General features: G+C 41.2%; 2 protein-coding genes, 1 long non-coding RNA gene and 33 other non-coding genes across 38 annotated transcripts in view; 35 read left to right on the top strand and 1 right to left on the bottom strand.

Moving 5' to 3' along the window:
- nt5dc1 (5'-nucleotidase domain containing 1) overlaps window positions 1-1,689 on the bottom strand; it is a 40,350-nt gene extending 38,661 nt beyond the window's left edge. Inside the window, exons 1-2 of one of the 3 annotated variants that reach the window (XM_041069500.2) lie at window positions 1,231-1,689; window positions 118-209 (exon numbers count right to left, since the gene is read on the bottom strand). In XM_041069500.2, the coding sequence (XP_040925434.1) occupies window positions 118-209; window positions 1,231-1,323 (185 nt within the window). In that variant the 5' untranslated portion in view covers window positions 1,324-1,689. The remainder of the gene's footprint in view (window positions 1-117; window positions 210-1,230) is intronic. The other 2 variants (XM_029140780.3, XM_029140781.3) reach the window with 2 other exon arrangements.
- Window positions 1,690-4,098: 2,409 nt separating this feature from the next.
- frk (fyn-related Src family tyrosine kinase) lies at window positions 4,099-12,483 on the top strand. The gene is made up of 8 exons (XM_029141540.3): window positions 4,099-4,995; window positions 6,206-6,327; window positions 7,323-7,486; window positions 7,587-7,755; window positions 7,838-7,996; window positions 10,320-10,501; window positions 10,633-10,798; window positions 10,882-12,483. Exons 1-8 carry the CDS (start codon window positions 4,613-4,615, stop codon window positions 11,091-11,093), a joined length of 1,557 nt encoding a protein of 518 aa, XP_028997373.1. The 5' UTR covers window positions 4,099-4,612; the 3' UTR covers window positions 11,094-12,483.
- Window positions 12,484-19,105: 6,622 nt separating this feature from the next.
- LOC129603704 (uncharacterized) lies at window positions 19,106-21,455 on the top strand. Its single transcript, XR_008693869.1, has 4 exons — window positions 19,106-19,873; window positions 20,434-20,596; window positions 20,713-20,764; window positions 20,943-21,455. It is a non-coding gene; the product is annotated as an uncharacterized LOC129603704 (long non-coding RNA).
- Window positions 21,456-34,803: 13,348 nt separating this feature from the next.
- On the top strand, window positions 34,804-34,895 carry trnar-ucu (transfer RNA arginine (anticodon UCU)). The gene is given in 2 exon segments: window positions 34,804-34,840; window positions 34,860-34,895. It is a non-coding gene; the product is annotated as a tRNA-Arg (tRNA).
- A 2,188-nt stretch (window positions 34,896-37,083) lies between these two features.
- On the top strand, window positions 37,084-37,175 carry trnar-ucu (transfer RNA arginine (anticodon UCU)). The gene is given in 2 exon segments: window positions 37,084-37,120; window positions 37,140-37,175. It is a non-coding gene; the product is annotated as a tRNA-Arg (tRNA).
- Window positions 37,176-37,674: 499 nt separating this feature from the next.
- trnar-ucu (transfer RNA arginine (anticodon UCU)) lies at window positions 37,675-37,766 on the top strand. Its single transcript is given in 2 exon segments — window positions 37,675-37,711; window positions 37,731-37,766. It is a non-coding gene; the product is annotated as a tRNA-Arg (tRNA).
- Window positions 37,767-37,975: 209 nt separating this feature from the next.
- trnar-ucu (transfer RNA arginine (anticodon UCU)) lies at window positions 37,976-38,067 on the top strand. Its single transcript is given in 2 exon segments — window positions 37,976-38,012; window positions 38,032-38,067. It is a non-coding gene; the product is annotated as a tRNA-Arg (tRNA).
- A 2,272-nt stretch (window positions 38,068-40,339) lies between these two features.
- On the top strand, window positions 40,340-40,431 carry trnar-ucu (transfer RNA arginine (anticodon UCU)). Its single transcript is given in 2 exon segments — window positions 40,340-40,376; window positions 40,396-40,431. It is a non-coding gene; the product is annotated as a tRNA-Arg (tRNA).
- A 706-nt stretch (window positions 40,432-41,137) lies between these two features.
- trnar-ucu (transfer RNA arginine (anticodon UCU)) lies at window positions 41,138-41,230 on the top strand. The gene is made up of 2 exons: window positions 41,138-41,174; window positions 41,195-41,230. It is a non-coding gene; the product is annotated as a tRNA-Arg (tRNA).
- A 210-nt stretch (window positions 41,231-41,440) lies between these two features.
- Window positions 41,441-41,532, top strand: trnar-ucu (transfer RNA arginine (anticodon UCU)). The gene is given in 2 exon segments: window positions 41,441-41,477; window positions 41,497-41,532. It is a non-coding gene; the product is annotated as a tRNA-Arg (tRNA).
- A 615-nt stretch (window positions 41,533-42,147) lies between these two features.
- trnar-ucu (transfer RNA arginine (anticodon UCU)) lies at window positions 42,148-42,239 on the top strand. Its single transcript is given in 2 exon segments — window positions 42,148-42,184; window positions 42,204-42,239. It is a non-coding gene; the product is annotated as a tRNA-Arg (tRNA).
- An 819-nt stretch (window positions 42,240-43,058) lies between these two features.
- On the top strand, window positions 43,059-43,150 carry trnar-ucu (transfer RNA arginine (anticodon UCU)). Its single transcript is given in 2 exon segments — window positions 43,059-43,095; window positions 43,115-43,150. It is a non-coding gene; the product is annotated as a tRNA-Arg (tRNA).
- A 708-nt stretch (window positions 43,151-43,858) lies between these two features.
- trnar-ucu (transfer RNA arginine (anticodon UCU)) lies at window positions 43,859-43,950 on the top strand. Its single transcript is given in 2 exon segments — window positions 43,859-43,895; window positions 43,915-43,950. It is a non-coding gene; the product is annotated as a tRNA-Arg (tRNA).
- Window positions 43,951-45,146: 1,196 nt separating this feature from the next.
- On the top strand, window positions 45,147-45,238 carry trnar-ucu (transfer RNA arginine (anticodon UCU)). The gene is given in 2 exon segments: window positions 45,147-45,183; window positions 45,203-45,238. It is a non-coding gene; the product is annotated as a tRNA-Arg (tRNA).
- An 844-nt stretch (window positions 45,239-46,082) lies between these two features.
- On the top strand, window positions 46,083-46,174 carry trnar-ucu (transfer RNA arginine (anticodon UCU)). Its single transcript is given in 2 exon segments — window positions 46,083-46,119; window positions 46,139-46,174. It is a non-coding gene; the product is annotated as a tRNA-Arg (tRNA).
- Window positions 46,175-46,938: 764 nt separating this feature from the next.
- On the top strand, window positions 46,939-47,030 carry trnar-ucu (transfer RNA arginine (anticodon UCU)). Its single transcript is given in 2 exon segments — window positions 46,939-46,975; window positions 46,995-47,030. It is a non-coding gene; the product is annotated as a tRNA-Arg (tRNA).
- Window positions 47,031-48,565: 1,535 nt separating this feature from the next.
- On the top strand, window positions 48,566-48,657 carry trnar-ucu (transfer RNA arginine (anticodon UCU)). Its single transcript is given in 2 exon segments — window positions 48,566-48,602; window positions 48,622-48,657. It is a non-coding gene; the product is annotated as a tRNA-Arg (tRNA).
- A 1,207-nt stretch (window positions 48,658-49,864) lies between these two features.
- Window positions 49,865-49,956, top strand: trnar-ucu (transfer RNA arginine (anticodon UCU)). The gene is given in 2 exon segments: window positions 49,865-49,901; window positions 49,921-49,956. It is a non-coding gene; the product is annotated as a tRNA-Arg (tRNA).
- A 1,701-nt stretch (window positions 49,957-51,657) lies between these two features.
- On the top strand, window positions 51,658-51,749 carry trnar-ucu (transfer RNA arginine (anticodon UCU)). The gene is given in 2 exon segments: window positions 51,658-51,694; window positions 51,714-51,749. It is a non-coding gene; the product is annotated as a tRNA-Arg (tRNA).
- A 1,534-nt stretch (window positions 51,750-53,283) lies between these two features.
- On the top strand, window positions 53,284-53,375 carry trnar-ucu (transfer RNA arginine (anticodon UCU)). Its single transcript is given in 2 exon segments — window positions 53,284-53,320; window positions 53,340-53,375. It is a non-coding gene; the product is annotated as a tRNA-Arg (tRNA).
- A 2,774-nt stretch (window positions 53,376-56,149) lies between these two features.
- Window positions 56,150-56,241, top strand: trnar-ucu (transfer RNA arginine (anticodon UCU)). The gene is given in 2 exon segments: window positions 56,150-56,186; window positions 56,206-56,241. It is a non-coding gene; the product is annotated as a tRNA-Arg (tRNA).
- A 708-nt stretch (window positions 56,242-56,949) lies between these two features.
- trnar-ucu (transfer RNA arginine (anticodon UCU)) lies at window positions 56,950-57,041 on the top strand. The gene is given in 2 exon segments: window positions 56,950-56,986; window positions 57,006-57,041. It is a non-coding gene; the product is annotated as a tRNA-Arg (tRNA).
- A 209-nt stretch (window positions 57,042-57,250) lies between these two features.
- On the top strand, window positions 57,251-57,342 carry trnar-ucu (transfer RNA arginine (anticodon UCU)). Its single transcript is given in 2 exon segments — window positions 57,251-57,287; window positions 57,307-57,342. It is a non-coding gene; the product is annotated as a tRNA-Arg (tRNA).
- Window positions 57,343-57,949: 607 nt separating this feature from the next.
- On the top strand, window positions 57,950-58,041 carry trnar-ucu (transfer RNA arginine (anticodon UCU)). The gene is given in 2 exon segments: window positions 57,950-57,986; window positions 58,006-58,041. It is a non-coding gene; the product is annotated as a tRNA-Arg (tRNA).
- A 209-nt stretch (window positions 58,042-58,250) lies between these two features.
- trnar-ucu (transfer RNA arginine (anticodon UCU)) lies at window positions 58,251-58,342 on the top strand. Its single transcript is given in 2 exon segments — window positions 58,251-58,287; window positions 58,307-58,342. It is a non-coding gene; the product is annotated as a tRNA-Arg (tRNA).
- A 511-nt stretch (window positions 58,343-58,853) lies between these two features.
- trnar-ucu (transfer RNA arginine (anticodon UCU)) lies at window positions 58,854-58,945 on the top strand. Its single transcript is given in 2 exon segments — window positions 58,854-58,890; window positions 58,910-58,945. It is a non-coding gene; the product is annotated as a tRNA-Arg (tRNA).
- A 209-nt stretch (window positions 58,946-59,154) lies between these two features.
- Window positions 59,155-59,246, top strand: trnar-ucu (transfer RNA arginine (anticodon UCU)). Its single transcript is given in 2 exon segments — window positions 59,155-59,191; window positions 59,211-59,246. It is a non-coding gene; the product is annotated as a tRNA-Arg (tRNA).
- A 214-nt stretch (window positions 59,247-59,460) lies between these two features.
- trnar-ucu (transfer RNA arginine (anticodon UCU)) lies at window positions 59,461-59,552 on the top strand. Its single transcript is given in 2 exon segments — window positions 59,461-59,497; window positions 59,517-59,552. It is a non-coding gene; the product is annotated as a tRNA-Arg (tRNA).
- A 484-nt stretch (window positions 59,553-60,036) lies between these two features.
- On the top strand, window positions 60,037-60,128 carry trnar-ucu (transfer RNA arginine (anticodon UCU)). The gene is given in 2 exon segments: window positions 60,037-60,073; window positions 60,093-60,128. It is a non-coding gene; the product is annotated as a tRNA-Arg (tRNA).
- A 607-nt stretch (window positions 60,129-60,735) lies between these two features.
- trnar-ucu (transfer RNA arginine (anticodon UCU)) lies at window positions 60,736-60,866 on the top strand. The gene is made up of 2 exons: window positions 60,736-60,772; window positions 60,831-60,866. It is a non-coding gene; the product is annotated as a tRNA-Arg (tRNA).
- A 349-nt stretch (window positions 60,867-61,215) lies between these two features.
- Window positions 61,216-61,307, top strand: trnar-ucu (transfer RNA arginine (anticodon UCU)). Its single transcript is given in 2 exon segments — window positions 61,216-61,252; window positions 61,272-61,307. It is a non-coding gene; the product is annotated as a tRNA-Arg (tRNA).
- A 1,464-nt stretch (window positions 61,308-62,771) lies between these two features.
- trnar-ucu (transfer RNA arginine (anticodon UCU)) lies at window positions 62,772-62,863 on the top strand. The gene is given in 2 exon segments: window positions 62,772-62,808; window positions 62,828-62,863. It is a non-coding gene; the product is annotated as a tRNA-Arg (tRNA).
- An 843-nt stretch (window positions 62,864-63,706) lies between these two features.
- trnar-ucu (transfer RNA arginine (anticodon UCU)) lies at window positions 63,707-63,799 on the top strand. Its single transcript is given in 2 exon segments — window positions 63,707-63,744; window positions 63,764-63,799. It is a non-coding gene; the product is annotated as a tRNA-Arg (tRNA).
- Window positions 63,800-65,153: 1,354 nt separating this feature from the next.
- trnar-ucu (transfer RNA arginine (anticodon UCU)) lies at window positions 65,154-65,245 on the top strand. The gene is given in 2 exon segments: window positions 65,154-65,190; window positions 65,210-65,245. It is a non-coding gene; the product is annotated as a tRNA-Arg (tRNA).
- Window positions 65,246-67,686: 2,441 nt separating this feature from the next.
- trnar-ucu (transfer RNA arginine (anticodon UCU)) lies at window positions 67,687-67,778 on the top strand. The gene is given in 2 exon segments: window positions 67,687-67,723; window positions 67,743-67,778. It is a non-coding gene; the product is annotated as a tRNA-Arg (tRNA).
- A 3,672-nt stretch (window positions 67,779-71,450) lies between these two features.
- Window positions 71,451-71,542, top strand: trnar-ucu (transfer RNA arginine (anticodon UCU)). Its single transcript is given in 2 exon segments — window positions 71,451-71,487; window positions 71,507-71,542. It is a non-coding gene; the product is annotated as a tRNA-Arg (tRNA).
- Window positions 71,543-141,116: the final 69,574 nt, after the last annotated feature.

A 141,116-nucleotide genomic window follows, 5' to 3' on the forward strand; every position in this document is an offset into this window, starting at 1 on the left:
CTGTTTGAGTGAAAGTAACAAAGCAGAAATTACATTTAGAGTGATATACATTTGACCCTACAACACACTTGACTGGTTTATAACCAGATGCCCTTTAGGATTCGTCTGCTTACTCACCAGAAATCCCATGTAGCAGGAGTTAGGTTTAACAGGTCCTTGTCATAGCCTTTATGCTCCACAAGAAACCTGGCAAAACTCTCATAGATGAGCTGCATAAAACATAAAAAAGGTACAAGTAGCAGTCATAATGCAGAAGACAACAGCAACTGTGAGCCATTATTTAAAATGGGCCTACAGCATTAAATGCAATTACCCACATACTGTATGGCTTGTATTGTAAAAAAAACTAATTTGGTCAAAGCAAACTATAACTTTAGTGTGCGAACATCGTGTGACCATCTTTTGAAAAAAAACAAAAAAAGGTAAAAAACTCAACTCAAGAATCTCATTAAATTTCGCATCCACCACACAAGTTAATCACTGACTATGACCACCTAAAATGTCTATAAAGATATAGGATACATTAAGATTCATAATTTATTATCTTATGAGTCAAAACTGTGATGAAAATAAATGTTGTGTGTGTATCGGATGCAAACATGAAACACATTACTCCATACTGGTGCAGTTTTCAAATTTATTAAGTTAGTCAAAATTAGAGCACTAGAATAGTATTCATTATAAATACTTACATACAAGGTGGATATTTGACAGGATCTGGTAGTTTATATGAATCGAGTCAACCGATTCGTGGAAATTCCATCATTAGTTAAGTAAGATGTCACTGCATTGAGAGTATTAGCAGACATTACATATGTTACATTTATGAGGCAGGAGAAACAAATGAATGAACGCCAGGCCTGAAACTACAGGCATCATAATTATGCAATTCCAGTGAGAACTCCAGCTCCTAACCAATAAAATTAAATAGTGTAGATGTAAGTCACGAAGATATTAGGTGCCAATATGCCTGGGAAAAAGGGGGAGGAGGGGTCACTGCATGACTGCAGCATCAACACCAAGCATCAGTCCACATTCACGCAGCGAGCACTCTAATTTCCGCGTGCACCGTTTGTCAAACTGACGAGGCGGCCTTGACAGTTGACCGCTAAGCATATTGACAGAGTGAGTGCGAGCTAATTTTAATCCAGATGTGTTGCGGATCGAAGCGTCGCGACCACTGTATGATTATGTAGCGGAGCTAGCTGCCCCCGCGCTACACGCACTCACCCTAGAGGTCTCCTTCAGATGGTAGCGGCACAGCGTGTGGTCCAGGTCGAAGCCGATAACATCACAATCAGACAGGCTGAAATATTCACTCATTGTAGCTGAGGCTGGAGATAAACGGCGGGCAAAACGCAACGTTACTGCTCACACATGAACTTGCTAGCGGCAGCACAACACTAACTACCGCTTTGATTTGTCAATGTCACTGACTGACGACGAGGACGGGGCTCGTAGATACTCAGCTCACTGGTGCAGCGGAAGGACTCGTCTGTCGCTGTTTATTCAGTGCCAAACCTATTCTCGGTGAACGGTTACCGTCAATAAGTTGTCCATTTGTAGACAGAAGTTAGACTCTTGTGCGCCAGAAGAAGGCGACAGAGAGGCGAGTGCGCGAGCGTGCAGTTCTTCCGGGTATGAAACCACATCGTAACATACAGCATATATGCGCAGGGTGAATTTGGACAGCGAGTAACACTGCCGCAAGGAGCGTGAACAAACACGCGCAACGTTTAATAGCAGAGTCCACACTTGGTGCTGAGTTAAAAACTAGTAAGGACGTTGTTGATTGCTCGCAATTAAACGTAACAGACAACGTGCGCATGTCAGATGGTTAATCGAGAAGTATGGTGGTCCTGCACTGTCAACATAACATAGCAGCTCAAAGTGAACACTAGTTCACTAGTGAAGGTCAAAACACTTAATAGTAAAATGCATTCTCAAGGCCAAAATCCTCATAAGTGAACTTGATTTTCTCTAATACTACACCAGTTTTGCAGCCGTTGTGCCATAATAACATGTCACTGAGTACCTTTCCACTAGCTGGTTGACTAGCCAAGCTTTCATTGTTTTTACTCTGAGGAGACTGCGGTCTTTTGGAGTGAGGGGGCCACTCCTGAAGACCTTCTATGACTCTGTGGTGGCATCAGCCATCCTGTACGGTGTGGTCTGCTGGAGCAGCAGCATCACAGTGAGGGACAGGAAGAGACTGGACAGGATCATCAAGAGGTCCAGCTCTGTCCTGGGCTGCACTCTGGACACGGTGCAGGGTCCTGGCTAAACTCACATCCATCCTGGACCAGGACTCTCACCCACTGGAGGACTCGCTTTCTGCTCTGGAGAGCAGCTTCATTAACACACGCATCCACCCTCGCTGTGTGAAGGAGAGATTCAGCAGGCCTTTTCTCCCTGCTGCAATAAGACTCTGTAATAAGCAATGATACATTTCTGTAAACCTGTGCAATATTAGATGTAATACTCATAATGTGCAATAATCCACCTCAGTATCTGAATCTCTGTTTATATGTGTGTCCATGTTTTACTTCCATGTTCATTCTTAATACTGAGCTGTTGTAAGATCCAATTTGTCTGCTGTGGGACTAATAAGGGCCTTCTTATTCTAATTCTATTGTTTCACAGTTTCTAGTAGTCATGTAGTAATAACTAGTTGCACTAAATGCACCTTGGGAAATAGGGAAGTGGCTCTGAAGAAGAAACTCCAATCAGTGAAAATTGTTCCCTACTAAGTCTGATTAGATTTCAAAGATAGCTTCTTTTAGAGATAATAAAAACATGAAAAGAAAATGTATTTACTAAATGTGCAAATGTAGTTAGTATATCAGTGTCAGTGCCCTCCGGGTTCTCCGGCTTCCTCCCACAGTCCAAAGACGTGCATTAGGTTGATTGGACTCTCTCCATTGCCCGTAGGTGTGAGTGTGAGTGTGTGTGTGAACGGTTGTCTGTCTATGTACCCTGCCTCTCGCCCATAGCCAGCTGGGTTAGGCTCCAGCACCCCCCGTGACCCCGCATATGGGAATAAGCAGTTTAGACAATGGATGGATGGATACCAGTGTCAGAAAAAACATGTGAAAGTGAAAAATGAGAATCTGAAACTCAAACACATAAAATGTAACACATGTATTTTGACTTGTTTTCATTTTGTTGTTTGCAGTTTTATCTATCAAACCGACAAAACAGATTCCCCAGGTTTGGCTCCATATGGTTCTATAAACAAATGTATCATACAAACATTTGGTAGTTTTGATTTGTGCAGCCACTGTTTCTTTTTGTAATTTAGAGAGATTGCACAATGCCTAGTAAACACATTAGTATACTACTAATTCACTAGAGGTGCTCTTTGTGACTATGAGCCCCATATTAAACGTGCTTCTGTCAATATATAACATGTATGATATTAGCACTGACATACAGTACATGTGTGACGGCCTTCATTTGGGCTAACAGGAGCACCTGGGGCCAATTTTCTTACAGTAAATAACGTAAAAAGTCCCTGCGCTCAGTCTGGTGTGGCTGCTCAGTACCTGCTACCTGTTTTGTTCGTTTCTTAGTTGTCTTACCTCATCACACCTAAACCTGATCTGCCATCCAGCCACACATTTATTAATCGGCACACCTCAAGTGTTTCTGACCATTTTGTGAACATTTTCCATTCTTGCCCTTTAAATAAATTCTTGACTAACGTGCCTCTCTCATTAGGCATGATTGAATTCTTTAGTTTTTGCTATATCTGACATTTTGACAAAGAGTGGTTAACAAGTAGGGCCCAAATTTACTTTTTTTCTGCAACTAATTACAGACAGGAAATATAGGTAGTAGCAATGTGTCTTGTTTTATTGAACACTCAATCAAATAATCATTTGCTGTTACTTTGATTTCACTGCTATAGATACAATAAATGCTGTAATAATAATGTGTGAACTAGAACAATATAATGGCCAAACACCGTTTTTCCCCTAAATAGTTGTTTTTGATAGGTAAGCAGAGATGTGAAAATGTTTTCTGCTGAGTTGTTTCTCCTCAGGGTAGTTTTATTGAGTGTTTTACTACAGTTTTCTTGGGTGTAGTTTATAGAACAGTCCCTGTATAGTTCATGTTTTTAAGTTATTAAATCAATTGGCTGCAGCAGTGATGATGTAGAAGAGTTACTGTGAGCTGGGTGAATTTATGTAATCGTTTGTTTTGGCCTTCATATATTAACTTATTATTATTTTTTTTAATTTAAGGTTGGTAAAAAAGTATTTAAAATGTTTAACGACCATATTACAACATCTGTAAAACATCTTGTGCATTTATCTTCTCTGACACGTTTTCCAGCTTCCACGTGACGTCACCGCAGTGAGGGCCGCTCCCTTCACCTGAGCAGGTGCAGTGATTGGAAAGCACCGGAGCTCATACCGCTTCGCATTTAGGTCGCAGTGTGTGCTTCTTAGTCGAACGTGTCGTGTATGTGTTTACGAGTCCCAACCTCGGACAATGAAAATGACCCTTCCTATTATGGAATCTGTTTCATAAGCGAGGACACGGGATTCTCCCGACGCTCTTTCGTCAATCATTTTTGGTACTGAATAATCTGCTGTGATTGACGACCATGGATTTCGCAGAGATCCGGGGGAGGCTGGCTACGTGTTGGCAGGGTTTTCTGGCGTGTTTCAAAAAACCGGGCGACACCACAGATCTAGGCGGCAGACCTGCGCCCAGTCCCGGTACCAACAAGCTCGCCCAGCCCAGCGAGCCTCGACCTTTACCGAAGCCGCTGCCGGTGGAAGTCAGGGACTACTACGTCGCCTTGTACGACTACTCGGCCCGCACCGGGGAGGACCTGAGCTTCAACGCGGGGGACACGTTGGAGGCCCTGAACAAAAGCACCGATGAGTGGTGGTTTGCCAAAGCGCTCACCGGGATTTCTGCCTCCAAAACGGGCTACATCCCTGCGAACTACGTGGCGCCGGTGGAGAGTATTAACGCAGAGCCGTAAGTAACCATAGGCCCGCTTCTAACGTAGGGGGGCGTTAAAATTAAACAGAAAGCGGCTTCAGCCTCGGGATCACTTTTGGTATTTCGAATAAATCAGCTATAAGTAAAACAATGCTGTGTAATTAAATGGGCCAGGTTAATAATCACACGGGAGCAGGAAGCTCGAGCTCATTGGTTAATCATTTGCAAGAAGGAATGGCTCAACAACAGATAAACGGCGAAAGGCACTCCGTCACAGGCCTCTGCCTGTCACAGAGTGACAGCTTCTGCTAGAGCATGACTACATCAGACTTTGGACAGAAACATGGTTAAAAATAGAGAATGCCAAAGTCAAGAGTTACAAGTAAAGGCTAATAAATGCAGGGTACCATTTCCTCTGTTGTAGATGGATGGTTGGGAAAGTCCACAACATGTTTGGTGTGCTACTTCTGAGCAGTAGGAAGCTACACGCCACTAAAACATGTCTTGAGCTGGTTTTTCCTGTTTTCTATGCCTGCATACAGTAAACCGTTCCATTAGCTTGATCAACTGGCATCCTGTCTCGGTTTCACTGAGTCACAATCTGGGCGGGGGCAATGTGAGACTTGGTTTCAGCAGTAATGGACTCCGTGTCATAGTCATGTTAATAAGGGCATATATCTGTTGATTGTGATTAAAGCCATTTATTATCTAAAGTACCTTTTTTATCCTCCACAATCTTGGCCACTTTTTCTAATACTGTCTCGGTGCTTTGAGTGGAGGTTTTATGTTTTCTAAGCTTGTAGTCAGACCATCTGCCTTTTTCTGAAAACATTCTTTTTATTTTTAGTATACATTTTAACATTCTTAATCCTTTTTTGATACTGTAAAATGCGGGAACAAGAAAAACTCTTGGTCTTTCTAGTAACAGGTCTTTGGTTTACACAGACAAACACTTTTATTCGACACTTTGGGGAGATCTGTTTCTCTAGGTGCCGCCCTGGTCTGTTGTGACCACTAACTCAGCAGCCTTAATTACCTGATGTCAGAAACCATTATTTATTATTATTTATTTGACTCCAAATAAACTATTGTTTAATGTGTGTTCATTGAAACGAAGAAACTGCAACATATTGTATAAAAACTGTAATCAGCTTTGCACTTCTCTGACAGAGGAAGACAATGTCTCATGGATAAATGCAATCAAACACATTTTTAACACAAGCTTAACCTTCATTTTGATTTTCAGATGGTATTTCCCTAACACAAAGAGGCTGGATGCAGAGAAGATGTTGCTGGCTGAAGGGAACCAGCAGGGTGCCTTCCTCATCAGAAACTGTGAAAGTCAGAAAGGGGAGCTGTCCCTGTCAGGTAAGCCAGCATCACTGAATTTAAAGTTTGTAAGTCATTTGAGACAACAAGATATTGTCAACTTTAAAATATTAGATATTGTCAACTTTAAAATGAACACTTAAAGCGTGCGTGCGTGCGTGCGTGCGTGCGTGCGTGCGTGCGTGCGTGCGTGCGTGCGAGATATCAAGGTGAGGACATTGTGACAACATGAAGACTTGGCAGGTCCCCACCAGTCCAAAGGCTTTTTTTGAGGGTCAAGATGTGATTTTAGGGCTAAAGTTTAAATTGAGTTTTGATTCAGATTAGCGCAAAAAGGTTAGACGTCTGCCTTTATTTGATAGCAAGGGAAGGCATTATGTCAATGGTGAGTCCCCACGTTGATGTGTGTGGAGTGATGTAGATTCATTGGGAGCTGGTTGGTAGGAGTAAGTTCTGTGCTGGTCCCGAGCTGGGATAGATAGAGGGGTTGTGTCAGAAAGGGCATCTGGGAAAAAAAACATGCAAATCATTCACTGTGATGATGGGGGGAAAAGAAAAAAAGAGTATGTATAAGCTCTGCAGTCATGATTCATGATTCAATGTCGTATTCAATGCATGCAAGTACACCTAAACTTCGGATTAGGTGAAGCATGATCAGTTCACAAAGACACAAAGTTGTAGTGTTGATATGAACGTTCAGTATCAGTGATACTAGTACAGCAATCACGCACCTCTATGTCACAATTCTGTAATAGGGTTGTTTAATGTATAATTTCTCTTCCTCTATTGACTATAGTGTTTCTTACATTGTCAAGTTAAAATAAATTGGTATCCTTTTTTTTCTAGCCAGATCACTTCTATATTTGTTTATTCATTTCTAATGATCAGTCAGGTTCGCAGCCACTAACCCAGATTAATGTGTTGATGTCCTTTTTTGAGGTAATTATTATATACACGCTGCGGTTACTTGCCAGATTGAAAGTTCAAAATTGAAAGCTAAGTGCATACTTGACGATATCATGGGCTTTTTCCAGTGCTGGACGATGGGAAGGTGAAGCATTACAAGCTGAAGAAGAGAGAAAATGGTCATTACTTTGTATCGAAGACAAGGACTTTTCAGACACTGAAGGAGTTGGTGAACCATTACACCGTAGAGGCTGATGGCCTTTGTTCCCGCCTGGGTGAACCATGCAAAAAAGTAAAACGCACCCTCCAGCCCGACATAATGGTGCTGTCATTCTTTGTGACTTATGTGTTGGTAATTGCTATGAAGACGCAGATGTTTCCTCTTCTTGCAGATGGAGGCTCCACAGACTTATGGTCTGTCTTATAACACAGCTGACCAGTGGGAAATTGACCGCTCCTCTGTCCAACTGCTGAAGAAGCTGGGCGCTGGGCAGTTTGGCGAAGTCTTTGAGGGCTTATGGAACCACACCACAGCAGTTGCAGTAAAAACTCTCAAACCTGGTAAAATTTGAACTTTATTTAAATTAATATAATTATTAACGATTATGATAATAAATCAAAATTCTTTTGACACCTTTCACAGGTACCATGGATCCCGAGGACTTCTTAAGAGAAGCTCAAATCATGAAGAAACTGCGGCACCCTAAACTGATCCAGCTCTATGCTGTCTGCACCTTAGAGGAGCCTATCTACATCATCACAGAGCTCATGAACAACGGCAGCTTGCTGGAGTACCTCCAGAGTAAGTACTGTACACATGTGACTATCAGCTGTTGCTACTGAATGGTGAGGTCAGAGTCTAACCTTTCTGCTGCTGCAGCGATTCTGTCCACACCTGTGTCAACGGTCAGGCCACGTTCCATTTAGGCTCTTATTTTATCTCTTTAAGTCTGGCAGTAGTAGGTGAGACTTCAAAGAGCTTAAAATGTTTTGATGATCTGTTGACTGTTGATGTAGTGTTGAGGAACACACTTGTTTCATTTGATTTTCAGCCTCTTACTAGGAGTCACCTCAGTAGTAGATGCATTTCATTAATAACATTAATAATCATAACATTAATAATCCAGTGCAATTAATTAAAAAAACTCTGCAGTGAATTACAATAAAACAAGCTTAGTTTTCCATTTAAACCTGCTAAAGTTATTAACCTTCTGGCTGTTTTATTACATTACCATATGTTTCTATTATTATAGTGATCTTTTTTAAATGAATGTAAGTGACAAGCAGTTTCAAAGCACTTTGACTACAAATAAGGTAGAAAAGTGGCTTAAATTATAGAAAAAGAAGAAAAACCGGTGCTTTTGGAACCTGATTGAGAATAATTTACTCATTAATTGTACTTTGATGTAAACTGAAACTGCACACTAAGCAGTAATACGGTGGTCTGTAGACCTTATTTATTTAGATATCTCCTCATATTTACAACTAGATTTGCTAGAAGGAAATATGTACAGTACAAATATTGGGTGCAATGATTCTCCAGATCTGATTTAGTTTATAAATTAGCCACATAGACCCACAGTAGTTAACTCACCCAAACAATCATTATGCATGTAAATACATAATATGTATATTCATCAGGTGTATGGGGACGGCAGTGGCTCAAGAGATAGAGCTGTCCCACACTAATCATGGTATCAGCGGTTCGATTCATGGCTAATGTGCCAGAGTGCCGTTGGCCAGACACTGAACCCCAAATTGCCTCTGGTGATGATTTTTGAGCTGTACAAGTGCAGGGGCATTTACTTGTTTACTTTATTTTGTCTAACAGTTCAACTGTACAGTCCAATTCAATCTAATACACATTAGCAACTCTGCCTTATTTTAAGATTTGAAGGGACCAAAGCATTATAGCCTGCCTGCCTGCCTGCCTGCCTGTCTGTCTGTCTGTCTGTCTGTCTGTCTGTCTGTCTGTCTGTCTGTCTGTCTGTGTCACTTACTTACTCACTCACTCACTCACCTACCTCAATAATAAACAACTTAAAAACTGAGAAATTAGAACCCACATGAGACTGTACAGATGTAGCTGAAAAAAGATCAGTGGCCACTTTACAGGTACACCTGTATACAGTAATGCAATCCAGGTGTGTGTCTTTAATACTGTTTCTAATGCTGGCCAGCAAAGTGGATCAAATTTTAATAAAAGGTGAACAGTATATATTAGCACTTCCAGTTTTAGTCTGAGATACTCAAACTTAAGCTGAATCCAACTGGTGTCTGCTATGACTTCTGGAATACTGGTTGACCCTCAGGCACAGGTTAAATGGTTATGAGGATTTTTAACATACTTCGCCTTAAGAGCTCATCAGACCAGTTCACAGGAGAGACTGCTGGAAAAATTTCCTCATACTAAGTGAGTTAAGAAGGAAGGTTTTCATTACAATGCACAACACAATTGGAATGGCGTACAGCAGTAGACATTCCTTCTTGGGATGGGAGGTGGGGGGTTATTAATCTTGATCATGTACTTTGCCTGAATGACCATGACAAATAGGGCACTTCAAATTGTACGTTAGTTAAAGCTTCAGACTATCAACACTGGCAGCACCTAATAGAACTGTACAGTAATATTAATAAAAATGCCAGCCTTTTATTTTTTGGTGACTATTGTAATCTCAGACTTTTCCTAGTCCCTCTTGGAATGACTGACTGTAAATACTTACAGTCAGTCAGCTCAGAGACAAGGAGTTGTTACTTTGCTGCTGTTGATCTCTGTTAGTGCAGATCCTTGTGACCCTTTATCTTCATACAGTAGCTGTACTGAGCTACGTTATTGGCTACATTCCATTTCTATTACCTACTCCTGGTCTAGTTCTTTGCAGGTTTACTAAACAGGAACCAGCCATTACATTAGCTCAATAAATCTCTGTTATGACAGGTTTATTTATGTCCTGTGTAAATACTTTCTATTTAGTAGTGTATTATGACTTTTCTAACTTAGAAAGGGGTAATTGTATTATGTATGTCTACTATTATCTATGACATTGTATTGTCATCAACAAAGGTAATAAGGTTTTGTACACATACATTTGAGTAGAATTACGGTCATTGTACCTTGCTTACAGAGGACAAGGGTTCCACCCTGCGGATTCATGACCAGATTGAGATGGCTGCACAGGTGGCATCAGGCATGGCATTCCTGGAGTTACAGAATTATATCCACAGAGATCTGGCAGCCAGAAACGTCCTGGTGGGCGAGAACAACGTCTGCAAGGTGGCCGACTTTGGCCTCGCCAGGGTTTTTATGGTGGGTTTGAAAAAACTGTTGCACAGTAATCACACAGCTGTTTTTTGTTTTGTTTGAAACAACAGATGCCCTTTGTCTGCCAGTTGTTTGGAAAGCATAATTTGTGTGGTGTGTCTTGTTTTGTTCACCAGAAAGAGAACGACAATGTGTATGAAGCTAAAGAAGGGACCAAATTCCCAGTCAAATGGACTGCTCCAGAGGCCATCCATGACAACAAGTTTACCATCAAGTCTGATGTGTGGTCCTTTGGAATCTTGCTGTATGAGATAATGACTTTTGGTCAGATGCCTTACCCAGGTACCGCATTCTCTTTTACACACATACCATAGTGGTTTAACGTCACTGCTCGTGCTTTAATCATGGCTCACTCATTGTTCCAGGCATGACTAACTACCAAGTGGTCCAGAAGCTTCCCATGGGCTACAGGATGTCATGCCCCCCCAGCTGCCCCAAAGTTCTGTATGAGACCATGATGGACTGTTGGAAGGAGAATGAACAGGAGCGGCCTACTTTTGAGACCCTGCAATGGAAGCTAGAGGATTACTTTGACATGGACGTGACCTCGTATGATGATGCTACACGTTATCACTGACACCACTGTATATTGAACCAATTTTTTTATCATAACAATGAAAAATAATCAGTCATTGCTCTGATATAAAAATAGGAATACGGTGACCATAACTTAGCTGTCTAAAAACAGAGCTGACCCAACTTTAGTGACTGGAAGATGTGTCGTTGAGCAGCGCCTAAATGCCATTGGTGTTACTATGTTGACGAACTGGTTCTCTCAATGCAGCATAGCTCACATTCCTCCCAGCACTCACCTGTCAATTAGCAAAGGCATTTGTAGTAGCCTTTGTTTGGCTGGTGGCAGTGGGTGTCTCTTTGGTTCAGCCATGATTAATAGGTGATCTTCACACCCTTTATACAGAGGCAGCTGTTTATGGCCCTAGCATTGGGAGAGGTCTGCTACATTAAAACACAGTTTATCTGGAAAAGCTGCTGCTTTTTATTAATATAACCCATAAAAGCATGTGCACCTACTATTGTGTCATCAAATATTCTACATCCCATTATCTATTTTCTGTCATGGTAAATGTATGAAAATATGATTTCTTGATGGATCAAGTGTACATAATACAGACATCAGTAGGTAGGTTTAAGCCTCTACACAACTGATCCAGTGGGCGGTAGGCTGTTTGGTACAGTGGTATTCATAAATATTATAAATAAAAGTTGTTAAATAACACACTTTTATCTTCGTGTCTTCACCTTGATAGTAAGGTTAACACGGCACTGAAAACAAATCTAATATTTTCTACTTGACTCCTGATTTTAGATGCAGCTCCAGGTTTTTTTTTTTTAAACCTGTTGTATAAAATGCCCTACTGACTTTCTTTTAAGCTCTAGTTTTGCATAAATTTAAATATCAAAATGTTTAATGCTCAACAAAATCTTATAATTTGACAGATGTTAATAAATTAAAATCATCACCTGTTATATTTACTGATAAATTGTATGTAGTAGTCCTTTTGTTAACCATGTACCTTTTTAAAAAGGACAATTGGCCCTGCACATTTGAGTGGAGGGAACCAAAAGAAGAACTGAACATCACTAGGTTTTAGGACTTGTGTTTCTGTTGCACGCGATGGAATTTGACCAGTCTTAAAAGATTGATTATCTTCTTTTGACACGCATTCCATATGATACTATCGTACAATAGCTCGATGACTGAACAATGTCACACTGCACCCTTCTAGTTAAGTTATTTGTTCTGTTTCAGCTGAGAGCACCAGAAGCTACTATAGTTTTTATTAGGCTGCACACACAATCATGGGCTGAGACATGTTAAACCTAGATCATTCTGTCTGATATTGTCATGAAGAAAATTTTGTCAATTGTGCATTATAACCATGGCAGTATTTACATATTGTATTTTAATAATTATTCGCAATGCATAATTAAAAGATTTATATTTTTACGGTTTTGGTTATTTAATATCAAGCTCAAATTGGAGGATAATGGCACAGTGTGAATGGAATCTGTGATGTAAAAGAAAGTAACCGCTAATAACTTTAATAAATATAAGAACTAATATTTGTTCCTCGAGCAGGTGGTGGTGCTCTCACATGGTTACTAGACTTAATTTCCACTATTGGCCACACAGTGGTGCTGACACTGCATGGACGTTCACGTTGTCAGTCTAAAGGTTCAGTTCATCACTGGCTGTTCAACCATTAATGCCACTCCAGCTGTTTAAATGGTGGCACAATAACAATACTCAAAAATGGTGGTCTTTTTGCAGATTTTGAGGCCATATTACTTTTGGTGAAATTACAAATTATGGATACACATTCATTGCACTTAACAGCTTTAGGGGATAAAACTGGAACTGAATCATTCAATCACAAGTCTCACAAGAGAGCAGCAGTTGGTGCACATTGTAAAACTGTCAATTTTATAGTCCTCTTCTTTTCATCAACTTGTGTTAAACTCGTTTTTTTCTGTGATTGTGCATCTTAAGGGAGGCTCACAAGTGCACAATTCTATTACCGTTCCTCACACTAACATCTCCCAACATTAATTGCCTGCAGTTTGTAGCTAACCACTTAGCTATGGCATTTGTTAGCTTTCCTTGCTTCTGTTAATACTTCTCCCACACGCTACATTTGACTTTCTGCCGAGGTCTCCCTCCGCTGTTTGTTTAGGTGGGTGATTTGCTAGCATCAACAATGTGTATTGCCTTCAAGTGATACTTCAGACTTACTGTAAAGTACTATGGTGATTCAGATTCATGTGTGTGAGATGAGATCCTCAGACCACTTGCAAGAGCAGATCTGCTCAAACAATAGAATCACAAGGGAACTGTGGTGGAAATTTCCCATAAAGAAACATATAAGAGAGTTGTCTTTTGTGTGATTTATTATAAAAAGGAAGGAAAATTAAAATAATGAGAAAAGCAAAAAGATCAACATGGATGCTGTTGTCCTTCTGCTAGTTTACTAGCTTCGATTAGCCCGATCAACTCTGCAGCCTGAGCAGAGTAGTGTTTTAGCAAAGCAAGAAGTGCCGAATGCATACCTGACATTTGCCTGAAGCAGGGTCTCTAGAGGCGGAGCTAGAGTGACGAGTGAGATCCAATAATAAGTAGATCATCCAGGCAGTCGCTTTAATCCATTGACCTAAAATCGATTGGACGGGTCTCCTCCCACATACCTGTGAACATTGCGTTGCTTTCCTCAATCGAGTAAAGACACCAGTGAGGAAACATCGCTTGTCACTCGTTACTAACAATTTCTCCCCGCTTTAGGTAGGTTGAAGGCGCGTGGCCTTACAAAAAAGCACAATGATAAGTGCTAAACATACGTGACTTGGACTAAGATATGGCGTGTGGTGCCTAAGTGCGCTAGCAGTTAGCCCCCATTTGGTAATAGTTACAGAAACAATGACACGCCTCTGCAACATCGCGTGGACGAGGGGGACAGTTCCTCTGAACTGGACAACTGGGGTGGTTTTCCCTCTTCACAAAAAGGGGGACAGGAGAGTGTGTTCCAACTATAGGGGAATCACACTTCTCAGCCTCCCTGGGAAAGTCTATGTCAGGGTACTGGAGAGGAGAATCAGTCTACAAACCAGTCTACATGTGTTTTGTGGATCTGGAGAAGGCATTCGACTGCGTCCCTCGTGACATCCTGTGGGGGGTGATCCGGGAGTATGGAGTCCAGGGCTCTTTGCTAAGGGCTGTTCGGTCTCTGTACAACCGGAGCAGGAGCTTGGTTCGCATTGCCAGCAATAAGTCAGACCTGTTCCCGGTGCATGTTGGACTTGGGCAGGGCTGCCCTTTGTCACCGGTTCTGTTCATTATTTTTATGGACAGAATTTCTGGGCGCATCCAAGGGCCGGAGGGGGTCTGGTTTGGGGACCACAGGATAGCATCTCTGCTTTTTGCAGATGATGTTGTTGGGGGACGTAATCTGTATAACCTGTTATTAACAGAATTATTATTAAGGTCCCACATGCTTAGACAAAGGAGGCACTGTGGCCTGCATGTAATGTCCTCATCCTGATAGTAGTTAGTGAGAACAAGGAGATTTCAAATCTCAGCGCCAAAGCCAGGCTGGGGACCCATACCTGGCTCCCCCGCTGACATCCAACTCCCGCTGACACAAGCGACAAACGGAGGAGAAAGTTGGACGTCAGCCATCCTAATTGGACCAAACAATAGGACGGGCGTGACCAAAAACACGGTTATAAAAGTCGCCGTGACCGAGGACTCGTCCCTTGTTCTCTCCAACCTTGTCCCGGTCCCTTCTCCCTTGTTCTCTTCAACCCTCGTCCTCCCTTGTTCTCTTCGACCTTCTCCCCACCTGGATCTTCCTTCTGCACGCCTGAAGCCTCCGCAGCAGCTGAACTAACGGGGACGTCGTCACAGAGAACGGGCCTGATCACGCATCCACTCCCACCAGGATTAAGCAGTAAGGCAGAGGCATTCTTAAGTCTGAGCCGAGTAGAACTTTTAGGGGATCAGTAATTGTTTTATTGTTGTGTTGTTTCTTTTCCTGCACACACAATCTGATCACTGTATTTCCGCGATCACGTGACTGTAACACTGTTACAGATCTAAGCGAATCTAAGAGGTGCACATTGAAGTGTTGTAATCTGTGAGTTTGCTATCTTAAGTGCTTTATTGTGCTACTGTGCGGTGCTCTGTTTCTGCTGCGACCACGCCGAGCGCACGTTTCAACCACTGCACGCTTCCGCGATCACGTGACTATATCACCGAATATAACCCAACGTGTTTGTGTGACCACAAGCCTTATTCACGCTAGTCCCACTTCACACTCCTTTACACGCTTTTCCCGGTGAGCGCCAGACACGCGTGCTCCATTCAAAGGGCTCATCGGCACACGCGCGCAGCTGTGCTACCTCACCACGCCCTAAAGGGGGGGCGCGCTCTTCTTTCTTTTCTCTCTCTCTCTCTCTCTCTCTCTCTCAAAAAAAGCTCAAACAAAACACACAAAAAAAACATAGCAGCATGGTGACAAACTATATCCTTTTTTTTCATTTTAACCCTGTGCTGTCATTGTAAGTTTTTAAACTATTCTTGGCATGAGTTTATTTAAAACTGACTAATAAAGTGAAAAATCTCACTCACACACACACACACACACACACACACACACACACACACACACACACACACACACACACACACACACACACACACACACACACACACACACACACACACACACACACACACACACACACACACACACACACGGTTATTGCAATGATGTATTCGCATGGTGAGTTGCAAAGTTATTCAAGATGTTGATACCAGAGTTAACATTAATTGTTTAATAAAGCCTTCATAATTTAATTGGTCATTGTCTATCATTACTTGTATCTGGTTTTACTGCACTGGTGAATTGAGTCGGCTATGGTATGGAGCTCACCCTTCAACTACCTTGAATACAATTGAGACTTTATTGGCTATTCCAAATTGGTTATTGGTTCCTGGAAACAGGGTGGTGCCCCGTAAATTAAGTAATTATTAATTCAATTAATAATTATGATATCAATAATAGTAGGACCTCCAGCGTGCGCTGGTGCGGTTTGCAGCTGAGTGTGAAGCGGCTAGGATGAGAATCAGTTCCTCCAAATCTGAGGCCATGGTTTTCTAACGGAAAAAGGTGGTTTGCTCTCTCCAGGTTGGAGGAGAGTTCCTGCCCCAAGTGGAAGAGTTTAAGTATCCTTGGGTCTTGTTCACGAGTGAGGGAAGGAAGGAGCGTGGTGCACGGTCGGTGTATCGGTCCGTCTTAGTGAAGAGGGAGCTGAGCCAAAAGGCAAAGCTTTCAATTTACCGGTCAATCTACGTTCCTACCCTCACCTATGCTCATGAGCTTTGGGTCATGACCAAAAGGGCAAGGTCACGGATACAAGCAGCTGAAATGAGCTTCCTCCGCAGGGTGGTTGGGCGCTCCCTTAGAGATAAGGTGAGGAGCTCTGTCACCCAGGAGGAGCTCGAAGTAGAGTCGCTGCTCCTCCACATCAAGAGGAGCCAGTTCAGGTGGCTCGGACATCTGGTTCGGTTGCCTCCTGGACGCCTCCCTGGGGAGGTGTTCCGGGCATGTCCCACCGGTAGGAGGCCCCGAGGAGACCCAGGACTCGCTGGAGAGACTATGTCTCTCGGCTGGCCTGGGAACGTCATGGGGTCCCATCGGATGAGCTGGAGGAATAGTTGATGCTATAATCAGAGCTATCTCCCCAGGCCTACAACTACGTAGTTTCTTAGAGGGGAAGCCCCATCTGACCCTCAGCACTTTCAGACACATCCTGCGTTTACATTTCCAAGTGAAGAGTGCTACAGAACTTTACCAACAACTTGCTTCAGAAGCTCAACACAGAAACTCCACAAAGCTTCCTGATGAGAGTTTTAGACTTAAGACAGAAGGTATTGTTTGCATCACAAGAGTCAGAGTCAGGCCTCAATTATGACCTCAATTATGTAGCCTCTTCTGTTGGATTCCAGGACTTCTGATGAGCTCCTGTTAGTGGTTTAACACTGCCTGTGCTAATGAAGCGGAAAGGAGGAATAAAAAGAAGCATAGCACTGCACAGCCAGCCAAAGTCGCAAATATTGCGCGGCAGGAGGAAACAATATCTGTTAAATGCCCTGCAAAGGAGCCTAAGGTGACAATACCCACTGAATTGATCTCAGAAATAGCTGAACTGAAGACAGGTGTAGCTTCACTCAAGACCCTTGCAGCCCATGTTTCAGTCTCAGGTCTATGCTCCACCTGCAATTAAGAGGCCAGACAGAGAAGCCCTGCCAACTAGTCCACCACAGCAGTATTACAGCTATCCTGTCCAGGTCCCTGTACCAGCCCCAGTGCAGCATCAGTACCTGAACCATCAATACACCAACCCTCCTTCTCGTGCTCCAAGGAGGTGTTTTGTCTGCCACCAGTCTGGAGGAGGTGAACGTTGTATCCACTGTTTTTGGTGTGGAAGTGGATAACACGTTCAAGCTGGTTGCAAGGAAAGAGGTTTCAGACCATCAAGAAAAGCTCCTTTAAACGGGAGACTGTTACCACCGAGGGGCTGATGTTAACCATAGCCAACAGTCAGTCCCAGAAGTGCACTAATTGTGTCAGCATAGGGCCACAGGGGAAACTAAAACAATGCTCATCCTGCAAAAAGGGACTATCTTCTTCCACAGAATGCCAAAAACAACACCGGACTGAACATAATAAGAGACGTACTCACCTAGTAGGTAACAGCGAGAGTCCAGTGTTACCTGGATGGACATGGACTTCAAGCCTTATGGGACACAGGCTCTCAGGTCTCCATTGTTTATGAAAGATGGAAAGGAAAATTCTTACCAGAGACAAGGATGAGAGATGTTTCTGAAATCCTAGACTCACCAGATGCTCAGACACTGACTGCAGCAAATGGAACTGAAATGCGGTACCTGTGTCACGATCGCACGGATGAGGACCCACATGCACAGCACAACACAGCGTTCATGAAGTTGAGAGGACAGTTTATTCCAGGCAGAGTCATACACGGGAGATCAAACGGGCTGAACAGGATCAGGCAGAGATGGCGTCAGGGACAGGCAAAGTCATACACAAGAGCTGGGTACAATACCGAATCGTCGAGCGCAGGATTGTGGTCAGGCAGGCAAGGTCGGTAACAGACGGCGGCAGATAATCACGGCAAACAAGGCGGATAGGGACTAGGCAGGCTCAGAGTCAACGGTCAAAAACAGGGTACATGAAACACGAGGAGGCTTGATCTACGAACCGGAACACACAAACAACGATCTGACAGTTAGCTAGAGTGAGAGGTGGTGCTTAAATATACTGAGCTGATTACTGATCGCGTGCAGGTGTGGGTAATGACCGGTAATGGCAGGGAACAGCCGTGGAGTGACGTAGCAGGAAGTAAAGCAGAAACAGAAACAGAAACCGGGAGTGCTACCAAAATAAAACCGGAAATGGAAACTGGAACCAAAATAAAACAAGGAACAGGGCCAGAGACTGTGACAACCTGGGCTGGAAAATTCAGGTTAGCTTCTGAACCTAATCAGACAAAAGAACTGACTTTACTAGTGCTTGTACTGAAAGGCTGGCAGCTGTCACATCCCATCATAGGTTTTAATGTTATTGAGCACATTTTAACAAAGACTGAGAAGTCTAGCCAGTATGGCACAGTCAGGAAAGCTTTCCCAAACCTAAAGGGAAATAATTATTATACAGGCTTTTAGCACAGAACGCTCAGAGGAGTATAACGTGAAGACAAAAAGAAGGAACATTACAGTACCAAAACACAGTAGCATCGTTATGTTGACTGTTGTGTAGCTGCTCTGGCCTTTTGAAGAAGCTGTGACCATGTTATTTGAGCCTGATCTAAACCCTTATTGGCCAGAGGGCCTGGGGCCCGTTTCAAGAAGGAGGTTTAACAAACTCGGAGTTAAAACGAAACTCTGAGTTGATGAGTTTGCAAACCTGGAGTTTTCGGTTCCGGAACAGCGGAAAAGAGTTGGTTTAAGCAACTCTGAGTTGACTGACTCAGAGTTAAGCGTGTGCACCGCGACGATACAAAGCCCTGATCAATGGAGTGAAGATATTACGAGTCACCATGGCAACAGGACAACAAAAGACGTCCGGAAATGGATATGATACGTCAAGCATATAGCGACTAAGTGTCACGAACGCTCGGATGAGGACCCAAATGCACAGCGTAACACAGCTTGACGGTGGTCAAAAGGTGGTTTATTCCAGGTTAGGCAGAGACAGCGTCAGGGACAGGCAAGGTTCATACACGAGAAGCAATACGAGGGTTACAATACCAAATAGTCGAGCGCAGGATCGTGGTCAGGCAGGCAAGGTCGGTAACAGGCAGGGTACAACACCAAGGCAGACAGAACAGGCAGGGATTAGGCAGGCTCAGAATCAGCAGTCCAGAAACAGGGTACATGAAACACGGTCGGATAGAAACAATGAACTGGGACTATGATGGGAACACACAAACAACGATCTGGCAAAGAGCTAGGAAAACAGGTGGTGGTTAAATACAGGGAGTTGATCACTGATTCTAAACAGGTGTGTGTAATGAAGACCGGTACTGAGAGGGAAGAGCTGTGACATCGGGTAAACAGGAAGTAAAGCAGGGACAGAAACAGAACCCGGGAGTGCTACCAAAATAAAACCGGAAATGGAAACTGGAACCAAACTAAAACAAGGAACAGAGCCAGAGACTGTGACACTACGAGTCTATAATCCGTAGAAAAAGCAAGACGGCTGCAGCGGCGAAAGAGAAAGAATTAGCTTGGAAGAAAATAGCTCCTCGAGTCAATGCGTAAGTTTACATTTTAATCATACAGTGTTCAGCGTAACTAAATACTATATAATTTTAGTATTGTTGTTATTTTTCACTCGTAAAGTTAGGACTTTTTCACTCATCTAAGGCGTTAATTCAGTAATTGCAAATACCGACGTTTGTATGAATTAAAAGTGCAGTGTTATGTCTATGCATTTTTAAAATTCCTCTTGTGGTTGATGTGGGATTTGTAAAGTAGTGATAATTCAATAATCCAATGCGTTTTATGGAGAGCAATTATTACATTAATCTAATTAGGTTTTTAAAAGTTACCCAAAACACGTAATAATATAAGAAATTAATTTCAGTTTTTATGTAGGCGCAATCCTGCAGACATAGAAGAACGTGGCTAAAAATGAAATGTAAAAACATAATTCAAACAGGTATAAGGCACCATCATGTCATGGGTGTAGACTATCTGACTTTACAATATTTGACATATTAAATAACTAATTAGCATGCAGAGTATAGCAGTGCAGCAACATTTTCAACATGGCTGTAATGTTTTCACACAGTTAAATGATTTGACTTCTACTCAGCCAACAGAAAAAAGGCAGAGGCTAGAACAACTGGTGGAGGACCTGCACCTCCACCTCTGACGCATGCAGAGGAGAAGGCCCTCAGCCTGAACACTGGAAAGTGGAGGCTGAAGGAATTCATCAGAACCCGTCACTCCCCAGGATACAAGTGCATTTGTAAAATGTAAGAGGTCTACCTATATATTTGATTTTTTACATAGGCTACTTTTGATATATCCATTTCTTAGTTTCTTTTACTTTTCTTAGAGTCTGGGTTGGGTTCTTTGTTGGTCTTAACAGATTCTGATGGTAATATATGAATCCTCCTGTCACAACAGAAGCCCAGGATGTTGTAAGTATACTACTAAATAAAGCTTAAATTATTATAAGCAGTATTATAAAGTGTAATATTACAGCTACAATATACAGTTTATACACATCACGTGATTTCTGATGTTTGTGTTGCGTAGCTTAAAGGATGAAACTTGATCTCCAAGTATAGTTACTTTATTATCTCCCCTCTGCCCCAGAGTGTGGAAGAACAGCAGGAGGAGGTCAGTCACATTCTGCTGCACAGATGCACACAGTTCAGTGATGTTCAGTAAATGCCAGAGTTCAATTCTGTAAGAGTAATGAGGAACATGTCATGTCAAGATGTCATGTAACTCTAAATCTTCTGTATTTTAAGTTACCGGTTATTGAGTTGTATAAACTAAATCTCAAGGAAATGTTATACTTGTGCCACAAGATTGAAAAGCCAGATCTAGAAATTGAAATTCCCAAACACAAGCTGGAGAGAGTGTATAGTTAAAGGTGAATTGTATGAATAATTGGAAGAATCATAAAATCTAACAATTGCCTTTGTATTTGTAGGAAATGAAAAAAAAAACAAATAAATTATGATTTAAATCTATTCAGTTTCTTTTATTGGTGGTGGTGGTGATGGTTGATTAAGACATTAAAGCAAATCTGTCCATCCACTCTGCAGATCACTGTGATGGAAGGAGTCTTCCTCAGGGTCTTGTATTTTTAGGACAGGGTGTTATTCCCCTCTAATAATTGCAATAATGTGGAGAACAACACATGTCCCAGTAATGTCACAGGCCTCTCAGCTGTTACCCTGAGGTGACGTAGGCACTGGAGACGTGCTTTCAACAGGCCTATGGTCATTTCTACCCGGGCTCTTGTTCTGCAGGGCCACATTAAAGCGCTGCTGGGGGCCTGCTTCAGGTTCTGGTTGAGGGGTCAGTAGTGTGGGCCCATCACCCATACATCACCCATCGGCCACGATGTGATGTGTTTGACGTATGGGTGAATAAGATTATTAATATATGTATGGAGTCTCGAGAAAAACGTTACCGCTCAAATAAATATGCACGGTGATATGACAGAAAATTAACTCGTGGCGTTAAAATCCTTTCGCGGCGTAAATTCAATGCCGTGTGAATTATTACAGCGTCTTCATCTACAGGATCCTCTAGAAACGGACATGTTGGTCTCTGTGCGAAGGAAACAGGTGAAATCTATGAATGAACTGAACGATTAAACGAGGTATTTAAACACTGTTCACTTTAAAAAGGGGCGGAGACCGAAGGAAACTCTGGGTTTCCCGAATAAAACCTGCTCGCGACCAGGTTAGGTTCACAAAGTAAGTTGCCATAGTAACTGACTCTGAGTTTCGATTACCTCGCTTCTTGAAACGGGCTTAAACTTACCCCGCTTTACGGGTTTAAGTAACCTCGCTTTCTGAAACCGAAAACTCTGAGTTTTCCTCATTTCGGGGTTAACAAACTCAGAGTTTCCACAAAACCACCTTCTTGAAACGGGCCCCTGGAGCTGGTTGACACTTTAGTCAGGGTTGAGAAAGGAGTTTTGCCAGTCACCACAATAGGTATCTGTAATCCAACTAGCCATGACATTGTTCTGCAGGGTCGCACCGTAATTGGTACTGTGCAGACAATCATGACTGTTTTACCTGCTCAAAACCCTTGAGAAGGTTACATCCCCGGTCACAAAAAATCACACCATCGTGCAGACTCCATACAATGCTGATGAACAATGGGATCCGCCTTTTGACTTAAGCCACCTGAACGAGAACCAGAGACATGTAGTCAGACAGATGCTTAGGGAGGAGTGTCACTCATTCTCCAGGACAGACAAAGATATTTTGCATTTTGCATCTCAATGCAACCAACATAGGTTGCATTGAGATGCTAAAAATGACCATATTTCTCAAAGACCTGGAACCAGTCAAACGCACCTACATGTCAGTACCAAAGCCACTGTACCAAGAGATGAAAGGTGTTATGGATTCAGCATTTTGGTCGTGTGTGTGCTTAGTTTCCAGTCTTATTTTGTTTTTTCCTGTATTGTTTCCTGTCTGCCTTGGTTTTTGTTTACTTACCTAGTCATGTCTCTCCACTTCCTGTTTTATTTTGGTATCACTTCCGGTTTAGTTCTGTTCTCCTCAATCAGTCATGTGATTTCACCACCTGCATCCCATTAATCATTAGTTAGTTATTTGTACCCCTGCACTTACACCTTTGCCTTGCCATATTGTTTGTTTATTCACCCGTTCAGCCTTCCAGCCTTTCGTAAGTCCTGTCATGTACCAGACCCTTGTCTGTCATTGATGTTTTCACCGTGTCTCCGTCTAATCCTTGCCTGTACCTTCGCTGGAGTGTTTTTGCCTACTTGTGTACCAACCTCTGCCTGTCCGACCAAGAGCTACAATAAACCCCTCTGAAACCTCACGTCGTGTCGGTGCTGTTCGTTTGGGTCCTCCACCATGTGTTCCTGACAAAAGTTTATCTGCATGACTTGATAGCAGAGGGCTGGGTCAAAAGATCAAACTCTTCTGATTCCTCTCCTGTAGTCTGTTTTCGGAAAAAGGATGTAACCCTCCGGTTGTGCATTGATTACAGAGACCTCAATAAGAAGACAAATGCTGACTGCCAACCCATACCCCGGGTTCAAGACATCATGGACGGTTTGGGTGGTAACTCCTGGTTCTCCCTCTTAGACCAGGGTAAAGCTTACCACCAGGGATTTATGTCAGAGGAAATCAGGCCCCTAACTGCTTTTGCCACACCATAGGGACTTTATGAGTGGATACGCATCCCCTTCGGCCTCATGAATGCACCTGCAGCTTTTCAACGCGCAATAGAGGAATGCTTGGATGGGCTCTGTGACAACATTTGCATCCCCTATTTAGATGAAACATTGGTTTTCGGCAGGTCTTTCCAGGATCATGTGAATGATGTGAGGAACGTGCTCCAGCACCTCAAGCAGTATGGCATCAAACTCAAGCCCAGTAAGTGCGATTTATTCAAACCTGAGGTCCGCTACCTAGGCAGGATAGTCTCAGCGGAAGGGAGCCGAGTTGATCCTGCTGATTTCGAGGCAGTGGCAGCACTGAAGGATATCAGACCACAGACTGTCGGACAGCTCAGAAAGATGTTAGGCCTGCTCACCTACTATAGACAATAGATCAAAGACTTTCCAGAAAAGCCAGCTGCCCATACGAGCTCCTCAAGCAGACACAAATGAAGAAACAGAAGTTTTAGTCAAGGCAAAGAACAAGAGACTGAGCCGGGTTGTGCCCTCAAGCAGGCCAATTATGTGGACTGACCAGCATCAACAAGCCCTTGAACAGCTGATTTGACTGTTTGCTTCATCCACCAGTCTTAGGCTTTCCTGATTTCACTCAGCCATTTATTGTGCACACTGACGCTTCGCACCAAGGCTTTGGAGCAGTATTGTACCAAAGACAAAATGGTAAGCTGAGAGTAATAGCCTATGGGTCCTTTATGCTAACAGCAGCTAAAAAAAATTACCACTACCATGCAGTTAGTACTACCAGAGCGGTACAGAGGAAAGGTGTTAGAAGAGCTGCACAATAACATGTGACATCAAGGCACTGACCTCACAGTGTCCCTGGTGCGAGACCGCTTCTTCCGGCCGTATATGCAGTCTGACATTGAGCATTATGTGACAAAAGCCTGTATCTGCCTGAAATAGAAAAAGCCATGCCATGACATCAAATCTCACATGACAAACATAGTGACATCTCAACCCTTTAAACTAGTATGTGTTGATTTTCTCCACCTAGATCAGTGTAAGGGAGGGTATGAGTCCATTCTTGTCCAAGTGGACCACTTCACACGTTTTGCTCAAGCGTATGCCACCACATCCAAAACGGGAAAAATTGCTACAAACCTCATCTTCAACGACTATGTGCTGAAGTTTGGCTTTCCCACTCGCATCCATCACGACCAGGGAAGAGAATTTGAAAACCAGTTGTTCAGTCAGCTAAAAAAAACTCAGTAGAGTGAATGGATACAGAATGACACCCTATCACCCGATGGGGAATTGTCAGGTGGAGCGCATGAATAGGACATTGTTACAAATGCTGAAAACACTGACTGAGACACAGAAGTCAAACTGGAGGGAGTTCCTAAACAAGCTGGTGTACGCCTATAACTGTACATGTTGTGAGGTCACAGGCTATTTGCCATTCTATCTTTTGTATGGGAGATCACCCAGGCTTCCGGTGGACATACTGTCAGGTAGTTTAAAAAAGCTTAATGTCTACACCTGCCCTTGGGGAATCAAGAGTGTAATTAACTCATCAGTAATATGCATACTGTAGAGCTGCTGTGAGCATTAGGAGTTTGACTTGTAAGTCAAAGTGCTACTGAACTCAATCCCTTATCTGCTGCAGCTGCGCCATTGTCATGGAACAGGCAGGAATCTCCACTGATCAGCACAAAGAGCTAAAGTGAGGCTGATTTCTACCCCAGCTTAACAGGTTTGATTCAGATGAAATGTCTGATTAATTACTAAACAATCAAACAGTGTAATGAACTATCAGTAATCAATAATCAGTAATATGCATAGAGCTGCTACAATGGGCATCAGGAGTTTGACCTGTCGCTCAAAGCTGCAGCTGCGCCGCTCCATTCTCTCTGCTCTGTGAAAGCAGAGTTGCACCAAAACCATAATAGGTTTAAAAAAATTACTTTATCAATGCTAAGGCTTTAATGAGCAACTGGTATGAGTTTTATGTTTGAAGACTGAACATTGTGGCCACAGTCACAATTTCAAAATGTAGGACTTCTGCGTTCTCCTAAAAAGTCGTACAGACGAATGCATTAGATTCTATGGGAAGAATTCTGGAACTCTCTGAGCTTTGAAGCAGCTACAGGCTAAAGTATATGTCTGGCGGCTTAAGCAGTCACAGAGCCATGCGTTTATTGGCCAGGATTCTGAGGCTGCTCCTCTGCCGTTTCAGCTTGTTATACTGATAACTCTCGGGCCCGTCCAGGAAGCAGACGTCACTTGTCAAACACCACTCTAAATTTCTTGTCGTCTGTGATGTTTTTTTCAAATCAAAGATCTTTGTCGCGGGCAATGTTGTGTCAGGATCCCGTTCTCGTCTGTTTCAATATAGTTCTACACCAGGGCTTTAACAGAGTCTAAACTGATGCGCCAACAACATTCAAAACATCTGTGTGATGCCCTTGACTTCAACCGACACTCTGCCCCCTCGCGTCTGATACCCATAACTTTTACTGTAGGTCCTGCAGAGACAAACTCTTTAATAGAGTCAGACTTTAACTCATCCGTCAAATCTCCCAGGTAATTAACCAAAGGAAGCTAGGCTTCACCTGTCTTTAAACAATGCACTATGCTGTCCGTATAATAGTAAAAGACCTGCCTCTCAAGCTGCTCCAGGCAGCTGTACAATGTCAGTCGGGCGTAGCACGTTGTTAGGGCGGCGATGAACACGTTGTCGGATCGATTGGGGCGAGCCACAACCCTCTTGCTGCTGTAGTGCTGAATCAGTGCCACCTTGTTGTTCAGAAAAGTAAAATACTTTACTTGCCTGGCTCCTGAAAATAGCAGCTTGAAAAAATATTCAGGCTTTCTCACTATTGCAGTCTGAATTAAATTACATCTCTGACTCAGCTTCCCCCAAAAACTGTTCAGACATAATTTTGCTACTTGTCTTTTAATTTTACTTTAATGCAATATTTGCAGGATTTTAGACGATGCCCTGATTTTCGGCATAGTCATCAATGTATTTTTGCCTGGCTTCCTGCTTCCCCTTGAGAAAGGTTGAGATGTATTCTTTAAAGAGAGAAGTACGCTGCTCTTTGAAATGCAACACCTCTATGACCTCTGCTACTCTGTAACCCTTCTTCAGCACCTTCAGAATCTCAGGGGAAGGCCAGACTCCTGTCAGAGAGCGCTCCGCATCGCTGAGCCCGCAAGGGCCATCCTGGTGAATCAGCTCAGCACAGCTACTGCATAGAGTGAACAGTAGGCTCCCTCTGCTAAATCTGTAAGAAAGCACTGTAAGAAAGGAAAAAACAGGCTGCGGGGAGGATACGGGCTTAATGACCCCGGAATAAGATTCCAGAAGCTGGAAATCTCTGAATATGATCTCTGAGGACACCTGTAGCTGTTGTAAGGATACAGGGATCTAAAATCAACGTATTTTAGGACCGGGGCATGTGCGCCCCCCGTACAGAGCGTCATGTGGAGCCAGAGGCTCGGGAGCATTGTAAGCTTTTAGGAACGTTCTCACCCCATGGTGAGATTTTTTCAGCAACACCCAGCAGTGCTCCTGATGATAACATGGAGCCCGTGCTCAGACTGCAGCTTCGCCAATCTTTCCTGCATCTCGACATGCATCTTTTCAAAAGTTTTCCCCGTTAAGGAGCGAACGCTGCTGCCTGAGAAACACTCCAAGCAACCGTGGTAGAAGCAGCCCAAAAATTCATATGCCACGCCTGACTCACAATAGCCGTCCACGCGCATGGGCCCAAAGCTACGTCCACCTAAACACACCAACTGACCATCACCCATTCTAACCACTGCAAACGCATCCGAAAAGCACTTATATTTGTAGTCGTACGGACAGGGAATGGACAGCGTGTTTTCTTTAAGAAACCATGTTCTTTTTTTTCTTTTTTTTTGTTCAGTCCAGCAGTTTAACAAGCAGCATATATTACGCTGAATGCCATATTGTGATGGACAGCTTTGCTTTAACAAGAGGGGTATATATAAAATATATATACTCTTCTTAATTTATGGTTTATTTAATGGTTTATTTAGCTAAGCCTAAATATGTGTGATGTTGCTGTGTTGGTGGACAGATTAAGTTTCTGCTTTGGGGTGTGTGTGCGAAAAGGGGGGTGGGGGTGCAACCAGCTGCTGAAACCAAGCAAATCTGTTAAGTAAACAATCGGTGCCAAATAAATAAGCTGGGATGTATCTTAGGCTAACACATTCATAACTAAACAACTGTTGTACCGTGGTTTACCTTGGAGATTAATACTAATACCAATAATAGTGTATGTGCACATACTCATTTAAACATATCATATACATACACATATGCATTGTTATACATATCCCATACTACTTAATAATAGTAATGGTCACGATCTGGTTTCTTGTTTCTTGTTCTGGTATTATTTTGAAAGGACTTTGTTGTCACCCAGGTTTTGTTCCAGTTTCATTTCCTGTTTTATGTTGAAAGGACTTTTCTGCTAAACGTCATATCATCAGCTGTTCCCTGTCAGTAGCGGCTCTCATTATCCACACCTGCACTTCATCCGCAATCAGCCCACTCTGTATATAAGTTCCACCTCTCACCCGTGTAACTTGCCAGATTGTTTGCTCGTGTTGCGTGTTATCACCACTTCCCAGTGTTCGTTCATCTAGTCCCGTCGTGTATCGTGTATCTTGTTTTGGACCTCAGATTCCGAGCCTGCCTAGTCCCTGCCTGCCTTGTCTGCCCTGGTTTTCTGATCCTGCCTGTTACCGACCTTGTCTGCCTGCCTGACCACGATTCTACGCCTGACGATCTGGTATTGTAAAGCAGTCTCTCGTGTACGAACCTTGCCTGTCCCTGACACCGACTCTGCCTGCTCCTGTATACGCTGTATGAACTGTCCGTGTATGACCCTACCTGATATCGACACCGTGTTGGAATAAATTCCTGTTGCTACTCATACCCCAGCCTCTCCGTGCCGTGCTGTGGGTCCGCCGCCTTGACGTTCTGTTTTTCAGCTCAGGTGTTAAGTGTCCCACTACCAGGTTAGTAAAGCTGTAGCTTAACATTGTTCACCCAAAGGGTGAGGCAGGCTTTGGTGCATGAACAATGCCACTTGTGAAAGCCAGGGTGATGTGAGTAGCTCGGCCACTACGCCCATCCAACAAGCAGAGGAAAGAATCCTAGAAGCCAGGGAGCCCACACACCTTCAGTTCCAGCATGGCAGGTGTTGTGACCCAAGCCATCCACACAGAGCCCCCCAGGCAAAGCTGCAGCAGCCACAGAGACAGCACCCAAGGCCAGAGTCGGCCACCAGACGGAGCCATCAATGTGAAGGCTCCGTCCACTGGCCCCCCCCGGAGGGAGCCCCCAGATTTTCTGGACGAGTGTGTATGACGAATGCAATTAAAACTGCAGAGGATCCGACTTGGGAGGGACGGAACCACTTTTTGGTAGCCCCGGTCCCTCCATCAGCAGGACGCCCCTTGCAGACCTAAGTGGATGCATGTTGAGAAATGTAGTAGAAGCAAAGCACCAGGGTGCGCAGAGCCAGGTTCCCGACTGGCTCTGCTACCCATCCCACCGCCCCCCACAGCCCCCAGCCAGGAAGAGAGAGCCGAGACCCAGGGACCGCAGTACTACTGCCCAGGCACCACACGCAGCACAGCCAGAGCCATCCTCTTCTTTCACACTTACCCATTCTCTCGCTCAAGTATGCCCATGCTCGCCCCGTGTAGTGCTACACTCAAACCTACACACATACTCTGCGGTTGTGCATTGAGTGCCAACCTCCGCCCAGGGCCCAATGAAGACCGCAGCCCGAGTAGTCCGCCCTCCCGCAACAGGCCTGAGCAGTTACCAGAGCTGCTAGGGCAGGCAGTGCCCCAGGGGAGAGACACCCCCCCGAGGGATCCCCTCGGACACAGGTCACCCAGGTCTCCACCCCCAGGTCCGCCCCCACACACTGGCAGGGAGGCCCGCCTCCGCTCCCGGAGACAGGCACACGCCAACCCTCAAACTGGCCCTACTCCAGCACAGGACTGCCGGTCTCAGCAGCCACCACACCCCCAACGCAGGGGACCCATGCGGCCAGCCCAGTATCCACCAGCCCTGTTGTCCCGGTTCCTTAGGTAGGCAGGCACCCCCAATTACCAGTCACCCCGCCACCACTGTGCCAGACATTGACGCAGCACCCGAGCCCCATGCATCCCTACCAGGAAATGCAATCAATCAGAGTATAGTTTTGGTTATTGATTTGATGAAGCAGACAATGTGTCTAAGGTGGTGTGATCAAAAAGATGTTCAAGTACTGAGTAATGCTTAATTTTGTTTGTTTTCCAGGTTATAAGGATGAGTTTCTTTGCGACACAGAGGGCAGAAAGAACTGTGTGTGATGAGTTTGTCTCTAGATCAAGCCCACTTAGATCTCCTAGAAGACAAAGTGCAGAGGCCGCTGGGATTGGACAACTTAACTGGGTTGACAGGTGTTCACATACTCTTTGCCAAAATGGCTGCACAGGTGAACATGACCAGAATGCACATAGGAATCTATCTGCTGCATTATCTGTACAATAAGGGCAAATATTTGAGTTTGTGAGACCCATTTGTAACATCTTTTGTCCTGTATAATGTGTTCTATGTCATTCTGAATAAATTAGAACATATATTATTCCAGAACGTGTAATTAGTGGTGATGTTGAGATCAGCTTCCCATTTAGAGATCGGAAGGCTCACTGTCTAATCTACAGTGGAAATTGAGATATAGATTTTAGATACTGTCCTTTTCCCTGATAAATCAATAAATTGCTCTATTACTGGTGGTGGTTGCATGTGGATGGGAGTATTCTTACTTTTTGCATTAAGTATTGACTTTAGTTGTTGGTATTCTAAGAAATTGGCACTAGTGATTTCATAGTGGGACAATAATTCTTCGAAAGAGGTAAACTTGTCTCTTGTGAAAACATGTTTCAGATGTGTTATCCCTTTGATATGCCAAGTTGGAAAGTGTATTGCCTTTTTGTTTTGTATGATGTCTGGATTGTTCCAGAGAGGTGTGTTTTGGCAAAGAGTAAGTGAAGACCCATTAATTTTGAGAAAATCCCACCAGGCTGTCAGATGATCATGATGCTTTTATGCTAATGCTCTGGTAACAACTATGGTGTTTGATTTTGGTGCTGATAAGAAGATGATGTTGTTCAGAAACAGAACAACCACACAGTACCACAATAAAACACAACACAACAATAAAACAATTACTGATACCCTAAACGTTCTACTCTGCTCAAACTAAGAAGAATGCCTCTGCCATACTGCTTAATCCTGGTGAGGAGATCCGGCGTTGCGGGCGTGTGTGCGTGCTTGTGCTGTTGCGGTCCGGTCCGGTCCAGGTGTGCGTCGCAGTGATCGCGTCGTGATCAGCTTATGCAGCGGCGAGTGAGGCGGTTAAGCTGGCAATTTTCTTGCCGGATGGCTGGAAGTAGATGGGTGATCAGGCCCGTTCTCTGTGACAACGTCCCTGTTAGTTCAGCTGCTGGCTGCGGTGGAGGCTCCAGGCGTGCAGAGGGAAGCTCCAGGTGGACGGAGAGGTCTGCAGTGGTCTCGAATGCAAGGAGAGAAGGGTAGGGAGAGGGTCAAAGAGAAAAGGGAAGCGGGACAAGTTCGAAGAGAACAAGGGAGTAGTCTTCGGTCAAGGCGGCTTTTTATAACCGTGTTTTTGGTCACAATCCGTGTTTTTGGTCCAATCAGGATGGCTGATGTCCAAGTTCCTCCTCCGTCGCCGCGGGGAGTCCTGACGTCTTAGCGGGTGTCAGGGCGTTGTAGATGGCGGACCCACATGCACAGTACAACACAGCTTTGATGATGATAAGAGGACAGTTTATTCCAGATACAGAATCCAATTCAGGCAGAGTCAAACACAGGAGGTATACAGGGTTAAACAAGGGCAGGCAGAGGACAGGGACAGGCAAAGTCGTACACGAGGGATAGGTTTACAATACCAAATCGTCGGGCGTCGGATCGTGGTCAGGCAGGCAAGGTCGGTAACAGGCAGTAGTAGATAATCAATAAGAGTATATATATTATATATATCCTCCTCTTGTTAAAGCAAAGCTGTCCATCACAATATGGCATTCAGTGTAAGATATGCAGCTTGCTAAACTGCTGGACAGAACAAAAAAATAAAAAAATAAAAAAATAAAAATAATAATAATTCTGTTAATAACAGATTATACAGATGACGTCCCCCAACATTGGTTTTCCACAGAAACTGTGATATGTATGAGTCTAATGTCTTAAACCACAGCTGGGCTGGCTGAGTTGGAATCATTGAGAATATGTAATTAATTTTTGGCAGGATCATCATTTTTATGGTGGCAATTCTTCCCATAAATGAAATGGGTAAGGACTGCCATCATTTGAAGTTCTATTTGTTTTAAAAATGGATTGTAGTTTAGATCAATAAGCTCTGATAGCGTAGATGACAATTCAATGCCCAAGTATTTAATGTTCCCTATATGGAGTGTGGTAGAAGAGATGCAGAGTTCCTAGTTATTTTAACGTTCAATGGATACAAAACGGGCGGCGCTGTGAGTAGCACTGTCGCCTCACAGCTAAAAGTTTTTTTTTTAGTTGAATGTTTCCATTTTCTGGTAAATGTAAGGCAATTAGTTAATCTGCAGTCAGAAGTTTTTTTTTAAATAAAAAAAAAATTGGCAAATGGCAAAATTCAACTTGCCAGGTTTAGTGTCTTTGCCACGATTCATTAGAACAAATGCACCTTATTATTGTCACTTTTATAATTATTTAACTTTATGGCGTTTAGAAAGGATGTTTCACCCATTAACCTTTAAACCAGAGGTTGTCGGGGCTCTGTGTCGGACTGGATAGTGTGTTGTCATTATGCACTTAGGACACACCAAATATGTCACTTTTATGATAATTAAACTTCAAGACCTTTAGTAGGTACGTTTAAACTTTAAACCTTCATGGCGTTTAGTAAGGACATTTCACCCAGTAAGCTTTGAACCAGACATTGTCAGGGCTCTGTGTCGGACTGGATAGTGTGTTATCATTACGCATCCAGGACACGCCAAATATTTCGCTTTTATGATAATTAAACTTCAACACGTTTAGTAGGTACGCTTCACCCGATAAGCTTGGACTTCAAGATTACTTCAGTTGAAGGAATTCTAATGTCGTGGGTTCTTGTCACATTAATGTGTAACTTATGCTTTATTTTGAAATCTAAGGACATTTCACATTATTTCACATGGTTGTCTGGTGCAGTCTAGTCTAGGACATGCCAAATATGTCACTTTTATGATAATTAAACTTCAAAACCTTAAGTAGGTATGTTTCACTCGATAAGCTTCTAATAAGAGGTATGCAAGTGTGCGGCGTTTAATAAGGATGGTTCACCCATTAAACTTTAAACCAGAGATTGTCAGGGCTCTGTGTCGAACTGGATAGTGTGTTGGACTTCTAGATTAATTCAGTTGAAAGCATTTAAAGGTTGTGGGTCCTAGTACCACCAGAGTCATATTAATGTCCAACCTATGGTTTATCTTGAAATCTAAGGACATTTCATTATTTCACATGGTTGTGTGGTGCAGTCTGTAGCTTGTTGGCTTTGCTTTTTGATTCATTAGAACAAATGCACCTTATTATTGTAACATTTTATTATTATTTAACTTTATGGAGTTTAGAAAGGATGTTTCACCCATTAGCCTTTAAACCAGAGGTTGTCCGGTTTCTGTGTCGGACTGGATGGTGTGTTGTCATTATGCACTTAGGACACGCCAAATATTTCACTTTTATGATAATTAAACCTCAAGACCTTTAGTAGGTACGTTTAAACTTTAAACCTTCATGGCGTTTAGTAAGGACATTTAACCCAGTAAGCTTTGAACCAGAGCTTGTCAAGTTTCTGTGTCGGATTGGACAGTGTGTTGTCATTATGCATTCAGGACACGCCAAATATGTCACTTTTATGATAATTAAACTTCAACGCGTTTAGTAGGTACGTTTCACCCGATAAGCTTTGAACAAGAGGTTGTCAGGGCTCTTTGGCGCAATGGATAGTGTGTTGTCATTAAGCATCCAGGACACGCCAAATATGTCACTTTTATGATAATTAAACTTCAAGGCGTTTAATAGGTACGTTTCACCCGATAAGCTTTGAACAAGGGGCCGTCAGGGCTCTGTGGCCAATGGATAGCGTGTTGGACTTCTAGATTACTTCAGTTGAAGGAATTCAAAGGTTGTGGGTTAGAGTCACATTAATGTGTAACTTATGCTTTATCTTGAGATCTAAGGACATTTCATTATTTCACATGGTTGTGTGGTGCAGTCTGTAGCTTGCTGGCTTTGCTTTTTGATTCATTAGAACAAATGCACTTTATTATTGTCACCTTTATAATTATTTAACTTTGTGGCGTTTAGAAAGGATGTTTCGCCCATTAACCTTTAAACCAAAGGTTGTCAGGGCTCTGTGTCGGACTGGTTAGTGTGTTGTCATTATGCATTCAGTACACGCCAAATATGTCACTTTTATGATAATTAAACTTCAAGACCTTTAGTAGGTACATTTAAACTTTAAACCTTCATGGCGTTTAGTACGGACATTTCACCCAGTAAGCTTTGAACCAGAGCTTGTAAGGTTTCTGTGTCGGACTGGATAGTGTGTTGTCATTATGCATTCAGGACACGCCAAATATGTCACTTTTATGATAATTAAACTTCAAGACCTTTAGTAGGTACGTTTCACTCGATAAGCTTCTAATAAGAGGTATGCAAGTGTGCGGCGTTTAGTAGGGATGTTTCACCCATTAAACTTTAAACCAGAGGTTGTCAGGGCTCTGTGTCGAACTGGATAGTGTGTTGGACTTCTAGATTTATTCAGATGAAAGCATTTAAAGGTTGTGGGTCCTAGTCCCACCGGAGTCATATTTCTATCAGTTTAATTATCATAAATGTATGATATGATAATTAAACTTTCTATAATTCAGTAGTTTACAGGGTTGTGTGGTGAAATCTGTAGCTTGTCAGCTTTGTTTTTCAATTCATTAAAAGCTTTGCTTTTTGATTCATTAGAACAAATGCACTTTATTATTGTCACTTTTATAATTATTTAACTTTGTGGTGTTTAGTAAGGATGTTTCACCCATTAAACTTTAAACCAGAGGTTGTCAGGGCTCTGTGTCGGACTGGATAGTGTGTTGTCATTATGCATTCAGGACACGCCAAATATGTCACTTTTATGATAATTAAACTTCAAGACCTTTAGTAGGTACGTTTCACCTGATAAGCCTTGAACAAGAGGTCGTCAGGGCTCTGTGGCGCAGTGGATAGCGTGTTGGACTTCTAGATTACTTCAGTTGAAGGAATTCAAAGGTTGTGGGTTCGAGTCCCACCAGAGTCATTTTAATGTCTAACTTATTCTCTATCTTGAAAGGACATTTCACCCAGTAAGCTTTGAACCAAAGCTTGTCAGGGCTCTGTGTCGGACTGGATAGTGTGTTGTCATTATGCATTTAGGACATGCCAAATATGTCACTTTTATGATAATTAAACTTCAAGTTGTTTAGTAGGTACGTTTCACCTGATAAGCTTTGAACAAGAGGTCGTCAGGGCTCTGTGGCGCAATGGATGGCGTTTTGGACTTCTAGATTACTTCAGTTGAAGGAATTCAAAGGTTGTGGATTCCAGTCCCACCAGAGTCACATTAATGTGTAACTTATGCTTTATCTTGAGATCTAAGGACATTTCATTATTTCACAAGGTTGTGTGGTGCAGTATGTAGCTTTTTGGCTTTGCTTTTTGATTCATTAGAACAAATGCACCTTATTATTGTAACTTTTATAATTATTTAACATTATGGCATTTAGTTAGGATGTTTCGCCCATTAACCTCTAAACCAAAGGTTGTCAGGGCTCTGTGTCGGACTGGATAGTGTGTTGTCATTATGCATTACGGACATGCCAAATGTCCTGAATGCATGTCACTTTTATGATAATTAAACTTTCAGACCTTTAGTAGGTACGTTTCACTCGATAAGCTTCTAATAAGAGGTATGCAAGTGTGTGGCGTTTAGTAAGGATGTTTCACCCAATAAACTTTAAACCAGAGGTTGTCAGGGCTCTGTGTCGAACTGGATAGTGTGTTGGACTTCTAGATTAATTCAGTTGAAAGCATTTAAAGGTTGTGGGTCCTAGTCCCACCAGAGTCATATTTCTGTCATAATTAAGGTTTATCTTACCATCAAAAGACAATTCAGTGGTTTACAGGGTTGTGTGGTGAAATCTGTAGCTTGTCAGCTTTGTTTTTCAATTCATTAGCAGAAATTAAATGCACTTTTTATTGTCACTTTTATAATAATTAAACTTCATTGAGTTTAGCCACTTTGTGGCGTTTAGTAATGATGTTTCACACATTAGACTAGATTACTTCTGTTAAAGGAATTCAAAGGTTGTGGGTTTGAGTCACATTAATGTTTAACTTATGCTTAATCTTGAAATTGACGTTTTACCCAATAAACTTTAAACCAGAGGTTGTCAGGGCTCTGTGTCGAACTGGATAGTGTGTTGGACTTCTAGATTAATTCAGTTGAAAGCATTTAAAGGTTGTGGGTCCTAGTCCCACCAGAGTCATATTTCTGTCATAATTAAGGTTTATCTTAACATCTAAAGACAATTCAGTAGTTTACAGGGTTGTGTGGTGAAATCTGTAGCTTGTCAGCTTTGTTTTTCAATTCATTAGTAGAAATTAAATGCACTTTTTATCGTCACTTTTATAATAATTAAACTTCATTGCGTTTAGTAAGGACAATTCATCCAGTAAGCTTTGAACCAGAGCTTCTCAGGGCTCTCTGTCGGACTGGATAGTGTGTTGTCATTATGCATTTAGGACACGTCAAATATGTCACTTTTATGATAATTAAACTTCAAGGCGTTTAGTAGGTACGTTTCACCTGATAAGCTTTGAACAAGAGGTTGTCAGGGCCCTGTGGCGCAATGGATAGCGTGTTGGATTTCTAGATTACTTCAGTTGAAGGAATTCAAAGGTTGTGGGTTTGAGTCCCACCAGAGTAACATTAATGTTTAACTTATGCTTTATCTTGATATCTAAGGACATTTCATTATTTCACATGTTTGTGTGGTGCAGTCTGTAGCTTTTTGGCTTTGCTTTTTGATTCATTAGAACAAATGCACCTTATTATTGTAACTTTTATAATTATTTAACTTTATGGCATTTAGTAAGGATGTTTCGCCCATTAACCTTTAAACCAATGGTTGTCAGGGCTCTGTGTCGGACTGGATAGTGTGTTGTCATTATGCATTCAGGAGACGCCAAATATGTCATTTTTATGATAATTAAACTTCAAGACCTTTAGTAGGTACGTTTAAACTTTAAACCTTTATTGCGTTTAGTAAGGACATTTCACCCAGTAAGCTTTGATCCAGAGCTTGTCAGGGCTCTGTGTTGGACTGGATAGTGTGTTGTCATTATGCATTCAGGACACGCCAAATATGTCACTTTTATGATAATTAAACTTCAAGGCGTTTAGTAGGTACGTTTGACTCGATAAGCTTTGAACAAGCGGTTGTCAGGGCTCTGTGGCGCAATGGATAGCGTGTTGGACTTCTAGATTACTTCACTTGAAGGAATTCAAAAGTTGTGGGTTTGAGTCCCACCAGAGTCATATTAATGTGTAACTTTTTCTCTATCTTGAAATCTAAGGACATTTAATTATTTCACATGGTTGTGTGGTGCAGTCTGTAACTTGTTGGTTTTGCTTTTTGATTCATTAGAACAAATGCACTTTATAATTGTCACTTTTATAATTATTTAACTTTGTGGCGTTTAGTAAGGATGTTTCACCCATTAACCTTTAAACCAGAGGTTGTGGGGGCTCTCTGTCAGACTAACTAGTGTGTTGTCATTATGCATTCAGGACACGCCAAATATGTCACTTTTATGATAATTAAACTTCAAGACCTTTAGTAGGTACGTTTCACTCGATAAGCTTCTAATAAGAGGTATGCAAGTGTGTGGCGTTTAGTAAGGATGTTTCACCCAATAAACTTTAAACCAGAGGTTGTCAGGGCTCTGTGTCGAACTGGATAGTGTGTTGGACTTCTTATCGGGTGATAAGTGTTCAAAGCTTATCACCCGATAAGCTTTGAACAAGTGGTTGTCCTGGCTCTGTGGCGCAATGGATAGCGCGTTGGACTTCTAGATTACTTCAGTTGAAGGAATTCAAAGGTTGTGGGTTCGAGTCCCACCAGAGTCATTTTAATGTCTAACTTATTCTCTATCTTGAAAGGACATTTCACCCAGTAAGCTTTGAACCAAAGCTTGTCAGGGCTCTGTGTCGGACTGGATAGTGTGTTGTCATTATGCATTCAGGACACGCCAAATTTGTCACTTTTATGATAATTAAACTTCAAGGCGTTTAGTAGGTACGTTTCACCTGATAAGCTTTGAACAAGAGGTCGTCAGGGCTCTGTGGCGCAATGGATAGCGTGTTGGACTTCTAGATTACTTCAGTTGAAGGAATTCAAAGGTTGTGGGTTCGAGTCCCACCAGAGTCATATTAATGTCTAACTTATTCTCTATCTTGGAATCTAAGGACATTTCATTATTTCACATGGTTTTGTGGTGCAGTCTGTAACTTGTTGGTTTTGCTTTTTGATTCATTAGAACAAATGCACTTTATTATATTCACTGTTATAAATATTTAACTTTGTGGCGTTTAGTAAGGATGTTTCACCCATTAACCTTTAAACCAGAGGTTGTCGGGGCTCTGTGTCAGACTGGCTAGTGTGTTGTCATTATGCATTCAGGACATGCCAAATATGTCACTTTTATGATAATTAAACTTCAAGACCTTTAGTAGGTACGTTTCACTCGATAAGCTTCTAATAAGAGGTATGCAAGTGTGCGGCATTTAGTAAGGATGTTTCACCCTCTAAACTTTAAACCAGAGGTTGTCAGGGCTCTGTGTCGAACTGGATAGTGTGTTGGACTTCTAGATTAATTCAGTTGAAAGCATTTAAAGGTTGTGGGTCCTAGTCCCACCAGAGTCATATTTCTGTCATAATAAAGGTTTATCTTAACATCTAAAGACAATTCAGTAGTTTACAGGGTTGTGTGGTGAAATCTGTAGCTTGTCAGCTTTGTTTTTTAATTCATTAGTAGAAATTAAATGCACTTTTTATCGTCACTTTTATAATAATTAAACTTCATTGCGTTTAGTAAGGACAATTCACCCAGTAAGCTTTGAACCAGAGCTTGTCAGGGCTCTGTGTCGGACTGGATAGTGTGTTGTCATTATGCATTTAGGACATGCCAAATATGTCACTTTTATGATAATTAAACTTCAAGTTGTTTAGTAGGTACGTTTCACCTGATAATGTTTAACTTATGCTTTATCTTGATATCTAAGGACATTTCATTATTTCACATGTTTGTGTGGTGCAGTCTGTAGCTTTTTGGCTTTGCTTTTTGATTCATTAGAACAAATGCACCTTATTATTGTAACTTTTATAATTATTTAACTTTATGGCATTTAGTAAGGATGTTTCGCCCATTAACCTTTAAACCAATGGTTGTCAGGGCTCTGTGTCGGACTGGATAGTGTGTTGTCATTATGCATTCAGGAGACGCCAAATATGTCATTTTTATGATAATTAAACTTCAAGACCTTTAGTAGGTACGTTTAAACTTTAAACCTTTATTGCGTTTAGTAAGGTCATTTCACCCAGTAAGCTTTGATCCAGAGCTTGTCAGGGCTCTGTGTCGGACTGGATAGTGTGTTGTCATTATGCATTCAGGACACGCCAAATATGTCACTTTTATGATAATTAAACTTCAAGGCGTTTAGTAGGTACGTTTGACTCGATAAGCTTTGAACAAGCAGTTGTCAGGGCTCTGTGGCGCAATGGATAGCGTGTTGGACTTCTAGATTACTTCACTTGAAGGAATTCAAAGGTTGTGGGTGTGAGTCCCACCAGAGTCATATTAATGTGTAACTTTTTCTCTATCTTGAAAATCTAAGGACATTTAATTATTTCACATGGTTGTGTGGTGCAGTCTGTAACTTGTTGGTTTTGCTTTTTGATTCATTAGAACAAATGCACTTTATAATTGTCACTTTTATAATTATTTAACTTTGTGGCGTTTAGTAAGGATGTTTCACCCATTAACCTTTAAACCAGAGGTTGTGGGGGCTCTCTGTCAGACTAACTAGTGTGTTGTCATTATGCATTCAGGACACGCCAAATATGTCACTTTTATGATAATTAAACTTCAAGACCTTTAGTAGGTACGTTTCACTCGATAAGCTTCTAATAAGAGGTATGCAAGTGTGTGGCGTTTAGTAAGGATGTTTCACCCAATAAACTTTAAACCAGAGGTTGTCAGGGCTCTGTGTCGAACTGGATAGTGTGTTGGACTTCTAGATTAATTCAGTTGAAAGCATTTAAAGGTTGTCGGTCCTAGCACCATCAGAGTCATATTTCTGTCATAATTAAGGTTTATCTTAACATCTAAAGACAATTCAGTATTATACAGGGTTGTGTGGTGAAATCTGTAGCTTGTCAGCTTTGTTTTTCAATTCATTAGTAGAAATTAAATGCACTTTTTATTATCACTTTTATAATAAGTAAACTCCATGGCGTTTAGCAAGGACAATTCACCCAGTAAGCTTTGAACCAGAGCTTGTCAGGGCTCTGTGTCGGACTGGATAGTGTGTTGTCATTATGCATTCAGGACACGCCAAATATGTCACTTTTATGATAATTAAACTTCAAGGCGTTTAGTAGGTACGTTTCACGTGATAAGCTTTGAACAAGAGGTTGTCAGGGCTCTGTGGCACAATGGATAGCGTGTTGGACTTCTAGATTACTTCAGTTGAAGGAATTCAAAGGTTGTGGGTTCGGGTCCCACCAGAGTCACATTAATGTTTAACTCATGCTTTATCTTGATATCTAAGGACATTTCATTATTTCACATGGTTGGGTGGTGCAGTCTGTAGCTTTTTGGCTTTGCTTTTTGATTCATTAGAACAAATGCACCTTATTATTGTAACTTTTATAATTATTTAACTTTATGGCATTTAGTAAGGATGTTTCGCCCATTAACCTTTAAACCAAAGGTTGTCAGGGCTCTGTGTCGGACTGGATAGTCTGTTGTCATTATGCATTCAGGACACGCCAAATATGTCACTTTTATGATAATTAAACTTCAAGGCGTTTAGTAGGTACGTTTCACCTGATAAGCTTCTAATAAGAGGTATGCAAGTGTGTGGCGTTTAGTAAGGATGTTTCACCCAATAAACTTTAAACCAGAGGTTGTCAGGGCTCTGTGTCGAACTGAATAGTGTGTTGGACTTCTAGATTAATTCAGTTGAAAGCATTAAAGGTTGTGGGTCCTAGTCCCACCAGATTAATTTTTCTGTCATAATAAAGGTTTATCTTAACATCTAAAGACAATTCAGTAGTTTACAGGGTTGTGTGGTGAAATCTGTAGCTTGTCAGCTTTGTTTTTTAATTCATTAGTAGAAATGAAATGCACTTTTTATTGTCACATTTATGATAATTAAACTTCAAGGCGTTTAGTAGGTACGTTTCACCCGATAAGCTTTGAACAAGTGGTTGTCCTGGCTCTGTGGCGCAATGGATAGCGCGTTGGACTTCTAGATTACTTCAGTTGAAAGGAATTCAAAGGTTGTGGGTTCGAGTCCCACCAGAGTCATTTTTAATGTCTAACTTATTCTCTATCTTGAAAGGACATTTCACCCAGTAAGCTTTGAACCAAAGCTTGTCAGGGCTCTGTGTCGGACTGGATAGTGTGTTGTCATTATGCATTCAGGACACGCCAAATTTGTCACTTTTATGATAATTAAACTTCAAGGCGTTTAGTAGGTACGTTTCACCTGATAAGCTTTGAACAAGAGGTCGTCAGGGCTCTGTGGCGCAATGGATAGCGTGTTGAACTTCTAGATTACTTCAGTTGAAGGAATTCAAAGGTTGTGGGTTCGAGTCCCACCAGAGTCATATTAATGTCTAACTTATTCTCTATCTTGGAATCTAAGGACATTTCATATTTCACATGGTTTTGTGGTGCAGTCCTGTAACTTGTTGGTTTTGCTTTTTGATTCATTAGAAACAAATGCACTTTATTATATTCACTTTTATAATATTTAACTTTGTGGCGTTTAGTAAGGATGTTTCACCCATTAACCTTTAAACCAGAGGTTGTCGGGGCTCTGTGTCGGACTGGCTAGTGTGTTATCATTATGCATTCAGGACACGCCAAATATGTCACTTTTATGATAATTAAACTTCAAGACCTTTAGTAGGTACGTGTCGAACTGGCTAGTGTGTTGGACTTCTAGATTAATTCCAGTTGAAAGCATTTAAAGGTTGTGGGTCCCTAGTCCCACCAGAGTCATATTTCTGTCATAATTAAGGTTTATCCTAACATCTAAAGACAATTCAGTAGTTTACAGGGTTGTGTGGTGAAATCTGTAGCTTGTCAGCTTTGTTTTTTAATTCATTAATAGAAATTGAAATGCACTTTTTATTGTCACTTTTCATGATAATTAAACTTCAAGGCGTTTAGTTAGTAGGTACGTTTCACCCGATAAGCTTTGAAGAAGTGGTTGTCAGGGCTCTGTGGCGCAATGGATAGCGCGTTGGACTTCTAGATTACTTCAGTTGAAGGAATTCAAAGGTTGTGGGTTCGAGTCCCACCAGAGTCATTTTAATGTCTAACTTATTCTCTATCTTGAAAGGACATTTTCACCCAGTAAGCTTTGAACCAAAGCTTGTCAGGGCTCTGTGTCGGCCTGGATAGTGTGTTGTCATTATGCATTCAGGACACGCCAAATTTGTTCACTTTTATGATAATTAAACTTCAAGGCGGTTAGTAGGTACGTTTCACCTGATAAGCTTGAACAAGAGGTTGTCAGGGCTCTGTGGAGCAATGGATAGCGCGTTGGACTTCTAGATTACTTCAGTTGAAGAAATTCACAAGGTTGTGGGTTCGAGTCCCACGGAGTCATATTAATGTCTAACTTATTCTCTATCTTGAAATCTAATGACATTTCATTATTTCACATGGTTGTTTGGTGCAGCCTGTAACTTGTTGGCTTTGCTTTTTTGATTCATTAGAACAAATGCACTTTATTATTGTCACTTTTATAATTATTTAACTTTGTGGCGTTTAGTAAGGATGTTTCACCCATTAAACTTTAAACCAGAGGTTGTCAGGGCTTCTGTGTCGAACTGAATAGTTAGGTGTGTTGGACTCTAGATTAATTCAGTTGAAAGCATTAAAGGTTGTGGGTCCTAGTCCACCAGAGTCATTTTTCTCTCATAATAAAGGTTTATCTTAACATCTAAACACAATTCAGTAGTTTTACAGGGTTGTGTGGTGAAATCTGTAGCTGTCAGCTTTGTTTTTTTAATTCATTAGTAGAAATGAAATGCACTTTTTATTGTCACATTTATGATAATTAAACTTCAAGGCGTTTAGTAGGTACGTTTCACCCGATAAGCTTTGAACAAGTGGTTGTCCTGGCTCTGTGGCGCAATGGATAGCGCGTTGGACTTCTAGATTACTTCAGTTGAAGGAATTCAAAGGTTGTGGGTTCGAGTCCCACCAGAGTCATTTTAATGTCTAACTTATTCTCTATCTTGAAAGGACATTTCACCCAGTAAGCTTTGAACCAAAGCTTGTCAGGGCTCTGTGTCGGACTGGATAGTGTGTTGTCATTATGCATTCAGGACACGCCAAATTTGTCACTTTTATGATAATTAAACTTCAAGGCGTTTAGTAGGTACGTTTCACTCGATAAGCTTCTAATAAGAGGTATGCAAGTGTGCGGCATTTAGTAAGGATGTTTCACCCTCTAAACTTTAAACCAGAGGTTGTCAGGGCTCTGTGTCGAACTGGATAGTGTGTTGGACTTCTAGATTAATTCAGTTGAAAGCATTTAAAGGTTGTGGGTCCTAGTCCCACCAGAGTCATATTTCTGTCATAATAAAGGTTTATCTTAACATCTAAAGACAATTCAGTAGTTTACAGGGTTGTGTGGTGAAATCTGTAGCTTGTCAGCTTTGTTTTTTAATTCATTAGTAGAAATTAAATGCACTTTTTATCGTCACTTTTATAATAATTAAACTTCATTGCGTTTAGTAAGGACAATTCACCCAGTAAGCTTTGAACCAGAGCTTGTCAGGGCTCTGTGTCGGACTGGATAGTGTGTTGTCATTATGCATTTAGGACATGCCAAATATGTCACTTTTATGATAATTAAACTTCAAGTTGTTTAGTAGGTACGTTTCACCTGATAAGCTTTGAACAAGAGGTCGTCAGGGCTCTGTGGCGCAATGGATAGCGTGTTGGACTTCTAGATTACTTCAGTTGAAGGAATTCAAAGGTTGTGGGTTCGAGTCCCACCAGAGTCATATTAATGTCTAACATTTCATTATTTCACATGGTTGTTTGGTGCAGCCTGTAACTTGTTGGCTTTGCTTTTTGATTCATTAGAACAAATGCACTTTATTATTGTCACTTTTATAATTATTTAACTTTGTGGCGTTTAGTAAGGATGTTTCACTCATTAAACTTTAAACCAGAGGTTGTCAGGGCTCTGTGTCGAACTGAATAGTGTGTTGGACTTCTAGATTAATTCAGTTGAAAGCATTAAAGGTTGTGGGTCCTAGTCCCACCAGAGTCATTTTTCTGTCATAATAAAGGTTTATCTTAACATCTAAAGACAATTCAGTAGTTTACAGGGTTGTGTGGTGAAATCTGTAGCTTGTCAGCTTTGTTTTTTAATTAATTAGTAGGAATGAAATGCACTTTTTATTGTCACATTTATGATAATTAAACTTCAAGGCGTTTAGTAGGTACGTTTCACCCGATAAGCTTTGAACAAGTGGTTGTCCTTGCTCTGTGGCGCAATGGATAGTGCGTTGGACTTCTAGATTACTTCAGTTGAAGGAATTCAAAGGTTGTGGGTTTGAGTCCCACCAGAGTCATATTAATGTTTAACTTATTCTCTATCTAGCTCACCAGCTGTGCCTCTATCTATCCTCTTCCCCTTATTGTGACTCCCTTCAAGGACAACTGTTGGACTGACCTGTAAACATCTTGGTCGGCCTCGGTCATACTTCTATAAACAACACTTCACTACACTGATTCAGATACACCCCCCCCCCCCCTCCCCTCCTTACAGTCTCACTGTCTGCTCTCCGACCTTATCTATCTGTCCTGATGAATCCAAGAAAAAATTCCAGCAAGGTTTCCACTTGTACTGTGTGATACTGTATGTGTGTGCGTTTTATTACTGTTTGTACTGCAATTTGCTTCCACTGTCGGACTAGCGCCAGGTAACCTGGCTGCTGATGGGAATTTCCCCGCTGTGGGACTAATAAAGGCATTCTTAATTCTTAATTCTTAATAAAGGTTTATGTTAACATTTAAAAATATTTCAGTAGTTTACAGGGTTGTGTGGTGAAATCTGTAGCTTGTCAGCTTTGTTTTTTAATTCATTAGTAGAAATGAAATGCACTTTTTATTGTCACTTTTATGATTATTAAACTTCAAGGCGTTTAGTAGGTACATTTGACCCGATAAGCTTTGAACAAGCAGTTGTCAGGGCTCTGTGGCGCAATGGATAGCGTGTTGGACTTCTAGATTATTTCAGTTGAAGGAATTCAAAGGTTGTGGGTTCGAGTCCCACCAGAGTCATATTAATGAGTAACTTATTCTTTATCTTGAAATCTAAGGACATTTCATTATTTCACATGGTTGTGTGGTGCAGTCTGTAACTTGTTGGTTTTGCTTTTTGTTTCATTGGAACAAATGCACTTTATTATTGTCACTTTTATAATTATTTAACTTTGTGGCGTTTAGTAACGATGTTTCACCCATTAACCTTTAAACCAGAGGTTGTCGGGGCTCTGTGTCGGACTGGCTAGTGTGTTGTCATTATGCATTCAGGACACGCCAAATATGTCATTTTTATGATAATTAAACTTCAAGACCTTAAGTAGGTACGTTTCACTCGATAAGCTTCTAATAAGAGGTATGCAAGTGTGCGGCATTTAGTAAGGATGTTTCACCCATTAAACTTTAAACCAGAGGTTGTCAGGGCTCTGTGTCGAACTGGATAGTGTGTTGGACTTCTAGATTAATTCAGTTGAAAGCATTTAAAGGTTGTGGGTCCTAGTCCCACCAGAGTCATATTTCTGTCATAATTAAGGTTTATCTTAACATCTAAAGACAATTCAGTAGTTTACAGGGTTGTGTGGTGAAATCTGTAGCATGTCAGCTTTGATTTTCAATTCATTAGTAGAAATTAAATGCACTTTTTATTGTCACTTTTATAATAATTAAACTTCAGGGCGTTTAGTAAGGACAATTCACCCAGTAAGCTTTGAACCAGAGCTTCTCAGGGCTCTGTGTCGGACTGGATAGTGTGTTGTCATTATGCATTTAGGACACGCCAAATATGTCACTTTTATGATAATTCAACTTCAAGGCGTTTAGTAGGTACGTTTCACCTGATAAACTTTGAATAAGAGGTTGTCAGGGCCCTGTGGCGCAATGGATAGCGTGTTGGATTTCTAGATTACTTCAGTTGAAGGAATTCAAAGGTTGTGGGTTCGAGTCCCACCAGAGTCATATTAATGTGTAACTTTTTCTCTATCTTGAAATCTAAGGACATTTAATTATTTCACATGGTTGTGTGGTGCAGTCTGTAACTTGTTGGTTTTGCTTTTTGATTCATTAGAACAAATGCACTTTATAATTGTCACTTTTATAATTATTTAACTTTGTGGCGTTATGCATTCAGGACACGCCAAATATGTCATTTTTATGATAATTAAACTTCAAGACCTTAAGTAGGTACGTTTCACTCGATAAGCTTCTAATAAGAGGTATGCAAGTGTGCGGCATTTAGTAAGGATGTTTCACCCATTAAACTTTAAACCAGAGGTTGTCAGGGCTCTGTGTCGAACTGGATAGTGTGTTGGACTTCTAGATTAATTAAGTTGAAAGCATTTAAAGGTTGTGGGTCCTAGTCCCACCAGAGTCATATTTCTGTCATAATTAAGGTTTATCTTAACATCTAAAGACAATTCAGTAGTTTACAGGGTTGTGTGGTGAAATCTGTAGCATGTCAGCTTTGATTTTCAATTCATTAGTAGAAATTAAATGCACTTTTTATTGTCACTTTTATAATAATTAAACTTCATGGCGTTTAGTAAGGACAATTCACCCAGTAAGCTTTGAACCAGAGCTTCTCAGGGCTCTGTGTCGGACTGGATAGTGTGTTGTCATTATGCATTTAGGACACGCCAAATATGTCACTTTTATGATAATTCAACTTCAAGGCGTTTAGTAGGTACGTTTCACCTGATAAACTTTGAATAAGAGGTTGTCAGGGCCCTGTGGCGCAATGGATAGCGTGTTGGATTTCTAGATTACTTCAGTTGAAGGAATTCAAAGGTTGTGGGTTCGAGTCCCACCAGAGTCACAATAATGTTTAACTCATGCTTAATCTTGAAATCTAATGACATTTCATTATTTCACATGGTTGTCTGGTGCACTCTGTAGCTTGTTGGCTTTGCTTTTTGATTCATTACAACAAATGCACTTTATTATTGTCACTTTTATAATTATTTAACTTTGTGGTGTTTAGTAAGGATGTTTCACCCATTAACCTTTAAACCAGAGGTTGTCGGGGCTCTGGGTCGGACTGGCTAGTGTGTTGTCATTATGCATTCAGGACACGCCAAATATGTCATTTTTATGATAATTAAACTTCAAGACCTTAAGTAGGTACGTTTCACTCGATAAGCTTCTAATAAGAGGTATGCAAGTGTGCGGCATTTAGTAAGGATGTTTCACCCATTAAACTTTAAACCAGAGGTTGTCAGGGCTCTGTGTCGAACTGGATAGTGTGTTGGACTTCTAGATTAATTCAGTTGAAAAGCATTTAAAGGTTGTGGGTCCTAGTCCCACCAGAGTCATATTTCTGTCATAATTAAGGTTTATCTTAACATCTAAAGACAATTCAGTAGTTTACAGGGTTGTGTGGTGAAATCTGTAGCTTGTCAGCTTTGTTTTTTAATTCATTAGTAGAAATTAAATGCACTTTTTATCGTCACTTTTATAATAATTAAACTTCATTGCGTTTAGTAAGGACAATTCATCCAGTAAGCTTTGAACCAGAGCTTCTCAGGGCTCTCTGTCGGACTGGATAGTGTGTTGTCATTATGCATTTAGGACACGCCAAATATGTCACTTTTATGATAATTAAACTTCAAGGCGTTTAGTAGGTACGTTTCACCTGATAAGCTTTGAACAAGAGGTTGTCCTGGCTCTGTGGCGCAATGGATAGCGTGTTGGACATGTAGATTACTTCAGTTGAAGGAATTCAAAGGTTGTGGGTTTGAGTCCCACCAGAGTCACATTAATGTTTAACTTATGCTTTATCTTGATATCTAAGGACATTTCATTATTTCACATGTTTGTGTGGTGCAGTCTGTAGCTTTTTGGCTTTGCTTTTTGATTCATTAGAACAAATGCACCTTATTATTGTAACTTTTATAATTATTTAACTTTATGGCATTTAGTAAGGATGTTTCGCCCATTAACCTTTAAACCAAAGGTTGTCAGGGCTCTGTGTCGGACTGGATAGTGTGTTGTCATTATGCATTCAGGAGACGCCAAATATGTCATTTTTATGATAATTAAACTTCAAGACCTTTAGTAGGTACGTTTAAACTTTAAATCTGTAGCTTGTCAGCTTTGTTTTTCAATTCATTAGTAGAAATTAAATGCACTTTTTATCGTCACTTTTATAATAATTAAACTTCATTTCGTTTAGTAAGGACAATTCACCCAGTCAGCTTTGAACCAGAGCTTGTCAGGGCTCTGTGTCGGACTGGATAGTGTGTTGTCATTATGCATTTAGGACACGCCAAATATGTCACTTTTATGATAATTAAACTTCAAGGCGTTTAGTAGGTACGTTTCACCTGATAAGCTTTGAACAAGAGGTCGTCAGGCTCTGTGGCGCAATGGATAGCGTTTTGGACTTCTAGATTACTTCAGTTGAAGGAATTCAAAGGTTGTGGGTTCGAGTCCCACCAGAGTCACATTAAGGTGTAACTTATGCTTTATCTTGAGATCTAAGGACATTTCATTATTTCACAAGGTTGTGTGGTGCAGTATGTAGCTTTTTGGCTTTGCTTTTTGATTCATTAGAACAAATGCACTTTATTATTGTCACTTTTATAATTATTTACCTTTGTGGCGTTTAGTAAGGATGTTTCACCCATTAACCTTTAAACCAGAGGTTGTCGGGGCTCTGTGTCAGACTGGCTAGTGTGTTGTCATTATGCATTCAGGACATGCCAAATATGTCACTTTTATGATAATTAAACTTCAAGACCTTTAGTAGGTACGTTTCACTCGATAAGCTTCTAATAAGAGGTATGCAAGTGTGCGGCATTTAGTAAGGATGTTTCACCCTCTAAACTTTAAACCAGAGGTTGTCAGGGCTCTGTGTCGAACTGGATAGTGTGTTGGACTTCTAGATTAATTCAGTTTGAAAGCATTTAAAGGTTGTGGGTCCTAGTCCCACCAGAGTCATATTTCTGTCATAATAAAGGTTTATCTTAACATCTAAAGACAATTCAGTAGTTTACAGGGTTGTGTGGTGAAATCTGTAGCTTGTCAGCTTTGTTTTTTAATTCATTAGTAGAAATTAAATGCACTTTTTATCGTCACTTTTATAATAATTAAACTTCATTGCGTTTAGTAAGGACAATTCACCCAGTAAGCTTTGAACCAGAGCTTGTCAGGGCTCTGTGTCGGACTGGATAGTGTGTTGTCATTATGCATTTAGGACATGCCAAATATGTCACTTTTATGATAATTAAACTTCAAGACCTTTAGTAGGTACGTTTCACTCGATAAGCTTCTAATAAGAGGTATGCAAGTGTGCGGCATTTAGTAAGGATGTTTCACCCTCTAAACTTTAAACCAGAGGTTGTCAGGGCTCTGTGTCGAACTGGATAGTGTGTTGGACTTCTAGATTAATTCAGTTGAAAGCATTTAAAGGTTGTGGGTCCTAGTCCCACCAGAGTCATATTTCTGTCATAATAAAGGTTTATCTTAACATCTAAAGACAATTCAGTAGTTTACAGGGTTGTGTGGTGAAATCTGTAGCTTGTCAGCTTTGTTTTTTAATTCATTAGTAGAAATGAAATGCACTTTTTATTGTCACTTTTATGATTATTAAACTTCAAGGCGTTTAGTAGGTACATTTGACCCGATAAGCTTTGAACAAGCAGTTGTCAGGGCTCTGTGGCGCAATGGATAGCGTGTTGGACTTCTAGATTATTTCAGTTGAAGGAATTCAAAGGTTGTGGGTTCGAGTCCCACCAGAGTCATATTAATGAGTAACTTATTCTTTATCTTGAAATCTAAGGACATTTCATTATTTCACATGGTTGTGTGGTGCAGTCTGTAACTTGTTGGTTTTTGCTTTTTGTTTCATTGGAACAAATGCACTTTATTATTGTCACTTTTATAATTATTTAACTTTGTGGCGTTTAGTAACGATGTTTCACCCATTACCTTTAAACCAGAGGTTGTCGGGGCTCTGTGTCGGACTGGCTAGTGTGTTGTCATTATGCATTCAGGACACGCCAAATATGTCATTTTTATGATAATTAAACTTCAAGACCTTAAGTAGGTACGTTTCACTCGATAAGCTTCTAATAAGAGGTATGCAAGTGTGCGGCATTTAGTAAGGATGTTTCACCCATTAAACTTTAAACCAGAGGTTGTCAGGGCTCTGTGTCGAACTGGATAGTGTGTTGGACTTCTAGATTAATTCAGTTGAAAGCATTTAAAGGTTGTGGGTCCTAGTCCCACCAGAGTCATATTTCTGTCATAATTAAGGTTTATCTTAACATCTAAAGACAATTCAGTAGTTTACAGGGTTGTGTGGTGAAATCTGTAGCATGTCCAGCTTTGATTTTCAATTCATTAGTAGAAATTAAATGCACTTTTTATTGTCACTTTTATAATAATTAAACTTCAGGGCGTTTAGTAAGGACAATTCACCCAGTAAGCTTTGAACCAGAGCTTCTCAGGGCTCTGTGTCGGACTGGATAGTGTGTTGTCATTATGCATTTAGGACACGCCAAATATGTCACTTTTATGATAATTCAACTTCAAGGCGTTTAGTAGGTACGTTTCACCTGATAAACTTTGAATAAGAGGTTGTCAGGGCCCTGTGGCGCAATGGATAGCGTGTTGGATTTCTAGATTACTTCAGTTGAAGGAATTCAAAGGTTGTGGTTCGAGTCCCACCAGAGTCATATTAATGTGTAACTTTTTCTCTATCTTGAAATCTAAGGACATTTAATTATTTCACATGGTTGTGTGGTGCAGTCTGTAACTTGTTGGTTTTGCTTTTTGATTCATTAGAACAAATGCACTTTATAATTGTCACTTTTATAATTATTTAACTTTGTGGCGTTATGCATTCAGGACACGCCAAATATGTCATTTTTATGATAATTAAACTTCAAGAACCTTAAGTAGGTACGTTTCACTCGATAAGCTTCTAATAAGAGGTATGCAAGTGTGCGGCATTTAGTAAGGATGTTTCACCCATTAAACTTTAAACCAGAGGTTGTCAGGGCTCTGTGTCGAACTGGATAGTGTGTTGGACTTCTAGATTAATTAAGTTGAAAGCATTTAAAGGTTGTGGGTCCTAGTCCCACCAGAGTCATATTTCTGTCATAATTAAGGTTTATCTTAACATCTAAAGACAATTCAGTAGTTTACAGGGTTGTGTGGTGAAATCTGTAGCATGTCAGCTTTGATTTTCAATTCATTAGTAGAAATTAAATGCACTTTTTATTGTCACTTTTATAATAATTAAACTTCATGGCGTTTAGTAAGGACAATTCACCCAGTAAGCTTTGAACCAGAGCTTCTCAGGGCTCTGTGTCGGACTGGATAGTGTGTTGTCATTATGCATTTAGGACACGCCAAATATGTCACTTTTATGATAATTCAACTTCAAGGCGTTTAGTAGGTACGTTTCACCTGATAAACTTTGAATAAGAGGTTGTCAGGGCCCTGTGGCGCAATGGATAGCGTGTTGGATTTCTGGATTACTTCAGTTGAAGGAATTCAAAGGTTGTGGGTTCGAGTCCCACCAGAGTCACAATAATGTTTAACTCATGCTTAATCTTGAAATCTAATGACATTTCATTATTTCACATGGTTGTCTGGTGCACTCTGTAGCTTGTTGGCTTTGCTTTTTGATTCATTACAACAAATGCACTTTATTATTGTCACTTTTATAATTATTTAACTTTGTGGTGTTTAGTAAGGATGTTTCACCCATTAACCTTTAAACCAGAGGTTGTCGGGGCTCTGGGTCGGACTGGCTAGTGTGTTGTCATTATGCATTCAGGACACGCCAAATATGTCATTTTTATGATAATTAAACTTCAAGACCTTAAGTAGGTACGTTTCACTCGATAAGCTTCTAATAAGAGGTATGCAAGTGTGCGGCATTTAGTAAGGATGTTTCACCCATTAAACTTTAAACCAGAGGTTGTCAGGGCTCTGTGTCGAACTGGATAGTGTGTTGGACTTCTAGATTAATTCAGTTGAAAGCATTTAAAGGTTGTGGGTCCTAGTCCCACCAGAGTCATATTTCTGTCATAATTAAGGTTTATCTTAACATCTAAAGACAATTCAGTAGTTTACAGGGTTGTGTGGTGAAATCTGTAGCTTGTCAGCTTTGTTTTTTAATTCATTAGTAGAAATTAAATGCACTTTTATCGTCACTTTTATAATAATTAAACTTCATTGCGTTTAGTAAGGACAATTCATCCAGTAAGCTTTGAACCAGAGCTTCTCAGGGCTCTCTGTCGGACTGGATAGTGTGTTGTCATTATGCATTTAGGACACGCCAAATATGTCACTTTTATGATAATTAAACTTCAAGGCGTTTAGTAGGTACGTTTCACCTGATAAGCTTTGAACAAGAGGTTGTCCTGGCTCTGTGGCGCAATGGATAGCGTGTTGGACATGTAGATTACTTCAGTTGAAGGAATTCAAAGGTTGTGGGTTTGAGTCCCACCAGAGTCACATTAATGTTTAACTTATGCTTTATCTTGATATCTAAGGACATTTCATTATTTCACATGTTTGTGTGGTGCAGTCTGTAGCTTTTTGGCTTTGCTTTTTGATTCATTAGAACAAATGCACCTTATTATTGTAACTTTTATAATTATTTAACTTTATGGCATTTAGTAAGGATGTTTCGCCCATTAACCTTTAAACCAAAGGTTGTCAGGGCTCTGTGTCGGACTGGATAGTGTGTTGTCATTATGCATTCAGGAGACGCCAAATATGTCATTTTTATGATAATTAAACTTCAAGACCTTTAGTAGGTACGTTTAAACTTTAAATCTGTAGCTTGTCAGCTTTGTTTTTCAATTCATTAGTAGAAATTAAATGCACTTTTTATCGTCACTTTTATAATAATTAAACTTCATTTCGTTTAGTAAGGACAATTCACACCAGTCAGCTTTGAACCAGAGCTTGTCAGGGCCTCTGTGTCGGACTGGATAGTGTGTTGTCATTATGCATTAGGACACGCCAAATATGTCACTTTTATGATAATTAAACTTCAAGGCGTTTAGTAGGTACGTTTCACCTGATAAGCTTTGAACAAGAGGTCGTCAGGCTCTGTGGCGCAATGGATAGCGTTTTGGACTTCTAGATTACTTCAGTTGAAGGAATTCAAAGGTTGTGGGTTCGAGTCCCACCAGAGTCACATTAAGGTGTAACTTATGCTTTATCTTGAGATCTAAGGACATTTCATTATTTCACAAGGTTGTGTGGTGCAGTATGTAGCCTTTTTGGCTTTGCTTTTTGATTCATTAGAACAAATGCACTTTATTATTGTCACTTTTATAATTATTTACCTTTGTGGCGTTTAGTAAGGATGTTTCACCCATTAACCTTTAAACCAGAGGTTGTCGGGGCTCTGTGTCAGACTGGCTAGTGTGTTGTCATTATGCATTCAGGACATGCCAAATATGTCACTTTTATGATAATTAACTTCAAGACCTTTAGTAGGTACGTTTCACTCGATAAGCTTCTAATAAGAGGTATGCAAGTGTGCGGCATTTAGTAAGGATGTTTCACCCTCTAAACTTTAAACCAGAGGTTGTCAGGGCTCTGTGTCGAACTGGATAGTGTGTTGGACTTCTAGATTAATTCAGTTGAAAGCATTTAAAGGTTGTGGGTCCTAGTCCCACCAGAGTCATATTTCTGTCATAATAAAGGTTTATCTTAACATCTAAAGACAATTCAGTAGTTTACAGGGTTGTGTGGTGAAATCTGTAGCTTGTCAGCTTTGTTTTTTTAATTCATTAGTAGAAATTAAATGCACTTTTTATCGTCACTTTTATAATAATTAAACTTCATTGCGTTTAGTAAGGACAATTCACCCAGTAAGCTTTGAACCAGAGCTTGTCAGGGCTCTGTGTCGGACTGGATAGTGTGTTGTCATTATGCATTTAGGACATGCCAAATATGTCACTTTTATGATAATTAAACTTCAAGACCTTTAGTAGGTACGTTTCACTCGATAAGCTTCTAATAAGAGGTATGCAAGTGTGCGGCATTTAGTAAGGATGTTTCACCCTCTAAACTTTAAACCAGAGGTTGTCAGGGCTCTGTGTCGAACTGGATAGTGTGTTGGACTTCTAGATTAATTCAGTTGAAAGCATTTAAAGGTTGTGGGTCCTAGTCCCACCAGAGTCATATTTCTGTCATAATAAAGGTTTATCTTAACATCTAAAGACAATTCAGTAGTTTACAGGGTTGTGTGGTGAAATCTGTAGCTTGTCAGCTTTGTTTTTTAATTCATTAGTAGAAATTAAATGCACTTTTTATCGTCACTTTTATAATAATTAAACTTCATTGCGTTTAGTAAGGACAATTCACCCAGTAAGACTTTTGAACCAGAGCTTGTCAGGGCTCTGTGTCGGACTGGATAGTGTGTTGTCATTATGCATTTAGGACATGCCAAATATGTCACTTTTATGATAATTAAACTTCAAGTTGTTTAGTAGGTACGTTTCACCTGATAATGTTTAACTTATGCTTTATCTTGATATCTAAGGACATTTCATTATTTCACATGTTTGTGTGGTGCAGTCTGTAGCTTTTTGGCTTTGCTTTTGATTCATTAGAACAAATGCACCTTATTATTGTAACTTTTATAATTATTTAACTTTATGGCATTTAGTAAGGATGTTTTCGCCCATTAACCTTTAAACCAATGGTTGTCAGGGCTCTGTGTCGGACTGGATAGTGTGTTGTCATTATGCATTCAGGAGACGCCAAATATGTCATTTTTATGATAATTAAACTTCAAGACCTTTAGTAGGTACGTTTAAACTTTAAACCTTTATTGCGTTTAGTAAGGACATTTCACCCAGTAAGCTTTGATCCAGAGCTTGTCAGGGCTCTGTGTCGGACTGGATAGTGTGTTGTCATTATGCATTCAGGACACGCCAAATATGTCACTTTTATGATAATTAAACTTCAAGGCGTTTAGTAGGTACGTTTGACTCGATAAGCTTTGAACAAGCGGTTGTCAGGGCTCTGTGGCGCAATGGATAGCGTGTTGGACTTCTAGATTACTTCACTTGAAGGAATTCAAAGGTTGTGGGTGTGAGTCCCACCAGAGTCATATTAATGTGTAACTTTTTCTCTATCTTGAAATCTAAGGACATTTAATTATTTCACATGGTTGTGTGGTGCAGTCTGTAACTTGTTGGTTTTGCTTTTTGATTCATTAGAACAAATGCACTTTATAATTGTCACTTTTATAATTATTTAACTTTGTGGCGTTTAGTAAGGATGTTTTCACCCATTAACCTTTAAACCAGAGGTTGTGGGGGCTCTCTGTCAGACTAACTAGTGTGTTGTCATTATGCATTCAGGACACGCCAAATATGTCACTTTTATGATAATTAAACTTCAAGACCTTTAGTAGGTACGTTTCACTCGATAAGCTTCTAATAAGAGGTATGCAAGTGTGTGGCGTTTAGTAAGGATGTTTCACCCAATAAACTTTAAACCAGAGGTTGTCAGGGCTCTGTGTCGAACTGGATAGTGTGTTGGACTTCTAGATTAATTCAGTTGAAAGCATTTAAAGGTTGTCGGTCCTAGCACCATCAGAGTCATATTTCTGTCATAATTAAGGTTTATCTTAACATCTAAAGACAATTCAGTATTATACAGGGTTGTGTGGTGAAATCTGTAGCTTGTCAGCTTTGTTTTTCAATTCATTAGTAGAAATTAAAATGCACTTTTATTATCACTTTTATAATAAGTAAACTCCATGGCGTTTAGCAAGGACAATTCACCCAGTAAGCTTTGAACCAGAGCTTGTCAGGGCTCTGTGTTGGACTGGATAGTGTGTTGTCATTATGCATTCAGGACACGCCAAATATGTCACTTTTATGATAATTAAACTTCAAGGCGTTTAGTAGGTACGTTTCACGTGATAAGCTTTGAACAAGAGGTTGTCAGGGCTCTGTGGCACAATGGATAGCGTGTTGGACTTCTAGATTACTTCAGTTGAAGGAATTCAAAGGTTGTGGGTTCGGGTCCCACCAGAGTCACATTAATGTTTAACTCATGCTTTATCTTGATATCTAAGGACATTTCATTATTTCACATGGTTGGGTGGTGCAGTCTGTAGCTTTTTGGCTTTGCTTTTTGATTCATTAGAACAAATGCACCTTATTATTGTAACTTTTATAATTATTTAACTTTATGGCATTTAGTAAGGATGTTTCGCCCATTAACCTTTAAACCAAAGGTTGTCAGGGCTCTGTGTCGGACTGGATAGTCTGTTGTCATTATGCATTCAGGACACGCCAAATATGTCACTTTTATGATAATTAAACTTCAAGGCGTTTAGTAGGTACGTTTCACCTGATAAGCTTCTAATAAGAGGTATGCAAGTGTGTGGCGTTTAGTAAGGATGTTTTCATCCCCAATAACTTTAAACCAGAGGTTGTCAGGGCTCTGTGTCGAACTGAATAGTGTGTTGGACTTCTAGATTAATTCAGTTGAAAGCATTAAAGGTTGTGGGTCCTAGTCCCACCAGAGTAATTTTTCTGTCATAATAAAGGTTTATCTTAACATCTAAAGACAATTCAGTAGTTTACAGGGTTGTGTGGTGAAATCTGTAGCTTGTCAGCTTTGTTTTTTAATTCATTAGTAGAAATGAAATGCACTTTTTATTGTCACATTTATGATAATTAAACTTCAAGGCGTTTAGTAGGTACGTTTCACCCGATAAGCTTTGAACAAGTGGTTGTCCTGGCTCTGTGGCGCAATGGATAGCGCGTTGGACTTCTAGATTACTTCAGTTGAAGGAATTCAAAGGTTGTGGGTTCGAGTCCCACCAGAGTCATTTTAATGTCTAACTTATTCTCTATCTTGAAAGGACATTTCACCCAGTAAGCTTTGAACCAAAGCTTGTCAGGGCTCTGTGTCGGACTGGATAGTGTGTTGTCATTATGCATTCAGGACACGCCAAATTTGTCACTTTTATGATAATTAAACTTCAAGGCGTTTAGTAGGTACGTTTCACCTGATAAGCTTTGAACAAGAGGTCGTCAGGGCTCTGTGGCGCAATGGATAGCGTGTTGAACTTCTAGATTACTTCAGTTGAAGGAATTCAAAGGTTGTGGGTTCGAGTCCAACCAGAGTCATATTAATGTCTAACTTATTCTCTATCTTGGAATCTAAGGACATTTCATTATTTCACATGGTTTTGTGGTGCAGTCTGTAACTTGTTGGTTTTGCTTTTTGATTCATTAGAACAAATGCACTTTATTATATTCACTTTTATAAATATTTAACTTTGTGGCGTTTAGTAAGGATGTTTCACCCATTAACCTTTAAACCAGAGGTTGTCGGGGCTCTGTGTCGGACTGGCTAGTGTGTTGTCATTATGCATTCAGGACACGCCAAATATGTCACTTTTATGATAATTAAACTTCAAGACCTTTAGTAGGTACGTGTCGAACTGGATAGTGTGTTGGACTTCTAGATTAATTCAGTTGAAAGCATTTAAAGGTTGTGGGTCCTAGTCCCACCAGAGTCATATTTCTGTCATAATTAAGGTTTATCCTAACATCTAAAGACAATTCAGTAGTTTACAGGGTTGTGTGGTGAAATCTGTAGCTTGTCAGCTTTGTTTTTTAATTCATTAATAGAAATGAAATGCACTTTTTATTGTCACTTTCATGATAATTAAACTTCAAGGCGTTTAGTAGGTACGTTTCACCCGATAAGCTTTGAAGAAGTGGTTGCCAGGGCTCTGTGGCGCAATGGATAGCGCGTTGGACTTCTAGATTACTTCAGTTGAAGGAATTCAAAGGTTGTGGGTTCGAGTCCCACCAGAGTCATTTTAATGTCTAACTTATTCTCTATCTTGAAAGGACATTTCACCCAGTAAGCTTTGAACCAAAGCTTGTCAGGGCTCTGTGTCGGACTGGATAGTGTGTTGTCATTATGCATTCAGGACACGCCAAATTTGTCACTTTTATGATAATTAAACTTCAAGGCGTTTAGTAGGTACGTTTCACCTGATAAGCTTTGAACAAGAGGTTGTCAGGGCTCTGTGGAGCAATGGATAGCGCGTTGGACTTCTAGATTACTTCAGTTGAAGAAATTCAAAGGTTGTGGGTTCGAGTCCCACCGGAGTCATATTAATGTCTAACTTATTCTCTATCTTGAAATCTAATGACATTTCATTATTTCACATGGTTGTTTGGTGCAGCCTGTAACTTGTTGGCTTTGCTTTTTGATTCATTAGAACAAATGCACTTTATTATTGTCACTTTTATAATTATTTAACTTTGTGGCGTTTAGTAAGGATGTTTCACCCATTAAACTTTAAACCAGAGGTTGTCAGGGCTCTGTGTCGAACTGAATAGTGTGTTGGACTTCTAGATTAATTCAGTTGAAAGCATTAAAGGTTGTGGGTCCTAGTCCCACCAGAGTCATTTTTCTCTCATAATAAAGGTTTATCTTAACATCTAAACACAATTCAGTAGTTTACAGGGTTGTGTGGTGAAATCTGTAGCTTGTCAGCTTTGTTTTTTAATTCATTAGTAGAAATGAAATGCACTTTTTATTGTCACATTTAGGATAATTAAACTTCAAGGCGTTTAGTAGGTACGTTTCACCCGATAAGCTTTGAACAAGTGGTTGTCCTGGCTCTGTGGCGCAATGGATAGCGCGTTGGACTTCTAGATTACTTCAGTTGAAGGAATTCAAAGGTTGTGGGTTCGAGTCCCACCAGAGTCATTTTAATGTCTAACTTATTCTCTATCTTGAAAGGACATTTCACCCAGTAAGCTTTGAACCAAAGCTTGTCAGGGCTCTGTGTCGGACTGGATAGTGTGTTGTCATTATGCATTCAGGACACGCCAAATTTGTCACTTTTATGATAATTAAACTTCAAGGCGTTTAGTAGGTACGTTTCACCTGATAAGCTTTGAACAAGAGGTCGTCAGGGCTCTGTGGCGCAATGGATAGCGTGTTGGACTTCTAGATTACTTCAGTTGAAGGAATTCAAAGGTTGTGGGTTCGAGTCCCACCTGAGTCATATTAATGTCTAACATTTCATTATTTCACATGGTTGTTTGGACAATTCAGTAGTTTACAGGGTTGTGTGGTGAAATCTGTAGCTTGTCAGCTTTGTTTTTTAATTCATTAGTAGAAATGAAATGCACTTTTTATTGTCACATTTATGATAATTAAACTTCAAGGCGTTTAGTAGGTACGTTTCACCCGATAAGCTTTGAACAAGTGTTTGCCCTGGCTCTGTGGCGCAATGGATAGCGTGTTGGACTTCTAGATTACTTCAGTTGAAGGAATTCAAAGGTTGTGGGTTCGAGTCCCACCAGAGTCATATTAATGTCTAACATTTCATTATTTCACATGGTTGTTTGGTGCAGCCTGTAACTTGTTGGCTTTGCTTTTTGATTCATTAGAACAAATGCACTTTATTATTGTCACTTTTATAATTATTTAACTTTGTGGCGTTTAGTAAGGATGTTTCACTCATTAAACTTTAAACCAGAGGTTGTCAGGGCTCTGTGTCGAACTGAATAGTGTGTTGGACTTCTAGATTAATTCAGTTGAAAGCATTAAAGGTTGTGGGTCCTAGTGCCACCAGAGTCATTTTTCTGTCATAATAAAGGTTTATCTTAACATCTAAAGACAATTCAGTAGTTTACAGGGTTGTGTGGTGAAATCTGTAGCTTGTCAGCTTTGTTTTTTAATTAATTAGTAGGAATGAAATGCACTTTTTATTGTCACATTTATGATAATTAAACTTCAAGGCGTTTAGTAGGTACGTTTCACCCGATAAGCTTTGAACAAGTGGTTGTCCTGGCTCTGTGGCGCAATGGATAGCGCGTTGGACTTCTAGATTACTTCAGTTGAAGGAATTCAAAGGTTGTGGGTTTGAGTCCCACCAGAGTCATATTAATGTTTAACTTATTCTCTATCTTGGAATCTAAGGACATTTCATTATTTCACATGGTTTTGTGGTGCAGTCTGTAACTTGTTGGTTTTGCTTTTTGATTCATTAGAACAAATGCACTTTATTATATTCACTTTTATAAATATTTAACTTTGTGGCGTTTAGTAAGGATGTTTCACCCATTAACCTTTAAACCAGAGGTTGTCGGGGCTCTGTGTCGGACTGGCTAGTGTGTTGTCATTATGCATTCAGGACACGCCAAATATGTCACTTTTATGATAATTAAACTTCAAGACCTTTAGTAGGTACGTGTCGAACTGGATAGTGTGTTGGACTTCTAGATTAATTCAGTTGAAAGCATTTAAAGGTTGTGGGTCCTAGTCCCACCAGAGTCATATTTCTGTCATAATTAAGGTTTATCTTAACATCTAAAGACAATTCAGTAGTTTACAGGGTTGTGTGGTGAAATCTGTAGCTTGTCAGCTTTGTTTTTTAATTCATTAGTAGAAATGAAATGCACTTTTTATTGTCACTTTTATGATAATTAAACTTCAAGGCGTTTAGTAGGTACGTTTCACCCGATAAGCTTTGAACAAGTGGTTGTCAGGGCTCTGTGGAGCAATGGATAGCGCGTTGGACTTCTAGATTACTTCAGTTGAAGAAATTCAAAGGTTGGACTTCTAGATTACTTCAGTTGAAGAAATTCAAAGGTTGTGGGTTCGAGTCCCACCGGAGTCATATTTCTGTCATAATTAAGGTTTATTTTAACATCTAAAGACAATTCAGTAGTTTACAGGGTTGTGTGGTGAAATCTGTAGCTTGTCAGCTTTGTTTTTCAATTCATTAGTAGAAATTAAATGCACTTTTTATCGTCACTTTTATAATAATTAAACTTCATTGCGTTTAGTAAGGACAATTCACCCAGTAAGCTTTGAACCAGAGCTTGTCAGGGCTCTGTGTCGGACTGGATAGTGTGTTGTCATTATGCATTTAGGACATGCCAAATATGTCACTTTTATGATAATTAAACTTCAAGTTGTTTAGTAGGTACGTTTCACCTGATAAGCTTTGCACAAGAGGTCGTCAGGGCTCTGTGGCGCAATGGATAGCGTTTTGGACTTCTAGATTACTTCAGTTGAAGGAATTCAAAGGTTGTGGATTCGAGTCCCACCAGAGTCACATTAATGTGTAACTTATGCTTTATCTTGAGATCTAAGGACATTTCATTATTTCACAAGGTTGTGTGGTGCAGTATGTAGCTTTTTGGCTTTGCTTTTTGATTCATTAGAACAATGCACCTTATTATTGTAACTTTTATAATTATTTAACATTATGGCATTTAGTTAGGATCTTTCGCCCATTAACCTCTAAACCAAAGGTTGTCAGGGCTCTGTGTCGGACTGGATAGTGTGTTGTCATTATGCATTACGGACATGCCAAATGTCCTGAATGCATGTCACTTTTATGATAATTAAACTTCAAGACCTTTAGTAGGTACGTTTCACTCGATAAGCTTCTAATAAGAGGTATGCAAGTGTGTGGCGTTTAGTAAGGATGTTTCACCCAATAAACTTTAAACCAGAGGTTGCCAGGGCTCTGTGTCGAACTGGATAGTGTGTTGGACTTCTAGATTAATTCAGTTGAAAGCATTTAAAGGTTGTGGGTCCTAGCACCATCAGAGTCATATTTCTGTCATAATTAAGGTTTATCTTAACATCTAAAGAAAATTCAGTAGTATACAGGGTTGTGTGGTGAAATCTGTAGCTTGTCAGCTTTGTTTTTCAATTCATTAGAAGAAATTAAATGCACTTTTTATTGTCACTTTTATAATAAGTAAACTCCATGGCGTTTAGTAAGGACAATTCACCCAGTAAGCTTTGAACCAGAGCTTGTCAGGGCTCTGTGTCGGACTGGATAGTGTGTTGTCATTATGCATTCAGGACACGCCAAATATGTCACTTTTATGATAATTAAACTTCAAGGCGTTTAGTAGGTACGTTTCACCTGATAAGCTTTGAACAAGAGGTTGTCAGGGCTCTGTGGCGCAATGGATAGCGTGTTGGACATGTAGATTACTTCAGTTGAAGTAATTCAAAGGTTGTGGGTTTGAGTCCCACCAGAGTCACATTAACGTTTAACTTATGCTTTATCTTGATATCTAAGGACATTTCATTATTTCACATGTTTGTGTGGTGCAGTCTGTAGCTTTTTGGCTTTGCTTTTTGATTCATTAGAACAAATGCACCTTATTATTGTAACTTTATAATTATTTAACTTTATGGCATTTAGTAAGGATGTTTCGCCCATTAACCTTTAAACCAAAGGTTGTCAGGGCTCTGTGTCGGACTGGATAGTGTGTTGTCATTATGCATTCAGGAGACGCCAAATATGTCATTTTTATGATAATTAAACTTCAAGACCTTTAGTAGGTACGTTTAAACTTTAAACCTTTATTGCGTTTAGTAAGGACATTTCACCCAGTAAGCTTTAATCCAGAGCTTGTCAGGGCTCTGTGTCGGACTGGATAGTGTGTTGTCATTATGCATTCAGGACACGCCAAATATGTCACTTTTATGATAATTAAACTTCAAGGCGTTTAGTAGGTACGTTTGACTCGATAAGCTTTGAACAAGCGGTTGTCAGGGCTCTGTGGCGCAATGGATAGCGTGTTGGACTTCTAGATTACTTCACTTGAAGGAATTCAAAGGTTGTGGGTTTGAGTCCCACCAGAGTCATATTAATGTGTAACTTTTTCTCTATCTTGAAATCTAAGGACATTTAATTATTTCACATGGTTGTGTGGTGCAGTCTGTAACTTGTTGGTTTTGCTTTTTGATTCATTAGAACAAATGCACTTTATAATTGTCACTTTTATAATTATTTAACTTTGTGGCGTTTAGTAAGGATGTTTCACCCATTAACCTTTAAACCAGAGGTTGTCGGGGCTCTCTGTCAGACTAACTAGTGTGTTGTCATTATGCATTCAGGACACGCCAAATATGTCACTTTTATGATAATTAAACTTCAAGACCTTTAGTAGGTACGTTTCACTCGATAAGCTTCTAATAAGAGGTATGCAAGTGTGCGGCATTTAGTAAGGATGTTTCACCCATTAAACTTTAAACCAGAGGTTGTCAGGGCTCTGTGTCGAACTGGATAGTGTGTTGGATTTCTAGATTAATTCAGTTGAAAGCATTTAAAGGTTGTGGGTCCTAGTCCCACCAGAGTCGAATTTCTGTCATAATTAAGGTTTATCTTAACATCTAAAGAAAATTCAGTAGTTTACAGGGTTGTGTGGTGAAATCTGTAGCTTGTCAGCTTTGTTTTTCAATTCATTAGTAGAAATTAAATGCACTTTTTATCGTCACTTTTATAATAATTAAATTTCATTGCGTTTAGTAAGGACAATTCACCCAGTAAGCTTTGAACCAGAGCTTGTCAGGGCTCTGTGTCGGACTGGATAGTGTGTTGTCATTATGCATTTAGGACACGCCAAATATGTCACTCTTATGATAATTAAACTTCAAGGCGTTTAGTAGGTACGTTTCACCTGATAAGCTTTGAACAAGAGGTCGTCAGGCCTCTGTGGCGCAATGGATAGCGTGTTGGACTTCTAGATTACTTCAGTTGAAGGAATTCAAAGGTTGTGGGTTCGAGTCCCACCAGAGTCACATTAATGTTTAACTTTTGCTTTATCTTGATATCTAAGGACATTTCATTATTTCACATGGTTGTGTGGTGCAGTCTGTAGCTTTTTGGCTTTGCTTTTTGATTCATTAGAACAAATGCACCTTATTATTGTAACTTTTATAATTATTTAACTTTATGGCATTTAGTTAGGAGGTTTCGCCCATTAACCTCTAAACCAAAGGTTGTCAGGGCTCTGTGTCGGACTGGATAGTGTGTTGTTATTATGCATTACGGACATGCCAAATGTCCTGAATGCATGTCACTTTTATGATAATTAAACTTCCAGACCTTTAGTAGGTACGTTTCACTCGATAAGCTTCTAATAAGAGGTATGCAAGTGTGTGGCGTTTAGTAAGGATGTTTCACCCAATAAACTTTAAACCAGAAGTTGTCAGGGCTCTGTGTCGAACTGGATAGTGTGTTGGACTTCTAGATTAATTCAGTTGAAAGCATTTAAAGGTTGTGGGTCCTAGCACCATCATAGTCATATTTCTATCATAATTAAGGTTTATCTTAACATCTAAAGACAATTCAGTAGTATACAGGGTTGTGTGGTGAAATCTGTAGCTTGTCAGCTTTGTTTTTCAATTCATTAGTAGAAATTAAATGCAATTTTTATTATCACTTTTATAATAAGTTAACTCCATGGCGTTTAGTAAGGACAATTCACCCAGTAAGCTTTGAACCAGAGCTTGTCAGGGCTCTGTGTCGGACTGGATAGTGTGTTGTCATTATGCATTCAGGACACGCCAAATATGTCACTTTTATGATAATTAAACTTCAAGACCTTTAGTAGGTACGTTTCACTCGATAAGCTTCTAATAAGAGGTATGCAAGTGTGTGGCGTTTAGTAAGGATGTTTCACCCAATAAACTTTAAACCAGAGGTTGTCAGGGCTCTGTGTCGAACTGGATAGTGTGTTGGACTTCTAGATTAATTCAGTTGAAAGCATTTAAAGGTTGTGGGTCCTAGCACCATCAGAGTCATATTTCTGTCATAATTAAGGTTTATCTTAACATCTAAAGACAATTCAGTATTATACAGGGTTGTGTGGTGAAATCTGTAGCTTGTCAGCTTTGTTTTTCAATTCATTAGTAGAAATTAAATGCACTTTTTATTATCACTTTTATAATAAGTAAACTCCATGGCGTTTAGCAAGGACAATTCACCCAGTAAGCTTTGAACCAGAGCTTGTCAGGGCTCTGTGTCGGACTGGATAGTGTGTTGTCATTATGCATTCAGGACGCGCCAAATATGTCACTTTTATGATAATTAAACTTCAAGGCGTTTAGTAGGTACGTTTCACGTCATAAGCTTTGAACAAGAGGTTGTCAGGACTCTGTGGCACAATGGATAGCGTGTTGGACTTCTAGATTACTTCAGTTGAAGGAATTCAAAGGTTGTGGGTTCGGGTCCCACCAGAGTCACATTAATGTTTAACTCATGCTTTATCTTGATATCTAAGGACATTTCATTATTTCACATGGTTGGGTGGTGCAGTCTGTAGCTTTTTGGCTTTGCTTTTTGATTCATTAGAACAAATGCACCTTATTATTGTAACTTTTATAATTATTTAACTTTATGGCATTTAGTAAGGATGTTTCGCCCATTAACCTTTAAACCAAAGGTTGTCGGGGCTCTGTGTCGGACTGGCTAGTGTGTTGTCATTATGCATTCAGGACACGCCAAGTATGTCACTTTTATGATAATTAAACTTCAAGACCTTTAGTAGGTACGTTTCACTCGATAAGCTTCTAATAAGAGGTATGCAAGTGTGCGGCATTTAGTAAGGATGTTTCACCCATTAAACTTTAAACCAGAGGTTGTCAGGGCTCTGTGTCGAACTGGATAGTGTGTTGGACTTCTAGATTAATTCAGTTGAAAGCATTTAAAGGTTGTGGGTCCTAGTCCCACCAGAGTCACTTTTTCTGTCATAATAAAGGTTTATCTTAACATCTAAAGACAATTCAGTAGTCTACAGGGTTGTGTGGTGAAATCTGTAGCTTGTCAGCTTTGTTTTTTAATTCATTAGTAGAAATGAAATGCACTTTTTATTGTCACTTTTATAATAATTAAACTTCATGGCGTTTAGTAAGGACATTTCACCCAGTAAGCTTTGAACCACAGCTTGTCAGGGCTCTGTGTCGGACTGGATATTGTGTTGTCATTATGCATTCAGGACACGCCAAATATGTCACTTTTATGGTAATTAAACTTCAAGACCTTAAGTAGGTATGTTTCACTCAATAAGCTTCTAATAAGAGGTATGCAAGTGTGTGGCGTTTAGTAAGGATGTTTCACCCATTAAACTTTAAACCAGAGGTTGTCAGGGCTCTGTGTCGAACTGAATTGTGTGTTGGACTTCTAGATTAATTCAGTTGAAAGCATTAAAGGTTGTGGGTCCTAGTCTCACCAGAGTCATTTTTCTGTCATAATCTACTAAATCTACTTCCGCCTCTCGAGGAGTGCAGACGTGTTTTCTCTCTGCTCCCACTCTGCTTTTGCTTGCAGTGTCCTTGTCTTGTCTTTTTCTGAGCACCCTGATCTGCTATTCTGGAATAACATTTTTGAACATGGAGCTAATCAACTGGTCACTCAGCGCATTGGACAAAATGTTTTCACAAAGGAAAGAATCTCCGGGAGAACCCCTCTGCCCCTTGGGGACTTTTGCCTCCGGCTACGTGCGGGACGCGTGGGATTCCTGGTGCCCCCTGTGTCTGGAGCCTCTGTCCATCGAGGATGCAGAGGATCTATTCATATTTTGGACTTTGATAACTGGGCTACTCATGATTGGCTTTGGTGGTGCCCTGCTTTATCGGAAGATTGGAAAGATTGGAAAATCTGTGGCCGGCTCATTGGCGTGTCCACCGGCTGTGGAGCTGCAAACGCCGACGGGGGCCATGGTTACTCGGCTGACGGAATTACACCAGAGGATTGCCCGGATTGAAGGACTGATCTGTAACATCTCAGCCCGTTCGGATGCCCGGATTACAGGACTGACTAATAAGATCTCAGCCCGTACGGAGGAAGACAAGAGACTGAGGGATAACATCTGCAGACAGACTGAACACTTGGTGAATATGGTGACAGCCTTGTCTGACAGGCTTGAGGAGATGTCACGGGTGACCCATGGTCCCACAAGAGGTGAAGAAGCCCTGAGTTCTGACCGATTGGAGTATTGATCTAGACAAATTAGTCATGGATTGTTAAATGTATTAAATTTGGCTGTGTATTACTCTGTCCCTTCTCCCTCACCCCTCCCTTCCCGGGTCCAATCTAGCTCACCAGCTGTGCCTCTATCTATCCTCTTCCCCTTATTGTGACTCCCTTCAAGGACAACTGTTGGACTGACCTGTAAACATCTTGGTCGGCCTCGGTCATACTTCTATAAACAACACTTCACTACACTGATTCAGATACACCCCCCCCCCCCCCCTCCTTACAGTCTCACTGTCTGCTCTCCGACCTTATCTATCTGTCCTGATGAATCCAAGAAAAAATTCCAGCAAGGTTTCCACTTGTACTGTGTGATACTGTATGTGTGTGCGTTTTATTACTGTTTGTACTGCAATTTGCTTCCACTGTCGGACTAGCGCCAGGTAACCTGGCTGCTGATGGGAATTTCCCCGCTGTGGGACTAATAAAGGCATTCTTAATTCTTAATTCTTAATAAAGGTTTATGTTAACATTTAAAAATATTTCAGTAGTTTACAGGGTTGTGTGGTGAAATCTGTAGCTTGTCAGCTTTGTTTTTTAATTCATTAGTAGAAATGAAATGCACTTTTTATTGTCACTTTTATGATTATTAAACTTCAAGGCGTTTAGTAGGTACATTTGACCCGATAAGCTTTGAACAAGCAGTTGTCAGGGCTCTGTGGCGCAATGGATAGCGTGTTGGACTTCTAGATTATTTCAGTTGAAGGAATTCAAAGGTTGTGGGTTCGAGTCCCACCAGAGTCATATTAATGAGTGACTTATTCTTTATCTTGAAATCTAAGGACATTTCATTATTTCACATGGTTGTGTGGTGCAGTCTGTAACTTGTTGGTTTTGCTTTTTGTTTCATTGGAACAAATGCACTTTATTATTGTCACTTTTATAATTATTTAACTTTGTGGCGTTTAGTAACGATGTTTCACCCATTAACCTTTAAACCAGAGGTTGTCGGGGCTCTGTGTCGGACTGGCTAGTGTGTTGTCATTATGCATTCAGGACACGCCAAATATGTCATTTTTATGATAATTGAACTTCAAGACCTTTAGTAGGTACGTTTCACTCGATAAGCTTCTAAGAAGAGGTATGCAAGTGTGTGGCGTTTAGTAAGGATGTTTCACCCATTAAACTTTAAACCAGAGGTTGTCAGGGCTCTGTGTCGAACTGGATAGTGTGTTGGACTTTTAGAATAATTCAGTTGAAAGCATTTAAAGGTTGTGGGTCCTAGTCCCACCAGAGTCATTTTTCTGTCATAATAAAGGTTTATCGTAACATCTAAAGACAATTCAATAGTTTACAGGGTTGTGTGGTGAAATCTGTAGCTTGTCAGCTTTGTTTTTTAATTGATTAGGAGAAATGAAATGCACTTTTTATTGTCACTTTTATAATAATTCAACTTCACTGCATTTAGTAAGGATATTTCACCCAGTAAGCTTTGAACCAGAGCTTGTCAGGGCTCTGTGTCGGACTGGATAGTGTGTTGTGATTATGCATTCAGGACACGCCAAATATGTCACTTTTATGATAATTAAACTTCAAGACCTTTAGTAGGTACGTTTAAACTTTTAACCTTTATTGCGTTTAGTAAGGACATTTCACCCAGTAAGCCTTGAACCAGAGCTTGTCAGGGCTCTGTGTCGGACTTGATAGTGTGTTGTCATCATGCATTCAGGACACGCCAAATATGTCACTTTTATGATAATTAAACTTCAAGGCGTTTAGTAGTTACGTTTGACTCGATAAGCTTTGAACAAGCGGTTGTCAGGGCTCTGTGCCGAAATGGATAGCGTGTTGGACTTCTAGATTACTTCACTTGAAGGAATTCAAAGGTTGTGGGTTCGAGTCCCACCAGTCATAATAATGTCTAACTTATTCTCTATCTTGAAATCTAAGGACATTTCATTATTTCACATGGTTGTGTGGTGCAGTCTGTAGCTTGTTGGCTTTGCTTTTCATTCATTAGAACAAATGCACTTTATTATTGTCACTTTTATAAATATTTAACTTTGTGGCGTTTAGAAAGGATGTTTCACCCATTAACCTTTAAACCAGAGGTTGTCAGGGCTCTGTGTCAGACTGGCTAGTGTGTTGTCATTATGCATTCAGGACCAAATATGTCACTTTTATGATAATTGAACTTTAAGACCTTTAGTAGGTAAGTTTCACTCGATAAGCTTCTAATAAGAGGTATGCAAGTGTGCGGCATTTAGTAAGGATGTTTCACCCATTAAACTTTAAACCAGAGGTTGTCAGGGCTCTGTGTCGAACTGGATAGTGTGTTGGACTTCTAGAATAATTCAGTTGAAAGCATTTAAAGGTTGTGGGTCCTAGTCCCACCAGAGTCATTTTTCTGTCATAATAAAGGTTTATCTTAACATCTAAAGACAATTCAGTAGTTTACAGGGTTGTGTGGTGAAATCTGTAGCTTGTCAGGAATTCAAAGGTTGTGGGTTCGAGTCCCACCAGAGTCACAATAATGTTTAACTCATGCTTAATCTTGAAATCTAATGACATTTCATTATTTCACATGGTCGTCTGGTGCACTCTGTAGCTTGTTGGCTTTGCTTTTTGATTCATTACAACAAATGCACTTTATTATTGTCACTTTTATAATTATTTAACTTTGTGGTGTTTAGTAAGGATGTTTCACCCATTAACCTTTAAACCAGAGGTTGTCGGGGCTCTGGGTCGGACTGGCTAGTGTGTTGTCATTATGCATTCAGGACACGCCAAATATGTCACTTTTATGATAATTGAACTTCAAGACCTTTAGTAGGTACGTTTCACTCGATAAGCTTCTAAGAAGAGGTATGCAAGTGTGTGGCGTTTAGTAAGGATGTTTCACCCATTAAACTTTAAACCAGAGGTTGTCAGGGCTCTGTGTCGAACTGGATAGTGTGTTGGACTTTTAGAATAATTCAGTTGAAAGCATTTAAAGGTTGTGGGTCCTAGTCCCACCAGAGTCATTTTTCTGTCATAATAAAGGTTTATCGTAACATCTAAAGACAATTCAATAGTTTACAGGGTTGTGTGGTGAAATCTGTAGCTTGTCAGCTTTGTTTTTTAATTGATTAGGAGAAATGAAATGCACTTTTTATTGTCACTTTTATAATAATTCAACTTCACTGCATTTAGTAAGGATATTTCACCCAGTAAGCTTTTAACCAGAGCTTGTCAGGGCTCTGTGTCGGACTGGATAGTGTGTTGTGATTATGCATTCAGGACACGCCAAATATGTCACTTTTATGATAATTAAACTTCAAGACCTTTAGTAGGTACGTTTAAACTTTTAACCTTTATTGCGTTTAGTAAGGACATTTCACCCAGTAAGCCTTGAACCAGAGCTTGTCAGGGCTCTGTGTCGGACTTGATAGTGTGTTGTCATCATGCATTCAGGACACGCCAAATATGTCACTTTTATGATAATTAAACTTCAAGGCGTTTAGTAGTTACGTTTGACTCGATAAGCTTTGAACAAGCGGTTGTCAGGGCTCTGTGCCGAAATGGATAGCGTGTTGGACTTCTAGATTACTTCACTTGAAGGAATTCAAAGGTTGTGGGTTCGAGTCCCACCAGTCATAATAATGTCTAACTTATTCTCTATCTTGAAATCTAAGGACATTTCATTATTTCACATGGTTGTGTGGTGCAGTCTGTAGCTTGTTGGCTTTGCTTTTTCATTCATTAGAACAAATGCACTTTATTATTGTCACTTTTATAAATATTTAACTTTGTGGCGTTTAGAAAGGATGTTTCACCCATTAACCTTTAAACCAGAGGTTGTCAGGGCTCTGTGTCAGACTGGCTAGTGTGTTGTCATTATGCATTCAGGACCAAATATGTCACTTTTATGATAATTGAACTTTAAGACCTTTAGTAGGTACGTTTCACTCGATAAGCTTCTAATAAGAGGTATGCAAGTGTGCGGCATTTAGTAAGGATGTTTCACCCATTAAACTTTAAACCAGAGGTTGTCAGGGCTCTGTGTCGAACTGGATAGTGTGTTGGACTTCTAGAATAATTCAGTTGAAAGCATTTAAAGGTTGTGGGTCCTAGTCCCACCAGAGTCATTTTTCTGTCATAATAAAGGTTTATCTTAACATCTAAAGACAATTCAGTAGTTTACAGGGTTGTGTGGTGAAATCTGTAGCTTGTCAGCTTTGATTTTCAATTCATTAGTAGAAATTAAATGCACTTTTTATCGTCACTTTTATAATAAATAAACTTCATGGCGTTTAGTAAGGACAATTCACCCAGTAAGCCTTGAACCAGAGCTTCTCAGGGCTCTGTGTCGGACTGGATAGTGTGTTGTCATTATGCATTTAGGACACGCCAAATATGTCACTTTTATGATAATTAAACTTCAAGGCGTTTAGTAGGTACGTTTCACCCGATAAGCTTTGAACAAGAGGTCTTTAGGGCTCTGTGGCGCAATGGATAGCGTGTTGGACTTCTAGATTAATTCAGTTGAAAGCATTTAAAGGTTGTGGGTCCGAGTCCCACCAGAGTCATATTTCTGTCATAATTAAGGTTTATCTTAACATCTAAAGACAATTCAGTCATTTACAGGGTTGTGTGGTGAAACCTGTAGCTTGTCAGCTTTGTTTTTAAATTCATTAGTAGAAATTAAATGCACTTTTTATTGTCACTTTTATAATAAGTTAACTTCAGGGCATTTAGTAAGGACATTTCACCCATTAACCTTTAAACCAGAGGTTGTCGGGGCTCTGTGTCGGACTGGCTAGTGTGTTGTCATTATGCATTCAGGACACGCCAAATATGTCACTTTTATGATAATTAAACTTCAAGACCTTTAGTAGGTACGTTTCACTCGATAAGCTTCTAATAAGAGGTATGCAAGTGTGCGGCATTTAGTAAGGATGTTTCACCCATTAAACTTTAAACCAGAGGTTGTCAGGGCTCTGTGTCGAACTGGATAGTGTGTTGGACTTCTAGAATAATTCAGTTGAAAGCATTTAAAGGTTGTGGGTCCTAGTCCCACCAGAGTCATTTTTCTGTCATAATAAAGGTTTATCTTAACATCTAAAGACAATTCAGTAGTTTACAGGGTTGTGTGGTGAAATCTGTAGCTTGTCAGCTTTGTTTTTTAATTGATTAGGAGAAATGAAATGTACTTTTTATTGTCACTTTTATAATAATTAAACTTCATGGCGTTTAGTAAGGACATTTCACCCAGTAAGCTTTGAACCAGAGCTTGACAGGGCTCTGTGTCGGACTGGATAGTGTGTTGTCATTATGCATTCAGGACACGCCAAATATGTCACTTTTATGATAATTAAACTTCAAGACCTTTAGTAGGTACGTTTAAACTTTTAACCTTTATTGCGTTTAGTAAGGACAATTCACCCAGTAAGCTTTGAACCAGAGCTTCTCAGGGCTCTGTGTCGGACTGGATAGTGTGTTGTCATTATGCATTTAGGACATGCCAAATATGTCACTTTTATGATAATTAAACTTCAAGGCGTTTAGTAGGTACGTTTCACCCGATAAGCTTTGAACAAGAGGTCTTTAGGGCTCTGTGGCGCAATGGATAGCGTGTTGGACTTCTAGATTAATTCAGTTGAAAGCATTTAAAGGTTGTGGGTCCGAGTCCCACCAGAGACATATTTCTGTCATAATTAAGGTTTATCTTAACATCTAAAGACAATTCAGTCATTTACAGGGTTGTGTGGTGAAACCTGTAGCTTGTCAGTTTTGTTTTTAAATTCATTAGTAGAAATTAAATGCACTTTTTATTGTCACTTTTATAATAAGTAAACTTCAGGGCGTTTAGTAAGGACATTTCACCCATTAACCTTTAAACCAGAGGTTGTCGGGGCTCTGTGTCGGACTGGCTAGTGTGTTGTCATTATGCATTCAGGACACGCCAAATATGTCACTTTTATGATAATTAAACTTCAAGACCTTTAGTAGGTACGTTTCACTCGATAAGCTTCTAATAAGAGGTATGCAAGTGTGCGGCATTTAGTAAGGATGTTTCACCCATTAAACTTTAAACCAGAGGTTGTCAGGGCTCTGTGTCGAACTGGATAGTGTGTTGGACTTCTAGAATAATTCAGTTGAAAGCATTTAAAGGTTGTGGGTCCTAGTCCCACCAGAGTCATTTTTCTGTCATAATAAAGGTTTATCTTAACATCTAAAGACAATTCAGTAGTTTACAGGGTTGTGTGGTGAAATCTGTAGCTTGTCAGCTTTGATTTTCAATTCATTAGTAGAAATTAAATGCACTTTTTATCGTCACATTTATAAAAAATAAACTTCATGGCGTTTAGTAAGGACAATTCACCCAGTAAGCTTTGAACCAGAGCTTCTCAGGGCTCTGTGTCGGACTGGATAGTGTGTTGTCATTATGCATTTAGGACACGCCAAATATGTCACTTTTATGATAATTAAACTTCAAGGCGTTTAGTAGGTACGTTTCACCAGATAAGCTTTGAACAAGAGGTCATCAGGGCTCTGTGGCGCAATGGATAGCGTGTTGGACTTCTAGATTACTTCAGTTGAGGGAATTCAAAGGTTGTGGGTTCAAATCACAATAATGTTTAACTTATGCTTAATCTTGAAATCTAATGACATTTCATTATTTCACATGGTTGTCTGGTGCACTCTGTAGCTTGTTGGCTTTGCTTTTTGATTCATTACAACAAATGCACTTTATTATTGTCACTTTTATAACTATTTAACTTTTTGGTGTTTAGTAAGGATGTTTCACCCATTAACCTTTAAACCAGAGGTTTGTCAGCTTTGTTTTTCAATTCATTAGTAGAAATTAAATGCACTATTTATCGTCACTTTTATAATAATTAAACTTCATTGCATTTAGTAAGGACAATTCACCCAGTAAGCTTTGAACCAGAGCTTCTCAGGTTTCTGTGTCGGACTGGATAGTGTGTTGTCATTTTGCATCCAGGACACACCAAATATGTCACTTTTATGATAATTAAACTTCAAGGCGTTTAGTAGGTACGTTTCACCCGATAATCTTTGAACAAGAGGTTGTCAGGGCTCTGTGGCACATGGTTGTGTGGTGCAGTCTGTAGCTTGTTGGCTTTGCTTTTTGATTCATTAGAACAAATGCACCTTATTATTGTCACTTGTCAGGGCTCTGTGTCGGACTGGATAGTGTGTTGTCATTATGCATCCAGGACACGCCAAATACAGTGGTAGCGGTTCAAAGTGACTAGCGTTTTTACTGCAGTACCGACGCGTCGTCACGTTGAAGCGAGTGCGTCGCTGACTGAAGATTTTTTAATCCTGCAGCCGGCTGAAAAAAATCAGGACGCTAGTCTCGTTTTAACCACAAGGTGGCGCAGGGTTGACTAGAAGCCTCCAAAGCACTACAGCGTAACTGAGATCTGACTGTTCATTTCTACCTATAACACACATATTTTACACCAGACCTATTTTACTATTAGGTTTTTACTATTAAGTTACTGTTGTGTGCTCAAACGTGGGGAGTATAAAGGGCAACATCTTGTTGATGGCTTACTTATTTTCTGTTCACTGCAAAGTTATAATTGTTCTGTGTTGTTTAAAACAGACAGCGCCACAGCAGCAACACGTTCTTGTTTTTATTCTCCTCAGCTTTTTCGTGTCTCCCAGAGCGTGACTCTAAATGCCATGTACACTGACAAAAATGGCATGACAGGGTGTGCAGTTCAGCTCAGCGAGCAAGCACTTGAGCTTTTCCAAGTGCAGGGTTCTACTCCTCATGTGTCAGTAACCAAAGCTCCACTGCAGAAGTGGAATGACATCGGGGACTTCATCTTTAGCGCAGCATAAATCCCCTGTTGGAAGGACATCGGGGATGGTTGGCTGATTGACGAACCGACACACTCCATCTATATGAGACCTTTAGGATGGGTGGTAACTACCTCTCCCTGTGTCTATTTGGATGTCCCACATGAGGCGGGAGAATGACTTCCTTCGTGCCCACTGCCTGATCCCCTTTTATCACAGGTTCCAGATTCTTTTTGGTCGAAAGGGAAAGCAGATGTAGGGTTAATGACCACTGCTACACCAGTGGTGATTAGAGCTAAAAATGATTACCGTCCCCGCATACGTCAATATCCATTGAAACCAGATGCATTAACCGGTATAAAACCAGTCATTGATGATATGATAAAAGCAGGCATTATTATAGAATCACTAGATGCTCAGTGTAACACTCCGATGTTTCCTGTTAAGAAAGCAGAATTAGGGGCATAGAGAATGGTTCAAGATCTAAGAGCAGTGAACCAAGCAGTTGAGAGTCGTGCTCCATGTGTGCCCGATCCCCACACACATATTGAGCTTTTTTACTTTAGTCTGGCATGACATGATCATTATAAGCTGTTCTGGTAGAAACCAATTTAAAGACACTAAAACATCGTTTTGAAGCCTTTCAGGCCAAAAAAACACTAATTTAAACCCTGGAAATTGCAACTGTGCTTTTAGGGTGTATTGAGCTGTTTTACAGTGTCCTGGCATCAGATCATTACCATTATACGCTGTTCTGATGGAAACCAATGTAAAAAAATAAAACGTCGTTTTGAAACCTTTCAGGTCATGTAAACACTTGTTTAAGCCACGGCAATTGCAACTGTGCTTTTAGGGTGTATTGAGCTGTTTTACTTTAGTCTGGCATCAGAACAATACCATTATTAGCTGTTCCGATGGAAACCAATGTAAAAAAATAAAACATCGTTTTGAAACCTTTCAGGTCATGTAAACACTTGTTTAAGCCACGGCAATTGCAACTGTGCTTTTAGGGTGTATTGAGCTGTTTTACTTTAGTCTGGCATCAGAACAATACCATTATTAGCTGTTCCGATGGAAACCAATGTAAAAAACACTTAAACATCATTTTGAAGCCTTTCAGACCATGAAAACACTGGTTTAAACCACGGCATTTGCAACTGTGCTTTTAGGGTGTATTGAGCTGTTTGACAGTGTCCTGGCATCAGAAAAATACCATTATAAGCTGTTCTCATGGAAACCAATGTAAAAACACTAAAACGTCGTTTTGAAGCCTTTCAGGCCATAAAAACACTAGTTTGAACCATCGCAGTTGCAACTGTGCTTTTATGGTCTATTGAGCTTTTTTACTTTAGTCTGGCATATGAACATGACCATTATAAGCTGTTCTGATGGAAACCATTTTAAAAACCTTAAAACATCGTTTTGAAGCCTTTCAGGTCTTGAAAACACTAGTTTAAACCACGGCAATTGCAACAGTGCTTTTACGGTGTATTGAGATTTTTACTTTAGCCTGGTATGAGAACATGACCATTAGAAGCTGTTCTGATGTAAACCAATGTAAAAACACTAAAACATCAATTTTGAAGCCTTTCCTTACTAAATGCAAGAAGTTTAATTATTCTAAAAAAGTGACGATAAATAGTGCATTAATTTCTACTAATGAATTGCACAAAACAAGATTGGACAAAACCTATGGTTTAAAGGTAATGGGTGAAACATCCTTATAAACACCACCAAAGTTAAATAGTTATAAAGTGACAATATAATAAAGGATCTTGTGTATGAATCAAAAGCACAGCCAACAAGCATACAGAGTGCACCAGACAACCATGGGACTAAGAAATGTATTAGATTTCTCAAGTAAGTCTCAATAAGTGTAAACATTATTGCTGATGTGAACCCACAACCTTTGAATTCCCCATGAGAGGAATCTAGAGTCCAAGCACGCATCATTTCGACACAGGCCCTGATGACCTCTGTTCATAAGCTTATCTGGTGAAACGTACTACTAAAGCCTTGCTTGAAGTTTAATTAGTATAAAAGTGACTATTGGCGTGTCCTAAAGGATAATGACAACACAATATCAGTCCGACACAGAGCCCCTGAGAAGACTCGGTTCAACTGGCTACGGGTGAATGCGTCCTTACCTGAAACGCCAGGAAGTTGATTTGTTATAAATGTGACGATAAAAACGGCATTTTTAATTTAAATCAATGAATGAAAATCAAAGTGACAAGCTACAATTTCACCACACCAACGGTAAAACTAGCTGACATGTCTAGATGTAAGATAACCCTTATTATGACAGAAAAACTGGAGCGTGAGTGGGAATAGGACCCACCAACTTTAATGCTTTCAACTGAATTATTCTAGAAGTCCAAACACACTATCCAGTCCGACACAGAGCCCGACAACCGCTGTTTATAATGTTTAAGGGGTGAAACATCTTAATAAATGACGAACACTTGATACCTCTTATTAGAAGCCTACGAGTGAACCTTACCTACTAAAGGTCTGAAGTTAATTATCAAAAATGACCCTATTTTGGCGGTCCTGATGCATAATGACACAACACTAGCAGTCGACACCGAAGAGCCCCGACCAACTCTGGTTTAAGGTAATGGGTTGACAAGTCCTTAATAAAACGCCATGTAAGTTACTATTATTAAAAGTGACAAAAAAAGTGCATTTAATTTCTACTAATGCTTTTAAAAACAAAACTGACAAGACTTACCCAGGTCACCACACAAACCCTGTACTGAATGAATGTCTTTAGAGTAAGATCAACCTTAAGTAGACAGAATTATGTCTCTGTGGGGTGGGACTCGGACCCACAACCTTTAAATGCTTTAACTGAATTAATTAGAGAGTCCAAACGGCTATCCATTGCGCCACCAGACGCCTAAAGACCTTCTTGTCAACGGCTTATCAGGTGAAACGTACCTATAAACGCCTTGAGTTTCATTATCATAAAAGTGACATATTGGGGTGCCTAAATGACATAATGACCAACACATTATCCAGTCCGACACAGACGCCCTGAGAAGCTCTGGTTCAAAGCTAAACATGACCAATATGGCTGTTTTTGGACGCCAGAATACTTTCCAACAGGCTCCAATGGTTCCTAAATGACAGCGGCATATGTCTTGGTTAAAGCTCTAATGACATGAAAAGCCTCAAAAACTATGTTTTAGTGTCTTTGCATGTTTTTAACAGTAAAGTATAATGGTCATTTGATTCTGAAGCAGGGAACTTTAAAACAGCTCATATCATCAAGCACAGTTGCAAGGCATTTGTGGTGTTTTTTAAAGTAGTGTTCTTAGACCTGAAAAGCTCAAAAACTGTGCTGTTTCTAGTTTTATGCATTGGCCGTTCTAACATACAGTTATAAACGGTAATGTTATGAGCCAGGGTACTTAGACAGCTCAATACACACTAAAAAACACAGTTGGAAAGTGCCAGGTTTAAAACTAGTGTCCTTATGCCCTGAAAGCCCAAAACAATTGTATTAGGTTTATGCATTCGGTTTCTAAAATTTAACAGCTATTAATAATCATGTTCTGATGCCACGATATGTAAGACAGCTAATACCACCCTCAAGCGTTAGTTGCAAGTGACCGGGTTTAAACACTAGGATTCTTATGCCTGGAAAAATCTCCAAAACGAATGTTTAGTGTATTCTGCATTGTGGTCTCTAACATAAAACCAGCTTATAATAGCGTCCGTGGTTTACATAGTGTTCTATGGCCGTAAAAAGCTCAAAACAATGTTTTTAGTTTTTTTTTCCTGCATTCTCCTAACATTACAGCGTATAATAAAGTCATTGTTTAAATGACAGCTAACAGCTAAGGAGAGCTCAATAAACCCTAAAATCACAGATGGCAAAGTGCACGTGGTTTTAAACAGTGATTCGTGCGCCTGAGGCTCAAAATGATGTTCAGGGTTTGTTTACATTGGTGCTGGCCATCTGAAGCTGTATAATGTTCATGTTTGATGCCGGATACGTCAAACGCTCAATACACCCTATAAAGCACAGATGAATTTCATCCGTGGTTTTAAACTAGTGGTTCCTGGCATGAAAGGCACTTCAAAAGTAATAAGGACTGTTTTACACTTATTTGGCCGAAGACAAAAGTCAAAAGAGAGACACCCATCAAGTTTTAACAAATGTGCAATAAAAAATATAAACAGAAAACGCTTGAAAGCGTTTCCGTTTTATATTCCATTTATTTCGTTATTACTCCTTTCAACTGTACCACATAAAGTCATTGCAGAGCTACAGCCTTGTTCGTACAAAGTTAACCAGTAGTTTATTTCATACTCCCTCTTTCATGTCCGTCTAGTGAATTAAAGGGGCGTGGCCATCCACGTCCCTGAGCGGGGACACTGGGGGGAAACACGCATTAACACGCAGGACAAAGATCTGCGTTTCTCTGCCTGCTACAGCCTCGGCTGCGTTGGGTTGTTAGCCTCCCTTTCACCTGCACCATATGAAATGTGTTCCTACGAAGTTGATCAGCCGCTTTCAGAATCAGAATCATTTTTATTCCCCAGGTTTGAACAGGGCAAACATTATTTTTATTTACAAAAAAATTAAAACGTTCACATGTGATTTGTCCGCTTTGATGTAGACAAAACTCTTCAAAGCATTTTACTTTACATTCCGTTTATTTCGTTATTCCCACATTCATATCTGTCTGATAAATAAAAGTGGGCGGGGCTGTCAGTCCCGTAGCAAAGGTAAGCGCTGACTGTGGGGGCTGGGCGCATCACCATACAGGACAAAGACCTGTGTTCCTCTGCTACAGCCTCCTCTTTCAGCCTGTTGTAATTGCAAATGCTGCACTGAGCTCTCTTTTACTTTAACGAGTTTTGTGTCTACATGAAAGCGGGCAGAACAACGTCAATGCGTGTCACCGCTGAAAGCGGCTGGTGAACCTCTTGGGAACATGGCTGTAGCTCTGCAATGACTTTATGTGGTACAGGTGAAAGGGAAAATAACGAAATAAACGGAATATAAAACGGAAACGCTTTCAAGCGTTTTCTGTTTATATTTTTATTGCACATTTATTAAAACTGTACTGTCGTTTTTTCGTAATTTTTGGTGACGTTACAGTGCAAACCGTATGGGATTTAAAAAAAAAATAAAAATAATGTTTGCCCTGTTCAAACCTGGGGAATAAACGATTCTGATTCTGAAAGCGGCTGATCAGCTTCGTAGGAACACATTTCATATGGTACAGGTGAAAGGGAGACTAACAACCCAACGCAGCCGAGGCGGTAGCAGCAGAGAAATGCAGATCTTTGTCCTGCATGTTGATGAGCGTTTCCCCTTCCCCCCAGTGTCCCCGCTCTGGGACGTGGATGGCCCCGCCCACTTTCATTCACCAGACAGACATGAAAGAGGGAATAACGAAATAAACAGCTGGTTCACTTTGTAGGAACATGGCTGTAGCTCTGCAATGACTTTATGTGGTACAGGTGAAAGGAGTAATAACGAAATAAACGGAATATAAAACGGAAACGCTTTCAAGCGTTTTCTGTTCACCCAAACTTGATGGGTGTACAGTCATCTTTTCAGAAAATTTTTAGCATTTGCATGTTGCTGTAAATGAATGCTGTAAATTGCCTGTATTATTTATCGTTTAAAATAGCTTAAGCAGATTAAGTATAAATTAATAGATCTGAATAGAACTGCGTTTTGTTAAACAGAGCTGAATATTTCCAGAAGAAGCTGAAGCAGTTGAATTTCAAATTAAGGATAGTTCAAAGAGATCTGTTGAAATTCAAGAAACGCTAAAATTAGGAAGGTATGTAAAGGATTGCTGAACTTGATGAAACATAGTATCAAAATAGGTAAATAGAGTTCAAGAGCTGAAAGAATAGTTGACTGCTGTGGAAACATTAAAAACAGCTGACAGTAGCTGCAGAAAAAGTAGCTAAATTTTAGATTTGGAAAAGTTGGAGCATTTGATGACGCATGTGCAGGTAATTGCTAAAATTTATAACTCAATATATCTGAAGGAAATCAATATAGTTATTTAAGTGAACGCATAAACAAGCCTTATTACACTGTAAAATATTCTATTTAACTCTTTTTAATTAATCAGTTTAAACATTAACGAAACTAGCTGATAAGTTGAATGTATAGCTGATCAGATCTGCTAAGAAGTTGCAGAGCTGAATGTGAACAAATAAAATAAATGCTACCAGACATAAGTGCTTCAGGATGGCTTGGCTGAAAAGTTTCCGCAAATGAAAACAAATCTTTAGTCATTTTATCATGTTTATTTAATTAAACAAACACTTGAAATTTGCAATAGTGCCAAAACGCTAAACCTAAAGCAAATAAGAATATTTTAAAACAAAATCATGCATTAATCATTGCAATATCAATTTTAACATATTGTATTGGCTTCACCTGAGCCAAATGTGCATAGTTCATTAAATAATAATGTATTAATGACTTTTTATTGTGTGAGCAAAAGGACAAAGCTGAAGAGCATTCTGTGATTAAAAAAAAAGTTGAAATATAATTGTAATTAAGCACAAAGATTAGTCTCTTATGTCAACATGTAGAGCTTAATTACAAAATTGTTCATCATGAAGGGTCACTCCTAATAACACCACGTTCTGTTATGGTGCATTACCCACAATGCAGGAGAAGTAGCTAAATTTTAGATTTGGAAAAGTTGGAGCATTTGATGACGCATGTGCAGGGAATTGCTAAAATTTATAACTCAATATAGCTGAAGGAAATCAATATAGTTATTTAAGAAGTGAACGCATAAACAAGCCGTATTACACTGTAAAATATTCTAATTAACTTTTTGTAATTAATCAGTTGAAACATTAATGAAACAAGCCGATAAGTTGAATGTATAGCTGGTCAGATCTGCTAAGAAGTTGCAGAGCTAAATGTGCACAAATAAAATAAAAGCAGTTTGATTTCACTGAAACTATAAAGTGTTTTACACATGACAGCGGTGCTGTAAAGCCTTCTTCTGAAGAAAGTTTAAAGACTTGCTCAAGCGGGGTTTCAAACAAGGAATTCCTGCTTTCTTGCCACTGGGCCAAAGTACCTGCTCACATCACTGCTTAGAGTGGTTGTATAGATCCTACTTTAAAAACTAAAACTTTTTAAAACTTCTTCACTTATCATATAGATTACTAATATAGTGATACATTAAGGATATAACTCATTTATCTGGGAAGTATAAATATTCATACAATAACATAATTGCATAAACATGAATAATTTACAGTATAATAAGGCATGTTTAGGCATTCAGTTCTTAATATAACTACACTGATTTCCTTCAGATAAATTGAGTTATATACCGAATATATCAGCAACTTTCAGATATATTCTAAAAGGGTCATCTATGACTAGTAATTCAATTTTATTTATATAGCGCCAAATCACAACAAAGTTATTTCAAGGCACTTTACAAAGTAAGGTTTAAAACCTCACACAACTAAACCCAACAAATCCCACAAACAGCAAGCATTTAATTACATTCAACATTACATTTACATAATTACATTCAACTATTCTTTCAGCTCTTGGACTTTATTTACCTATTTTCATACAGCTATATTTCATCAAATTCAGCAATCCTCTACATACTTCCTTCTTTTTAGCGTTCTTTGAACTTTCCTTAATTTGAAATTCAACTGCTTCATCTTCTTTTAAAAAAATCAGCTCTGTTTAAACACCCAGTTCTGTTCAGATACATCCATCTATACTTCATGTGCTTAAGTTATTTTCAGAAATGATTTAAATGTTTCAGCTATTTTTAGCAATTTTTCAGCCATACATTCAGCATGGAAGCATTCACTGTGCGTTTTCCTATGGAAATGCTTTATCTAGTTATTATTATTATTATTATTATTCCATACGTTTTTCTGCATCTAACTAGTCCCGCATACTTTCAGCTACAGAAACCATTCAAAATCCAAATATTCAGCTTTTTAAGGAGAAGTGTGCTTCCATTTGTTTTATTAATATCTTTCATATTTTATTAAAGTTATTAAGCTTTATTCATTAAAATTACCACATTGTAATGAATGGAAAACCATGTTCAAATACTTTTCAGCTTAGTCTTATTTCTTCTTGCTTTAACTACTTCAGCATACTTTAAGCTACAGACACCGTTCTAACTTTAAAATAGTCTTCAGCTATTCAACTAATAATCTTCCATTCAGCTTTTTAAAATCTTTACATCACTTTACTTTCTGATCTATAGCAGTGTAAACATTGTGTGTTTTTTGGTCAATTTTCAACTTTTCCATTAGTGCGTGATGTCACAGCTAGAGAGTGACTCATTATACTCATTCGTAGTCATACTTGTATTCTTTCTAATGATATGTCTGTCTGTCATTTGTAGTCATACTTGTACTCTTTCTAATGTTATGTCTGGTTAAGCCCTCAGACCTATACTTTAGTCTGTAGCTTCCTCAAAGTGCAGAGAGTTCCACAAGTCCTCCCATTCACTCTAATGCATTTGTCTGAGACTTTCTCAGAGAAACGCAGAGGTACAACATTTTGAAATGGCGACCTTCAAATATAAAACTCATACCACATGCTCATTAAACCAATGGTTTACCAAAGTTATTTTTTGACAGCTATGATGGTTTTGCTGCTTTCTAAGAGCAAAATAATACTGATTTTCCCGCCTTTCATTTCCATTACAACTTTATTGCTTAGGGTCAGGTTTCGGCCTCAGTTCCTGCTTTACTCTGAAAAACTTCCTGTCTCAGCCATACCACAGCTGTCCCCGCACACTCACCGGTTTCATCATGCACACCTGACAGTGATCAGTAATCAACCCAGCATATAAGCACCAGATCTCACACCAGTCAGTTGCGAGATTGACCACTTTCCAGCATTGCCGTAGTAGCTTACCTTGATCATGCATTAATCATTGCAATATCAATTTTAACATATTGTATTGGCTTCACCTGAGCCAAATGTGCATAGTTCATTAAATAATAATGTATTAATGACTTTTTATTGTGTGAGCAAAAGGACAAAGCTGAAGAGCATTCTGTGATTAAAAAAAAAGTTGAAATATAATTGTAATTAAGCACAAAGATTAGTCTCTTATGTCAACATGTAGAGCTTAATTACAAAATTGTTCATCATGAAGGGTCACTCCTAATAACACCACGTTCTGTTATGGTGCATTACCCACAATGCAGGAGAAGTAGCTAAATTTTAGATTTGGAAAAGTTGGAGCATTTGATGACGCATGTGCAGGGAATTGCTAAAATTTATAACTCAATATAGCTGAAGGAAATCAATATAGTTATTTAAGAAGTGAACGCATAAACAAGCCGTATTACACTGTAAAATATTCTAATTAACTTTTTGTAATTAATCAGTTGAAACATTAATGAAACAAGCCGATAAGTTGAATGTATAGCTGGTCAGATCTGCTAAGAAGTTGCAGAGCTAAATGTGTCCTCCCATTCACTCTAATGCATTTGTCTGAGACTTTTTCAGAGAAACGCAGAGGTACAACATTTTGAAATGGCGACCTTCAAATATAAAACTCATACCACATGCTCATTAAACCAATGGTTTACCAAAGTTATTTTTTGACAGCTATGATGGTTTTGCTGCTTTCTAAGAGCAAAATAATACTGATTTTCCCGCCTTTCATTTCCATTACAACTTTATTGCTTAGGGTCAGGTTTCGGCCTCAGTTCCTGCTTTACTCTGAAAAACTTCCTGTCTCAGCCATACCACAGCTGTCCCCGCACACTCACCGGTTTCATCATGCACACCTGACAGTGATCAGTAATCAACCCAGCATATAAGCACCAGATCTCACACCAGTCAGTTGCGAGATTGTCGCGTGTACTCACCACTTTCCAGCATTGCCGTAGTAGCTTACCTTGATCTTGATCCTGTTTTTGAACCTCGTACTCCTGATTCCTGCCTGCTCCTTGCCTGCACCTCTGCTGAGAAAACCCGGTAATGTACCTGACTGTCTGACCTGAGAACGCCTGATCCCTATCTGTGCCTCTGCCGGGATTACATGTCACCGAACCTTGCCTGTCTTTGGACCTGACTCTGCCTGCTCCTTTTGTACTGTTGCAAAAGCTCACTTGTGTATGACCCTGCCTGTCATGACCACGATTGTGATAATAAAGACTGTCCTCAGTAAAAACTAACATCCTGTCTGACACTGTGCATGTGGGTCCAATTTCTCTGAAGCCCTGACACTTAGTAATAATCACACACTTCCTCTAAATCCTTTCAAAATAAAAGCACCAATCCGAATGTTAAGGTTTAACAGCACTATTTTTACTTTTGAATGGGTAATTGTGACTAGTTAGTGAGACTATTTTACAGTTTAGCTATTAACTAGTTAATCTGACTAATATTCTGTTTAGCAATTACCTGCACAGGCTTTCTTCAAATCCTTATCAATCCATACCAATTCTGATCTTTAGCTAAAAATAACAATATTTCTGCTTTCAACTAGTTTATTATAACTAGTTAATAAGACTACTTTACTGTTTAGCAGTTACCTGCATGGGCTTCCTTAAGATCCTTTGAACATAAAAGCACCAATCCAGATCTTTAGCTAAAAATAGCAGTATTTCTGCTTTCAACTGATTTATTAAGAGTAATTAATGAGACTATTTTACAGTTTAACTTACTCTAATTTAACACATGCTTCTTCCATATACTTTCAAAATAAAAGCACAAATTTAATTTATCAGCTTTTGTAGTCATTTTTATGCTTATAAATGCTGCTAATTAATAACACTTTAACAGTTTATCAATTGTCCACACACTATTTCCAAATACTTTCAAAATAAAAGTTTGACTGGTTAAATATGACTGATTTAATGAGACTACTTTATAATTTAATAATATGACCTGCACGTTTTGTCCCTATCCTTTCATTATTATTATTTTATCTATTATTTTATCTCTTGAACTTACATCTGAAACTTTTTACTCAAGATGCAGTTGTTTTTGTTACATTTAGGTATATTGTGTGTTCCTGTATTTTCAGCAGTTGTTTCAATTTCAATTTCAGCAAATCTTTTTCAACTTTCCTTAACTGAAATTCAACTGCTTCAGCTTCTTCTGCAAACATTCAGCTATGTTTAAGTCATTCTCCTCAAATCCATTCATCTTTGCCTTATATGCTTCAGCTATTTTCAGCTGTCTTAAGCGTTTTAGCTACTGTCAGCAATTCTCCAGGAATACATTCAACATGGCAGCATTCACTGTGCATTTTCCTATAGAAATGCTTTATCTAGTTATTAGTTTATTTCGAGGTAACAGCAAGATGTTATTAACTGATCATCATTTTTCAGATTAGCCTTACTGAAACGAATAAAATACCACATATCTGTAATCCTGTGAAACACCTCTTTAATGGCTCTGAGTGGTTTGTGACCAGGAAACACAACAAAGATTCACAGAAAGCGCTTGAGGGCGAGGCACAGTTTCCAAGCTACTCTACATACAGTGACCTTACTAGTGGTGCTCAGCATCTCCAATGTTATAAAGAAAACTACCGTTTGCAAAAAGTGATAACGCAACACAAAGAATCTGCTCGGATGTAAGAGCACGACCACAATAGGTGATGTGTCTGATGCATGGGTGGATAAGATTTTTAATATATGTTAGTAACTGTCTAGAAAAACGGCACTACTCAAATAAATATGCATGGGGATCTGAAAATTATTTAAACACTGTGCGCTTTAAAAAGGGGTGGGGACTGAAATAAACTCTGGGTTTCCTGAACAAAACCTGCTCCCAATCAGATTAGGTTCACAGAGTAAATTGCCATAGTAACTGACTCTAGATTACTCTCTCTTTTTGAAACGGGTTTAATTTACCCTGCTTTTACAGGTTTTAGTTACCTCCATTTCTGAAAACGAAAACTCAGAGTTTTACTCCAACCAAACTTGCTTTCTGAAACGGGCCCCAGGAATACAGGGTCGTTTCTGACTTTGTGGTCTGGGCTAACCATTTGTTTCAAAACACCAGCAAAATAAAGAAGTAAGTTCTTGACTTTAAAAGGCACCCTCCACCACACACACACCAGTGAGTATCCAGGACTCAGACATTAAGATTGCAGACATCCTTAAATACCCGCTTGTCTCCAGAACAACTTCATAGCCAAAAACTCTACTTTTACATTTTCCACTTGATGATGGCTAACTCAGCACAGCAGAACTGCTTGAAATGTTAGTTTGTTATTTGTGGACCTGGTGGAGCTTTTGCTTTTATGTAGTGTTATGTAGCGTGTGTATGTTATGTCATTTCCTGTCTGTAATCCTGTTTAATTGTTGTCACCTGTCTGCATTAGTATTTAAGTTCCTTGTTTTTGTTCACTGGTACAGTTATTCTGTGTCAAACTTTGTGTCAAGGTTTGTCTATTCTGTGTGTTGTGTGGTTTGTGTTTGTTACATGTTTAGTTTTAGATTAGTTAAACCCATCCTTATATCCACAGATACATCTTGTTTGACTTGCTTTTGCATTACATCCAGCTGGTGCACACTTGTCCAGTTCTTGCATAAGAAATTGATCCTTTATCTCCAAACCATCTACATCTATTGCACAAAATATGTCCATTGTTCATAGTGACCTTTTAAGGACCAGCATAATACCAGAGGACACCTTTGCTGATGAGTGATAATTGTGTATACCTGGTAACTAGAGATGACGAGTTGAAACAGTTTAACAGACTAAATCTGCATTATAAGGCTTTGGATTTGTTTGGTTTGTTTACGTGTACAGGAGCTATAGCAAGGGGCTGATCATCTCTCTATGCCTGTACCATTAAGAATAAAATCACATAGCAAACACTTCATTAAACAGCCCAAGGCACTGTCATTTTTTTAGTGACATATTGGTGGGAGAATGTGTTCACTGGACAACAACCGTAACAGCACTCTTCCCTTTTTCCCTGCACACCCTTGGGCTGTCATCTGTCACTCCATCTCTTGCTAATCGATGTCTCTTGAGAATGCTGCAATGGCACCACAGGCGACACAATGCATTAAAAATGTAGTGCTGTTATCTCTGCTAGCCTGTTCATTATTAATTTTGCATGGTTTGGAGAGACCCTAGAAAGCATGTGATCCTTAATGCTTAGTTTAGTAAACAACTGTGGCCACTATATATATTCAACACACTTTGAACTAACTACTAGATTTATACAGTTATATGAGCAATGAATGAAAAGGATATATAAACGGTAATTCCTTTGCAAAAACCTAATTTTTGTGGAGTTCTCCCATCTGTACTAAAGTAAAGTACTGGTGGAGCAGTTAGATTCCTATTATTTCTGTCGCCATCTGTCAGGGTTACACTAGCACAGACATACAAACCAGACCATAAAGGTGAAAGGATGTCCCGTCAATACCTTCAGTGTAGCTGCCTGCCTCTCTGAAAGCCTGTATCATTTTACATGCTTGGGCTTAGAGTTCAACATTAATGGCCTCTGAGAGACCTGGAAACATTTTCAGGGAGGAGTGTTTGTAACACCTACCAACTCTAAAGCCTATGCCCAGCCCTTAGAGGCATAAGACTTAACATTATTTTGATGCTGCAGAAATCACTGCCGCTGGTTATGACAGGCCAGTGGATGATCTCATGGAGGTGAGAAGGGCGACACACTGGCTTTTTAACACAGTTCTGTGGGGGATGTCAAAATACCTCAAAATATAACCCTGAATGATCTTCCTGTTCGAGGTCATGGTTTGATTCTTTTAAGATGAATATTTGAGACAAAAATACTATCAAGAACTTTGAATTTCATTCATTTACTTTATACTGAAAATTTTTATTGTCATATGGTGAAGCAAACTTAAAAGCCTTTTGGGCAAGTTAAAGTTGTTTAAATGATTACATGTGCTTTTCAGATTACCGGAATGGCTTTTGAAAATATGCTTATGTCTGAATTTTGTTTTCTGGCCAAGCAGTAGCTGTTACCTGTGCTTGGTCAAACCCCAGAACAACCCTAGCAATCTTCTCAGTTTTCCCAGCTGTGTCAAACAAAATGTAAAAAAAAAGAAACATTATTTTGGATTTACATAAACAAACTCATTGGTTTACATCGGTCGCACATATTAAATATGTTTATGATAAAAGTACTGTATTTCTATATGCTGAACATACATGGCTTATTTATGTAAATTTAAGGCTCTTAGTTTATGTTAAGTATATTAAGACATCTTAATCCTAAACAATTTCGCATCAATGTTATCTGCTAAAGATACATAATTTTAATATACAAAATTTTACCTACCAGTCTGTCTCCTGAGCTGTGCGTTTGGGTCTGCCATCTTAGACATAAGCACATTCTGAAACTAGATTGCACTGAAAGTGGGGGACACCAGTATGAGGAACTTTAGGAGACCGCCAGTTCCCCGAGGGGTCCAGCAGACAGAGCCATCAAAGTGAAGGCTCTGTTGACTGGCCCCCTCCAGAGGCAGCCTCCAAAGTCCTGGATGAGTGTGCATGACTAATGCAAATAAAACTGCAAAGCATCCCACTTAGAGAGAGATTTAGTTGGGAAGCAAGGCACCGGGGTTCGCAGAGCCAGGTTCCAGACTAGCTGTGCTACCCATCCCACCGCCCCACACAACCCTCAGCCAGGAAGAGATACACAAGGCCCAGGGACTGCAGTACTACTGTCCTACTTGCTCAAACATGCTCATGCTCGCCCTGTGTAGTGCTCCACTCAAACCTACACACATACTCTGCGGCTGTGCATTAAGGGCCAACCTCCGCCCAGGGCCCAGGCAGGCACCCCCAGGGACCCCCCCAGACACAGGGTACCCAGGTCTCTAACCCCAGGTCCACCCCCGCACACTGGCAGGGAGGCCCACCTCCACTCCCCAGAGACAGACACACGCCAACCCTCAAAACACACACATGTGGCAACCCCAGGATCCACCAGCCCTGTTGCCCCAGTCCCTTAGGCAGGCAGGCACTCCAACCACCAAGCACCACACCACGGCGCCATGTGACATGGCGCAGCCCCCGAGCTCCATGCATCTCTACCTGTAACTAATAGTAGTAATAGTTTTGGTTATTCATAGACAATGTGTCTTTGGTGTTGTAATCTAACAAGCTGTTCAAGTACTGAGTAATACTTAATTTCGTTTTAGGTTTCCAGTTCATGAGGTTGATTTTATTTGCAACACAGATGGGCAGAAAGAAGTGTGTGTGATGAGTTTGTCTCTAGGTCAAGCCCAATTAGATCTCCTAAAAGACAGAGTGCAGGGGCTTCGGGCCTGGCACCAGGTTGACAGGTGTTCGCATGCTCCTTGCCAAAACTGTTGCACAGGTGAAATTGACCAGAATGCATGTAGGAATCTATCTGCTGTGTTACCTGTACAATGAGGGCAAATATTCGAGTTTGTGAGACCCATTTGGAACATCCTCTGTCCTGTATAATGTGTCCTATGAAGAATGATGATACATCAATAAATCGTTCTATTGCTGGTAGTGGTTGCATCTGGATAGGAGTATTCTTAGTTTTTGCATTAATTATTGACTTTAGTTGTTGATATTCAAAAAATTAGCACGGGTGATTTCATAGTGGGACACTAATTCTTCAAAAGAGGTTAATTGATTCTTGTGAAAACATGTTTCACATGTTTTATCCCTTTGATATACCAAGTCGGAAAGTGTATTACCTTTTTGTTTTGTATGATGTCTGGATTGTTCCAAAGAGGGGTGTTTTGGTAAAGACTAAGCAAAGATCCATTAATTTTAAGAAAATCCCACCAGGTGGCCATAGATGCTTTTATGCTAATGCTCTGGTAGCAACTATGGTGTTCAATTTTGGTGCTGATAAATGGTAGGTCTGCAACTTTATTATTTCTGCAAAATGTTTGTTCAATGTCTAACCATGAGGAGTCTGTTGGGCTGGGTTTTATCTATTTGTGGACATGGTTCAGTCTGTTGGCAAGAAAATAGTGGTGGAAGTTAGGTAGTTCTAGGCCGCCGCAGCGCCTGGATTTTTGTAGAGTTTTTAAACTAATTTGTGGTGGCTTGGTTTTCCACAAAAACTGTGAGATGTTGACTTACAGGCACTGACAGGCTGCCCCCCTTCATGTGCTGTCTGCAGTAGGTGTTTAAAGGTGCTAATGTGGCCACCCCCATTTTTAGCACAAATGACGCAATTCCAGGGTAAAACCAAAAGATGGAGCTTTGATCAAAAACTTTGTCTCTGACCTGTATAATCAGGGTCAAGTACCAAGTATAGAAAAAGTTCTGAGAGGAGACCTTAAAACTGATTGTGTTATATCACACATTGTTGGGTAGACAGACAGACAACATGCACGTTACAGTCTCAACTGAAAAGCTGAGAAATTGTAACTCTGTAAAATTTGAATCTATGTCAGAGATGAGAATTGTTCTCACTATATTTATCGTTGTTAGCATAAGAACAGCAGCTCACGCTGCTACAGCTTCCAAACTATCTCCTGGAGGTTTATCAGTTACTGGGTGCATTGGGTTGAATTGGACGTTACAAATATACTTGGTGAAATCCCTAATTTCTCATTCTATATAGTTTGCCTCAGCCTCAGCAGAGAGTTCCAGACTTCCCTCTCCCCGGACACTTCCTCCAGCTCTTTCGGTGGGACCCCAAGGCGTTCCCAGGCCAGCCGAGAAACATAGCCTCTCCAGCATGTCCTGGGTCTTCCTCTGGGCCTCCTACCGGTGGGAAATGCCTGGAACACCTCCCCAGGGAGGCAAAGAGCCTTGGACTCCATACTCCTGGCGCACACCTCCCACAGGATGCCACAAGGGACGTCCACAAAACACATGTAGACTGGTTGGGCAAACTCCCACAAACCCTCAAACACCCTGCTGAGGGTATAAAGCTGGTCCAGCGATCCACGACGAAGTTGAAAACCACATTGTTCCTCTTGTATCTGAGCTTCGACTATCGGACAAATTCTCCTCTCCAGTACCCTGGCATATACTTTCCCGAGGAGGCTGAGAAGTGTGATCCCCCTATAGTTGGAACACACTCTCCTGTCCTTTGAGGCCGTTCCTCCCAATCACGCCTCTCCAGGTATCACTGTTGTTGCCCACCTGGGCATTGAAATCTCCCAGAAGAACGATGGGGTCCCCAGTAGGAGCACTTTCCAACACTCCCTCCAGAGACCACAAGAAGGCCGGGTACTCCACACTACCATTTCGCCCGTAAGCACGAATGACAGTCCGTGACCTATCCCCTCCCAAAGGCGCAGGGAAATGACCCTCTCGTCCACCAGCAAAAACTCCAACACATGGCGGCTAAGCTGGGGAGCTATGAGCAAACCCACACCAGCCCGCCGCCTCTCATCGCAGGCAACTCCAGAGTAGAAGAGGGTCCATCCCCTCTCAAGGAGTTGGGTTCCAGAGCCCAGGCTGTGTGTGGAGGTGAGCCCGACTATTTCTAGCCAGTACCGCTCAACCTCCAGCACAAGCTCAGGCTCCCCCCCAAGTGATGTAACATTCTATCTCCCAATAGCCATATTGGTTATCCAGGGATTGAGTTGCCTAGGCTCCCGCCTTTGACCGCTGCCCAATCCACTATGCACCGGCCTCTTACGGCACCTCCTGAGAATGGTGGGTCCACCTGAGGACAGCCCCACGTTGCTCCTTCGGGCTGTGCCCGGCCGGGCCCCGTGAGAAGGCTCCAGGGTAAGGCCCTGGCTGCGCCATACCGGGCAACGTATTGGTCCTTGCTGATTTTCCTTGTATATAATATTTAACCAAAACAACAATACCTATTGCAAAGTCAAAAGAGAAAGTTGTCAATCTCTCTAGAAATAGTATTTATTAATCATCAAACATATGCAGTGTTAAATATCCGAGTCAGAGTTTTTCAGGTTGTTGTGAAATTAGGTGCCAAAGACATGACTCAAACCTAAAACTTTGAGTTTGAGTGTTGTCAAACGCTTTACCATTCCTTTATACATTACACGTGTTAATGGTGCTCACCCCCTTTGAGGCTTATTCCTAAACTACCTTCACTGTTCTTTCTTGTGTGAGCTGCTTAACAAGAACATTTCCCCAATGTAGGATCAGTAATCACTAATATATAACAAATCAAGATTATAAGAATAACAACAAACAGCTATAGTCTGTTTGGTTTTTTTTCTTTAAACGGACTGACATAGAATAAACATTAAATCAATATTTTAGGCATTGCCAAAGCTATCAAACAGTTTAGGACTATTTTAATAACATTAAATAGATTTTCTGGTTAAACTTCAACTTAATAATTGATTTATTGAAGGAACAACTAAACCTGCAACAGGAGTTTATTCTAACTAAAGCAGAAAATCATAGCAGTTTTTAATAACACGCCCTATAGTCAAACATTAATAAACCACATGGACATTTAATTTAATTAATAATAATTGATTCATTTTTCTTACAAACTACAGTACTGCACTTATATTGATTAGCACTACATTTACTTGGCCATCTTTTCAACCAGCCAGAAATATATAACAATTGACAAAGTCTTGAAGCTTCTTCAGGAAAATTCTACATGTTAATTCAACTTCACTTCACACATTTGAAGAACTCGTTACATGGTGAAAAGACTGAGTAGGTGTAAAGAGCCTTCCCCCAAAAAGGACACAAACTGCAGAAGCTACAAACACTTCTGCTGCAGATAGAATCAGTTGACCTGACTCAGACAACTCAGACAACCTCACCTGAGTCATGAGAACCAGGTATATTTGTTAAATGCTTAACAAGAATTTTTTTTGCATTTGTTAACATAATGCTGTATGGGGGAATTTAGTGTCTGTCTAAAGGTAACCCTCACAGAAACCAACAGCCTAGTTAATAAGGCACAGAAGCTCCCAACTGGAGACCCCTGGTCTGATCTCTGCCTCTGGTGTCTTTTGTTTACCGCACGTTTGACTTCACACCTGGAAAGAACTGGCTCCTCAGTTAAACAAAGGACTGTGAGGTGTGAAGACCACTTAACAAGCCCCCCATTACGAACACAGACTATAGAAGCTCCCTGAGAAACATTTTTGCTCTAGAAATAATTTAGTTGTAATGAGTCAACTTTCTGACAACTCGGTTTAGAAACTGGCCAAAAGAACTGTTAATAAAATCTGTAAATATAACCCAGTAGAGATCAGTCAAGTTAAAGTGAGGCAGATATTAGCTTACAACATGAAGGTACATGTTGCCCAAACCAACTTAACAGCACAACACCCTGATTGTATGGGTAGTGTGAACAATTCACAACATCTATTCATCAATCTTTTTTTTACAATGATGCCTCTTGTACATAGTCTTATTATCTTTTGGGAGGATTTTCTACTTCCTGGGGTTTATTATCTCCTCACCAAGTGTTTGTCTATTGTCTATTTCTTTTAAAGTGAAGATCTAGTTTCTTAGTGACATGAATCTGTGTAGGATTGCGTAGATTAACTGTGAGTAGTGTTTCTAGTTTGATACCATGCAACCGCAGATGTATGGTATGCTTTCCAACAATTGTTAAGGTTTACAGGCAGAGGAACACGACACCAACACTCAATTAATATTGGAAATAGTTGTGTCTAAAGTAAGAGTAAAAATTATTTTTTTAACTTTGTTTTTTAGAATCATTTTTTTTAATCGAGTTGTTTCTTAAACTTGAATTAGGTAGTTTGCAAGCCTCATCTCATCTATGTATCTGGATCAGACATCACTGCTCCACTTGGTGGATCAATGCCCCATTGCTAGACATCTCTGAGAGCTCAGATACAGTTTTGCGATTAGACTACTAATTTTCACTTTTTCAGCTTTTCAACATTTCAACTTTTAACGTTTTTCAACTTTCTACTTTTTTTATAATGGTCTTCTATGGGAATCATTGTTCAACTTTTCGTAATCTTCTTTTATTCAACGTCTGTCATCTTCAATGGCGTAGAAACGTCATTTAAACTTCAAAAGCGTTGATCATCTTTTAACTTTCTCTGTGTGAATTAGGGCCCTTGTATCTTCTATAGTTTTCGACTTATGGGCTTTTAAATATTGGGTGTTTTTTGTTAAATATTCACCTTTTCCATTGGTGTGTATTGCGTGAGCTAGAGTGCGTGATGTCACAGCTAGAGTGCGAGACAGAATTCTCTCTTTAACTCGTCACTACAGCCACAATTAATATTCTATCAACGGATTTTTTCACTAAATCATAGTCGTCCTTGTCTTCTTTTTAATGATGTGTCTGGATAAGTCATCAGATCTATACTTTAGTCGCTATCAACCTCAAAGCGCAGCGAGATCCTGAATTTTTCCCAATGACTGTAATGATAATTTTCGGCGGACATTTGGGAGGAACGTAAAAGAAGACACAATTGGAAGTCGCGATTGTGGCCACAATCTTTGCTCCTCAAACATATAATTCACACCAGCTGTTCATTAAAGGCTTGGGATACATAAAATTAAGTAATTTTTATGTATTATAGTTTAGTCGGAACAAGCCTGTTTATAAAGGGGTGAAACTCAGCTCTTACAGTTAGCCTGATTTTCCAGGACAGGTCAAACTCTGCTGCTCAAACTCTACTGTTCACTGTCCACAGTGTCTATACTGTCAATTCCTGATCAGAGCATGTGTACACATTCAGCTTTTTTAAACTACCTGATCATTCTTATATAGGTATATTTAGCCATACTTGTATTGTACATAGTATCAATAGTAAGTATTTCTGGCACCCTAACGGAAGTTGGTGTGAGAAGGAATAACCATTGCAATGACTGATGCATGGCTCTGTATTAAAATATTCACATTTGTTTTAGGTTTACACCATTGGGACTGTTGCAACATTCAAGTCTTCATTTAATAAAACAAATATCTTTAAATCATTAACGATTTCTTTCCATCTCGAAAAAGCTCTGCTGTCATGTCCTGCTCAATGGTTTAAGTTCTTGACTCTGGAGTAGGGCATCTGGGTTCGATTCCTGTCTCAGTCATGTTTATGCAATCACATTATAATATAAATATATGCATTTCCAAGATAAATTGACTTATATGCTTAATCTATTACCAATGTTGAGCTATATTATAGATTAGAAGTTTTATCATACTACAGTCTTTCCAGTAGTATGTGTACTGCTCCTGTGGGTAGTGCTTCAAGCAGCTAGTGTGGCTGCGTGGCAAAAGAGCATGACTCTAATGCAGGAATTCATGGTTTGAAACCTGACTAGATACAGCATTCACTGTATTGTTTTTTAAATCTTTATAGTTTATTATTCCGTACGTTTCTCAGCATCTAAGTAGTCCTGCATACTTATATATATATATATATATATATATATATATATATATATATATATATATATATATATATATATATATATATATATATATATATATACACACTCTATTCTCACCCTCCGCGGGTGGTCTCATCCACTTTCCAAGCTCGGGTCCTCTACCAGAGGCCAGGGAGCTTGAGGGTTCTGCGCAGTATCTTTGCTGTTCCTAGGACTGCACTTTTCTGGACTGAGATTTCGGATGTTTTTCCAGGGATCTGTCGTAGCCACTCCTCCAGTTTGGGGGTCACAGCCCCTAGTGCTCCGATCACCACAGGCACCACTGTGGCCTTCACCTTCCAAGCCTTCTCCAGTTCTTCTCTGAGCCCTTGGTATTTCTCTAGTTTCTCATGTTCCTTTTTCCTGATGTTGCCATCGCTTGGTATTGCCACATCCACCACTAGGGCTTTCCTCTGCTCTTTATCCACCACCACAATGTCTGGTTGGTTCGCCATTACCATTCTGTCAGTCTGGATCTGGAAGTCCCACAGGATCTTGGCTCGCTCATTCTCTACCACCTTGGGAGGTGTTTCCCACTTTGACCTTGGGGTTTCCAGTCCATACTCCACGCAGATGTTCCTGTATACTATGCCAGCCACTTGGTTATGGCGTTCCATGTATGCTTTGCCTGCCAGCATCTTACACCCTGCAGTTATGTGCTGGACCGTCTCTGGGGCCTCTTTGCACAGTCTACACCTTGGGTCTTGTCTGGTGTGGTAGATCTGGGCCTCTATGGCTCTGGTGCTCAGGGCCTGCTCCTGTGCAGCCAGGATGAGTGCCTCTGTGCTGTCCTTCAGCCCAGCCCTTTCAAGCCATTGGTAGGATTTGTTGAGATCAGCCACTTCAGTTATGTTCCGGTGGTACATCCCGTGCAAGGGCTTGTCCTCCCATGATGGTCCCTCTTCCAGCATCTCATCCTCTGTTCTCCACTGCCTGAGACATTCACTCAGCACGTCATCTGTCGGGGCCTTATCCTTGATGTACTTATGGATCTTGGATGTTTCATCCTGGATAGTGGCTCTCACGCTCACTAGTCCTCGGCCTCCTTCCTTGCGGCTAGCGTACAGTCTCAGGGTGCTGGATTTGGGGTGGAACCCTCCGTGCATGGTGAGGAGCTTTCGTGTCTTAACATCTGTGGTCTGTATCTCTTCCTTTGGCCACCTTATTATTCCTGCAGGGTATCTGATCACTGGCAGAGCGTAACTGTTTATTGCCCGGGATTTGTTCTTGCCATTGAGCTGGCTTCTTAGGACTTGCCTTACTCGTTGGAGGTATTTGGCTGTTGCCGCATTCCTTGTTGCCTGTTCAAGGTTGCCGTTTGCCTGTGGTATTCCAAGGTACTTGTAATTGTCCTCAATGTCTGCTATTGTTCCTTCTGGGAGTGAGACCCCTTCTGTGTGGGTTACCTTGCCTCTCTTTGTCACCATCCTCCCACATTTCTCGAGTCCGAATGACATCCTGATGTCCGAGCTGTAGATCCTGGTGGTGTGGATCAGCGAGTCGATGTCTCGCTCACTCTTGGCGTACAGCTTGATGTCATCCATGTAGAGGAGGTGACTTATGGTGGCCCCGTTCCGGAGTCGGTATCCATAGCCAGTCTTGTTTATTATTTGGCTGAGGGGGTTCAGACCTATGCAGAACAGCAGTGGGGACAGTGCATCTCCTTGGTATATGCCACATTTGATGGATACTTGGGCAAGTGGCTTCCCATTGGCTTCAAGGGTGGTTCTCCACAACCTCATCGAGTTTGCAATGAAGGCCCTTAGAGTTCTGTTGATGTTGTACAGCTCCAAGCATTCAGTGATCCATGTGTGTGGCATTGAGTCATAGGCTTTCTTGTAGTCGATCCAGGCTGTGCGCAGGTTGGTGTGTCGCATTCTGCAGTCTTGGGCGACTGTTCTGTCTACCAGGAGTTGGTGTTTGGCTCCTCTGGTATCCTTACCAATGCCCTTCTGTGCTTCGCTCATATATTGACTCATGTGCCCACTTATCTTAGCTGCGATGATGCCTGACATGAGCTTCCATGTTGTGGAGAGACAGGTTATTGGCCGGTAGTTGGATGGGACTGTGCCCTTTGAGGGATCCTTCATTATCAGGATCGTTCGCCCTTCGGTTAGCCATTCAGGGTGAGTCCCATCCCTTAGCAGCTGGTTCATTTGTGCTGCCAGGCGCTCATGGATTGCAGTGAGCTTCTTTAGCCAGTAGGCGTGGATCATGTCAGGGCCAGGTGCTGTCCAGTTTTTCATACCTGAGACTCTATGTTGGATGTCTGCCACTGTGATAGTCACTGGATTCTGTTCAGGGAGGTTGCTGTGGTCTTCCCTCAGATCCACCAGCCATTTGTGCATCACTGTTGTGTGACCCATATACTCTTCCAGTACTGTTCAGTTTCCAGCCTTGGTGGGTCTGCTCTGTTGTTATTACCCTGCCATTGAGAGTACACTTTCGCAGGTTGTGTTGCGAACAGCCGGTTTATTCGTCTGGCTTCGTTATCTCTGGTGTATCTCTTTAGGCGGCTGGCCAAGGCTTGTAGCCTTTGCTTGGCAAAGTTTCGAGTGCTTCAGGTATGGGCATCTGACTGTACCTCTTAGGCATTGGTCTTTTCATTGCACCTCTCTGGGCCTCTGTCATTTGGCTCACTTCCCTCCAAGCTGCCTTGATTTTTGCCTCCAACCTTTGTTTCCATGGTGGGTATTGTTTCTCATGGCTCCCATGGTTGCTCTTATAGCCAAGCATCTCTAGGATCACTGATGCTGAAGCGTATATCAGCTCATTGGTTTCTGTGATTGTTGTGGTAGGGATCGCTCTCAATGCTGCATTCACATCTTCCATGAGACTTTCTGATGGTACTTCACTTAGCCGTTGTAGTGGGGTTCGGGGTTGCCTGTTCAATCTCGCCATGATCTTATTTTTCAGGTCAGTCGCTGCCTCGCTCAGCGTATCTGTGCTTATTGGGGCTTCGTACCCAATTTCCGGTTGGGGAGATGGTGAAATCTCCCCTCTGACCTGGCGTCCTGGCTCCCCCTTGCCGTAGCATTTGTGTTGTATCTCGTCAATCTCAAGTTGTGATAGTAGTTGCCGTTTGTGGATGTTGGAACACTGAGCTACTAGTTGCTTCGCCGTCAGCCTTGAATGTGGGTTTCTCCGTTCCCATTCACCGCACATTCTTTGCATGTAGCCCCTCTGACTAGGGTTACTTGAGTAGTAGCATTCCAACAGAGCCTTGTTCTCGCATCTCAGCCATTTCTTTCTTGTTCCAGTAGCCCACTTCTCGCCAAGGTGCTCTGGTTCCCCAACACCTGGCGCAGACATTGTTAGACCGGGCGACGTCTGAGCCGGTATCTCATGTGGTTCATTGTCTCTCATGATATGAGGTAGGCGGTAGCTTGAAGGGTCTTGCCCAAGGACCCACACTGGATGCCTATTCGCCCCAACGGGGGATTCGAACCGGGAACCCCCGCATGCAAGTCCTGTGACTTTACCGATTGAGCTATCCAGCGAGCATATATATATATATATATATATATATATATATATATATATATATATATATATATATATATATATATATATATATATATATATATATATATATATATATATATATATATATATATATATATATATATATACACTACACTTGAATGTAGTGTGTGTCATTCTGCCTGCTTCAGGAGCTGTTTTAAATTAAAAAAAGAACATTTCAATGTTCTACTCAAGCTTAGATGAACATAACAATAGAGAGCCTCTTTTCAGCCAGAACAACCATCCACAGCACCAGTTAGACTGGTTTCACACCACCCCCTTCTCCCCAAAGCACCAGAGTCCTGCAGTGCTGTTACCTGATGTAACCAGATACATTTGTGAACTACTTCATCCATCCATCACTTATAAGAGCCTAGTGGTTAAAGCACACAACTTCTCACCCACAGTTTTTAATTAAACTGTTTTTGTTAGTTGGTGGTTTAAAATGAGAAACTTTTATATCCTGAAGCCATAGACTTAACACTTTCTTTTTAACAAGTTTTATTTACAGATTTTATAAACGTCCAGTTCATTTGACCTTTTTCTAAACCAAGTTGTCTGAAAGTTGGGTCACTACATTCTTTTAGAGGAGAAATGTTTCTCAAGGAGCTTCTACATTATATGTCCTTCATGGGGGACATGGTCTTCACACCTTCTCACAGTCCTTTGTTCAACTGATGAGCCAGTTCTTTACAGGTGTGAAGTGAAGCCTATTGTAAATAGAGGATAGTGCCCAACTTTACTCAGACTGAAGGTTCCTGCACTTTTGGTAATGTTTCTGCTTTAAGAAAAGTCTGTAAGTTAACTTGAAAATTATTGAGCAGTCACAATCAGCCGATTGCAGTGACATTTGGCAGTAAAAGGTGACTGAAATGACACGGAACTGAAAGAATATCCGCTGGCATAACTCGTAACACATATGTATGCAGATCTCTGTATTTTGTGTCACTTGAATTTGTGTGGTAAACGAAAGACACCAGAGGCAGTTTTACACCAGAGGTCTCTAGCTGGGAGCTTCTGTGCCTTAACCACTAGGCTGTTGGTCCTCTGAGGGAGACCTACTGTATGGACAGTAACTAAATTCCTTCATACAGCTTTATGTTAACAGAGCCTTGATTTGAGTGGAACCTTTAAAGTTATGGATCCATGAAGAATTTTCTTTTTAAGCAGTTTACAAATATATCTGGTTTTCATGGCTCAGGTGAAGTTGTGTGGAAGTTGAGTCATGTCAACTCTTTCAGTCTGGTGTGCTTCTTGGGGGAGGGTTCATCACACCTACTCACTTTTGTGTCTTTTGTTCACATAACGAGCCAGTTCTTTGCAAGTGTGAAGTGAAGCCAAACTGGAGGATAATATGGATACTATGCAACTCAGACTGAGGAAGATTTTGGTCTTTGTCAGTTGTCAAAAAATGCCAGTAAATTTAGAGCTAAACATTACAATACAGTAATACATACAATACAGTATAATTAAAACAAATAAAATATCCATGTGGATGTTGACTGAATGTTTGACTAAAGGGCATTGTATTCATAACAGCTGTAATTTTCTACTTCTTGCTTAGACATAAATAACTTTAAGTTCAGTTATAAACTACTTTACATTTAAGACGTTCATTTCTGTTTTCTCTCTCTCTCTCTCTCTCATATATATATATATATATATATATATATATATATATATATATATATATATATATATATATATATATATATATGCTTTATATATATATATATATATAGGACACAAACCTCATGCACTTCCAATCTGCCTGTGGGCCTGGATTACACATCACTGCTCCACCTGGTGCATGAATATGCAATTGCAGGTCATTTCTTAAAAAAGGTTTAGGGGGCGTTAACAAGGCAGCCACGCATTAAGTATATCACAGTGGGGGGTCATGACTGGTGTAGGGGGGCTTGGTGGAATGATACCTAAGTCATGCTAATGTCATGACAAGATCAGTGTGAAATCCTGCAGCGACGAGGCAACGAAAATTTGCCGCTCCATCTGTATATAGAATGAGAATTTAATAATTTCATTTGTGAAGTCCAACTCAACCTAATACAGCCAGTAACTGATAAACCTCCAGAAGGTAGTTTGGCAGCTGTGGCAGCGTGAGCTGACGATGCTTATCTATGATTAAAAAAAGTTAGTACAACATTCAATTCTGAAATGAAGTCAACTTTTCAAGTTTTCTCAACTTTTTAGTTCACTGTTTAGTCAGACTATTGTCTGTCTGTCTGTTTGTCTGTATGCCCTAGCAAACAGTGTAGAACTGACATTATCAGATCTATGTCCTGTTCTCAGAACTGTGCCTATACTTGCTGTTTGACCCTAACTCTACCGGTCAGATACTAAAGCTCCACCTTTTGGTTTTACCCTGGAAATGCGTCTTTGGTGCTAAAATGGGGGTGGCCTCATTAACATTTTTAACACCTTCCCCAGACAGACCAAGGAGGGGGGCTGCTGACAGTCGGCTGATGAGGGTGTGATAAGTGTGTGATCAGCGTCAGAAAGGTGACTGACAGTCGACTGAAATCAGCAAAAATGAACCGCTCCATCTGTATAGGAAAAAGATTTATTTTTAAACATGTGCAATAACCCTTTCAATGACCTCATACTCTACCGCTGTACCCTACTGCGCTGAACTGTACCAACACAAACTCTTTTTTTCTTTTCTCTGCTCCGTACTTGTCTGTTGTGTTAAGCAATTTCCCCACTGTGGGACTATTAAGGATTTTTTTTTCTTTTCTTATCTCTTATCTTATCTTAAACAGTAATCTTCAACTTCCACCTCTTGAGGAGTGCAAACATGTTTTCTCTCTGCTTCCACTCTACTTTTGCTTGCAGTGTCCTTGTCCTGTCTCTACTCAGTGTCAGGAGGACCCAAACGCACAGCACAGACACGGCATGAGGTATCGGAGGATTTATTAAAGGTCTTGGTCGGACAGGCAGAGGTCGGTACACGAGTTACAAGAATGATAGCAGCGGCACAGACAGGGGGTGAGCAAGGCAGTCAAGATCCAGGCTGGGTTCCATACACAAAACTGAGTCAACAGGCACCAACTGGGAGCAGGCAGGACATGGTCAAAACAAGAAACAAGTTCGATACACAAACGACTTACTTGGCTGAATGCTGTAGCATAGGCACACAAACGTGAACTAAAAATCTGGCAAAGCGGCTGGTGTGTGAGGTGGAGACTAAATACCAAGGCTGATTGCTGATTATTGTCAGGTGTGGGTAATGAGGACCGGAGGTGACATGAAACACAGTGTGGCAGGAAGTCCTTCAAAATAAAACCAGAGACCAGAACCAAAACATGACAGACAGGAAGGACTTAAAAATAAAACCGGAGCAGGACCAGAAACTGTGACACTCAGCACCCTGATTTGCTATTCTGAAATAACTATTTTTGAAAATGGAGCTAATGAAATTGTCACTCAACAGATTGGACACAATTTTCTCAAAGAAAAGAATCACAGGGAAATCGCTCTGCCCCTCGGGTATTCTGTCCTCCAGGTACGTGCGGGATGCGTGGAATTCCTGATGCCTGTGTGTCTGGAGCCACTGTCCATCGAGGACACAGAGGATCTATTCATATTTTGGACTAACAGGGCTACTCATGTTTGGTACCCTGCTTCATCTGAAGATTGGAAAATTTGCGTCGGGCTTATTGGCACGTCCACCAGAGCACAGGCAGGATGGTGGACCAGGGACTGCACACAGGCAGGATGGTTGGACCAGGGACTGGACACAGGCAGAATGGTTGAATCCGCAGCTGCCTATCACAGAGACATAGTTCTGAGTCCGATGATATATGTAGGTGAGAACAGAGTGGGGGAGAGAGAGAGAGCGGGGGAGAAGTGCAACTACTGGAGAGAAAGAGACAAGATAGTTAAACATTGTATAAATTAAGTCCCACAGCAGTCTATGTCTATTGCAGAGAGGTTCCCGTGACTAACAATCATGCCAGTGACCTAGCCCATCTCTAACTATAAGCTTTATCAAAATGGAAGGTTTTAAGCTTGACCTTAAAGGTGGAGAGTGTCCCAGCTTCTCGAACCTGAACAGGGAGCTGGTTCCACAGGACAGGAGCTTGGTAGCTAAAAGCTCTGCCTCCCGTTCTACATTTAAAGACTCTAGGAACCACAAGTAGCCCGGCACTCTGAGAAAAAAGTGTTCTGCTGGAAGAACATGAGGAACTATTTATCATTAAGTGCTTTGTAAAAGTTTAAATTATATCCTACATTTCACATGCAACCAGTGCATAGAAGCTAATGTAGGAGACATGTGATCTCTCCTTCAAAGTCCCGTCAGAACTCGGGCTGCAGCATGTTGAATTAGCTGTACGCTTTTTAAGGAGCTGTTAGGACATCCTATGAGTAAGCAGTTACAGTAGTCCAGCTTAGAGGTAACAAATACATTAATCAGTTTCTCTGCATCACTCTGAGAGAGGATGTTCTAATTTTAGCTGTATTTCTAAAATGAAAGTAAGACGACACCAAGGTTCCTCACAGTAGAATCTGAAGCTAACGTTAGGTCATCTAAAGTAACTATCTGACTCAATAGTGTCTCTCTGTGATTTTTAGGCCCAATGTTAAGAATTCGGGTTTTATCTACATTTAGTTGAAGGAAAACTTTGGACATCCAGGATTTGATGTCTTTTAAACAACCTTGAATTTTGACTAGTGATCTGTTTCCTTTGGTTCCAAAGACATATATAGCTGAGTATCATCTGCATAAAAATAAAAATATATAGAATGCTTCCAGAGCTGTTTCTGTGCTATGATGGTTTCTAAATCCTGACTAAAAAACTACGTACAGGTTATTCCTACTCAGGTGGTCAGATAATTGACAAGAATAAGAATCTTAGACTCTTTCTTGAACTGCCACCTTAACGTGGTGGAGGAGTTTGTGCACCTGAATGACCCTGGGAGCTATGTTGTGGGGGACTAAATGCCCCTGGTAGGATCTCCCAAGGCAAACAGGTCCCGGGGGACGGGCCAGACTAAGAGCGGTTCACGAATCCCCCTGTGAAGAAAATAAATATCGAGGACCAAGACATCGCTCAGTATGGCCCAGCCGGGGCCCCACTCTTGAGCCAGGTCCACTCTGTTCTACTCTGGAGTTGCCCATGGTGAGAGGCGTTAGGCTGGTGTGGGCTTGCTAATACCTTCTCAACTCAGCCGCCGTGTGTTGGAGCTTTTTCTAGTAGACGAAAGGGTCACTTCCCTGCGCCTTTGGGCCTGTGGGCCAAATTGGTTGGATCCAGTGGCATGGAAGGAGGCTGGAATGACTTGGCAGACCCAAATGTATTGTAAGGGTCTGATGGGAACGTCTGGCCCAACCCTCCGTCAGAGGGAACTTTAGTTTGCACCTCCGGGAGAGCTTTGACCAGATTCCAAAGGAGGCTGGAGATATTGACTCCGAGTGGACCATGTTCTCCACCTTCATTGTCAACGCAGCCGTTCGGAGCTGTGGACGCAACGTCTCCGGTACCTATCGTGGTGGCAATCGTTGAACACGGTGTTGGACACCAGAGGTTAGGGATGCCATCAAGCTGAAGAATAAGTCCTATCGGGTCTGGATGACCAGCTTATCAATTGATTAGTGAAGGGAATAAATGGATCAATATGGTTAATTGAAAAAAAAAGAAAAGAACCCTGTAGAGAAAAAAAAGTAATAAATTGTATTTGTGAATAATTCAACATGTATGCACAAACATGTAGGTGTATGTAAACAAACGTACAAAAGTTATCACGTCTTTAAAAAGAAAAAAAACGTTTTGGCCACTTTGAATAAGTTTTCAGCAAGCCCATTTAAAACGGGAATACGAGGGGTTCATGAGATGCGGTGTGAGCGATCGGACTTTGTCACGTGATACGGGTCATTCTGCCAAGCCAAAGTCAAGGTGGCTACACACTAACTTTTGCTGCAGACTGTTAGTTCTACGTGTAAGAGAGACAATTAATTTGATCTATTGTGGTCATAATCAGCGTGGGACATAGTCTCTTCGGCTGTGAAGTCGCTGGCGGACAGAGCGTCGTGCCAAAGATACAACGGAGTAAGTTATGATCATTAGCCGCTATGGCGCTAGCTTGGACTGGCAGCCGCATGGGTTTTGCTAGCGCTAGCTTGACACGATGTATTTCTGAACTCCCGTGTTCCTGTTTCATCTGAAAGCGACACCTGGATTGCTGAGGGCCTTGTGATGTGCAGTTGTGCCGAAGCGTGTGTGTGTGTTGTGTGATGCTTGAACCTCTGGTGAGTAAGATGCTGTTACTAATAATAACGAAGGGTGGAATGTGCGGATGTTACTTATGATTTGGAATAGGGAGCTAAAGATGCTAAATTCATGGGCGTTACGAGTATGTATGTGTGTGTATGTATATATGAAAAGGAAGCCTGTTATGTTAAGATGGTTAAATACGTTTTCTTCTCTTTGTTTTATTTTAGTGATAGAATGTGGCAAGTGTATAGCCGTTTAACCATTTTGTCAAATGTAAATATTGAGGGACATGTTCAGTCTGATTTATAAATAACTAGAATGGTTATAATTGTTATGTGGACATTATTGTAACCCTCTGTTGGCCTAATTAGGCCGGGTCTTTTTCTTTCCCTTGTTTGGATCTCCTTACTCTGAGGATCAAGTAAAGATCTCGTCTGCTGGGATTCCTCTTGGTCCTGAAGATAAAGAGGAACTCCAGTGGTCGTGGCGAGCCATCCAAAACCACCAATTGTGACTTGGAGTAGGATGTTTCTGTGTTACTGGTAGAAAAATGTCATACTGCCGTTAATGTGTCATTGATGTGGTTTTAATACAGTGCATAAAAAATTGCATCTGCGTGCCAGAGTTTTACTCTTCCTCTCAATGCACGTTGCTGATACCCCTTTCTCCTAGAGCGAACTCAGACTTCTGACTCACTGGTCCACATGATAATTGGCATATCAAGAAACCGATACCTGTATCACTCAGTTATTATCCTGGACAGTAAGCGCTGAGGTGGGTTACAGTAGACTGCGCAGTGAGTGACTTCTTCTTTTGTCTGTGACTGGAGGGACTGAAACGAAATGTTTCAGGTACATTTAGGGGTCCAGGTTTGTCTGGGGGGGTGAAGCTAGTTCTGTGATTGGTCAGCGCAAATGCAGACGTGTCGAGGCCGCCAAATTTGAAACGATTGTTCTTGAACCGGATTGGATAAACTTCCAAAAATGTGAAATAAGTAGGGGGCGTACTTCTAACACACCAGGAGTGTCTTAATATGACCCAGGGAGTCAAATAAGCGTACCAGAATGTCCAAAAAGTGAATTTTGCATGTGCATGGACCTTTAACTCCTTGAGTTATGGGGGAAAAACTCTCAGTGACAGTGATTTCTGTCATTTAGAGGAAGTCGCTGATGAACGTCTTCCCTATTAGTGATCATTTTATTTACTCTTGCTGCCATTGTTCCTCACATACATGCACAGCACTAATATTCAATAGGATTAGGGTCTTGCTGTAGATGATTTGGAAGACAACAAGTTATACAGTGTTAGCACGGTCTAAAGTTTATTTTATTTATTTACAGTTCTTCCTAAAGTCCACTATCATCTCCACAGTCTTGCGTGTTAAGCCCCAGCTGGTTCTGACTTCACCAATGGACCGGCTGCTCCACCTCTTGTCTGTATGCAGACTTATCACCATCCTGGATGAGCCCAACGACGGTCATGTCATTTGCATACTTCTGGAGTTTCATAGATGGGTCCCCTGAGGTACAGTCATTGGTATGGGGGGGCAGTAGGGAGACGACGCACCCCTGCGGTGCGCCGGTGGTGATGGTGCGGGTGCCAGATGTGATGCTGCCCAGCCTCACCTGCTGCCTCCTGTCAGTCACCTACTTACTTTATACTTTATTGTCCCCAAAGAGGAAATTCTTTCTCACAAAACACTGCACTTATATGCCAGTACAGACGAGACAACATAATAACAGTAACAAACATAAGAGTCCGACAATGATAACAGTAAAGAACAATAGACAACATTACAATCAAGCATGATTCATCTGGGTCTGTGGTTTAGTATGGTGATAGCCGAGGGGATTAGAATTTGTCCAAAGCGGGCTCTCCTGTACCTCAGAGCCTTATATCTGCGGCCTGAGGGAAGTAGAGCTATTTGTTCATTGTGTTTGAGTGGGTGTGTAGGATCCCGTTCTATTGATAATGCAATGCGTTTATTGGCATTATTATTTCGTTTCTCCAGGTTGTGTGTGGGGAGACCGATTATTTTTGCTGCAATCCTGGTTACCTTTGCGACTTTGTTTCGATTTTTCAGAGAGTATGGTAAAAAAAAACAGCTTAAGCAGTACATCAAAATTGGCTGATTAACAGTAGCAGATGGGGAGCATCATGAAGTCTTTTCAGTTTACGAATGATGTACAGTCTTTGATGGTGTCTTTTCTCAATGTCAGTGACATGCTGATCAAATGTGCGTGTATGATCTATTGTTACTTCTAAGTATTTAAAACCCTTCACTGTTTCAACTGAGCTCTTTTGTCTTTAGAACATTGAGGTTCATGAAATTGTTTTCACACCACTTAGTAAAAAAGTGCTACTATTGTATGATAGTCCATAGTGGAGTTATTGTCCTTGAGTAGGGCAACAATCGCGGTATCATCAGAATATTTCAAATACTTTATGCTTGGTGAGGGACTGAGGCTGTCATTGGTATACAGTGTGAAGGGAACAGGGCTTAGCACACAACCCTGTGGTTCTCCTGTATTGGTGGTAAGAGGAGGAGATGTAATTGAGCCCATCCTGATCACTTGCTGCCTGTTGCTAAGGAAGTTGTGTAAGAGGTGAAACAGCTGGGTGGGAATATTGAGGCGATACAGCTTCTGGATGATCAGGTGTCTCTGTATGGAATTAAAGGCTGAGCTGAAGTCCACGAAGAGTATGCTAGCAAAATGTCCAGGAGAGTCCAGGTGCTGAAAGAGAAGATGCAGCAGGCAAACTACAGCATCCTCTGTGCGTCTCCTAGCCCTGTAGGCAAATTGGAGGGGCTCCATTTTTCAGTTGACACTTGACAAGATGATTTTTAACAGCAGCTTCTCCAGGCATTTCATAATTATGGATGTTAGAGCAACAGGTCAATAGTGGTTCAGTTCAGTGGGCCATGGCCTCTTGGGGACAGGAGGATTGTGGCAGTGAGTTAAGCCTCACAAAAGTGAGTGGAGAATAGGTGAGAGCACAGTTCTTTTGTGCCTTCGCTGTGATTCCATCCGGGTAAGGGTTAGGATGCTAGTCTCGTCTCGTCGTAGTCTACCACGGCGCCCACAGAGGCCCCCCAACCAGGGCAGGTGGAGGGTGGTCTAAGGAGGAGGGACCGAAAACACCACCACCGAGGCACACAAACAGGGAGGGCGAAGGGAGGACCGGAGGTGGGCCAAAACAGGAACACGGATCACCAGTCCTACGTGTGTCCATGGTAAACAGGAGTCCAAAACCACCACGCATGGTGGGTAAATGTAAGCAAAGTCCCAAACATAGTACAGACCGGGATGGAGGCGCCGAGACCAGCTTCCTCTAAATGGCGATGCTCCAGGGACCCCAGGGTCGAGGTGGGCGATGACAGCAGAGCCATCGCCGCAGCAGGAGAGGGCGCCCCTTAGGCGAGTGGTTGTGATGAAGGCAGAGTCGGGCAGATGACGTTGAAGGAGGCAGCGGCACCCAAGTGGCAGGAGGTGTCGAGGGCGAGGCCACTAGGCCAGAAGACAAGACAGGAGCCAGTGGGAAGTCGGAGACCGGGACAGACGTGGGACCAGGACCAGAGATGAAGACTGACGTGGAACCTGGGCCAGAGACAAAGGCAGCTGATGCGGACGTGACCAGTGCCGGACCACCAGGAGCCGATGCGGACGTGACCGGTGCTGGACCACCAGGAGCTGATGTGGATGTGGCTGATTTCGGAACACCAGGAGCCAATGCCGACGTGTCTCCACAGGAACCTCCGGCACCTCCTGTGCAAAAGACCCCTGGCCCCAGACCGGCATGAACCAGTCCGGACTCACTGGGACAGAACAGGGCGTGGTCTCCACAGGACCACCAGGAGCTCCAGGAGCGGTCCCCTCGCTGGTGTCACATAAGCCGACAGTTGAGCCGACCGACAGAGCGGCGATAGGAAGGGGAGCTTGAGCCGACGGAGGGTTTTTATAACCGTGTTTTTGGTCACGCCCATCCTATTGTGTGATCCAATCAGAATGGCTGACGTCCAAGTTTCTCCTCCGTCGTCGCGGGGAGTCCTAACGTCTTAGCGGGGAGCCAGGTATGGCTCCCCAGCCTGGTGCCTGGTTTTGGTGCTCAGGTTTGAAATCTCTTTGTTCTCACTCACTACTATCAGGATGAAGACTTTACATGCAGGCCACAGTACGTCCTTTGTCTGAGCATGTGGGACCTTAATAATAATTCTGTTAATAACAGATTATACAGATACCGTCCCCCAACATCCCCCCGTTTTGTTCTGAATTATAGCGTGTCAGCCGTCGCTTTGGAACAAAACATTAAAAGGGTCCATGTGCTCCGACAGGTTTGTTAAGGTCCTCAGTGTACTTGTCATCTCCTGTGGGCATTATCAATGTTCATTGACAGTCCACGTATTCCAAACAGTCCTTGTTTGCTAGAGTTGGAGGCAAGTCTGAGCAGAGGCAAAAGCATGTCTGTCTACAATCCTAAACCATATCATTTCCAATGTTTTTCTCGGGTGAAAGAAAACACAAGAAAAGAGAGAGATAGATGAGTGAAGAGAGGTGTGCTTAGAGTTTGCTGGTCAACTCATGAGAGAGTTGTTAGCTAACAAGGCATTGCCAGGTTGGTGTCTTTATGAAGTGTACATGTCTTTGTCTGGTGTGGACTACAGTGTGTACATTCTCTTGTTGCATGAGATCTATAAAGACATGGACCTGCTTCCAGGTTAATCTAACCACAATTGGTACTGCCAGGGTTGTGGTACCTGAAAGGGATGCATAACCGTGGTGGTAGTGGACACAAGGCTTTCCTTGATAAGGCTTTAACAGAAACTCAATAAGATGCTACTGACTCTGACCAAGGAGCAAACTTGCAGATGAGATTTTAATAGCCTACCTAGCTACCTGTACCTGAATTATCTTCTCTGATTGTCCTGGAGGGTCTCAGGAGGCTGCAAAATCATTTAGGTGAAGAAATGAACTATGTGTTGGTTACACATTGCTTAGGCTCATCCAGAGATCCAGCTATTTCTACCAGGTTGCTGATAAGATTTTGGGACCTACAATGGATGCGGACTAGTTCTCTTTATACATATCACGTTGTGGCATGGACTAGTCTACCCTCGCCTTTGGGAGCTGGGACTGCTCCCCCCTTTTGGTATGTGGATGTGTTTGACGCAGGCTTGGTGCCTGGTCTAGGCCACCTATGTCTTTTGTACCTAGTGTAATAGGGAAAGATGCCTGGTCTAATCCACTAGTGGGGGGTCAGTGTCTGGGTTCTGTTCAGAGGTCTGAAGGAGCAGCCGAACTGTTAGGCCTGTTACAGTGTCCACCTCTGAGTCTTCCCATGACAGGTGAACTGGACTGTGGTCCCTGTACCTACGGTTCAAGTTCTATCTTAACCGACCTCTTCCCCCTCCTGGGTGGGAACGAGGTTGTTTTGGCATTGAATTACAGTGTTGAAGAGGCTAATCTTCCTGATTGACTGTGTCAACCTGCTGGCGACGTGACCTGCGGTTTTGAGTCTTCCTTTGCCCTCGTCTGCTTCTCTTAGCACGAGGCATTTTGTGGCCTTCAAGTGTTAAGTCAGACTTTTGATGGGTCTGGATGCTAAAAACTCTGGCGTCCGCTACAGGTCGCCAAATGGGGCGTACACACGTTTCCCATACCAGCTGGGCATATCTCACAACTCCCTGCATTGTGCATTGGACGCTGTCATGGAGATTATGCAGGAATAAGGACTGGAATGTACTGTTTTCTTCTAGCCCTGGTGTATTCCGTCCTTGGAAGTAGGTCTTTCTGAGGCGCCTGTAATATTCTTTTGGAGGTTCATTTCTTTTGTGTAAGACATTGAATGCTTCAAAGATATCTGTTGCCGGATCAGAATATGGGGCATATTCTTCTTTTAAAGCTCGACAGAGTGAAGAGTAATGATCCCGAATGGCAGACTCGAGGGTTTCCATGAAGACATGGACACTCCTAGGAGTGGTCTTCCAGATTAGCTTTAGTTTCTCACGAGCTGTTGCATGAGGGAGGTCCAATAAGCAATGATTGACTTCCTGCATGTAGTCGTCTATGGTGGAATCAGGGTTATTGGGGTCAAAGCACTCCATGTCTCTGGCTAGGGATTCAAGCTGGCGTAGGCGCAAACCTAAGTTTTGGGAAGGATAAGCACTATCAGAGTCACTTGCGCTTGTGTCGTCCCACTGGTCGCTGTAACGTGGGTGAACCCGACGCTGCTTCCTGCGTTTGTTACGAGGTGCTCTCTCCTCCAACAGGTGGCTTAACCTGCCACTGTCACTCTGGCTCTCAGGTGGGTTTTCCCTCCTCAGAGTGGGGGCATTTCTGTCCTCAGTGCATGAGGGGGAGTAAATCAAGTTTTCTCTGGATGCTTTCCTGTGCACTGGAGTACTAGTGTCCCTGTACTCAGCCATTGTAGTGGTCTGAAAACCTCTGCCATTGATTACTGTATCTCACTGGTTACACAAGTAGCTGGACTGAGCTGGTGCTCCTAAGGAGGTGGCTGGGGGGTCTCTAGCCTTTGGGCGAGAGCCACTGCGCCTGCTTGGGGCATCTGCAGATTTGCATGTGATTGGTTTGTTTGGCTATGAAGAGGCAGGAGCTGCTCAGCCTTCCTGGGAACTAGCCTACTCTCACCACCTAAACCTGACTTTGTCAGCTCTGGTCTCCTTGGACTGGCTGCCATGTCTACCTGATCACTCTGGCTCTTCCTCCTGGCTTTCTCAACTTCCTGACGGGCCACTAGGAGACTAGATTGTAGGGCGTCATGGTCCTGCTGCACTCTCTCCTTATCTTCCCAGAGCTGCTCCAGCTCTTGTTTCGTGACCCAGAGACTCTGCTCGAGGTTTGAAACTGTCTCCTGCTCAGCTTTGTAGCAACTGCACACAATGAAGAGCTTCTTTTCATACTCGACAGCCTTCAGCTGCGCCTTGCGGTGGCACAGTAGAGCCAATTCACCGATTACCTCTTGGGCCAGGTAAGCTTTTATTGAGGGCTTGGCCATGTAAGATAAACACCTCTGCAATTCAGCTTCACATTCATGAGTGAATAGTATAGTATAACTATTGAGGTCTTCTAATTCTGTTACTAACACATCTAAGATCTTTGCCACAACTCCTTGAAAGTCTAAGTTTCCCTGCCTGGGGAAACGTTCAGCACAGGATCTCCCAAGATTCACGCTGCCCATTTTGGTTCTAAGGAGCAATGTGATTTACAACTACAGCTAGAGTAGTGGTGCACAGGTGACACTTCAACCTGTGGCTTACTCGAATGTTTATTATGTGTTAGCGGTGGAGGCTTGTCTGGGTTTGTCTTGCAGAAAACCGAACTTGGCTCCTGTTAACACATTAAGCCTACTCACTTTGGTTTCAGTGAAGGCTTGGCATAACCTATTCTCAATCTCTGGGGTTGTGGTAAGCAGCAGTTATTGCCAAGGCAAGCACAACAGAATGGTATCGCTTAGCAGTTAATGCTAAGGTACTCCAACTCACAGTATGCTAATGGTAGCATGTTAACATGCGCACACGCTAGCTGACATTTGGTAGCTCGTTGCTAAGCTAGCGCTAAGCTAACAGATCACAGCTTGGTAACACTGATGGCAGCTAACCCTGAGCTAATAGCTAAGCTAGTAGCTAGGCTAACACTAGTACCACTAGACAACTAGTGGTTTGGCAGCCTGTGCTAAAGCTATACTTAGCCTCTTAATGCTAAGTGGAAGCTAAGCTTCTAGGCACACTGTTCCTACTGCAGTTCTCAGTAACTAGTGTTAAACAAAAAGCACCTTGGTTTCTGCCACACACGGTTATGGATTCTTGCATCCACCAGCAGATTATTTGTACAGATTAACAGCACAGTGAATAATAATTGTCGGCCTCACACGGGGCACTATTATGTTGGGGCAATGCGAGGGTGGTGGTAGTGCCAAGTGAATTAGCAACACCACCTAGTCTCAGAAAGGGCTGAGTTTGATTAACCTCACAGGTTTGTGCCACTTACGTTGGAGATATGCGAGGAGCACAAATTAAAATAATTGGATTTATAGTTCCTGAGTGGAGATACCAATTATGTTTATAATTTAGATTCACAAATTTTGGTTATTAGCTTAAATATATATAACTATATGACAAAGTCTATAGTTTGGTAAGTGAAACATTTAACTATTATTGATTAATAATTATTAATTGAATTAATAATTAATTTACGGGGCACCACCCTGTTGCCAGGGACCAATAACCAATTTGGAATAGCCAATACAGTCTCAATTGTATTTAAGTTGGTTGAAGGGTTAGCTCCGTACCATAGCCGACTCAATTCACCAGTGCTGTAAAACCATATACAAATAATCACAGACAATGACCAATTAAATTATGAACACTTTATAAAACAATTAATATTAACTCTAGTGTCAACACTATCTTGAATAACTCAGCAAATCACAACTTAATCTTATGGTGTGTTCGTCTGGACGTACTGTATGTGTATGCGTGTTACCTGAGATAAAAGGTGTGTGTGTGTGTGTGTGTGTGTGTGTGTGTGTGTGTGTGTGTGTGTGTGTGTGTGTGAGTGTGTGTGAGTGTGTGCCGGTGCAGAGGGAAGCTCCAGGTGGGGCAGGGCCAAGGGAGAGAACAAGGTCATGGCGGCTTTTATAACCGTGTTTTTGGTCATGCCGCTCCTATTGTGTGATCCAATCAGGATGGCTGACGTCCAAGTTTCTCCTCCGTCGCCGCGGGGAGTCCTGACGTCTTAGTGGGGAGCCAGGTATGGTTTTGGCGCTCAGGTTTGAAATCTCTTTGTTCTCACTCACTACTATCAGGATGAAGACATTACATGCAGGCTGCAGTACCTCCTTTGTCTGAGCATGTGGGACCTTAATAATAATTCTGTTAATAACAGATTATACTGATGAGGTCCCCCAACAGGGGCGACAGGAACGGGAGCTTGAGCCGACAGAGCGGCGGAAGGCACAGCAGCGGACACGCGGGCAGACGATGTGCGCAGGGCGCGTGCCAAATCCCTCCACATTAACTGGAGTCTATCAAAGAACGCCTGCACTCTGGGGTACTCACGCCACCAAAATTCGTTATCCAATATCTCGATGGCCAGTTTTACTATATAGAGCCCGACCTTATAACTGGGCGCTTCCGCATATTCCTTAGCCAGCCTTTCGAGGTCCCTGCGGATATCCTCCGGTAAGCTCGGGCAGAAAAACTCCATTACTCCGGTGCGTGGTTAGTGCACGCAACCGAGCACAAAAAAAAGTCACTGACCTCAATAAAGGCTGGGCGCTAGCGGAGTACGAGTCCGGCCAGATTGTTCTGTCAGGATTCCACAGGTATCGGACCCACATGCACAGCGTGGACAGATTGGTGGTTTAAGTGATGACAGTCTTTATGTGAAGGCAAGGCAAGCAGGGTTATTCACAGGTGATCTCAGGCGTGAGTACAAAAAGGAGCAGGCAAACTCGGATCCGGGGACAGGCAAGGTTTCAACAACGAGTGAGCACGGCAGAAGTACAGGTAAGGAACAGGCTTATCTCTTGTTCAGACGGTCAGCTACATTACTAGTATTTTCACAGTGAAGGTACAGGCAAGGAGCAGTTTGAAGTGCTGAGTGTACAGTTTGAAGTGTAGGTGCGTGAAGCTATGTAAATAATGGTCAATTTTCTGTTTCAGTACATGAAGAAATGAAGAGCACTGTTGGTGCAGAAAACATTTTAATAAAAATGATTCTGACAAATCATCTGTCTTCCATCTCTGTGGTCTACTTGGTGAACTGGATCCTCTTTGTCCTCTTCAGCAGGACAAGGAGGGTGGTTTTCTCCTCGTATCGTGGAATGTTGTGAAGGACCACACACGCCACTATAATGTCACATGCCCTCTCTGGACTGACCCTGAGGCCACGCAGACACTTGAACCTCGCCTTCAGGATGCCTATGGTCATCTCCACCTTGGCTCGTGTTCTGCTGTGGGCCCAGTAGAACCGTGTCTGTGGTCCAGGTTCAGGGTAGGTGTCATTAAATAGGGCAGACAAGGTGTTGGAGAAATACTGCATTTAATCATTGAAACATATTTTGCTGAAGCCTCTTTACCTGTGCTATAGCCTTGAAGTTTTCACCCTTCTGCTCTGCAAGAAATAGGGAGTGTAGCATCCTTATCGGATGAGCCCAATGCTTGCTTTGTGCAGGAAATATTTCCCATGTACTGTGTGACTATGCACCTCCCAGAATGCAATACATATTATGAGCTGAATCCTTGTCTTCTCTTCAGTGAGAGGAAGTTGCCTTTGCTGTAAACTGCTCACTCCTTGCAAGTAAAATCCAGAAGAAGGTCTCAACTCATTGTGTCTGCTTTATTTAAGATTTACAAAGGGAACTAACAATTTCCCTAACACAAGGGTACCCTCTGTCCCCCAGCAAGAAGCCATTGTAGTGTCCTGTAATGATTGAAATGTGTAAAACAATACAGTAAAAACATGAACCTGTGTGAATTACAACATACCTTGTTCAACCGTGTGGCATAGTGATGATTCCCTGAAGATTCTGGAATCATGTACTGACCCTGGCCATTTTGCTTCCACATTTGTGATGAGATGGGTTGCATCACATATTACCTAGTTAGTAGAAACATTAATGAGTTTATTGGTCTGTACATCAAAAGATTCTGGACAGGAAATAATAGTTACCCCCACATTGATATTATGAAATGACTTCCTATTAACATAGTCTCCCTCATTGACTAAAGGAGCTTTAATAGGAATCTGGGTGCCATCGATGCACCCAATCACGTTTGGAAACCCTGAAATGGAAAGCAATAAAGTAATACGGAAAGTGTGCGTGTGTGAAGTACGTCCGAGGTGTACGTAATAAAATATGTGTGTCATAGATTATCATAGAAGGGACAAACCTGCCACTCTGTGGAATTCGTCTTTAATGATACACAGAGGTTTGTGGCCAGGGATCTGTACAAAAGTGTGCAGGAACCGTTTCAGTGCCAGACACACGGTGCGAACGGCTCTACGCACTGTTGCCTTTCCCAAATGCTCTGCAAAATTATATAAAAAATGTCCTGATGCAAAAAAACGAAGAGCTACGCAAAGAATGCTTTCTGTGGTAAGTGCAGACTCGCGGTTTGTTATGTTCGAAATGATTTCAAAAGGTTCGTTAAATAAATTAACGATTCTTTAGAGAAACGATAACGCTCCTTCAAATAATCATCAGGATATGACAAAACATCGATACGTGGCCTTATGACCGTCTCATGATGGAAGAATCCTCGCGTAAGCTGCACCTCCACGTCCACAGGCTTTTCGTCAAATGGGCACACCATGCTCACTAACCTCCGGAACAAACTTACCCCCGAAACATAACCTGTTCAGAGAGTAAGTTGCTATGGTTACATACATACCCTGAAAGTTACCTCCGTTTTTGGAACCGAAAGCTGAGGTTAATCACTAACTTTCCCTCAAACTTACCTGGGTATGTCACATAACCCGCTTTCTGGAACACACCCCTGGTGTCTAAATACGTGGGCTTAATTACATGATTGCTGACAGATGTGCATGATGAACCGGTGATAACATGAACACAGCAGTGGTGTGAATGGAGCAGGAAGTCCTTCAAAGAAAAACAGAAAACTGGAACCAGAACATGACAACATGAATGAAAACAAAGTCCTTTCAAAATAAAACCGGGACATGACCACGAACATGACTTTTGGGCTTGCATATTTTGTAATGGTCATATTGCTTTATAAAATAACATATTTTTCTTGGTTTTTCAACCAGTAGACTGTACATGTCCAATAATAGTAGTTGAAAAAAAATTATACTGCTATACTAACAGTCTTTTAGGATTTAACTGACAAGGACTCGTGTGAAACACCAGTGGAAATCCCGAAAATCAGCTCAGCTCAACCCATCCAGAGTGGGAGTCATCTTGGAGGGAAGTGTGGTGATGGATGAACTGGCCAATCTGCCTCAGACTTTGCATCTTTGGACTTGCCAACGCACTCCACCTGGACTACCCTATATACATGAAAAACACTTTTCCCTATTACTTTGGTTAAGGCAAGATTAAAAGTAGAGGGTGGTATTGAAATAGTCTGGTAAATTCTGATTTTTAATTTTAAATAAAGTAGAACAAAGAATAAATTTGTTTTGAGTGTCTTTATGATTTCAGTGGTCAGGTTTATTAAATTTAATTTAAATAAAAATGTTGCTTTGAATTATTATAAATGTTTCGTTTCCCATTGTTATTATTGTTATTATTATAAGACGGCGGTCTTACGTTTTTAAGTCAGGTATCTCACGGGACAGCTAAGGGGCCCTAGAAAACTGTCACCATAGGAAGTTAAGTTTCGGGTTTATGGTCGTGGTGTTTTATGATGACGGTGGGTGGACGATCCATTAATAGTTTACAGTTATTTTGATTTCCATGTGGATTGGTTCACGAGCATTTACTGCAATGGCTACATTCTTCATCTCAGAAACAGCCTCAGAAACAGAACTTTCAGCCAAGATGAGAATTGTGGGAGAAATTTAGCATGGAAGAGCCATTTGCTCCTCAGGATAGTATAGGAGTTTACAAAAGGACTTTGATGTTTCCATGAGATAGACAGAACAAAGGAATGTAAGGAAGCATGTCTATTGATCAATGGTCTCTGATATTCATGAGGGAAACCTTGTGGTATGACATGCTGTGCCGTCAGTTGTGGGTTGTTCCTTGGGGGGTCATCAAGCATTTGGTTTAGAAACAATTGGTGTTTTTACTGCTTGTAATCAAAAGAATGCTGATAAGGAAGTGAAGAGGTTTTGTTGTATTTTCATTATTAAGGACCAGTCAACATTTACATGTGTGGGTTTGTAAAAAGATATAAATACAAGGGCTACTGCCTCAGATCTTCAGTGTGTCATATCTTAGTTGTGGACATTCTCACCATCACCATTTCCTGTTTTGTTTTCCGTTTTTTTTTTGTTCACCCATGTCATGTGCTAGCTTTACTTCCGGTTGTTTGCACATCACCTGTATGCAATAAAGAATCAGTTCAGGTATTTAACCACCAGTACTCACCTCAGATCTCCGTCAGATTGTAGTGATGTATTTCCTCTTTCCAGTGATTCCCGTGAGCAGACCTAGTTGCCAGACCATGCCTGATTGTGGATCTTGTCTCAGCCTAGCTCTTTTGTACCATTGCCATAGATATCCTGGTTCTGACCTAGCCTGTTTCTTAACCACCGATCTTGCCTGCTCCCGTTTACCATCTTGCTTGTTTTCTGGTGTAAACCCTGTTTTCCTGGAAACCTGTAATTGCATTAAAACCCGATCAAACTGACCCCTTGGCTTCCTGCGCCGTGCATGTGGGTCAGATTCATCTGACATCCTGACACAGTGGATACTTTGTACATACTGTAGTAAGATGTGCCTTACGTCTTAGAGGTATTGTAATTGTGATCCACTACGTGTCAACGAGAGTAAATTTTGAGATGGTTCATCACACGCGCGGAACACAGTGCAATGTAAATAAAAGTACGACTGCACATGGGAATACAGCGTTAGAGATAGCGTGTTTATGGTTTGGTAGGAAAATGGCTCAGAATTATTTGCAACATCTGATTTTATAATAACTAATATAATTTAAGAATAATTTAAGCCCTCAATGCAGCAGAGGTGTCTGTAATGACACGCCCCAACTGTCTCTTAACAAGCAGTGTAACACCGAAATGTTTATAACTTAATCAGTATTTTATCTTTCTACCATTCATTTAGAAATGATTTTTTTCAGACACACTGTTAAAATATGAATTTTTTGTTTATATATATATAAGTATATATAAGTATATATATATATATATATATATATATATATATATATATATATATATATATATATATATATATATATATATATATATATATATAAATAATCAATGATTAAAAGCGCTTCAGTTGCTTTAGATTTTTTATATATTAGGTATATATATATACACACTCTATTCTCACCCTCCGCGGGTGGTCTCATCCACTTTCCAAGCACGGGTCCTCTACCAGAGGCCAGGGAGCTTGAGGGTTCTGCGCAGTATCCTTGCTGTTCCTAGGACTGCCCTTTTCTGGACTGAGATTTCGGATGTTTTTCCAGGGATCTGTCGTAGCCACTCCTCCAGTTTGGGGGTCACAGCCCCTAGTGCTCCGATCACCACAGGCACCACTGTGGCCTTCACCTTCCAAGCCTTCTCCAGTTCTTCTCTGAGCCCTTGGTATTTCTCTAGTTTCTCATGTTCCTTTTTCCTGATGTTGCCATCGCTTGGTATTGCCACATCCACCACTACGGCTTTCCTCTGCTCTTTGTCCACCACCACAATGTCTGGTTGGTTCGCCATTACCATTCTGTCAGTCTGGATCTGGAAGTCCCACAGGATCTTGGCTCGCTCGTTCTCTACCACCTTGGGAGGTGTTTCCCACTTTGACCTTGGGGTTTCCAGTCCATACTCCGCGCAGATGTTCCTGTATACTATGCCAGCCACTTGGTTATGGCGTTCCATGTATGCTTTGCCTGCCAGGATCTTACACCCTGCAGTTATGTGCTGGACCGTCTCTGGGGCCTCTTTGCACAGTCTACACCTTGGGTCTTGTCTGGTGTGGTAGATCTGGGCCTCTATGGCTCTGGTGCTCAGGGCCTGCTCCTGTGCAGCCAGGATGAGTGCCTCTGTGCTGTCCTTCAGCCCAGCCCTTTCAAGCCATTGGTAGGATTTGTTGAGATCAGCCACTTCAGTTATGTTCCGGTGGTACATCCCGTGCAAGGGCTTGTCCTCCCATGATGTTCCCTCTTCCAGCATCTCATCCTCTGTTCTCCACTGCCTGAGACATTCACTCAGCACGTCATCTGTCGGGGCCTTATCCTTGATGTACTTATGGATCTTGGATGTTTCATCCCAGATAGTGGCTCTCACGCTCACTAGTCCTCGGCCTCCTTCCTTGCGGCTAGCGTACAGTCTCAGGGTGCTGGATTTGGGGTGGAACCCTCCATGCATGGTGAGGAGCTTTCGTGTCTTAACATCTGTGGTCTGTATTCCTTCCTTTGGCCACCTTATTATTCCCGCAGGGTATCTGATCACTGGCAGAGCGTAGCTGTTTATTGCCCGGGATTTGTTCTTGCCATTGAGCTGGCTTCTTAGGACTTGCCTTACTCGTTGGAGGTATTTGGCTGTTGCCGCATTCCTTGTTGCCTGTTCAAGGTTGCCGTTTGCCTGTGGTATTCCAAGGTACTTGTAATTGTCCTCAATGTCTGCTATTCTTCCTTCTGGGAGTGAGACCCCTTCTGTGTGGATTACCTTGCCTCTCTTTGTCACCATCCTCCCACATTTCTCGAGTCCGAATGACATCCCGATGTCCGAGCTGTGGATCCTGGTGGTGTGGATCAGCGAGTCGATGTCTCGCTCACTCTTGGCGTACAGCTTGATGTCATCCATGTAGAGGAGGTGACTTATGGTGGCCCCGTTCCGGAGTCGGTATCCATAGCCAGTCTTGTTTATTATTTGGCTGAGGGGGTTCAGACCTATGCAGAACAGCAGTGGGGACAGTGCAATCTCCTTGGTATATGCCACATTTGATGGATACTTGGGCAAGTGGCTTCCCCTTGGCTTCAAGGGTGGTTCTCCACAACCTCATCGAGTTTGCAATGAAGGCCCTTAGAGTTCTGTTGATGTTGTACAGCTCCAAGCATTCAGTGATCCATGTGTGTGGCAATTTGAGTCATAGGCTTTCTTGTAGTCGATCCAGGCTGTGCACAGGTTGGTGTGTCGCATTCTGCAGTCTTGGGCGACTGTTCTGTCTACCAGGAGTTGGTGTTTGGCTCCTCTGTATCCTTACCAATGCCCTTCTGTGCTTCGCTCATGTATTGGCTCATGTGCCCACTTATCTTAGCTGCGATGATGCCTGACATGAGCTTCCATGTTGTGGAGAGACAGGTTATTGGCCGGTAGTTGGATGGGACTGTACCCTTTGAGGGATCCTTCATTATCAGGATCGTTCGCCCTTCGGTTAGCCATTCAGGGTGAGTCCCATCCCTTAGCAGCTGGTTCATTTGTGCTGCCAGGCGCTCATGGATTGCAGTGAGCTTCTTTAGCCAGTAGGCGTGGATCATGTCAGGGCCAGGTGCTGTCCAGTTTTTCATACCTGAGACTCTATGTTGGATGTCTGCCACTGTGATAGTCACTGGATTCTGTTCAGGGAGGTTGCTGTGGTCTTCCCTCAGATCCACCAGCCACTGTGCATCACTGTTGTGTGATGCCTCCCTTTCCCATATACCCTTCCAGTACTGTTCAGTTTCCAGCCTTGATGGGTCTGCTCTGTTGTTATTACCCTGCCATTGAGAGTACACTTTCGCAGGTTGTGTTGCGAACAGCCGGTTTATTCGTCTGGCTTCGTTATCTCTGGTGTATCTCTTTAGGGCGGCTGGCCAAGGCTTGTAGCCTTTGCTTGGCAGTTTCGAGTGCTTCAGGTATGGTCATCTGGCTGTACCTCTTGGGCATCGGTCTTTTCATTGCACCTCTCTGGGCCTCTGTCATTTGGCTCACTTGCCTCCGAGCTGCCTTGATTTTTGCCTCCAACCTTCGTTTCCATGGTGGGTATTGTTTCTCATGGCTCCCATGGTTGCTCTTATGGCCAAGCACCTCTAGGATCACTGATGCTGAAGCGTATATCAGCTCATTGGTTTCTGTGATTGTTGTGGTAGGGATCGCTCTCAATGCTGCATTCACATCTTCCATGAGACTTTCTGATGGTACTTTCACTTAGCCGTTGTAGTGGGGTTCGGGGTTGCCTGTTCAATCTCGCCATGATCTTATCTTTCAGGTCAGTCGCTGCCTCGCTCAGCGTATCTGTGCTTATTGGGGCTTCGTACCCAATTTCCGGTTGGGGAGATGGTGAAACCTCCCCTCTGACCTGGCGTCCTGGCTCCCCCTTGCCGTAGCATTTGTGTTGTATCTCGTCAATCTCAAGTTGTGATAGCAGTTGCCGTTTGTGGATGTTGGAACACTGAGCTACTAGTTGCTTCGCCGTCAGCCTTGAATGTGGGTTTCTCCGTTCCCATTCACCGCACATTCTTTGCATGTAGCCCCTCTGACTAGGGTTACTTGAGTAGTAGCATTCCAACAGAGCCTTGTTCTCGCATCTCAGCCATTTCTTTCTTGTTCCCAGTAGCCCACTTCTCGCCAAGGTGCTCTGGTTCCCCAACACCTGACGCAGACCTTGTTAGACCGGGCGACGTCTGAGCCGGTATCTTCATGTGGTTCATTGTCTCTCATGATATGAGGTAGGCGGTAGCTTGAGGGGTCTTGCCCAAGGACCCACACTGGATGCCTATTCGCCCTAACGGGGATTCGAACCGGGAACCCCCCGCATGAAAGTCCTGTGACTTTACCGATTGAGCTATCCAGCGAGCCGCTCTCAATGCTGCATTATATATGCAGCATATATATATATATATATATATATGCATATATGCATATATATATATATATATATATATGCATATATGCATCTATATATATATATATATATATATATCATATATATATATATAATATATAATATATATAGTGCATATATGCATATATATATATATAATATGCATATATGCATATATATATATATATAGGCATATATGCATATATATATATATATATATATATAGTATCAATGCTGCATATATATATATAGATATATATATATAATATATCTTATATATATACGATATATATATATATATATATATATATATCGATATATATATTATAGTAGTATATATATATATATATATATATAGATATTAGTTATCCTACCCGACCATCTCGGCTTCTGCCTTTATACCCAGTAATAATGCAATTTTCATGCCAGTTAATTGTTGTAGCTAGTGGTGTATTTTGTATTGTATTCCACAGAATAATGTGTATGCATGGGTTTGACTTCTGAAAACATACCTACCTTTTACCAAGAGCTATAAGCGTTAAAATACACAAACAGCCGAGCCACCCATTTATGGTAAAGTATGTATTGCCTCGTCCATTTATAGCGATACTTCAATGCTGAAAATTGAATTCAGTTCAATTCAGTATTATGTGTTGTGGATGGAAATCATGGTCATATCCTACAACACGCATTGCCCTTTGACAAATCTCCTGAGCTGCAGCGATTGAACTTACCTATGTGTTTACATAGAGTTATGTTTTATGGACAAACGTTGTTTGTACATATATATATATACACACTCTATTCTCACCCTCCGCGGGTGGTCTCCTCCACTTTCCAAGCTCGGGTCCTCTACCAGAGGCCAGGGAGCTTGAGGGTTCTGCGCAGTATCTTTGCTGTTCCTAGGACTGCACTTTTCTGGACTGAGATTTCGGATGTTTTTCCAGGGATCTGTCGTAGCCACTCCTCCAGTTTGGGGGTCACAGCCCCTAGTGCTCCGATCACCACAGGCACCACTGTGGCCTTCACCTTCCAAGCCTTCTCCAGTTCTTCTCTGAGCCCTTGGTATTTCTCTAGTTTCTCATGTTCCTTTTTCCTGATGTTGCCATCGCTTGGTATTGCCACATCCACCACTACGGCTTTCCTCTGCTCTTTATCCACCACCACAATGTCTGGTTGGTTTGCCATTACCATTCTGTCAGTCTGGATCTGGAAGTCCCACAGGATCTTGGCTCGCTCGTTCTCTACCACCTTGGGAGGTGTTTCCCACTTTGACCTTGGGGTTTCCAGTCCATACTCCGCGCAGATGTTCCTGTATACTATGCCAGCCACTTGGTTATGGCGTTCCATGTATGCTTTGCCTGCCAGCATCTTACACCCTGCAGTTATGTGCTGGACCGTCTCTGGGGCCTCTTTGCACAGTCTACACCTTGGGTCTTGTCTGGTGTGGTAGATCTGGGCCTCTATGGCTCTGGTGCTCAGGGCCTGCTCCTGTGCAGCCAGGATGAGTGCCTCTGTGCTGTCCTTCAGCCCAGCCCTTTCAAGCCATTGGTAGGAATTTTGTTGAGATCAGCCACTTCAGTTATGCTCCGGTGGTACATCCCGTGCAAGGGCTTGTCCTCCCATGATGGTCCCTCTTCCAGCACCTCATCCTCTGTTCTCCACTGCCTGAGACATTCACTCAGCACGTCATCTGTCGGGGCCTTATCCTTGATGTACTTATGGATCTTGGATGTTTCATCCTGGATAGTGGCTCTCACGCTCACTAGTCCTCGGCCTCCTTCCTTGCGGCTAGCGTACAGTCTCAGGGTGCTGGATTTGGGGTGGAACCCTCCATGCATGGTGAGGAGCTTTCGTGTCTTAACATCTGTGGTCTGTATCTCTTCCTTTGGCCACCTTATTATTCCTGCAGGGTATCTGATCACTGGCAGAGCGTAGCTGTTTATTGCCCGGGATTTGTTCTTGCCATTGAGCTGGCTTCTTAGGACTTGCCTTACTCGTTGGAGGTATTTGGCTGTTGCCCGCATTCCTTGTTTGCCTGTTCAAGGTTGCCGTTCGCCTGTGGTATTCAAGGTACTTGTAATTGTCCTGAATGTCTGCTATTGTTCCTTATATATATATATATATATATATATATATATATATATATATATATATACCTAATTTATAAAAAATCTAAAGCAACTGAAGCGCTTTTAATCATTGATTATTATAATAATTATTAATCATTATTCACAAAAGAGTAGCACCCTGAGTTAGTATACTCGTATTCCTCAAAGTGACTTTAACACCTCTATTGAAAATAACCCATATATTAATAAATCTAATTAACTAAGAAGTAGTAAAAATAAAAGTAAATAAATGAAATTTTGTTTTACCCTTTATATACAAATTAAACCCTTTCCATCCTTATGCATCTACTGCAAATAATAAAAAAAATAACATTCACAGGATATAACCCTTGGTGTTTTTTGCTGTTTGCATACAGCACTCAACCACAGCTGGGTCAACGACCTGAACTTACACTTCAATAGGTTGGCCAAGCACCCACTCACACCCCCAAGCAGCTGCCTCCAAACCTTTTGTCACCTCGCATCACTGGGCTAAACATAGGTTTCACACACAACAGCTACGTTTTAACATTTTACACAAACTATAAACACATTATAGAATCAAAATACACATGACATAGAAATAAAAATCATAGGACAAACAACGTTTGTCCATAAAACATAACTCTATGTAAACACATAGGTAAGTTCAATCGCTGCAGCTCAGGAGATTTGTCAAAGGGCAATGCGTGTTGTAGGATATGACCATGATTTCCATCCACAACACATAATACTGAATTGAACTGAATTCAATTTTCAGCATTGAAGTATCGCTTTAAATAAATGGACGAGGCAATACATACTTTACCATAAGTGGGTGGCTCGGCTGTTTGTGTATTTTAACGCTTATAGCTCTTGGTAAAAGGTAGGTATGTTTTCAGAAGTCAAACCCATGCATACACATTATTCTGTGGAATACAATACAAAATACACCACTAGCTACAACAGTTAACTGGCATGAAAATTGCATTATTACTGGGTATAAAGGCAGAAGCCGAGATGGCGGTAAGGATGAAGAAATGTCTAAACCCAAGGGACTGGGCTGAAAACTATTATTGAATAGAAGTGATATTCTGTCCTCAGGCAGCACTGCACTGGCTAAGGATCACATGCAAAACCACTCTCAGTGAACTCTTAAAGAATGCGTGCTAAGAAAAAAATAAATAAACAAGATCCAGAAATGGAACCACTCTCTCTTGGCCAGAGCACCTTAAAGAATAGAATTTTGAATTAGAAATGTTTTGTTTATTTATGAGTTCATTGTTCTTTGGGTCCATCGATGTTGCCAGTCCATCTGTAATAGTGTGGTGATGCGTTAGTGTGCACAGCATGAATAATCTACGCAAACACAGGTGACATTAAAATTGCAGGATCCAGAGTTTGGATAAAAGTCTTACTTATTTCAGCAACACAGAGGAAGGTTTTGAGTTATTGTTGTTTAATGGAATCAAAGTGCATTCATACAGCACAACTTTATCATAGTGTTCAACTTTAAATATCTATAACCAAGGAGAGACTCACTGCAATGGCAGTGGATCAGTTATCTTCATCAATCAAGCTGTATGAACTTGCAAAGTTTATTGTTTATTGTTACAATCTATTATTCTTCTCTATTGCTACATAATTACGTAGCTAATTCCTGGAGTGAGAAATGAAGTAAGGCAAAATTAGAAATTTGAAGCTAATGTTATGCCATCCAGGGTGGCTATCTGACTCAATAGTGTCTCTCTCAGATTTTTAGGCCCAACAATAAGAATTTCAGTTTTATCTGAATTTAGTTGAAGGAAGTTTTGGGACATCCAGGATTTGATGTCTTTTAAACAACTTTGAAGTTTGACTAGTTTACCTTTCATTTGGTTCAGACATTTATATAGCTGAATATCATCTGCAAAACGCTGAAGATTTATAGAATGCTTCCTAATAATTTCACCTAGAGAAGACATGTATAGACAAAACAGTATTGGACCAATCACAGAACCCTGTGGTACTCCATAGCTAATCCTTGTGAATATGAACAATTTTGAAATGGGCCTAAAGTTGGCTAGTTCTCCAGGGTCCAAAGTAGTAATTTTTTCAATAAAGGTTTGACCACAGCCAGCTTAAAAGCCTGTGATACATGGCCTATATGTAAAGATTGGTTGATTTAATTTAATATGGATGAGCCGATTAAAGGTAGAACTTCTTTGAGTAATCTGGTTGTGATTGGGTCTAAAAGACAAGTGGACGACTTGGAAGAGTTAATTATTGAAGTTAACTCCACATGAGTTATGGGGGAAAAGCTCTCTAAGTAAGACAGAGGACTTGGTAAATTCATGTTTCATTTCATTCATATAATATCATTCATTAAAGTTGTTGGATCTAGACAGTGATTTCTGTCATTTGGAGGAAGTCGCTGATGAATTTCTTTTTTCTTATAGTGCCTGTATATTATAGCCTGTATCTTATATTCTTTTATTAGTCAAGTGGTTCATAAAGTCATTGCTTCTGAGATTTAAGGGGATAGTAGGCTCAACACAGCTATGACTCTTAATCTGGCTACAGTGCTGGGGTGTGTTGGATGGATCGTCGAATTCATGAGTCATCATGGAAAGTGACATTAAAAGGGCAGCATATTTCACAGAGGCGTATTTGGTTTTAATGCTGGCAAATCAAGAATTTAAGGCGATTATTATTCAAAAAAGCAATACAGCTGCTTTAGCGAAGGAAAGAGAGTTGGCTTGGTAAAAAATAACTGGTATTGAAAATAAATGTGTGAGTTCATTTAATTACAATTATGTTGCAGTCTCCTCTTTTATTGTAATGGAAAATTAAACATAACTTCCACATCATTTGTACTATTAATTTTATAAGATTCAAATAATATTGGATAATAGTAATATTCTTGTTTAATAAGGTATAATCCTTCTGGAGCAGGAAGAACTCTGTCCCGAGTCAAAATGAAACACAAAATCATTCTACAAAAAGGTAAGATTTGATTACACAATTACAGTATGTGTGTATATATACACACTCTATTCTCACCCTCCGCGGGTGGTCTCCTCCACTTTCCAAGCTCGGGTCCTCTACCAGAGGCCAGGGAGCTTGAGGGTTCTGCGCAGTATCCTTGCTGTTCCTAGGACTGCACTTTTCTGGACTGAGATGTCGGATGTTTTTCCAGGGATCTGTTGTAGCCACTCCTCCAGTTTGGGGGTCACTGCCCCCAGTGCTCCGATCACCACAGGCACCACTGTGGCCTTCACCTTCCAAGCCTTCTCCAGTTCTTCTCTGAGCCCTTGGTATTTCTCTAGTTTCTCATGGTCCTTTTTCCTGATGTTGCCATTGCTTGGTATTGCCACATTCACCACTACGGCTTTCCTCTGCTCTTTATCCACAACCACAATGTCTGGTTGGTTCGCCATTACCATTCTGTCAGTCTGGATCTGGAAGTCCCACAGGATCTCGGCTCGCTCATTCTCTACCACCTTGGGAGGTGTTTCCCACTTTGACCTTGGGGTTTCCAGTCCATACTCCGCGCAGATGTTCCTGTATACTATGCCAGCCACTTGGTTATGGCGTTCCATGTATGCTTTTCCTGCCAGCATCTTACACCCAGCAGTTATGTGCTGGACCGTCTCAGGGGCCTCTTTGCACAGTCTACACCTTGGGTCTTGTCTGGTGTGGTAGATCTGGGCCTCTATGGCTCTGGTGCTCAGGGCCTGCTCCTGTGCAGCCAGGATGAGTGCCTCTGTGCTGTCCTTCAGCCCAGCCCTTTCAAGCCATTGGTAGGATTTGTTGAGATCAGCCGCTTCAGTTATGTTTCGGTGGTACACCCCGTGCAAGGGCTTGTCCTCCCATGATGGTCCCTCTTCCAGTATCTCATCCTCTGTTCTCCACTGCCTGAGACATTCACTCAGCACGTCATCTGTCGAGGCCTTATCCTTGATGTACTTATGGATCTTGGATGTTTCATCCCGGATGGTGGCTCTCACGCTCACTAGTCCTCGGCCTCCTTCCTTGCGGCTAGCGTACAGTCTCAGGGTGCTGGATTTGGGGTGGAACCCTCCATGCATGGTGAGGAGCTTTCGTGTCTTAACATCTGTCCTCTGTATCTCTTCCTTTGGCCACCTTATTATTCCCGCAGAGTATCTGATCACTGGCAGGGCATAGCTGTTTATTGCCCTGGATTTGTTCTCGCCATTGAGCTGGCTTCTTAGGACTTGCCTGACTTGTTGGAGGTATTTGGCTGTTGCCACATTCCCTGTTGCTTGTTCAAGGTTGCCGTTTGCCTGTGGTATTCCAAGGTACTTGTAATTGTCCTCAATGTCTGCTATTGTTCGTTCTGGGAGTGAGACCCCTTCTGTGTGGATTACCTTGCCTCTCTTTGTCACCATCCTCCCACATTTCTCGAGCCCGAATGACATCCCGATGTCCGAGCTGTAGATCCTGGTGGTGTGGATCAGTGAGTCAATGTCTCGCTCACTCTTGGCGTACAGCTTGATGTCATCCATGTAGAGGAGGTGATTTATGGTGGTCCCATTCCGGAGTCGGTATCCATAGCCAGTCTTGTTTATTATTTGGCTGAGGGGGTTCAGACCTATGCAGAACAGCAGTGGGGACAGTGCATCTCCTTGGTATATGCCACATTTGATGGATACTTGGGCAAGTGGCTTCCCATTGGCTTCAAGGGTGGCTCTCCACAACCTCATCGAGTTTGCAATGAAGGCCCTTAGAGTTCTGTTGATGTTGTACAGCTCCAAGCATTCATTGATCCATGTGTGTGGCATTGAATCATAGGCTTTCTTGTAGTTGATCCAGGCTGTGCACAGGTTGGTGTGTCGCACTCTGCAGTCTTGGGCGACTGTTCTGTCTACCAGGAGTTGGTGTTTGGCTCCTCTGGTATCCTTACCAATGCCCTTCTGTGCTTCGCTCATGTATTGACTCATGTGCCCACTTATCTTAGCTGCGATGATGCCTGACATGAGCTTCCATGTTGTGGAGAGACAGGTTATTGGCCGGTAGTTGGGTGGGACTGTACCCTTTGAGGGATCCTTCATTATCAGGATCGTTCGCCCTTCGGTTAGCCATTCATGGTGAGTCCCATCCCTTAGCAGCTGGTTCATTTGTGCTGCCAGGCGCTCATGGATTGCAGTGAGCTTCTTTAGCCAGTAGGCGTGGATCATGTCAGGGCCAGGTGCTGTCCAGTTTTACATACCTGAGACTCTTTGTTGGATGTCTGCCACTATGATAGTCACTGGCTTCTGTTCAGGGAGGTTGCTGTGATCTTCCCTCAGATCCACCAGCCACTGTGCATCGTTGTTGTGTGATGCCTCCCTCTCCCATATCCCTTTCCAGTACTGTTCAGTTTCCAGCCTTGGTGGGTCTGCTCTGCTGTTATTACCCTGCCATTGAGAGTACACTTTCGCAGGTTTGTTTTGCGAACAGCCGGTTTATTCGTCTGGCTTCGTTGTCTCTGGTGTATCTCTTTAGGCGGCTGGCCAGGGCTTGTAGCCTTTGCTTGGCTTCAGGTATGGGCATCTGGCTGTAACTCTTGGGCATCGGTCTTTTCATTGCACCTCTCTGGGCCTCTGTCATTTGGCTCACTTCCCTCCGAGCTGCTTTGATTTTTGCCTCCAACCTTCGTTTCCATGGTGGGTATTGTTTCTCATGGCTCCCATGGTTGCTCTTATAGCCAAGCACCTCTAGGATCACTGATGCTCTGTGATTGTTGTGGTAGGGATCGCTCTCAATGCTGCATTCACATCTTCACATCTTCACTTCACTTAGCCGTTGTAGTGGGGTTCTGGGTTGCCTGTTCAATCTCGCCATGATCTTATCTTTCAGGTCAGTCGCTGCCTTGCTCAGCGTGTCTGTGCTCATTGGGGCTTCGTACCCAATTTCCGGTTGGAGAGATGGTGAAACCTCCCTTCTGACCTGGCGTCCTGGCTCCCCCTTGCCGTAGTATTTGTGTTGTACCTCATCAATCTCAAGTTGTGATAGCAGTTGCCGTTTGTGGATGTTGGAACCGTCAGCCTTGAATGTGGGTTTCGCCGTTCCCATTCACCGCACATTCTTTGCATGTAACCCCTCTGACTAGGGTTACTTGAGTAGTAGCATTCCAACAGAGCCTTGTTCTCGCATCTTAGCCATTTCTTTCTTGTTCCAGTAGCCCACTTCTCGTCAAGGTGCTCTGGTTCCCCAACACCTGACGCAGACCTTGTTAGACCGGGCGACGTCTGAGCCGGTATCTCATGTGGTTCATTGTCTCTCATGATATGAGGTAGGCGATAGCTTGAAGGGTCTTGCCCAAGGACCCACACTGGATGCTTATTCGCCCTAAAAGGAATTCGAACCAGGAACCCCCGCATGCAAGTCCTGCGCCTTTACCGATTGAGCTATCCAGTGAGCTATATATCCTAGTGGCTCGGCACCGGCCACGCACGCATCGGATCCTGGTGGCCCGGCACTGGCCCGCCTGCATTGGCTCCTGGTGGCTCGGCACCAGCCACGCACACATCGGATCCTGGTGGTCCGGCGCCGATCACGCTCGCCTCAGCTCCTGGTGGTCTGACGCTGATCACGTTTGCCTCAGCCCCTGGTGGTCCGGCATTGGTCACGCCTCCCTCAGTGCCTGAGGGTCCAGCACCGACTGCGTCCATCCCTGCTCCTCGTCTGTCTTCGTCTCCGGCCCTGGTCCCAGCCCCCTGTCTGGCTTTTTATCATCTACGTCTGTCCTCGTCTCTGGTTCTGGCTCCAGCGTCACGCCTGTCCTCGTTTCCGGCCCAGGTTCCACGTCTGGCTCTCGTCTCGTCTTCCGGCCTGGTGGTCTCGGCCTCTACGCTTTCTGCCGCTTGGGTGGCGCTGGCTTCTTTGGCGCCGTCTGCTTCTTCCGTCTTCGTCACGCCTGAGGGACGCCCTTTCCTGCCGAGGCGATGGCACGGTCTCTGCCGTCGTCACCCACCTCGACCCTGGGGTCTCTGGAGCATCACCGTCTGGAGGAGGCGGATCTTGGCGCCGCTCTCCCAGACTCCGCTGGGTCGGGAACCTGTCCCTGTTACACCCTCCATGGGAGGGGGTGCTTAGGCCCTGTGACTATGTGACTATGTTTGGACTTTGCTTACCTGCACCCACTTTGTGTGGTGGTTTTGGACTTTCTGCTTCCTGTTGTGCCATGGACTCATGGACATTGATCCCTGTTCTTTTTTCGGCCCAACTCCGGTCCTCTCTCCGCCCTCCCTGTTTGTGTGCCTCGGCGGTGGTGTATTCGGTCCCTCCTCCTTAGACCACCCTCCACCTGCCCTGGTTGGGGGACCTCCGTGGGCGCGGTGGTAGACGCCCTGGGGGGGTTGGGGGATGCTGTCATGTTCTGGGTTTTGTTTCCGGTTTTATTCTGAAAGGACTTCCGTTTCTGATCACACCATGTTAGTTTCCGCTTCACCTTCCGGTTCTCGTTACGCACACCTGTTTCAGATCAGTCATTACTCACCTGTATTTAATCACCAGTAGTCACCACCAGATTGTCGCGTATAAGTCACCACTTTCCAACGTATCTTTGATTGCCTACCTTGTTTCAGATTGTGTTTCTGTATCTGATTCCTGACTCCTGCCTGTTCCCTGCCTGGTACCTTCGCCCTGTAAATAAACATTGCCTGTTCCTCCCATACTGCTGCTCAAGATATTCTGTGTATGACCTGGACTGTCTGTTCTACGATTGTGGACTAAAACTGTGATTTTTCAACCTACTCTGTGTGTCGGCACTGTGCATGTGGCTCCGCCCTCTTCGTAAGCCTGACATGGTGTTCTGGCAATTTATACTTTGTGATGAAGCTTTTGTTGGGTCTAAAGTAGCCACAACACTTTTCACATGCAAAGAGATGGGAACCACAAAGCACAAAAAGCCAACAACTTTTTTTTTACTTGCCCAAGCGTTGTAAGCGCTTCACCCAGGAATTGCCACCTTCGTCGATCTCCCCTTGGTTCAAGCTTTTTATTAGAAAATGGGACACACCTTGAAGTTGCATGATATGGGGGTATGGTAAGGGTACAATGAATACATGAAGATCATACTGCAAACAAGAAAACTCCACATAAGGATAACACTTGGTTGATTTGCATAAGCATAGGCGTATTGAATCATGAACTCTTCAACCCTAGGACTGTTAACCCTTCTCTGGCCTTTCCAGCTTACTCAAAATAAGTCTGCAGCCCCAAACCACTTCCTTTTTCTTTGTCTGTGAGCAGGGTGCAACTTCAGCAAAGTATAACATGTTCTTGTTACTGACAAGATTAAAACATTGAACACATATATCCTTCCTATTGACAAGAAGTAAGAAACGATAAATCAGCATTATGAGTGACATAATATCATAAATCAGTCAAAAAACAGCTGTGTTGACTAGATGAATCTCGTCTGACCTTGTCATTACATTCTCATCAATGAATTAGTGCAATAGCGTTATTGCAACCAATACAGTGAGTCAAATCAAGCCCATTATAGCCCATTAAATCTTCCTCTGACAGTTTGGGCTTGGGAGGAGAATAACAATCCCTGCACACTTTTATTCATCGTTTACAAAACTGGAAAAAAATATAACAATAAATATAAGTGAAAAGCAGATTAACATCCCAATCAAACTTTCTAAGCTCATATAGCAGTCTGTTGGAATGCAGGAGGTGCACTGCAGCACCTTTACTGAACACAGCTCACATTCCTTTTCATTTAAACAAGTTTGATTCAGTGGGTTTAATAATTAATATTTAATACTCTTCTGATTCGCCTATCAATTTTAAAGCACAAACAGAATCTAAAATTGACTCTCACCACCAGCTTTTAACCCACAGGACAAAGTCAAGACTAATGCACAGCAATGGAAAAAACTAAGCAGAAATGTCCCTGAAATCATCTCATACGAAAATGACTTATGGCGGTTCACAGCTGAACAGACCAGGATGTCAAAGGAATTAAAGAAAGGATAGACAAGTAGACATCACAGATTTTTTTCAAATATGTTGTTAACTACACAATTCATGTATACGTTTTTGCAATTACCGCAGATGTAATTATAATAAATAATAGCTATGGGGCTGCAGCCACTCCTTCTGAAAGTGAAACAGTTTTAGTTCCTTCCCAGCCCAAAGCAGTAGCTTTGTTAGCCTTAGTAGCTAGATACACCACTCCATACAACGTTAAACATTCTATACAATATTGAACACTATTACCTGCTTCATACTGTAGATTAGCATTGGCATCAATCATTCACTGTCTAGACAGGGCTTTTCAGATCAAGGATAATGGTGTGTGGATATGTGTCAAGGGTGGTCAGGCACAAACAACTTTGGTTAGTCAGTATTACTATTATTAGAAAACCCAAGTTAACTGATTTGAGTAGGATGTTGGTCTTTTCAGGAAGAACAAATTGGCATCAACTTGTTTTGAATGTTGCATAAAGGGGGGGGGGGGGGGGGGGGGGGGGGGGGGGGGGGGGGGGGGGGGGGGGTTGCAGAATCAAAATAACCACTGCATGACACACGTTTGAACTTAATTTCATCATTTATAGTGTGGTGGAAATTTTCCATAAAGAGGCAGATGAGAGAGTTGTCCTTTTGAGCAATTTATTGAAATAATGAAGAAAATAAAAATAATGGGGAAAGCAAATAAAAAGCATGGATGTTGATCGTGCACATCAACAAAGCAAAAACAAGCTGGGGAGATCAGTGCACACACCACGAAGGTGTGACGCAAAGAGCTCACAGTCTTCAAGATGCTTCTGCCTTTTAACCCCTTTCTCTGGCTCTGGTGGAATGTCTCTCTGCACCAATAGAATTGTTTGTGCCACCTTATCTCACCGTGAGTAAGAATGCAAACATTCTCACTTCTGCATCATCATGTCTTGTTATCCAAAGGAATGAACACCAAGCTTCGAAGACAAGATGCATTCGCTTTAACAGCTTTGGGTCTGGTGGGGAGTCAGATAGGAAGGAGCCAGAGACCGGGTGTAAAAGACAAACATATATCATAAATTATTGGTCAGTCAAATGGAACATCAGATGTTTAGACTTGATGTACGACAGGGCACAAGAGATTAGTTGTTTGTGTAAGAATGTTCAGTTCAGTATTGCACCTAACCAGCACATGACAACTGTGTTGGATAAGAAATAGCACAAAGGCAACATTTTTCCATTACAATAGACAGTCATACACATATACAGAACACTCCTAGTTCGCGTCCATTCTGGCATCCCCTTCTGTCTACATTGCAAACACCATGTCAAACTACTGAAAAATCAGACTACAGCCCATCATTACGGCAAATTACAAATGCTGTTCCATTTAAATGCGTGCTTAGTGACAGACTAATTGGAGTGAGACTGACACACCAATTGTCACTGAGTGACAGATCAGTCAAGAGTTTTAGTGTCCCAAAAATGAAATGTCTCTAGAAAGGCAGTGTCAAAAAATCGCATCTAGTGTAAGATGTAATTCATTCATTTTCCTACATGCTTGTTTTTCTAAACATTACTAAACCAGAAACAAATCAGAAACACCAAAAACAACATGCATGCAAACAAGTTAATTGCTTTTGTTGTAACTCAGCTTCCGCACCACCAGGGGACACCATTGTTTGGTTTTGGTGTCTTTGTAGCTAATGTCACCTACCAACCACCATTTTTCTTGTACTGTAGGTCCATAACTGCCACTGCTGTTTTCTAATGTACTGTTCTGTATTGTTTTTATTATTTGTAATGTGTTCTATGTGTCCTGTATATCGGAGTCGTCATGGTGGACGTTCAGCTGTGGCTGATTAGCCTGATTGAGAAATGCGGGAGCTAGTGGGACATATGACATATGATATATACTGACTTGGTGTATTTGTCTAGTGGTTCAGCGAAGATCATTTGGACTGCTTGAACCATGCCACCAGACTGGTGGCCTTGCCTCCACCCAAGGCCGTCGTAATGTTCCGGCCCCCTGAATCAGTGTCTGCCCTAGGGGATTCCCTCTGTGAGCCATAAGATGGGTCCTGTTCTAAAGTTGGCTACTCAAGAGTATTTTGTTTCTGGTTCTCTGCAGTAGAAGTGCCATTTTGATCCCAGCGGCCACTGGATGAACTTTCGTGCCACCACCTACCATGAAGGGATGTAGAGACTTTGTTTTGCATGGTGAATAAAGGGCTCTTGATTAATGGAGTATAGTGGAATCTTCATCTTTAGTAATATATATTATGATATATAATATCATATTTTGTTTAATATATGTTGGTGGTAACTAGTTTATATAAATATAATATATAATAGAATATCTGCTCATGTCAGGTTGACCTGACCTCAGTTGATTACCATTCTGGGAAATCAAATGAATAAAACACATTGAGTAAACATCTAGACTTTGTTCATGCTTTATTGCAAAATACTGTAAGCTGATAGCTGTGGTAAATAAAGAGGCCCATGGTGGCTTAGTTTCAGAGCGTATGCTGGGGTCTGCATTTGCTGCTGCCTTTAAGTAATAGGTTTCCTATTTTCTTTTCCCTGCCTTGTATGTGTTTACCCTTTTATTAAATTACATTTATTTAAAGAGGACAGGTTATGGAAATCCACTTTTTAGACATTCTGGAGCCTTCCTGTGATTTTCTCCAATGGGATCAAAGCAAGTTTGATTCTGAAATGTGCCCCCAATGTGACGTCACATGGGGGGACTGCTCCCAGCAAAACCTAAAACACCATGCTGTAAAAAAATGAACATGGCAGCGAGCAAGTCCTCTCATAAAAAGTGACTCAGCATTTGTATGTATGTGGAGTTAATTTCACCTTAGACTGCTCAAAAAACGAGGGTGCAAACAATGCTGGGTTTGCTTCACGGCTAATAGTCTGTCATCCACTCGCTGTAGTAAGTATATGTGTGATACTTATATGATGTCATAATTTGTTAGTTTGTCTGTTTAAAATGTGCTAACTCACATATGTGAGGAAAGCTTAAAGCTAGTGGCATGCTAGTGGCTACAACCAAAGAGCAGTCATCCTGTTGAAATAGGCGTTGCACATAGCTTCACTCCTATATTTTTGATAGCTGTCAGCTCTTAGCGTGCCATTAGCTTGCCGTTATAAGCTACACAGACAACGATAAGAACCCCAGTTTTCATGCTACTGCCGTGTTGCAGTTACTACTTATGACTAAAGCCACACAGAGCTAAGCAGCACGGTTACACACAATTCCATCCAAGTGTGTCACGACCCACCATCAGTGATACAGGTTTAGTCCATTAAGGTCCATTTGCACCGAATTAGAGACAGAACCAGTGTGTGACTGATATTAAGTCCTTTTAATAGAACCTCAAGGAAAGAACACAAAACACTCCTTCAAAAAATAACCGGAAAAAAACAGAATGGAGAGATACTCATTAACAGGATAATGAACAAAAAGAAACCAGCTTAACTAACTAGTAAGTCACTAACTAACTAAGCATAAGCAGAATGTTAAGCATAAATGAATGTTTCAAACTGAGAAAATTTGAAAAAGATTTGCTGAAGTTGAAGAACTTGAAGAGTTAAAAGTGAAGGTGTGCAAAGGTAAATTCGATGGAACATAGCTTAAAGTGTTAAGCAGCTGAATATTATAATTAAATAGTTTTAAGTTCAAGAGTTGAAAAAGTAGCTCAAAGTTGTGGAAATATTCAATACAGCTGAAAGTAGCTGCAGAGGAAGTAGTTGAGTTTTAAATTGAGAAAAGTTGGAGCTTTGAAAAAAGCTATAGATCAGTAAAATAGTCTAATTAATTAATCATAATAATCAAAGGCTAAAGATATAACTTGATGCTTTTATTTTGAAAGGACTTGAATGACATATATGTGCTTAAAAGAAAACTTCACTGATTTTCAATGGGAGTTGACCAAAACGATTTTGGGTAGTATTTAACAATGAAGGGACCCCATATTTTCTATGCAGAGAAATTATTGTTTTTCTAGCACCAGTAGTAGTCTGTTAGCCCAAGGCAAAAAGGCCTCTGGCCTCTTTCAGAGGCTCTTTGCAGAAGAATAAATGACGAGCTGAAAAGGACAACGTTAAAGAGACTTCTCTGATTTAAAGATTATCCAAACTCTGACTTAATATATACTACTTAATCTTTAAAATAGTGTTACTGAACAAGAAGCTTTCACATTATTAGAAAAAAGACAAGTATGGCTACGATTTACTGAAAGAATGACATTGATAGAATAAAAATTGTGGCTGTAGTGATCAGTTAAAGACAGAAGTTCTGTCTTTAAAAAGCGAGCCCTCGCACTCTGTGACATCACGCACTCTAACTAAAACAATACACACTAATGGAAAAGCTGAGTATTTAACAAAAAACACCCAATATTTAAACACTCACAAGTCGAAAACTATAGAAGATACAAGGACGCTGATTCACACAGAGAAAGTTAAAAGATGATAGACGCTTTTGACGTTCAAATGACGTTTCTACGCTATAGTATGACGATGATAGACGCTGATGAAAAGAGCAAAAGTTGAATAATGATTCCTGTAGACAACTATTATAAAAAACAATGAAAAAAGTTGAATAACAATAAAAGTTAAAAGCTGAAAACGTGAACAGTAATAGCCCCCATCTCCTAAAGATGATACACCTTCAGGAAGATGAACAATGATCCTACGATGAAGCGGTGAGACAATGAAGCCGACCAAAATATGGGGCCAAATACGAAGAAGAAGAACTAGAAAAAGCATTTCCATAAGAAAATGCAAAGTGGGTGCTTTTATGCTGACTGTATTGCTGACAAATTGCTGAAAGTAGCTGATGAAGTAAATGCAGAGCAGTATATATATACAGGTGGTTTGAACTTAGCTGAATGTACACAAATGAAGCAAGACACATAGATTAATGTATTTGAAGAGAATTAGGACTTGTTTAATATGCTATGATATTTGCAGAAGAAGCTTAAGTACTTGCATTTTAAATTGATTTGACTTGAAAAACACTTAAAGACATGCTGAAAATCAAGGAAGTGTTGAATTAATTGTTCAAACATTTAAAACAGCTGAGAGTAGCTGAAGAGGAAGTAGTTAAATTTTAAACTGAGAAAAGAACATTTGGGAATTATGCACAAGTAATTGCTAAACAATAAAAAGGCTCATTAAGTAATCATATTTAACCAGCCAAAGGCAGAAAAAATATTAAGATACTTAGGAAATATTTGTATTGAACATGATGCTGCTTTTTACAAGAGATTTTAGGTTTAGCTTTGATTTAAACATAAAGACTCTAATGCAAAAGTCATTCACCAGTCATTGCAAGGGTCACTCCTTTTCACAACAGTAAAAGGGTGCACAATAAAGCATTGTGCTTTAAATTTGCATATAATGCTGAATTCCGTAATGTTTAATACAAACATAGCTTAAAGTGGTTGAGAAACAAAGAGTACAGCTGAATACATTTATCTAAAAAAACAAAGTCGAACATCTTGAAGCAAAAAGCTTATAAGCACTTATGCATAATTATTATAGGCAAAAACCATAAGACCGATAAAATCAAACAACACTACATCCACACATAACAATGTGAAAATAGTCACACACAGGAAAATGCTTTTTCTAGTGTTAGCATTGATCTAATTGGCAATTTGTGATTTATATAATATGCAACTTGATTAGCGGTTGCTAATGCTAATAGTAATGGTTGCCAATATGCAGCCTGAATTAATACAACAGAATATTCCTAACACGACTATAGCTTGTTTGGGAGCATAGCTCGATAAACTAATAAAAACTAATTTTTACATGTTTTTTCTTTCTCATGCTGCTGCTGTGTCAAAATAATTTCTCCATAATGGGGTCTTTAGCTGCAGCTTATATTTTGCCGTATTTGTCTGTAATTAAGTGCCAATGTGTGAACAGTTAATGCCTACCAATGTGTGGTCTTACAGCAACTGTTGCTGTCAAAATATTGCATGTGTTTAATACTTGTATTAATGTGACATCCATCCATTTTCCAAGCCGCTTATTCCCTAATGCGGGGTCACGGTGGTGCTGGAGCCTAACCCAGCTGGCTATGGGCGAGAGGCAGGGCACACCCTTAACGGGGTCGCCAGTCCATCGCAGGGCAACACAGAGACAGACAACCATTCACACACACTCTCACACCTACGGGCAATGGAGAGAGTCCAATCAACGTAATGCACGTCTTTGGATTGTGGGAGGAAGCCAGAGAACCCGGAGAGAACCCACGCAAGCACGTGCAAACTCCACTGTCATGTATGGTTGATGATCCAGGACTGGAGTCAGTATGTTTGAATGTGTATTCATTACAGAACACATTTATTATACCTACAGTATACCTACAGTATATCAGACAAACTATGGACAATTACACATGCATGAAATAAATCAGTCTCTCAGAATTTCTTGAACAATTTTAGAACATTTTACTATTTACAGATTAATCACTGCATAACCTACCTGGGAACTATGGTTTACAAACATAGCTTTGGTTCTAAATACTTATTTGAATTTCAATTTTATTTATATAGCGCCAAATCACAACAAAGTTATCTAAAGGCACTTTACAAAGTAACGTTTAAGACCTCACACAACTGAACCCAACAGATCCCACATACAGCAAGTATTTAATTATACAACAACAGTGGAGAGGAAAAACTCACTTTCTAACGAGGAAGAAACCTCCAGCAGAACCAGGCTGGATGTAAGC

Source organism: Betta splendens, chromosome 24, assembly GCF_900634795.4.
Source record: "Betta splendens chromosome 24, fBetSpl5.4, whole genome shotgun sequence".
Classification (NCBI taxonomy): domain Eukaryota; kingdom Metazoa; phylum Chordata; class Actinopteri; order Anabantiformes; family Osphronemidae; genus Betta; species Betta splendens.

Bases quoted from the DNA above. Each gene is read 5' to 3' on its own strand.
- frk (XM_029141540.3), top strand. From the start codon at position 4,613: ATGGATTTCGCAGAGATCCGGGGGAGGCTGGCTACGTGTTGGCAGGGT. The intron at 7,756-7,837 runs GTAAAATTTGAA...CACCTTTCACAG, and splicing joins AGTAAAAACTCTCAAACCTG to GTACCATGGATCCCGAGGAC. The intron at 10,502-10,632 runs GTGGGTTTGAAA...TTTGTTCACCAG, and splicing joins GCCTCGCCAGGGTTTTTATG to AAAGAGAACGACAATGTGTA.